At 37.6% G+C, this 128,890-nt stretch overlaps 1 protein-coding gene across 3 annotated transcripts; it reads right to left on the bottom strand.

Annotated features, from left to right (window-relative positions):
• Positions 1–11,929: 11,929 nt before the first annotated feature.
• Positions 11,930–71,988, bottom strand: FLRT2 (fibronectin leucine rich transmembrane protein 2). Of its 3 annotated transcripts, XM_058806275.1 has the most exons (4): positions 71,900–71,988; positions 70,410–70,717; positions 69,807–70,276; positions 11,930–15,593 (listed from the first exon to the last, which is right to left on the bottom strand). In XM_058806275.1, exon 4 carries the CDS (start codon positions 15,181–15,183, stop codon positions 13,198–13,200), a length of 1,986 nt encoding a protein of 661 aa, XP_058662258.1. In that variant the 5' UTR covers positions 15,184–15,593; positions 69,807–70,276; positions 70,410–70,717; positions 71,900–71,988; the 3' UTR covers positions 11,930–13,197. The 3 variants fall into 3 exon arrangements, with proteins under 3 accessions (XP_058662258.1, XP_058662259.1, XP_058662257.1); XM_058806276.1 differs by lacking the exons at positions 69,807–70,276; positions 70,410–70,717; positions 71,900–71,988 and adding an exon at positions 71,590–71,716; XM_058806274.1 differs by lacking the exons at positions 69,807–70,276; positions 70,410–70,717; positions 71,900–71,988 and adding an exon at positions 66,690–67,425.
• Positions 71,989–128,890: the final 56,902 nt, after the last annotated feature.

Here is a 128,890-nt window from a genome sequence, read left to right as displayed (position 1 = left end):
GTCCTAGCCTGTAGCTCAGTATTACAGTATTTTTGTTGCCAGAAATGGGCCACAGGATCTGTACTGAGTTTATGAGGCATCAGGACTATGGCTTGTCAAGCTTACTTTGCACAACTTTTTCTTGATTTGCCTGCAACTTTGCTTTGACCTAGTTCAACTGTAACAGTATTTTTGTCTCATAACTGGATAACCATGTTTAATTTTTTTTAATATGGCTTGTCTTCCTATGGTATAACCAATTTCACATATAGTTGTAAAAAGTAGTTGTTCTATATAAGTTTGTGAGCCTAATGCAATGTGGCGATGTAGAGAATCACAAGGTTGGCGTGTTGGTGGAGTCCTTGAGAAGAGGAAGCAAAGCAAGCAGGGCAGAGGAATAGTGGTGTGGGAAAAGAGCAGAGCCACAGCCTGGCACCAGAGATCCCATGGCTATGAACAGCTCATCACCACTCAGTTAAAGAAATGCAGACCTGAACAAAACTGGGGTATGGGGGTATGACAAGTGCATCATATGTAGTGAATTTGAATGCACTGCGGACTTGCACAGCAATAAAGAAAAAACATGTGTGAAAGATCATTTAAAAAAGAAACAAATATTATCACAGCAAATCCTAAAGTGAAGAAGAATACAACAATTTCATCATAGTCTTCACAGTGAAATAGTTTGGGTGCTGGTGATTTCTACATGGTACCATAACTGGCGGAAGGATCCCAAAGGAGCGTGAAAGGTTCAAGAAACCCATTAGCAGCTAGGAAATGTGTGATACACTTCCAACTGTACTGTTACTGAGGGTTGTTTTGCTTTTTATTTTACTTTGGTTTGGGGCTTTTTTAGTAATGGTGATATCCTTTCTTTATGCTCTTTATTTTCTTAATTTTCTGTTATAATTAGATGTTGGCTGGCTTTCTCATTAAACTTTAAAATTATATTAATTATGAAGTCCTGACTTTATGTACAATCATTGTTTATTTTTTTACCTATCATGTTTTTAACCAGAAGTATGGATATCTTGATGATATAATTCCATTAGATTTTGTATATTGTTATTGAGTTCCTGTGGAGTCCATATATCAAGGAAAACTCTCAAAATGGTAAAGCAGCTTCTTATGTTCTACTAAAATGGCTCCAGCTAAATTTAGTGATTTTGAGCAGACCTGACTATTGTGAAATAAGAAAAATGCCTAGCTTTTACCCAGTGCTTATCTCCAGGTTAGTGCAGGATGTATTCTTTTTCCCATTATAAGCAAGAATCAGCAAGTATGCAGGCTCAGGATCATTAACATTTTAGTGTCAGAATTTGTCTTTCCAGTACACTAGATGACACTGAAGATTAGAAATTTATCTATGGATCTACAGAGGAAATCATAACTAGATGGCCTTCTACATAAATTATTCTAATCTGACAGTGGTTTTATAAGGTGTTTGGCTAAAAAGATATACTTTAGGATTCATTTCAAAATGTGAAACTCTTAGAATAATTCCCTTTGAAGAAGACTGTAACAGGATCCACAGATTATTGCAGTCCTTTTAAAGTCCCATGCAATTTACATCCTGTTGATCTTTTTTATAAAGAGATGCATCCAAGTACTCTTTAAGGATGTGGATACCCTATTAAAATATTAATATAAATTCTTATATGATATGAAAAACTAGAGCCTTCAGCACAAACTTTGAATTTGCCATAAGTCACAAAGGCTTTCGCTTTTGTTAGTTTAATTTACGTTTCTAACACTTTTTCGGGAATGTAGAGCACGTAGCTGGTGAAAAGAAACTGGAAAATGTGGATCTCGCACTCAGCGAGCAGATCCCAGTCCCCCCGGTACCATTCACGATGCTCAACAGGCTCATAGGCACACGAGAGGTGACTCAGCAGGGACGCATCTCCTGCGCAGGGGTGCTGGATGGGATGTTGCAGCGGCAGGCGGCAGGAGCGATGTGTGCTGCCGAGGAGACGCGACAGGCACCGCCATCGTCCATCGCACCGCTGCCATCCTCCTCTCTGCAGCCCCTGCTGAGGGCTCTGTGCCACCTGGGCAGGGCACACTGCACAGCGAACTCCTTGTGGGCCACCACCTGAGGACTGAAAGGATCTGTCCCCGTTTGCCTCTTCCCTCTTGTCCCGCTGTCCTGAGAAAAACATGCACATGGAAAAATGGCATACGCTTCATGTGATTGGCTCCAACCAGGTTAGTCTAGCAGGAAAAACAAAAGGAAAAACCCTGCAAGAAATTTCAACAGAGCATTACCAAAGACCTGTCAGGGCTGGAAGCAGTTAAAACACCGGAGTATTTAGCATGGCTAAAAGATGTCTCTGCAGGATGGCTTCTGAAACACAATTTTTGAATAATTATGAGAAGTATCTTGATCAAAAAGTTTGGAAGGTCATAATGTTCATTAGAAAATACAACTGCATTTTACAGCAAGCAGTAAATTCTAACTTTTGGAAATTCATGTTACTTCAGTCATATCATCTCTGTCCTAAACTAATGCTGTTAGTGTTTTACTCATAACTTTGTTATTTGGTATGGTTATTTCACTTATCCTTCATCAGCTGTCTAAATCGAAATTCAAATGCGTGCATATCATCTTTTAGAATTAATGCAAAGAAAGTATTAATTCTAATTTCTTACTACTTCATTTCTTACTACTTCAAATTTGTTTACTACTTCAAATTAACATCATTCTTTCAAATATTGCTAATTTTTTCCCCAGTCCAACTGTTTGCTGGATTATTACGGCTTGAAGAAATGTTTCTCTAAACAATTTGTCTTCTAAAGCAAGGTGGAGAAATGTCTACTGTGATATTTTTTTAAAATTATCAGCATGCAGCTTTCCAAATTCATTTTAACATAGCAGACACTAGTTAATTTGGGGAAGAAAATGCAAAACGAAAATTCAGATTTTTAATGGAAAATGCATGAAACAAAGAATTTTCTTCAACTCAGGCAAAGATTTTCTAATGGTGTACTAATTTAGTCACTTAAAATAAGCATCAACCCTAACTGAATCCCACAAATAGAGAAAAAATAGAAGAAATCTTTATATTTACCACAATTGTGTGGTACCCTATTTCTAAACAAAACTCTTACATTTTGGCCCATATTTATTTAAAAGTCATTTTTATTTGCAGGATTTCTGTCTTTCAAATTTATCTCTCTGTCTCTACACCTGCTTCAAATACTAAAACAGCTTTGATGTTCAGAGTAGTCTGTTAGTGGAACTTCATAAACTAGAAGGAACTTCACTACTTATATCAGTTCATTTACTATTACTGCAAAGTAAAACATTAAAATAATATTGCCCACCAAATTTCTAAGTTTTCCTGTAATAGCAGACTGGCTGTATGGCTCATCTCAGAAAGATTTTTTTCAAACAGATTAATGACTTAAGGAGGATGAGTGGCAATGAAAACTCCCTTTGGGCTGCTGCACACAAATGCATTTGCTCATGTATAACAGAAGTGCTCATTTGGGGCATTCCACAAAAATCCTCTAGAAAAATCAGGTTCTTCATGAAGCAGAAACTCAAAAGTGAATTAAAAGACAGCTCCTGTGACAAGGAAAAACTGTCAAATACAGAGAAAGAAATATAGACCACAGAAAAAAAATTATAGAGAAAGTCAACATTAATGCTAATGATGTAGAAATACTTGAATTTTTCCCTTCTTGTTCATACTAGGTTTCAGTTTCATACATCCTTCTTTCACATTCTTCTCTGTCTACACTTTACTTAGCAACCACACAGAGCAGTCCTGCTAAAAACTGAATCCTCAGATGTGCTTTGTGCATTCCAAAGTGTACTCCAAAAGGTGCACACTGTCTGCTTCCAGGAGCTCTGATATTCTTCTCTGTAATTTTCAAGTTTTAGCGCATAGGTTGTCAAAGCACATAAATTGTTGAAAAACATGCTCTTACTAATACTGACATTACAGTGCTTCAAAAAAAAAGTTCATGCTACTCTACCTCTTTACTGTCTTGAACAAACTAAAGTAGAACTGAATTAATGCAAAAATCCAGATCAAAAGATCAGTAAAGGACTCAACATAGATCAATCCATAATTATACTACAGATATGCATTCCATCTGTCTATATATTTGTATATTTGTATATTCGAATATACATAAACATAAAAATGTATAAATATAGTGTGATTGTGCACATGTTTATGTGTGTGTGTCTTTTGTGTGTGTAAAATGGTGAGAAACCAATAGTGCAGGGGACAGGTACAAAGTAAATTACTGCTAGAGCAGCCCAAAGATGCAGACAATCAGAAAAGAGCCTAGTTTTTCTTGATTTAATCTTAAACGTAAACAATAATAAATCAGATAACCATATGAGGCATCAAACAGCAATCTGTCCTGTAAGCCAATCATGCTAGAGAAGGTCAATGAAGCATAAATGAAATGAGGTAAAAGCAACAGAAATTATGAGATTGGTGCCTCTGTATTTTTCAGAGTCTGGACATGAACTGAATTGATATCACAGTAGAAGATGTGACTTCATGAAAAATGGTTCACTGTATTGGCATCATTTCTGTAGCTTAGCTTTGCTGGGCAATCATCCCAGTTTGCAGGTACAATGGTTTTGCAGAAACCTTTTCCTTGTGTTGTGACATATAAGCAATAGTACAAACTGTTCAGTTTCAGGTATTAAGGAAATAATTAATTTCACAAGAAATAAGGGAAAAAAACCCTGAAAGTAGTGTCTGATCTGATGGCTAACACAATGATCAATCACATCTGCTGTGGGTTGGAACCTTGCCTGCAAGGACCTTACTATTATTTGCATTGGTAAAAGGATAGTCATCAACAAATGTGACCTTTCAAACCTGCCTTGTTGCACACTCCTTCTTGAACATTGTGGCGTAGCTGGCACTCTAGAACCTACAGGAAAGAGTAATTAAAGATGCACAAACCAAGTTAAACCCAGATCCTTCCTTGCTTTTATATGTGCATGGGTTTTACCTTTTGACACAAGCCCTCCAAGAGCATGGAGCTCAGTGAAGGCACCTTAATAGGGTTCTGGACAAACCAGATATCCCATATGATAATGCAGAACACCTGTAATTTGCTGCATCCCTCATAATATGATTCAGCTCTACTTCTACCAGCTTCAGTAGTCATCAAAGAGAAATGTCATGACTGCATGAATTTTCCTTCTGTTCTGGCCACCTTGCTTCTTGAGGGAGATCTCTGTGAAGTAGCTGCATTTCCTCCTCGATCTCCACAGAAAGGAATCTGATACTTCAAAGAAGAAGAAACCTTTGTTCCCTTCTCTTTGTGCAGCTGCTAATAATAATCTTTAAAACTGAACCTATGAACCCAAAGTTCCTATGACCACAAACCTGAGTTTGCTCGGTGTTACTCAGTGTTTCTAGCTCAAATTCTCACCATGACTATTGTAACTAAATGTTGAAAAATAATTAAACTGAAAATTGATATCAAAATTCTTTAAGATTATTTTTCTTAACTCAGTATTCTTGAATTTTGTCTTCTGATCGAAAGACAACACTGTCTTACTGCTGTAATTACAGCAGAAAATGGTTAAAAATTGATCTACTTCAAATTTGCTTCATTTTTATAAAGTTAAATTTCAAAAAGGAAAGCCAAAATAAAATCAGTAAACTCTATACATATACTTGCTACTTGTTTCTCATGAAAGAAAGTATTGCATGTATAGTAGTCTATTCCTCAAACTCTTCATAGCTGATAAAAGAAATCAGTGCATGAAAAGACTTCAAATAAATATCAATACCAATTAAAAAAAAAAAAAGAAAACACTGGCTTTGAAACTAAGGTCTAACAAAAATGTAAGTAAAAAGCTGTCTAATCTAATTTCTTGTGAATTGAAAATGAACTATATCCTCCTAGGGATGGGATATATGAAAACCTTCAATACTTTTATGAACCCTTTTTTTAATTGCCTAAAGTTCTTAACTGGATACTATTAAAAGAACTGCGATAATATGGAATATTTCCCCTTACTCAGGTTTCTATTTTTCTAAGTAATCTATTCTTGAAAACCCATATGTGCTTTTTGTCAGGTATAGTATTTTCTTCAAAATGAAATAATGTGCATGCCTTGCTTCTGCAGTCCTCACTTAAAAATGCATGCTAATGCTCTCCTTGAATAAATATCATTGTTCATGTCAGCATATACTGCAGAACTTGACTTCACATCACCTCTCAAATTTTCTTAACATGTTTTCTAAATGAGGAGAAATTCCTATCATTTGCATTGTTAGTCAGAGAGCAATGAATTATGTATTGGTTTCTGACCTGTGAATGCCCAAAGCAGTTTGTGAAAATATATGGTCAGGATTATAAGACCTTCATTTAAACTGTTTGACTTTCTAGTCAAACCAACATTCTCTCTTCCATTCTTTCTTCTTTTCTTTTTTCTTTCTCAGTATTCATACATGCATTTTTCAGTCACAATTTAGCCATAATATGAGGCTATAATAAAAAAAAACCACACGTGTTTATGTGAAAAAAGAATATTTTTGCTATGCCCACTGGCCCCTTTGTGGCTTTTAATGTCCTTATCTTCCATGCCTTTATATTGGCCAGTGTTGCTCAGAGCATACTTAGCTCCCCTCTCATTTTCTGCTCAGTCTTTTTCACAGCTTTCTCAGCTTTTCATAAAAGAGGTATGGGCCTTCTGCCTTATTCAGTTGATGTAGTTCATTTGGGGATACATAGTGTGAGGTGCTATACAATGTGTCATATTGTATGTTTTTAATAATCCTTCTGTTATATATTATTGTGGTTTATAGTTGAAGGCAGTGGGGTCAGGATTTCACTATAAAAATGTGCTAATTTGTTTCAGGAATTATTGGTAAAAAATTCACCAAGTCTCTCTCTGTGTAATGGAAGTATTTTAGTAATTTTTAGTTTCGGCCTTTGTTGACAGTGGCATTTCAAGTAGAATCAAAATATTTGTTACCTACTTTATTGGTGTAATGCAGTACCATAACTCTTCTTCAATGTGGTACCTTCCCCATATGGTATCATAACTCTTCTTCAAGGGAAGAACTCTTTTTAAAGTGGAATATTAAAAATTTTGTCTGAACAATAATGAAAAATGCTCCTCCATGTGCTTTCTTTGAGAGATCTCTGTAGTTAAATCCTCTACACAGAACAAATTGATACACAATTGCACATGCATGAAAAATTCCAGATAACTGAGCTTGGAAGTATTGAAAATAAAGTTTTATCTTTGCTACAATAAATAATTTTGGGTTATTAAAATATTACCTGATGAAGTCAATGGTTGTAAATTCCTTTTTTTGAAAGAAAGTATTAACAATTGAAAATGATGATTCCTTTGTTGTCAGAAATACATAACTGATGGTGGGCATTTGTCATTCTCATTATCTCTATAGTCCACTCTCCTGTGGTAAGGCAAGTAGGTTTAGTTATCAGGATCTAATGTGCTTCACCAGAAACATCAAATGAGGGGAGGCATATTACAGGGGGAAAGAGGCAGGACCAGGTGAGGATATATTGCACACCAGCCCTAGGTAGTTTTACATGATACTATGGGTTAAGAAAGAAAGTAAGATACTTTGTGGAGGAACTGTGACATTCAGAAATATTAAATTTCTAAGCTTTGAAATAAAATAGCACTCAGCATCTTACTTTCTAGTAAAGCACAAAATTAGTTCTTGTATATAGAAGAGGGGTAATTTCCATTTCTAAGTAGCTAAATCATCTCTTTATATATAGTATATATTACAATATATGTTATGTATAAGATTTGCTTTATACAAAAATTTATTAAGGCTTATGTATTAATGTTGTGCATTTTGAAAATTTAAGAACAATTCTGAAAGACGAATCGGAAAAAAAAGTCATTTCATGTCAAGGAAACAGATTAAATAGATAACAATAATTAAAAAACAGATTCATGATTGTCATGTCATAAATGTCAAATGCATTTATCAACTGGCTATGCATATAATGAGTCACAGCTTCCACATATATATATATTTGTTATTGACATGTGTAGCTCCTTAAGTGTACCTATTAATTGCAAACACAGAAGTACAGTCTGTTCTCATTTTACATTGCTTTTCTATATGCATATTAGAAAGAGATAACTTTTTAAAGACAAATCTGAGAAAATGAGGTAAAAAATTATTTAACTCTTTGAGAGACAAATATTAGTTGTCTTTTAGAAACTGAAGAGAGGATTGAACAGACAGAAGTTTCAGTAGAACATCTGAAAATATCTCCATGAATGAAAGTACAGAAAATGGATAATTTTGTCCCTTTCAGATACCCCCATCCTTATTTTAATTAGCTTGCTAATATAAATACAGCAAAGTTGTTGTATTTTTTAAATAACTCTTTACTGAATATGTCAACAAGATAATATATAGTGTATAGTGAGGTTTTGAAGTTAACAATGCGTGCAACATGGCAGATTGCAGAAAACAGGTAACGCAGACTTCAAACCATCTATTTTTCCATGTTAAAGATAGAAAGTATACCAAACACAGAACAGAATCAAGTGTGCATATCTCAGTTTAAATCAATTTTATGAAAGATTACCTTCAGATATTTGGGATATCAACTCTTGATAACAATTTGTTTAGTAGCTTATCTGTTTCTGAGAGGGTCAGAATTCAGCTCTCATGAGGCACATTTCCACAGAGCCCCAGTGTAATAAAAGGTTGCCAAATCCCTTCTGTGCTAGTTTTCCATATGGACTACTAGCCAGCGTCCTTTTAAAGAGTAAAACATTCTCTGCTGTACAAAAGTTTAATGCCAAATGCTTCAATATTGCCTGTAGTATCATCTGGGATACAAAGTGCCCTGTTCAATAGAGTTCAGGGAAGGAGTGATCATCAGCTTCCTAGGATTATCTCTGTGTTTAGAAGAGAGCATCAGGCAGGATTTGATGAGGTTCAGAGCCAGTAACTTTTGGTTTTGGCACTCACTTCTGTTTTGTTTTTCCACTGAGCTGTAAAGACAAGTCATGTGTAAAACCATTATTCTCATGTTCTAAAGAAAAAAACTTTAATATCTCCATGTTAAATTTAAGGTGAAGAAGTACTATAAATGTAGAATTCAATGGGAATTAACCACTTTACTGTCAAAAGCTGAGACTGAACTTTCTCTTCAATGCCTTTAATAAAGTGCCTTATGTAGACCCTTAAAACAATAATATCACTATGCATAAAGTTTTTCTTTTTGCAAAATTTAAATTAATAAATTTTTCAGAGGGAGAAACTTGTTCTCATGAAAAAAAGAAATTTCTTCTGAGAAAAATATAGTTGAATTACTCTAGTAGCAAATTTCATATGCTACTTCATTTTTTACTTTTTCATGATATTCACTGTAGTCCTTTATTGGGTTACATGGAAAACTGCTAGTATCTTTTCAGATCAAAGTAGCTTATTCCCTAAATATTCTTATAAAGAAATTCAGTAATAATGTTCCAATAAGAACCTGTTAACACAAAGTCCATGCATTAATCTGGTATTTGTTTCTGCCAGCAAGCCACATGCAAGTAGCACTTCTTAAAGTGACAGAATCCATGAAAATAAGGACCTGTTTGTAAATATATACGTTTTCAGAAAGAAGCCAAGTACTAGGAACAGCAGTGTTGTGATAATTCTTTAACAAATTTCACTTAAATGCTTATTTTATTCTACACCAATCTTTCTGCATGTCTGTGTCAACTATTAGCAGTATACACTATAAGATGGGTGAGATTTTAACTGAAAAAAAAAAATTGTCCCTAGATCCAATGAACTTGATCAAATCAGGGCTTAAAAGTGAACATTTTGAGTGAGTTGCACATATTCAGATTTGGCACCTTTGCTCTATAGCCTTCAGTTTTTATATGTGGTCGGATATCTGCCCTAAGTGAAGATCACGCAAGTTTTACAAAGCCCAAGGAAAAAGCTACTAGTCTTAAACTTTATATTGACAAGATATTGTTGTCCATTTTTAACTGATTTTTTCGACATACTTTACCTAGTGAAGTTTGCTTGCTAAGTGCTTATCTAGGTGAGAACTGAAATGAAAACTCAGATGTTTGTGTGGCTGACACTTTGAGAAGCCCCAAATTCTGTTGTAGGTTGAAATACATTAACCCTTTTGGAGCTAAGGAACAATTAAATAGGGAGAAACATTCTTCAAACTACAGATATGACCTTTCAGTTGACTACAACTCTGAACTTTTTTAGATAATATTCCCAGCTCTATCCACAAATTTTAGTATAAGGCCCTAGCAATGTTTTTTCAGAAGAGCCTTTATAGTAAAGAAACTTTTGTTGGTATCACATACAAAGTGATTTTTTTTTCATACTGAAAAGAAGCATAAAGTAGGCTATCTTTAATATCACTGTGATTTTTGATCTAGGTAAGCGAGTCATAGTCTACGTATATATATATACACATACATACATATATATGTTTCATCATTCAAGAGCAAAATGACCAGTTTGTGAATGCCTTCTCTTTTCACCCTATTCTATAAGTAACCAGATTTGCTGTCATCAGATTGGGCTTGTGGATCATTCACTTGTAGTACATGCCAAACTCCCTGAATATTGCTATAAATAAGGTGCCTATAGTATACTGAGGTCTAGAACAGAAGATTCCTCCTGCATCAGTAAATACTAATCAGCTTGTACTTTCAAAGGAGGCCTTTTGAAACCAAATGTACAACTAGTTATTTCACTGAAATTAAATACTAGTACCACAACCAATGGTAATCACTGGCTCTCCTTAACTTCAAGCAAACTGCAGCATTCAACAGAAGTGTGCAGAAGCACAACTGTTTGCTGCTTGTCTTTTGAGCTGTGGCATCTATAATATGTTAAACAAAACAAAACAAATTAAAAAAACCCAAGAAACCACCAAAACAAAAAACCAAAGCCCAAAAGTATAAACCTTATCATCACTAAATAGATGACAGAAAAAACCTGACCACTTTGCATAGACATTTCTATCTAGAATTATGGTATTTGAAATCATATGGTAAACTTTTAATCAGCCAAATTTTAGTGACATAACTATGACAGTAGCCACACAGGTTGCTTAGAATACCCACTATAGCTGGAGAAAATAGCCAATATATAGAATATAGACTGGAATTTCAAAATGCGATTTTAAAAGGTGTTGCTGGGAGGAAGTGGTTCCTTACAAAATGTACTTTGCCATCAATCATAACTGGGTTCATTTTGTCATTGCAGACAATTAGTGTTATCAAGTGATCTGAATTACAGAAAATACATGCTCATAGACTGCTGAGTTTCAAGAATGGGTTGAGTAAAATGAGTGAAGGAAAGGATTAAAACCTTTTTTTCCAGCATAAGGAGCTTCATAAAGTGACAAGTCTAAGCATTCCACTGTGAAGGTGCTTCAGCCTTTACTTCGAATCCACATGCAGCAACTTTCTCTCTACCCCTTCGTGATCACTGTAAAACTTTCTCTCTTTGGTTCCCTACTACTTCTGGGAAGTTTCGTCTCTATCTTTTTTCTTTTTCTTTTTTTTTTCATGATGTGATGTAGCTTTAGCTTGTTTCCAAACCCAGGAGAAAAACAGCTACATTAAAAAAGCAAACTGAAAAACCCCCAAATATAAAAAAGCAAACTGAAAAACTCCCAAATAATTAGATTCCACCACAGTTCTTGGCAGTCACTGAGTTTGCAGAGTGGCTGAAATATTACGTAATTTTGAGAGCTGCATTATGGTTTTAATAACAAGCATGATGTTTTGCATGGTGCATGTAAAGCTCAAGGACTGAGAAGAATCTGAGGGTATAAAAAAACAAATTCTAAATGCAGCTTCTGCTTGTGGAGCAGAAATCATTATGGAAAACTTGAAAATGCTTAAGGTAAAAGAAGGGTAATTCAGAGGGACACTGTGTACCTGTGTTCTCAAAATTCCCCAGTCAATCAAATGCTTAGCTAATGTCAGTCTCTGTATACTTTAATTAGGAAGGAAAAAAAGCGAAACAAACAAACAAACAAAACCCACAAAGATTTGTACATGATTTTCCCCATTGAAGATATTTCAGTTTATAATAGCTCTACTGGTCTTCCCAGTACTAAATAATTTTTTACAATATATTTCTCGTTTGTTTTCTCTTTTTGTCTTTTTTTTTCTCCTATTTCTCCATACTGAACATAACTCAGGCCCCTAAGTCAAACAAATTATTAGCAAAACCTTTGCATTGCCATTATATTTTGCACCACATTTTCAGCAATATGCACTTTTAGATTTCAAATTACATGAACACATACATGAATACTGCAGAGCTGGGAGCACTCAGAATTTCCCTCATTCTGGCCTTACCTGAACATGCTCTGTCAACAAATGATGCTCTATTGAGAGGTGCAACTTAATGACAGCTCTCTGTTATGTACTGTTACATAACCTTCGCCTCCCACTGAGAAGGGTCAGAGAATGCCTAAAGCTTCTTAATCCTACTGAAAAGCGCAAACAGTTTCTGAGATAAAGTATATAGTATTGGGGACATTTTTGGGGCAACTTTTGCAAACAGGAATCAAGGTCACTTTGAGTTTTACACTGACTTCTTTCCACGTTTCCTATTCCAAATAGATTGAAAGAAACTAATCAAACAAGAAAGTAGCTTTTTTGGCAGCACTCAGAACTCCAGCTTTCAGTTGGAGGTGAAAAGTGCAGACCTGACAAAGAGGAAGGGATGTATTTCCAATTGTTTGAAGCTCAACAGCAACTACTGGGTTCAAGTCAGAAGGGTTGTGCCCATTTTATCTGAATTGCTTTTATCTGTTCCTAGTGACCCTGTTTTAATATGCACTTATTTTCCTGTATTCCAGGCCACCTAGAAACTTAACATCCCTCACTCAGACTGCTTCGACAGCAAAGTAGTTAATGTTTGAAGAATGAGTCATTCTTTCCTTTGCCATGACATTGGGTTCTTATTGTACAACCCTGTACAGTACTCAGCAATAGTTTTTAAAGATTTAAAAAGCAAAGAGTTACAAAACCATTTGCAATTAACTTGAAATAGAAAAGATAGCACTTTTTTTTAAATCCCATTATATAGTACACCGTATAAATTACAGAGTATTCAAATGCATAAATGCATCTGTGTAACATTTATCAAATGTAATTTTTTCATTATTCCTGGGGGGCTTATTTTTTCTAGAGTTCTTTCTCCTTGTCCTAGAGACCCCCATGGTCCTTCACTATCACGTATGACAGTGCTCCAGGTCTGAGACGTTGCTGTTGCAGTATCGCATGTTGTTGGGGATGTGGCAGTCTGTGTAGTTAATGCCCCCGTTTGGGGTATAAATGGGCTGCAGTCTGAAATCTCCTTTAAGGAGCTGATCATTATTTAAGGAGACAATCTGGAAGCTGGTTTCCGTCATCTCCAGGATGGAGTTGTCCTTCTTGGTCCCTGCCTCACAGTAGTCGTCTTTCCGACGGCCCCGGTTATATTTCCACTTCTGGGAGGTGTAACGACCTTTTTTGTGCATGTGCCAGCAAAAAATGCTGAGCAAGACCACCAGGACAAATATCACTGCACCCCCAATCAACCCTGCCAGCAGAAATGGGGAGCCTAGGTTCTGAGAAGTCGTCTGCTCATGGCTGGAAGGGATGTTGCTGCCATTGAAAAAGGAAGCCTTGGTTGTGGCTTCTGAACAGACAGTTTCTTCTCCAGTCCGGTAGTTGTTATAAGTATCCAGTGGAACTAAACAAATCCGGTAAGTGGATTTGGGCTCCAGATTTACCAAGCTTGATTGCTGCTTCTCACCACTAATTATTCGTTCATGAACAATTCCTCCTACCAGACTATGGCCCATTTTAACCCATGTGAGTTTATATGCCATCACGGTAAAAAGTGACATCCAGTTGACTTGGATGCAAGTGTCATTCACAAAGTGGATGGAAAGCTGAATCCAATCAGACAAAGGAGGTGTCACCCTTTCTCTGTCCTCCCTGTCAGGCACAGTGGGGAGTGTGGCTATGATGGGAGTGAGAGGAATATATTTACTACTCGAGGGAGGAAATGATGGGCTGGGAACTAATGTAGTTGGCATGGTTGTAGCTGGGCCTGGGGTGATGATAGGTGGCAGACCAGGGGTGGTGGTGGGGCATGACAACATATTCATATTGAGCTCCCTGACTGCCATACCTCGGACCTGCTCTGGTCCCTGGCACATAAAACCACGTACATTGATGGAAGAAGGAATAAACTTGAGCCATTCAGTGACCCACTTAATGCTGCAGTCACACAACCAGGGATTATTCCTTACAGTGAGTTGTCTCAGGCTATGGAGATTATCAAATACTCCCTTTGCCAACATCCGAAGTTGATTGTTGGAAATATCAAGACGTTCTAGTTTGTGGAGGTTTGAAAAGGCTGTGAGTGGTATATGGGTAATCTGGTTGTCCTGCAAGTAAAGTCTTAGCAGATGTGTACCTGGAAGATCGGGAGGAGGGTGAGTCAGTGAATTCCGAACTATTGAGAATTCCTTGAGCTTGGAGAGGTGGCTAAAAGTGCCTTCAGCTATGCCTTTATTAGTGAGGAGATTGCCATCCAAGATCAGACGCTCCAGACTTGTAAGATTCTGGAAGGCCAGGTCTGAAATGACGGCAATTCGGTTTTCGTCTACGCGAAGTTCTTGTAAGTCCAGCGGAAGGCCTACTGGCACGCTGCTTAAGTGGTTCTTGGACAAGAACAGAAGCTTGAGGCTGATGGCTTCCTGGAATGCCCCATCCTCAACGCCAACAGTGGAGATGGAGTTGTCATCCAGGTGCAGTTCTTCCAGCTTCAAAAGCTGAGCAAGAGCAGCACGTGAAATGGTCTGAATGTTGTTTTCCTGCAGGTGGAGAACCCTGACATTCTTGGGCAGGTTCATGGGGAATTCATCCAATTGATTTCCATAAAGGTAGACTGTGTGCACAGACTGGACATTGTGCAACTCTGCAGGAAATCCAGCATTATTAATTTGGTTATTATGGAGGTAGAGGACGGTTACACCCTCCGGTATCCCAAGAGGCACTGAGGTCAAGCTTCGTTCATTACAGTAGACAAAGTTTCGGTCACAGCGGCAAACTTTTGGGCAGGCCAGAGTTTTGGAGACCTGCATGTAGAGCCCCAGGGAAAAGATAAGCCATGATTTCATGAGAAGAGCCCAATCTGTGGGCCACATTTTAGTCCACAAACCCATTTCTAATTTAAAGAAATAAAGTACCAAAGTGTTTAAGAACTGATAACAATAATAACGCACAGGTAACAAAATCTCAGGTCATTAAAATTGGCTTCTATTTATGTCCAGTGTTCAGGCCAGAGTTAAAGTCTTGCAGGCTAAGCATAAAATAATCCTTTTATAATTGGCCTGCCTCCTACTTCTGATAAGGAAAACACAGTCTGATTAGCCAGGGTTACAATGTTTGTTGCCTTCCTCCATGTGTGCTGAAAGAACCAGTAGCCATGTCTTAGCAAATGACCCACAGGTTTCTTTAAAGCTACCAAAAGTCTCTGTGCTTGGAGGTGTATTTCACTGAAGTCTGTTGGCTTCTGTCAGCTTTCTGAAGTCAGCAAAGTCCTCATATCCACTATCTGCCAGATCTGGTCTGCCTGTAGAAGGAAAGAGAAAAGAAAAAGCTTAATAGCATGAAACGTTTAATAGGGAAAATTAGGCCCATTAGAAGACTATTCTAAGTCTGAGCTCTTTATGGATTTCGGGGTAAAAAAAAGGAAAAAAAGGCATTAATATTAAACATTAGCTTAATATTACTGCTAAATATTCTTGAAATAGATTTGATGCAAAGTCATTGCAATGACTGAAAGACTTTCAGTGACTTCAGTGAAGGCTAGATCTATTACTTTCATTTGCATACTATACCTCCAGTCTTTGTCCTCTCACAGTCTGTTTAAAATTTTAGAACTAAAAACAACCCAAAAACCTAAACCATTTAACTGGAAATTTTTGCTCAGGTAATTATTTTTCTTTTGCAGAACCACTGACTTCAATGACTACTATTCACTGATGCCTGACAGAGCAGACTCTGGGCTGTATGATTTAATCATATTCTACATTTTTTTCATTTTCTACCAGACTCTGGAATATTCTGCTTCTATTTCTGTAATACCATTACATATATTGTCCAAATTAATGCACACTGCCGGATTATTTTGTCTTGCTCTAGTGAATTATTGACTTTGAGAAGAGTCTTTTAAACAAATATGGTAGTCCACGAATGTAAGATACCCAGCTGTTAGACATGTACTTGCTAAAACTATCATCTTGATATTGGTTCTGATGTGAACTATGCTGTCAATAGATTCCACAACTTGCTTTCCACTAAACGAAACAGGCTCACATCTGCTAAGTTATTGTTTCAGGAGATCAGCTCAAACTATGGCAGTTTTGCAGAACAGCTCCTTTGAAACCATAAAGGTTAGATATGGCTTTTAATTTTGCTACACAGTTATCTGTGAATGGTTACATAAACAAATGTGTTAACTTTGGTATAGCTGAGTTCCTTAATGTGTATCTTCAGCTTGTAAGCATAGGCTTTATGTTCACAGCTACTATTTATTATTCAGATCTATAATCCAATATTTCCTCTCTCTAAAGTATGCAATGAAAGGTACTTTGTTGTTTGATGCTGTCTTGTCTCGTTGTATGTTGTTTCCAATGATTGTCACCCCATCCTCCCCTCCAAATGCATAGTTGGACCTAATGAAGGATATCAGCCTTGGCAAGTACAAAGCATGTGTAGATCTCAGGGTCTTCAATTACAGACACATAAGCACAGTAATCTTCCAGGTTTTGTTTATCCAGATCAAAGCTCAGGCTAGAATTTCAAGAAAATAGAATTTTAGTGAACAAAAATCTTGTTTCTTAATGGTGGTTGATTTTTTATTTTTTATTATTATTATATTTATATTTATTTAAACAAATTAAGAACATCCAGGTCATTCAGAAAGAAACTTACTTTTAGTACATAAAACCTTGTTAGTCTGATACAGCTGTGCAGTTTATAACATGTCCCTGATGCTACTTTTGGGAATCCCATGGACGGGTAGTGTAGAAAGCATCCTTAGGAGTCAAACTGTTATATCCCTTCAACCTTGCACTTGCAGATTATTGTATTTATTTAGGGCATCATCAGGTATCACACTCAAGGTAAAAACAGCTGGAGATAAAAAAGTGAAACCCTGAAAAATCCTGTTTATCATTATGAATACAAATTTTAAAGATATGTAAATGTAATACTGTAATACAGCCTATAACATATTGTTCTTTTATAGAAACAGTAAGATTAGGTACCCCACCGTTCATGGGTTTCTCTCTCACAGGCATATTTCAGTCAAGACTGATTTCTTTTCAATTATGCCAGATGACGTGATACTGTAGAGAAACTCTTAACAGGATTACATTCTAACATGAGCCCAAGTGTGACAGTTCATCCGCCTTTAATGCGGCCTGGCTCCCGTCTAGATCACAGTGCTCTGATCCGTCGTGACACTCTCTTTTAAAATGAGAATGGATATGTAGAGCATCCTCTGAGATGCTCAGGACCACAGAGAGTAATAACAGTTGTTCTCTCACTTTCCTGTCATTGTCAGAGAGAGACAGCCTGCCCCTCCTCACAGATCCAATACCCTGCACTAACCTCGCTGCCGAGTCCAAGCCCAGTTACTGATTAAGTTTTATTTCACTCCCGGGTACAATGGAAAGCCCAGCTGAGAACGTGCAGCCACAGGCAGCTGCAGTTCCTGGTTTGCTGGGAATGTCCTAAGAAGGGACTGTCACATTAAAACTGATTTATGCATTCACCTCAGTCTAGTACTCTGTACAGTGTACTTCTCACCTAAGTAGATGTGACACCTGAATTAAAGATTTCAGTAATGGTTCAAACATATTAGGTCAAGCACACAGCATTTCTCATTAGATATTACGAGAAAAAGAGCTTTGATTGGACAGTAACTTAAGCAGATTCTGGAGTTTCCTTTTTTTGGTTGCACGAATTTTGCAATTAGAAATCTGGTAAAAATTTCCTGTTTTCTTCCCCCATGAGGGAAAGAAAGGTAGTCTTCTTATTAATGTCAGTATCCTCAACTCTAGATATCAGTCCTAAATAAAGTGATACAAGAAGATTATATGTATTTGGGACTACTCTTGATTGTACTAAACAAGGGTACAAGGACATATCTACCTAGATATCTATGACCTCATGGTTGACTCTGGTGTGGCAGAGGTAAAGAATGAGGAAGTAAGGATAAAACTGGATGTATTTAAATGACTTTTTTGGGAAGGGTTTTTCTTTGGTAGTCTTTTACAACTGCTTAATACTGACTTAAAATAGGGCTCATAGTTGCTGTACTTTTCGGCGTATCTCAGGGACCCTAACGCAAAAGGGAGTTCTGTGTGTCAGAAATCTCTACCTCAAAGACATTAAAAAGATTGAAGAGTTGGAAATCTACTTGATTTAAAAGAAAGTAAATTTTTGAAGTTAAAATCCAAAAGGCTAGAAAAGTATAAACAGTTTTTTTCTTCAGTAAACTGCCAAAACTAAAGGCAGGTAGAGTCACTCAGCTGCCCCTCTCCCCACCATTCCTGGCATGCTGGCTTCCTAAAGCAAGTTCTGTTTTCAATATGACTGCAAATACTAAATTGAGTCTCTCTGCAAATTTACTGATTTTTTCAGAAGTAGAAATTTGGAAATGGAGGAATTAAAGGCATTTCTTAGTTATCGTGATTTTAAATCTTGGGATTTGACTGATAAGCTATAGGAGGCAATAACTTTGCTTATTTGAAATGAGAAAGTTCTATGAACCAGTCTAGGTCGAGAAGAAGGCAAGTGTCATAATTAACTTAAGATTTAAGAAATTTTCCAGCAATAATTATTTGTTATTATTTGCCTCAATAATAACACATCTATCCATCAACAATTTGGGAATTTTTGTTTCTATTTCCTCCCCATGACACTTGATTTCTATTATTTCTTACTATACCCTCCTTAGACACAAGTTATATCTTCCAAGTGTGTAAGACATTTCCTGCCTTACTGCAGCCAGTAATATTAAATCTCATTAGAATTTAAGGAATGATACAATGAAGTCCAGAAAACTGCTTTGAAATAGATGAGAAAATATCACATGTTTTAGGTGGCCAAGTCTGAAAATTTGGCTTAGGAGTTCCTGTAATCAATGGAAATATTTGTTTTCATAACTTACCATGCATTTCTGATCAACATTTTTATCTCACTGTCTTTTTTCAAACCTGCCTTGTTTAAATTTCCTTTTCAGTGATGCTAGATGGAAAAGAAAAATTCTGGCTTTATGTACTGGGTAAAATATAAGGTGTTTTGGTTAAAGATATTTTAAAGGTTGAAACATCTGGTTGTATGTTGGGAAGGTGAAAGTTCTTTACTAGTCATGCCTTTACTGGTCAGAATCCTCCATACAACTTCCAGCCTTTGCACACTGCACATCCATGCAATAATTAATATATTACTGAAAGTGATGTTGAATTATAAATTTGTGGCATCTAAGGGGAAAAAAAATCATCTCACTAGTAGTCAGCTTAAGGAACTTTTTCCTACCTCACTGACTGGTCTACTGCCTCAGTGGCTCTACCTACACTGTCTAAAGAATCTCCAAAGCTGCCCTTAGAGTCATCTTTCCCATTTTTCATTTTGCAGTCTTCCAGTCCCTGTGGCTACCTGAGAACCTAGTGAAATTCAGGGAAGATAAGAGAGAATAAAGGGAGAAGATAACATGTGGAACCAAGCCTGCATAGGAATGTTACCTATGACAACAAATGGTTACCTATAAGCACAGAGTTCTGAGGTGATCCTAAAGCCAGGTTGTCTCTCTTCATTAGCCTAATCATAGTTTACATTAAGGCTACAAATTTTTCACAGGTAATAACATTAAGAATGCTTGGCTATTCTTTCCTTTAAGGAATACTGAAAATAATAAAAAATAGGCCAAAGGAATGCAAGGCCTTTTTTTCTCTGACAGCCTAACAAGTTAGCATCACTTTTCCCAGCAGTTCATCTGTTTATCTGGACCTGAGTGCCATGCAACATAAATTGAAAGGCAAGCAAAGCCAAAACCAAACAGTCATACTTACTCTTTTCACTATTACCAGCCAGTGACTCTTACTTAGCACTAAACCATTGCGCATAAATTTTCTTGGCTGTACTGCAGACCAGGGTTATAATCAAGTCATATAATCTAACTCTACATAATTATAATACACAGTAAGTACAAGGCTATTATGTCTGGAATTGAATGACAAACAGAAAACAAATCTAATTCCTTTCATATGAAATCTAGTACAGAGCTCCTTGTTTTTCAGAAAAATGTCCCCGTGTATCTATCAAGTAGTAACAAGAAAAATTACAGAATAACACCTGACATATGTCTTTTTTCCATACAAGTATAGTTCATATCTGTGAGTGTACACATTAGTGAATATCCTGGTGTTTTGGTTTTTTTGGGGTTTTTTTTTGGTTTTTGTTTTTTTTTTTTTTTTTTTAAGTGATTAGGAGCCTTGGGTGATAGTTTGCTGTATGTATTTCTCTGGGAGTGTCTTGGGTTTGAACTTTGTGCTCATATTTTAATAAGAGTCTATAATCTCTGCATCAAAGGCATGAGGAAAATGACTCAAAGGAATCAAAATGCTTTTATAGGAAGCCTTTTTGCAAGCCTGCTGTACTGGCTGCTGCGTAGCTATGAGTGTGTATTATGTAACAAGAAGAGGTAAGGAGGAAGAAAAAGAGGAGAAGAAAAAGATATACAGAGGAAAAAAACATCCTTGGTGCCCTCTTCTAAAAGAAGTATTGATGACAGGATAATGATGAGTAGCTAGTATATGAAGGAAATCTTATAGTGTCTCTGTAGATTGTTACAGACAAATGAAGTCTATATGAACAGATTTTGGCAGAGAAAGGCATTACTGTCTTTGCAATATTGTTAGCAAAATGATTCAGCAAATATACACATCTGAACTCTTGTGCTTTCTTCTACTCTGATCAGGATGTTTCTGGTTTTACTTGTCAATTTGCATTTATAATTATTCTCAAAAGCTCAGATCAAGCAGCCCGAGGATGCAAGTGAAATTGATTTGTACCTGCCTTGGTGGAGACAGGAGAAAATTTAGAGAGTGGTACATCTTGCAACAAACAGTGTAAAGACATTATTTGCCACCCTTCTCTTTCCGGTTCTCCTGTAATCTTCCAGTCCTCCAAGCCTTTTTTCTCTTTCCAGCTACATTCCTGCAAATTATTATGCGAACACATTGCCCAGAAGGATGCAGGTTTCAGGAAATCCCATTTTAAAAGGCATGCTATAATAGTGAACAATAGCTTTGTCTTTGGAAATTTGGGTAGTGTACAGGTTTAACAGGACTCTGATACTGCCCAATTCCCGACTGCCAGGAGAGGGAGCTAAGCCAGCAGGAAACTTTCTCTCCCCTGAATAAACAAATAAATAAATAAATGTGGGACTTAGTTTCTTCCCACTTTGTCTGTCCTCACACATTTGCACACACTTCTTCCTCAAAGTTATCTGTGACTGCTGACTTGTTTGATGGCATCTCTGTTACACACCTGAAAAACTGAGTTGTATTGGACTTGGTTACTGGGAAAATTAATGTTCATGTATTCTTATAAAAGCACTATTCCCACCTTCATGGTTCAAGACTTTACTTGTGGGTTACTGCAGAGTGAAATTGGCATGAGGAGGCAAGTAAGAAGGAGGGAGACAAAAGAGAACAAATAATGGAAAATAGATAGGTTTTGGCGGGGGGAGCTCAGGTAGAACAGATTTTTTCCTTGCAGTAATAGGAACCAGTAACAGGTCAAGAGAGAGAACCTGCTACAAGGCATAATCACTATAGTGAGCGCTGTACTCCAGGAAGCAGAGCTGAAATAGCTACAAGATCAATAGCATTAATGGCTCAGGTGGGGCCATGAATTCAAGGCTGCCAGTCATCCTGCCAGGCACTGAGCTGCACGACACACCCTGCTCAGCTCCTCACACTTCTCCATAAATGGCTGCCAAAGAGCCAAAGTTCAGGTGTGGAGACTGCCTAGACTAATGTTATCTTCATTCCTGTGTTTAACAGTTACTGGATTGTAATAGAAGGAAGTTATTCTGAAAATGACATTGAAAAACTTCATCAAGACTACCTCATCTGTGAAACAAATAAACTTCTGAGTCCAGAAACAACTGTGTTTGCAGCCTGTGGCAAAAAAAAAAAAAAAAGAGTCCTTGCTCGCACACACATAGGTAAATACAAATTTTGTTCTTAAATAGTTTTAAAAATAAGTCTATTTTTAGTAATAAAATCCATCAATGAAATACTGTAGAAGGTCTAGTGGAAAAGATATCTATCCAAATTCATGTTTTGGTTTGCAATACCATCCAGTCTTATCTGAATGACTGTCTGCATGAATTAATCTTGTATGGACCTATTTCTATTGATAATTTCATCTTAGGAGTTCCCGAAATGGAAAATTGCCACCAAGAATATCCTGCCTGTGGAGTCCTGAATTCTAATGTAAGAAACATCCAAGCCTTGTATTACAACTAATTGTAGCTGTTAGAGTAAAAGTTAATGAGGATACACATGGCAAATTAAAAAGCAAAATCTTTAATTGCCTATACATGAGCATACAGGACTCCTTCACAGAACACAAGGAAGAAGAAAAGGTGCAGAATTCCAGGTTTTTAATCAATGTGAGTTTTTCAGTTGTGTAGGACTTCAAGGCAGCCAAAAGTCATTGACAGCCCAAGCGTATTTTTACAGGGAAATATCCCTACCTTCATTATAGAATTGCTGATTGCTGAAAAACCACTCCAGATGGTGACCATCATGGTATTTTCACTCCAGTGGGCAAAGAGGAACAGATGATCACCTTCAGGACTCATATTAAATGGAGTATTGCACCTACTAGCAAAAGGTTATTGGCGTCTTTATTAACCTTGCCCCAAGGCCTACTTTAATTTTTCACCAGTCTAATGCTGCAGTGTTCAAAACGTAACAAATTTGTCAAACAGTGAGAATGATCTATTTAGTATGGCAGTAAATTAATTCCCTAGTCTTTCACCCCCAAAAGCTGTTCTCATATCTTAGGTGAAATAATTTTGATGGATCTCATCTAGGACTCCAGAACTCACCAATGTACCATGTGATGATGTGAAGCTGGTTTGAGAAAATTGGAAATGGCAGATGAAAAGAATCTCACATGAAGAGCTATCCTGAACGTTTCAACAAAACACATTTTCATTAAAATATATTATTTCACTGAAGCCAAAAACCTGCATGTAGATTTGTCAGTTGTGATAATGTTTTCAATAGGAAATGTGCCTGAGGTCCAATGCTTTCTGGTCTTTTGTGACCAAAGACAGAGAGAGAAAAAAAATAGGGGAAGAATAAAAAATTGATTTTTTTACTCTAAAACATAGGTTTGGACACAATTCTACTTTATAAAAGCATTTGTAAAATAGTGTTTACCTTCCACAATTTAAAACCATGAAAACTGTTGTGGAATTATCTGCCTCTGGACAGCTGCACTTAACACAGTGAAAGAAATAGAAAGATAATCTTTCTTTGCCTTCTTGACCATTTTCCAGAGGGCTTATAGCTTTCCTTGATAAAACTGGACAGGACTGTTTGAGAAAAACTATTAATACTAAACTAATTTCAAATAATTCTCCTTCTGGACCACATACATTCTGTACTGCGGTTAGCATAGTGCATTTTGTACTGAGAAAAACTGATGGCAACCTGCTGTTTCTTTGCAAACAAATTGGTCCCTACCTATAAATTATTCTACACTGTGAAGCAAACATTTGCTTTTATCTAGAGATATGTGGGCAGCCTGGCAAAACATCTGTGGAGAATTTGAGAAAGCTGCTTTTAGTGACCTAAGGAGTGGAGCATTGCTGCTTTGGAGACAACATTTTGACACATTTTAAATGTGTTGCATGGAGCTACATCATTGATGAGATCCTGTACGGCGTCACTTCACCTCGTGGGGTAACATTCCTTCAGGATCTCAGACAAATGAGTGTGACATGTCCTATTCTTGTCTTCCATACTTGGAGCATATGGCCTGGAAAGAAAATATGGAAGGAGCTGCCCCTCAACTTCTCAGACACCTCAATATAAATAAAGTTGAAAGTGTCATCATATGTTCATCTTTCCAACAAAGGCAGATGGAGGTCTCTCCTTCCTATTTTAATATCACTTAGCATGCTGCTCCTTCACAGCTCTAAGAACTAATCCATAAACACTTCTTAGGAGCTATCAAGAAGGATTATTAAAGTTGTTTGCACTCTCAACTTCTGCTTCAGAGAACCTGTCATGTATGGTATAGTCACTTATGGGGGCAGTGAACAAAATATGTTCCCCAGATATAGAAGAAATCTTGCTTATGCGACAGTCCCTATAACAGGCAAATAGAAGGTTATCAAACAAAATTCTTTAATCATTGCAATCAGATAGCCAGTTATCAGAAAAGGAGAAAGATAATAAGATGATGTACAGCTAAGCCTCTGAAATTCCTGTTCAGCTAAATAGTTGAATTATTTATCAACTGTACAATATCTCAGCATCAACAGTGCCTGACAAGAGCCTGGGGATCTGGATTTGTTATCTTTTCCCAGTGATCCAATTACACTTTTCTGTATGCACAGGTGGAGAAAGTGCAATAATCTCACTGCACCAGATATGACACAGTTCTTCATACAGGAAACAACTTGTGCTCCTACATATCATCAGAAAAAAAATCAGTTATATTAAACACTAAAGGTATAGCTGCAACTGTAACTTCCTTATAGCAAATCAAAAACATCCATACACTGGTTATCTGGACACCGGTAAACCCAGTGATTTTCTGCATACAGAGAGGAAAGAAACACCAGAGGCAGTAGGAGAGAAGAGTTTACCAAGGGTACAGATCATTAGCAGATTTTTTTACCTCACTTATTTTGTTTGGTTCTGCTATTTATTTTTTGTTAATTGTCACTCAAGATTCCAGTAACTCTATGATAATAACTATTTTCAGTGAGAGCATCCTGTTGTCTCTTTTTAGTGTTGCTGGTCAAGCACATATCCAAAGAATGTATACATCTGAGGATTAAAAGGATTGAAGAAAGGATTATAGGATTTAAGAATTTCTTTGTAGCAGTGGGGGTGTGAGTCTTCCCCAGGTCTTGATTCGGACAGAGAGCAAACTTTTTTTGTCACTTTGCTCCTCATTTAGTGAAAGGCTACACTACAACCTGTCCCCAGGAACCATTCGGATGTCCAATTTAACCTTGAAAGTTCTTTGAGAAAAGAAGGCTGCATGGGACAGAATTTAACACAGGGCAGCTTCAGTTTTAGGTACAAGCAGAAATAAGAGCAAGCTAGAAATAGTAAATAGACATTTCTAATCCAAAGATTCTCAGCTGTGAGAGAATCCACAAGAATCTCCTGAGAACTCTTAAGGGATCACAAAATAATACATACAGGCAGTGTTAGCCAGCAAGAGCACTGCTCCTGCAGGTTGAAGGAGTACCGATGATTCGTTCAAACACTGACTGCAGCAGTTTACATCAACCAAGAAACTACTATCTGTCTTTAATTTCTGGCAGCAGCTCAGTTCCCTGGGGAAGAAGAGACAGAGCAGCAGAAGAAATGGTGTTTACATCTGCAGTTGTCATTTAGGTCACTTTTCAGTCTTCCTTTTGGTGTACTATTTCATTGAAGAAGCAGAGATGCTGCCAACACAGAAGGTGCTCAAAGACAAAGCAGAGCCAAATGGACATAATTTCCAGAAGCTCAGTGTGTTACTCCAGTCAATTTTTCTTTTGCCCCATGCTGATGACTGTAGGATCAAATATTCTGTGTGAATAGTTTCACCTGATACACCAAACCACAAATCTTCTGACCATGAACTGAGAAAGGAGCATACAGTAATGGCAATAGGTCTAATTTTGTCCACAATGTAGAGAGTAGATACACAGCAAAGAGTCTGCCATCTTTGTGCATTTATGAAGAAGCAGCTCAAAACAGAATAAAGTCCTGCTATTCTGTCCTGAAGCTTCTATCATTATATTTTCTCAATAACTTCTGTAAAACATTTTTAAAAGAGCTTGACTAGGTTTATTTCAACTATAAAGTTCAAAGCCTTCTTGTTGAACAAATCCTGACAAAGATGGAAAAGAACACAGAAAGCAATTCTGCTTTGTTTTTCCACTTCTCCCCTTTACCTTTGAGGTCTGTGTGTGGTTGCATCAGTTGATCAAAATTGCCAGCAGGCCCAAAAATGACATATACCAAGAGTAAAGCAAAAAACCATAGTCTTCTGCCATTAATAATTTATGGCGGGTTATTTTTAGCCATGTGTAGACAGCCAACAAGATACTTGCAAACCACTTAAACTCTCTTAGCAACTTTTAAGTGGATCCTAAGAGGTGCAGAAGCCTGGAGTTGGCCTTCAGCTCAAGTGCAAATTCCACCTGACATGTGCCAAATAATTCCAGGCAGCAGAGTCCTTATCAATAAGTGAATATGTGTCCTTGTGGTACTTTTCAGCACAGTTGTTATTGCAAGGAATCACAAAATATTATCAGCATTTTGTGCTTATACAAAGCTGGACCGCTCAAATGAGTTCAGAAAGGCAGAGAGGCAGTGCACAATAAAGCCTGAGAGCGAACCAGAGGGAGAAATATGTAAAGAAAAAATGAGATAGAGTTTAAGCTATTCTGCAGGCAGAAAAATATGCCTGCTCAAAAATGCAATTATTGTTTTCTTTTGTTTGCAAGCACTCTATTTTTTCAGGTCACTGCATGAATCAAATAAGAAGACACTTAAGTTTTCTATGCAGACCTCTGGGTACTTTAAATGAACTACATATAAAGATCTGCTACATGATTTGGGGATTTGCTGATGGGTTTTTCTTTGTACTAAAAATCGAGGTAGGTCCCTAATACAAATATCTTTGTAAGTATGGGAAATCTTGGATTTTGATATGTGTCTACACCAAAATTTTACCTACTAAATGCACAGGTTCTTTACTTTCACTTCTCCTTATAAGGCACAGTTGGCATAACCCATTGATGTAGGGTACAAAGACAGTACATGCAATCCATGGTATTTTCAGCAATATTACCTCTGCTCATCTGCTCTGACCTCTATATGTTCCTTTTTTATAGGGGGCTATAAATGAAGAGAATTTAAGTACAAATCAACCTTGACAGCCGCAGAAATATTGCTGTTGCAACATGCAAAAGAGCAGGCATGGGCTTGCATGTTCCTGTTTCATGGCACACACTGCATACATGCATGTGTATGTGGAAGCAGAGCAGATGAGGAAAAATATCAAAATCCTCTCCTTTATGAAGACATGAATGGCAGAAGAGCCTACAAACAACCTGGAAAAGGATTTTGAGAACTTGACTAACTGCAGATGTTGCTTCGATTACTCAAAGAAAATTTTCTTTTAGTGCAAATCCCTGTTTACTCCACCTCTGTTTCTGGGCTACTACATCTGTGTTGTGTTGTGTTGTGTAGAATCCACAGCTTCGACAAGAAAGGGGCACTGGCAATTAGAATAAATATGAAGGGGGGAAGTCATCTGAGGCTGCACCCATCACCACCACCACCCCCATACACCTTCAGTTTGGATCTGGCAAGAATTTGTCAGACATTTCACTTCAAATCTACCTAGACATCTCTGACCCATTACTGCAAATAGCTGACTTTAACTCAAAAAGTAGTATAAAGTAGTAAAGGACAAAAAATAAAACAATTATAGTTATTCCAATGGATAAGACTTATTGACTCATAAGAGTTCAGCCCACAACAGTAGAGTTTGTCTACGGTAAAGTATTATTTAAAAAATTCTTTCCTTCCTATTTGAATTAAAATAAACCTAATTTCCTAATACCATACATCCTGAGAGATGCTGCTACATGTTCTATCCAGACACATGCTCAAACAAACCCACCCTGGCAGCAACTACCTTCAAGGCTTTTAAGTTTCTTGGGAGATATAGCCCTCCTCTGTGCCAGTGAAATAGAAAACCATCCTGTATTCAAGAGAAAAAAAAAATCTGTTTCTATATTCACTGAAAATACTTCAAGCATTAGGCCTCTTTAAAAAAAATTATTCCAATCTTTTGCTTAGGGCTTATATGAAGGAGGAAATCTTGTCAAAGCAATAGTGTTCGTTATTATTATGAATAACAAACTCCTTTTAAAGCACAGATAAGGACTGACTAAACACAGTCACTGTTTAAACACAGGCACTGTGGCTGTTCTGGTCACTTTCTGAGTTCACTTCCCACAAATCACTGAGCTGCACTGGAACAAAAGAAAATGTAGAGATGATTTAATAGGTACCTGCAGCAAATTAACTGCAAATACCACTCTCCACCTGGGAAGCTTCTGACTCACACTGCCTCACAAGAAGCATGGAATTAGGAAAATTCTTGCATAAAAATTATATTTTGAATACCAAGAGAAACTGTGATTCATTAAAATTACTAAGGTTTCTTTACACAGTAGATAGTGAATATTTCTGTGGAAATGGTTACACAATATATAGGTCTTTAAATAGGTTCCCTTGAAGAGAAGAGAAAGGGATGCACCCTCTAATATGTCTAGTTCCACTATTTCAGGCACTTCTGGATGTGTACAGGGGGGAAACTGGATGGCAAAAAGCAACTGCAACAATTTCTTGTATTTGTTGGAGACAAAACGCTGAGACAGATGGACTGTTGGTCTGTCTCAGCTGAGAACTGCTTGTTTTAGTCAGTCATACCTTATGGTCTGAACTAGGGACTGAGCGTAACAACAGAAATGCAGCATGCATGGACCTGTCCATTACATTCCCAGAGTGTCTGAGACAGAAATTAGACCTGGTGGTATCCCATAATGTATCTGGAAGCTTAAAAGTCATTGAAACACCTCAAATTCTGCATTTTGAAATTCTGGGTATTTTCTAATGACTATAAATATAATGTTAAACCTAAACTGACCAAATAATGTATTCTCAGGAGCATTTCAAATGCAACAAGGAGGGTGACTTTACTGGCCTATTTTGCTTTTAAGACCATGAGTTTTTAAGGCGAGTAAGAAAATAAAATGGTAAAATGATGATGCAAAAGCATGCTTTGAGGGCTAAGTTCTGGTTCCCTAAATAGCAATGTTCTGATTTAGCTTTAGAGGACTGGAACCTGTAAGGAGTGAAATAGCGACCACAGAAGGAACTGAAACATATAATCATGTTTTATATACTTTTCTTCAATGACCTCTGCACCTTTCCGATATAGAAAAACCCTAGCCACGCCAAAATATCTGTATATAAAATTGCATTGACTTGAAATTCTGACTGTTATGAATCTAGGGGTTCAGTTAGAACACACCTGTAATTTTTATTTATCTGATTTTTGTATAAATGTCCTTTTTTTTTTTCTATTCCATTTGTATTCTTTGTATTATATAAATGGGATTTTTCTTCTCAGTGAAACTTTGGTGAAAGAGGTCATACAATCAGCTCTATATGAAGTCTGTGAACTTTCTAGGTTATGTCGTTTCCTTTTTGACTGCTGGGAAGGTTGTCAAACACAATCCTTTGAAGAAAGACTTGCTCACCATCTCACTTCACCTCCTTTGAGGTAGATATTTAGAAATATCCTCATCTTCCACTAACATAGAATCCGTAACTTTACTTGTGTTTCGGTGTAAGGACAGTTTAGAAAAAATGTCTCCCTTTCTAAATAAGATACTTATCACAAAGAAAATTTCAGAATAAATATAGTGATAAAAAGAAACAAAAGCAGAAGATAACCACATCTTTCCTTCTGATACTGTGCTTGATTACATTCTTTTACCACCCATAACACATCAACATCCATCATGATCAATGTTGTTCCCCTTTTTGTGGATGTAGTCTTCAAAAACTTCGACTACTCTCTGCCATTGTTAACCTAAGCAATAATACTAATAAAATTAAAAGTCTATTTTCTAAGCAATCATTACTTTCTTCCTGTTTGAATGTCCTAAAAATAAAGAAATAAAATCCAGACATGGTTTCTTGACAGCTGTGGTAATGGCACTCAGCAAATGCTTGGTAACAGCCAACAAGAATTGTTTATTTTCTTGTCTAAAAAAATGAGGTTAAAAATTTGTGATCGCAGAAGATATATTTCTTTCCATGTCATATTTGCAATCTCTCTCAGGGAGTCAGGTCAGCTTTTGCATCAATTACTGCAGGACATAGTAAATATCATCTCAGAATGCTAACACAGCCGTGAGAGTTCAAAACCCGCTTTATTCCTAAACCATAATTATATCCCAGGATCTGTTGGGCACAGTCATACTTGTCCTTGTATACAGCATTATTCACCTTTCTCATCATCCTTTCTAATCCAGGCTAGGACAGTAGTGCTCAGCCATCAGTCTATAAGTATGGTGAAAAATGAGGTGGCAGCTTAAGGCTATTCCTTAGGAGAAGTGGAGTCCAAAGTGGAGTGAAGGGGAGGCAATCCTTGTGTGATGGTTTCTTTTTCCTGATGGCACACCTTTGATTAAATACTGAGCCAGAAGCAGACAGTCAGGCCTCTAAAAGGAGAGCTTGGAATAATTAATGTCACTCCACTGACAGAAAAAACTCCAGTCTTCAGTCTCTCTTGTTGGTAGACACTGATTTTTTCTGTGACAAGCTCTTTGGATGAAAACTACCTTACAGTTAGAAGCAGTAGATAAAGGCAGGATGGAAAATGACACCGTGCTTCTAATGTTTGGCACGTAAAATGCCTCTGCACCTTTAAATGGTGCTTTTTAATCAATGAAGAAATTAATTTTTCTAAGAAATGTTATGGTGGCCTGGATATCCCTTAGCATTTACATTTGCAATCCTTATTCTCATACCTATAATCACAAAGTTTTACATCTCAGGGAAGACAAGCTTAAGTACTTCTGCACCCACTGGTTGAAGGAGAAAATGCCATAAAAGACATGACAAGCATATTAAGATTCACAGTAAAATCAGGTTGCAAGTCAGAACCTATAATCAGACATAACACCAGTGGATGTGTTTCTTAAAGTCAATATGAGCATTAAGTAAAAAAATGACTGATTAATTCAATTATCCTACGTAGCTTCCCACTTAAATATTTATGACAATTCTATCTCTCCTGAGCATAATAAAAGTTAAAATGAAGCTAAACATCTGAAAGCAGCATTCTCTGTCAAGTTGTGTGGGTAGAATGTCCCACATATCTCACTAAAATGTAACAAAAATTCACAAGATTAAGTGTTCTCTGCTGCCTGTGTTCAACAGGCAAAGAAAAGACTTCATTTAGCCAGTATCATGGTAGAAACAGAAAACATTTTCTCGTTCTTTTTTTGAAACTTTTAAGGTTTTGGATTTCCCTCCTCAAAATAAGGAATCAAAAGGTCAGGCCTCATATGGTTATATGCTGGCTTTGTGAAGTGGTTTTTTTGCTAATACCAGCTACAGTCAATTATATTCACCCTAGCACTCATTTACTCATATCAGTTTGGGGTTTTCAAACTTAGGGGAAATGATGCCTCAGGTTTTATCTTTTATGTTTTTGAGATTCTATTCTACTTTAGTGTGCAAGCCTAGGCTTCTTAAGATTAGGGGATAGTAAGCTCTCTTCACAAAGTAGGTAGACAAAACAATTCCTTCTCTAGCTGGGGACCAAGGACAGCTGATCCAGATCTCAGGCCTAAGAGCATAAACAATGGTGGACCAAAGAGAGGAAACATGAAGGATGGGACTTCATGGGCTAAAGCTGTAATTAGACAATTAGCTCCAATATGATAATGGACCAAAATTTATAAAAGTGTCACACGCCGTGACCGGTCATCCATTCTGTGGCCATTTTGGTCGTGCTGCCCAAGGTGGATCTATTTGAGGCCTCTTGATAAATATCTACTTTATTCTTTAGCTTCTGTTCTAGGTCAGCCTTCACGAGGCATCAGTGCTGTAACAGCAGCCCTGGCCATGCTCCTGACCAGATGGCTGTCAGCAGGAGTGGAGCCAATTCCCTGGTTCATCCACAGGCTGTGGCAGCGTGGGCCTGGAGCTGACCTGCTGGGCCAGAGCCCAGACTCCTGCTCTCACAGGCAGCTCTGCCATTGCAAGGAACACCTTGGCCAGGAGCTGATGGATGGTTTGTTCTTCCCGCTGTGAATCCCTCCCTGTTTCTCCAGGGACATAAGAGTATGTGCTTCAGCTGCTTGTGTTCCCAGGGTTGGCTAAAGATCCCTGGCAAAGTCACAGAATGACAAGCATCATTATTCTCCTCCTGGAATTCAAAAAGCATTTTTATTTTTCAGTTTAGATTGAGAAATTGAGACAGGGTCTGTGTGTTCTAGGTTCAGCTGTGAACTGCATACAGCCCTATGATAAATATAAATACTGCAGACACTGCTCAATTGCACAGCTGGTAGAAAAGCAGCTCAGACTTGCCCAGGAAACACAGGATAAGACCCAACATATTGGATATGGCAGAGTAAGGCCAAGGGCTTGAGGATAACAATTAAGTTTGTGATGTAATAAAATGCCCAAGCACTAGCTTGGGCAGTAATTCTGAGCTACCTTCAGGATGCCTTCTTGCCCCCTTGGAGCAGACCAGAATGAGTACCACTCAAAGTGTGGCCTAAATCTGCCTTGGCTTTTGGGAGTGGTGTTGTGACTCCACAAAAGACAATGCTAGATCTTCTGCAGAGTTGAATAAACTTGCTTAAGGGTTGCAAAGTGAGATGGGAGCACAAGTAAAATTAAAAGTTACAAGTTCCTGTCTCTAGCCTGCATTCAATCAATGAAACCACATGTCCTCTCTGCTTAGACATACGGCTTTGAAGACATGGCCCTTAATGGCCTGAGGTTTGACTGTTCCAGCTTTGTTATTTTGGTTTGGTTTTTTCCTTTTAGCCTTTACTACCAACCTCAGACAGAGTCCCTCAAAGCCAGTAGAGGGAAGAATGGTGTTACAGTGGGGAACTCAATTAGCAGAAATATTTTGTTTCTTGAAAGCATGCAAATAGACAGTATGATTTACAAGGATACAGGGAAACAAGTACACAACTTCCCCTGATGTTGTGGTGAAGACAGCCTGGAAACTATAGCGCTGTGCAGAGAACAGCACAAACACACACTGCAGAAAACCAAGGCAACTATTCAAATCCATCTTTGTTTTAAGCATCAACTATTAAAGTGACCATTCTGGTTTTACCTTGTTCTCTCTGACAGTAGGTGACAAAAGGCTTTCTAAATCCTAAAAAGTTGCAAGTCTGCTTTTTCTGAATTGCAGAGGGAATTTGTCTTCTTGGCTTTTGAATAACTATGCAGAGTGAAAGCCAGAAGGAATAGTTGCTCATGCTATATCAAATATGCACAGAAGAAAGAAAAAGAAATGTAAACTTGGCATATTGAGACTCATATGGATTAAAGTGCCTAGATTATACAGCATGCAGGTTTTAATGTGGCCTGAATAAGACATGGTAGAATTCATGGCAATTATTTTATTACATGAGCAAAAAAATTAACCTCATGTTGCTAATGCTGCAGATTACTCCAAATCCTTGATGCAGCTATATTATGCGGACAACTTTGTAACCAAGTTAAATAATCTTTCTGTCTTTCACCACTTCTTGCAACTTTTTTTACTATTCATTGGATGAGCAATCTTAGACCTCAGATGGAGACAAAAAATTGCAATAGCGAAAAAGAATAACCTTTTATTCTGTTCCTGGAGTGCTCTTGAATCAAATATTATGATTTTCTAAAATATATGTATAATTTTGAATTGTACAATAAAGTCTTCTGTAAATTGCAGCTTTGAGATGGTTTATTATTGAAAGTGTCATTAATTGTACATTAGTTGGTCACAATAATCACATGAAGAGTTTTTGGGTTCATGCTCAATGCTCAGAATTTCTGGGATTGATTTTTCTGGTGGAAATGCTCATAGAAAGCTGTAAGACAAACTCAACACAACAGCTTACAATTCACTCTGTAAAGGCTCTTCTCAAGACTCATGTAAATGTGCCCAAAAAGCAAGGGAAAAGGAATGCAAATATATCACTCCCATTTTCAGGAATTTCTGCTTGCAGGGCCAAATTCTCCTGTGAAGAAAATGGCCATTTTCTTGTGCTTGTCTGGCTGAGAACATACTGCATAATATTTTGACACTTCAAATTGAAGTCTGACTAAGCTATGGCACGTACATTTGAAGAAATCAGAAAAAGGATGTAAAATGTTGTTGGCTTGTTTTTTTCTTTTGTTTTCAGGTATATTTCTAAACATATCTAAGATTTGTGGATAAATATTTATTTTTTAAAACAGATGTCACAATGTGATAATGAAGTTTGAGAATGTGAATGAGTTCTTTATCTTTAAAAAACTAAACCAAATCAAACCAAATCAAACCAAAAAACAACAGAAGAAAAAAAAAACCAAACCAAATCAAACACTCTCCATTGTAACTTTCTTCCCAATGTCATGTTCTAATATGTCATCATAACGTCTGTTATCTGTATGCTTTCTCAACAAAATTAATATTGATGTTTTTAGTCGAGTGTTAAAAAGACTTTACTGTGAGTTATTGCTTAGATTTTCATATTCAAGTTCTATAATGCTTTATTTCTCATATTTTCTATTTTTGAAGTAGGTTTTATTTGCACTAGGTTGCAAGACAATGTTCTTTAATTCAAGAGAAGCCAGAAATCATTAAAATTGGTAAAACAAGGTGGTCCATAGGAAATGTATAATTTTGAGAAACTACTACAAAATCATAGTCATGGATTCCTTTCCCATGTATGAAGTTTCATGGCTCTGATTCTATTCTACTGCCTTTGAAGGCAATGGAAAATTTCAGTTTCAGTAGGCCCTTTGTTTTATTTTCAGAAGCATTTTTTAAAGTTTCCCATTTTGAAGTTCCCATGATTTAACCTTGGGTGTGACCTTGAAAGAATTTTTATGCTCATGAACAGAGAGAATTACTGAAGCCAATGAGCCTGAAGGGCTGGACCAAATATCATCATTTATAGTGCCATATTCTGTTAACTGCATAGAATGCCAATATCTTGCCTTGACTTCTCCATCCCACTTTATAATTTGAGATATGTAGCTGTGCAGCTTATGCAATAGTTATACTGCTAACAATGGCAGTTCAGCAGAAAAACAGAGTTAATACTTTGTGGAATGACAGGGATATAAAACTGCAAGACAGTAGTTTCAATGTGTTAGGGAAAAAACAGCAAAAATGCAATTTTCTCCAAGGTTCTTGGGACAATTCTGAACAACATTTAGTATAATAGGCTTGAAAGAAATATTTTCAAGAAAGTAGCAGAAACTTTGTTTTACATAAACTCAGTTGATTCAGTAAAGCAATTATTGCTGCATCAAGGGATTTTTTAAAGACCTGAATAGTAAACAAGATAATGGGCTCTATCAGTTTCATGGGATATTTAAGGGTGTAATTCACTTTCAAAACAAAAATTTATCCTAAAGTTTCATCTGGTGATGCAGTGCACCATCCTGCACCGTGTAAAATCTCACTGCCATGGTTTGATTTAATTGGAAGCAGATAAAAACACCACCGTGCATTAACAGCAGTCTCACTAATTAATGTCAGCCAAAACTTTAACTCATTCCAGGCATCGTTGCATTTTACTTTTACACACATCCTTCTAAAAACATCAATGCCCCCTCCGCCTCCTCCACCCTGATGCAGCTCTCATTGGTACCAGCATGACGCCAAGAAAAAACCCAACTGGAGCCCTGTACTGGATGTTCTTTCCCCTATTCTGTAACAATGACCTCAGTTCACACACACACGTCTGTATTTCCACCTTTTCATTCGCTTTTTCTCTGCGGCACATTTGTTCCACATTCTTCCTCCCTCATTTCTGCACCCCCCAACATGAAGCACAATCCACTCTAGGAGGTTTCTGTGGGTTTCAGCAAGCGTGGACGGGCTTCTGACTGATATTCTCTCCCTCCCGTGACTTACATAAACTAAATGGCATTTGGATTCTGAAAGAAATGCATCTGGTTCCAAAGTGAATACCTCTTTTATTCTTAATTTTTCGAAACAGAATTTCTAAGGGTTTTTTTTTATCCCTCTTGAATATCAAAGTAATTTTTTCTCAGCAGCTCCAAGCTCCCCTTAGATTTGTGAGCTGAACATTTTGTTTCCTTTAGTGTGCTGATATCTTTCCAAAACAGCATCAATGAAAAGAAATAAATTCATCTTTCTTGAATGAGATCTCTGTTAAATAAATGGATTTAAGGATGTCCAGGCTCTACCCATAGGAGATAGCAAGAACATTTAATGCTTACAGTAAATGTACTTCTGTGCTAAATTACTTTTCACCTCTCAAGTATAGTAAAAACCTTAAGTTTCTACTACAGTATGCTCCAGTCCAAATGAAGACCAGCAAATGCATAGTCAAGAAGAAATGAATATTAGAAAACCTATAAAATCCCTGACATGCAACTAGGCCAGTTCATTATATTTGGTCTGACTCGATTTCTTCTGTAAGTACAATAGTATCTAGCAGACGCTTCCCTGCTGAAGGCCAAATGTGTAAAGGTTCTCTTGACCTACTGATTTTAATAAAACATGTGTTTCAATGTTTCTTTAAAATTAAATGCCAAAGTCTGGAGAGATGAGGTGTCAAAGGAGTACCGGATACCTGGAAGTAAGCACCACATAAATATAATTGCTTGCAATGAGTTGAAAAAAAAAATCACTAAATTTACAATTAAACATTGTTAAGTGATAATTTACTGAAAAAGTATTGCAGATGGTGAGTTCAGTAATCAGGAATGAAAAAGTAGTGAAGGATTCAAAAAGTATGGAAAGAGCAGCAAATCACGAGACATTTTTCATGGTTACATGAAATATCTTCAGGTAGACTTCTGTAATTAGGACAAATGCAAAAATGCATAAAACAGAGAAGAAAAATTGTACATCAATAAGGTCTCAAAAAGAATAGTCAAATTCTACAGAAAGACAGGATAGACTTGTGATAAGAATCCTGATTAACTAGTATGTTACTACCCACACCAGTATGAAAGTATTAAATTTCTTGATTGTACTATATTTGTTTCAAAGACTGATGGTCTCCTATTGTATATATTTGATCTTCTGTTGAGATGAAAAATTTTGGTTTTGGGACATTTTCTACTATTAACTGCTGGACAACAGCAGTTGTGAAGGGGAGAAGGAATGGATGCACCTTGTCTTTTACTGAGCACTCTTCTGAGCTCCTTGGAGCAGCACAGTCTCTTAAATGCACTCTCAACAAGGATGAAAGAAAATGCTTTCAGTTAAATCTATTGTGAGATTTGGGTTTTAATCCATTTTCTCTCTCCACTTATATTTGGAAAGAAGGTATTATTTTCTTTCTTAGTGTGCGTTGTATTCTACTTCCTACACCCACACAGGCGACCAAGTGGAGAGTTTCCTTTAAAAAATTCACAAGTAAGAAGTTGCTCTTACTTGTGAACCCCATATTACTTGTGTTGCCAGAAATGTTTCGACTTTTCATCTTAAACTGGGCTTTAAAACAAATTTTCTAGCCTGTAGCTTATAGCAGTAGGCAAAACAACCAATGTGAATGGTTGCAAAGCTCCTCCTGGTATTTTTCTATCAATGCTAACAATACCAATGCAGAATCAATACTCTCCTCACACCTCTACTGAACATAATGCTGCCAGAAAGGCTTTGTAAATCCCTGGGCCTCACATGACTCTGACAGGCTCTGATACCTCTGCTCTACTACAACACCTGACCGGCTGCTTTAAGGTACTTGCAAAATTTAGAGGCACTTGATTTTTCTCTGCCAGAGAATAGCTGCACTGCAGGACAAGCTCAGAACGTACCTCCACAAGGGAAACCATACGTTCATGAAAAATCATTGAGGTGGTGTTAGAGCCGCGCAGGAGCTCCTGCCTCGCTGAGAGTGTGAGCAGAACAGGATGTGGACATATGCCAGGTGGTGGAGTTCACAGGGAGGGCTCCAGGGTGTCCCCAGTCTCGGAGATGGGTGCTCAGCACACCTGTCTCTCCTTGATTAATGGGGAGGAGAGCATGTGTACCTGTGGAGGCTCTGGCCCCCATCCCCACCTCAACTACTATAACCACTGTCAAAAGAGAAGAGTGTTCTCAAAACCTTATCAGCAGCTTCAGACAGATTAAAAAACACATGTACTTACTGATTATAGAAAAAAGAGAACAGAAATTACAAGGTTTAACACTTTGTATTACAACCAAATCAAAAATTGAATTGTTTGGGAAAAAAAATCACAGGGTTATCTCTTAACTAATATCAGATTTCTGCTGTAAATAAGACAGATATGGAAGTTTCTGAGAGAAGAGCTCACTGTAATCCTTTGTAAAGAAATTCCTAGCCAACTTAAATACACAATTTGCAATTAGCTACTACTATAATTATTGAGTCAAAACTCAGATGGGAATACCAGACATGAAAAATCAAATTTTGTACATATATTGATTAAAAGAAACAGATACAACTAATGCTAGGACTACATTTGAATACTTGTTTGAATATTTTAATAACATTCCCCATTTTCAAGCATATGATCCTAATAATGTTCACATGTGAGTGTTTTCTAAATGGCAAATTATTATACCTACCATTTAGACACCATGATTACACAAAGAAAATAAGATCTTAACCCATGAAGAACTGTCAAAAATTAATGAAGCTTAGAGGTATGGCAGGCAAGCTCTGAGAGAGATCTGGGAGCTTTTCAGACTAAGAGCTGTTAGCAGTGCACGCATGAGAGTGGCACTTAATTTACATGCCTTTTACATTTAAAACCATGTTGTAAGCATGAACAATCCACCAAATATTTCTGTAGGCTAGATAAACACTACAGAACAATTAGCTGGAGCAGAAAAATGAATAGCTGTATTTTGAAGATTTTGAGCAACCCCAAGATTTCTAACAGGATTTTAGATGTTTAGCACTTGATTGGTATGTACTTTTCATCAATGCATATTTTCTGGTGAAAAGTTCTGAATCAATGACATTTAAAAGCTTTGTATTACATTGCTATAAATAAACTTTTAATTGCAATTTGGATTTAAGTACTATTTAGACATGGCTGATATTTCCAGTGCTCATTTCCAGTGTTCAGTGTTCATCAAACCAGTATCCCCGTACTACTGATCTGGGACTGGTGAACTCTGAGGGTTGATTTCAATCAGTCTCACAGTTTTTCACAGAGAGAACAGATCCACCCTGGCCAGTAAAGGTGGATCTGGATTTACACAGATGTGGATATTCTGGGCTTATATTCTTAAAAAAAAAAAAAAAAAAAAAAAAGGTGCCATGGTCATTTTCACATTGCCTAGTTCACATCTCATAGTTACCACAGTTACCAACAGCTTTAAGTATCTGGTAAATCTGGAAAAAAATTATTAAAGCTGATGTAAGATGTTTTGGAAAATATCAAAAGTTCTATTTGTTATTACTATTAGAGAAAGAAAAATTAAAATTACAAAATTTAACATAGTTCTCATTTTCACGTGGGGTTTTTGAGGTGCAAATAGAAAACAATCAGGATTTATAGCTAGGATAGTTTAGATTCACCCCAAAGCAGTAAGGGTCAAATGCAATTAGCCCTAGTTTCCACATCAAAGTCAGACAGATCTATAAGAGTTTCTGCATGACCTGTTCCTAGCTTCAGCCTATAAAAGTTTAGATTGGAAAGAATGTCCAGAAAAGAGCACAGACTGTAGACATGGTATTAGATTAATATATGAGGAAATATTTGGTTGAAAACTTTGAAAATAGACTACAAAATACCTCAAACTGTGGCATGGTATTCTAAATTAATCTCAACTGGACCTGACAATTGCTACCAGCTGGTGGCAGCTCTGTGTGGAATAAGGAATCAGATTCCACTGCAGCTACCACTGGCTACAGCCAAATCCACAATTCCCATTGGGAGTAACAGTGCCCTTGTGACACCAAAAACCCCCAAACAGTAAAGGAGATGAAACTGTCCAGTTATTCCCTAGAAGGTCCCTCTGAGATAAGGTGAGGGACAGAATCAGATTATGTGTATGTGTGAAAGGAGGATGAAAGTGTGGCTCATGCTTCCATAGCACCTCTGCTGTATTTCTTCTTTAAACAGAGACTTTCATTGTTTGAGACTTTCAGTCTGATAAACCCTCACTACAACAATTAATAATTGAAAAAACTGAAACTAAATCTTTTCTACTTACTGAAATGACAAGATGGGAAAATAGAGTACAATTTATAAGCATGCTAGTATATTTTCTACTCTGTATCAAAATGACAAGCCATTTAAATGCCTTCATTCTTAACCTTTTTAATATGATATCAAAGGAAAATTGATCACACTCATATCACCCTTCACCAAAAAATGAAGAGAAAAAATTTCTCCATGCTGAACATAGATTTATGTATGACCTCCATTAACATTAATGAGAGCCTTTAGCCAAATCCCTAAGCCCTGCAGCAGAAACCTACAGTAAATAATGTAGTCAAGAACTAAAAAGATGGTGGAATAAGACATAAGAAAGAGCAAAAAAAAAAAAAAAAACAAAACCAGCAGAAATCAAACAGTAACAGGAATTGCAACGTAGGACAGCAAAACCACTGCAGAAATTCATGGTTTGCAGGGGAATAAGGTTGCTTGATTCAGGGTCTTGAAGAGGCAAAAATAGAGCTGGTGTGAAGAAGAGTGACAGAAGTCCAAGAAGCTTAGGAAGCTCACTAGCCTATCATCACCTCCAGAAATAGAGGCATACCCCTCAATGATGGTGCAGGTTGGAAGATATGGTATTTATTGGTATTATTTTCCAGGGATGAATCAAAATGATACTTTGTGTATTGTTTTGTTAGTGGGTAATTAGCTTCATGGGAAGAAATTTATCTGTCCTTGCTTCAGCAAAGGCAACAGGGAAGAAGATATATATGAACAACTCTATGCTTTTCCAAGCAAAAAACCTCAAAATAATACTTTAAACCAGATGAGCTCTTGTTATAGCTTGCCGTATATTAAACACAATTTTGCAGCATAAAAGTTAATTCTTTCATGTTTCCTATGTCTCTACGCACTGTGAGGGCTGAATGGGAAAAAAAAAAGTATGCTGCATGGGAAAAAAAGGAGACACATTCAGGGATGAATATGTCAATTTTGACAATCTAAGCTGTTTTACCTTTTAACAACTTCTGTTCTCTTATCCCACATCTTTTAAGATAAATCCTACATCAATTCAGACCCCCTACAAACTAGTAGAATTTGATGGAAACAGAAAGCTAAATTTAAAGGAATTATACCAAGAATACTTTTGGGCCAAGTTCTATATAACAGAATTTCTGCCAGTGAAGGTCATCACAGGAGCAGAAAATCTAATAAACTTTTTTTATTATGTTATTACCTTTTATTTAACTACAGACAAACAAATGTCAGAATTTTTCATTTTCATGCCATGAGGGGTTGCAAAGATATATATATATTTTAAATTAAATAGATATTTGAAAGGCAGAAAAGAAGTTGAATTTAAAGCAGTCTGATCCAGTGTATCTGGGAATCTCTGGTATGTGGTGTGAGAAAGTATTTCTTACACCTGGAAGAGTTTTGCTGCAGAAAGGGTCCTTATGCAAGGCAGGCAAAATGAATAAAGATTTCATCTGCCATGTGTCCTAGGAAAAGGCCAACTTTTTAAGGAGCTGAACAGGAAGAATTAAATTCAGGCATTAATTTAAAATATAAGAGACTTCTCCAAATTTTAATTTGCACTGTGATTCTATTAAGAAACTCAGATTTGCTTAGTATTTGTGTGATTTGGTCAGCATTTGTGTGATGCCTGTTTCCAAAAATGTTCAAAACCCTTATTCAAATCACTAATCACATTTTGTTTCCACTTCAGTTTCTATGCAGTGAGAGTCAGAAATTTATTTACAACTTGTAAATTGACATTGCAAATGCCTTTTTCCCTCTTGCAGATCAGGAAACCTTTGTTAACTTGAGTGTCCATTTTGTCTTCTTATTTTGCCTTCAGTCATATCTATAGTTAGATTATTTCTTTATGAATAAAGAGTCATCAGAGCAAAATGTCTACAAAAAAATCACAAAGACCATGTTTTACAGTAACAGGTGTAATCTAAAAGTTGCATAGCATTAAACAGAGAAGAACTGTGATCTATGATTGATATATTGAAAAGAGTCACAGTCACTAAAACAAAACGAGAACACCACTGGAAGCAGCTGAGTGCTTCTCCCTCTTTCCTCTTTCTCACTCTTCTATCATTGAAATTACTATGTTGATGTTTGCAGAATTTATCAGGAATTTCTGAACAGGACAGGACAACATTTTAAATATACAGAACCTCATTTTTCTTTCACTTATAAATTAAAGAGCCATCATCATAAATGACATCATTTTGAAAAAGCAGTGAGAGTTCTAAATAAAATCTAAAGTCTGTTTTCTGAAATTTGTCAATAGGAAATATCCTTTATAGGTGTATGTATGTTAATGGGTACGTTTTCCTGTGAAGTTTCTTCTCTTCCTTCTAAATATGATAGAGACTTACACAGAGAAACGGTTTCAAAAGGGTTAAAGTTATAATATGAATGCTGTACTACACTGATGTCAGCAATTTACAGCAGGATGGTGGGTTCCAGTGCCAGAAGCTATGGCACAGGAGAGAATGTTATTTTAACAGCATGATTCTCTATGAAAGCCTGTCATCTTCTGTTCTTGAACCCTTGCTAATGTACTGAGGCGACATGCCCAGATAGAAAAGGAATGTTTTTCAGCTGTTATGTGGTGGCTATTAATATGAATACTGCTATACAATAAATATGATGCCACTGCTTGCCATCATTTTAAATTGACAAAGACATAGGAATCTCTTGGGACACTGTGTTTCTAAAGGGCCACAACCTTCATTCCTTATTCAGATGTAACTCTTAATAACCTATCTCACAAGAAACTTTCCTTTTAAGAATTTTAAGCCCTTGAGACCATCTGGGCACAAATACCATGCTGTGTCAGGCCACATTCACTGTGACTGACAGGGCATAATTCAACACTAGTTTGAATTTTTCTGCATTGCTGCTCTCACACTCCTTAATATTTGCTTAGCATGCCTGACAATACCACAGTGAGATCCAGCACATGCTCAGTACCAGAGAAGAGCTGAAATTCTGAACATTATGACTGATGAGCCATCTTTTCTGACTAACAGCCCTCACAACTCACAGTGGATGAATAAAAAATTTAGCATTTAAGTCTTCCTAAAATTTCCTTTTTTTTCTGTTTTCGCTTCCCCAAATCACTCAGCTAGAGTGCTACAAAGATATATGGACTTATTTTTCAAAACAAAAGGCAAAGAGAAACTTTTTGTCTACAAAGGAATTTTTTATATATTGCACTTTACCAGTTACTTATCATTTTCTTTTGGCTAACAAACTCTTGCAACATAATAGCCAATGACTATAGAGGTAATTTTTCAAGACTTATGCACATGCCCTTCTAGGCAAATTATTAACAATGCATGTTCTTGAAAAGATAATTCTGTGTATTCGACTCATCAGAAAGGAATGTGAGTAACCAAGACGAGCAGATGCACCTTGGTCATTTGAGCCAATTAGGTCACCCTAAGCAAACGTGGCACTTCAAGGCATCAGGTCACTCACAAAATCAGCTTGGTGATCTGAGAGAGCAAGACATTTCTGTGGAGCTTGTGGAACTTAAAAAAAAACAAACAGAGAAATGCATCTCTGTATTTGAATTTCCTATATGTCTGTAAAAATAAAACAATAATGTTAAATCGAAGTAACTCTCAATACTTTTTATATCAACATTAATATGTAACATGCATGTATATATTTGAAATGCTCATATTTGAAATACAGTGGCATAAAACTGGTTGTTTTACCTGTTCATACCTACTCATACATAATTCCTGCTCCAAAAGTTTACTTTCATGTACTTTTCATGTACTTTTTTGCCTCCATTGACAAAATGTGTTCCACTTACCCTGCTCTGTTTTTATGCCAAAAACACTGGAAAATGCAGAAGCATAACATTATTTCTTTTATACATTAAAAAAAAAGAGGGGGAAAAAAGTGTGTGGGGGCAGCAGATCTAAATCCAACTCTCTGACTGCATCACTGCTGGAAACAAAAATCAAAGTTTTACAGTATCTCAGCAAAGGAAGTAGCTAATCACAGAAATAGGTGATCTACCAGTCAGAGAACTGCGATTTGTACAAGCATATGCTGCAGAACTAGAGGAGGCATCCTGGGTCAATGAATCCAATTCCCTGCTATCATAAATAATCATGTCATATAATCCCATTCATCTCATTTGAGCTCCATCTTAAAACCCTTTTTATGAATTTGTGGAATAAATGCATTCATAGCTGGTTTATATTAATTTGTTCTTGTGTAACCTTGTCCTTCAGCAAAAATAACTCATCTTCCTCCTGCCCCCATTTATTTATAGCAGGCAATCATACTTTTTCTCAGCTATTATTTTGCTAGGCTAAATCCAGCTCTTTCTGTCCCCTCATGTAAAACAGCTTCTTCATTCCTCTAGTTATCAAAGCAGCTGGTCTGTGTACCTGCTCCAGTTCAAACATGGAGTTTTTTAATACTAAACTCTTCCTGTACTAATGATCAAAATTTCATTACCTACTGGAGATACATCACTTCAAGCATACTAATCCTTTCCTTCCTTCCTTCCTTCCTTCCTTCCTTCCTTCCTTCCTTCCTTCCTTCCTTCCTTCCTTCCTTCCTTCCTTCCTTCCTTCCTTCCTTCCTTCCTTCCTTCCTTCCTTCCTTCCTTCCTTCCTTCCTTCCTTCCTTCCTTCCTTCCTTCCTTCCTTCCTTCCTTCCTTCCTTCCTTCCTTCCTTCCTTCCTTCCTTCCTTCCTTCCTTCCTTCCTTCCTTCCTTCCTTCCTTCCTTCCTTCCTTCCTTCCTTCCTTCCTTCCCTTCTTTTCCTTCCTTTCCTTCCTTTCCTTCCTTTCCTCCCTCTTGGCAAAGGCACTCAAGTGGTTCATGATTGACTCACACATTCAAGTCTCCCTTCCCAACAGTTGTTCTCCCACCCTACAAATCAAAACTTTTGTTAAGTAACAATGTAAATATACCAACAATTAAAATGTTTCAGTATTTTAATAATTTCATAATAATTCTGTCTTAGAACAGGGAAAGAGTTTTCAGATATTATGTCAGTACTCTCATGAGAGTTCATCCTATATATGTGCCATTAGTTAATTTTATTCTAGTAAACTAAATTTCTAGATGAAAATGCTAATAACTGTCAGTACCAAAGATAAGGTTAGAGGAGTAATAATAATAATAATAATAATAATAATAATAATAATAATATAATAATATCTGTTAAGATAAGTTACTGCATTTTAAACTCTCTTCCTTTTAGTGTTTAACACTTAATTTTTTTTTCCAGTCTCTAAGTCTCTAACTTTCCTTCTCATGCTAAAGAATTTCACCAGATCAGATGTTCTTTTGAAGTCTAGATAGAAAAGTACATTATCATTTTCTTCAAGAAAACCAGCTATCTTGTTAAACACAGCTATCAGGCCAGCCTAGCATCACTCCCCCTCTATCTCTGGCTGATGCAAATTGTATTCCATCCCATTCTACACAGACATTTATATTTTTAAACATTAGTCTCAAAATGCATTTTAAATCTTTGCTTATGAGACGGGAAATGAACCTCTCGCCACACTAACAAAATGATCACTTCCTTCTTTTTCTTCCTTTTCACATCTTCTCCAATTAGTGAAGAACACTGCAGGACTTACTGCCTCAAATCTCCAAGGTGAAATTTGCACATCCTTAACACTTGCTGCATTCTCAGGTGAAGAAATATTAGTTTTTAAATACATGCTTCCACTAGCTTTTCTCTCTGTCTTTGCATATTTCAGAGTCATCCCCAATGAAAATTCAGTGACAGAGTTCTAATCCTGAGAGTAAGACTTAATTTAACTTCTTTGGAATGAGTTATAAAAAATTATCTTATCTGTTTCCCTGCAATAGGGATAATGGAATATGTCACTCAGAGCACGCTTGTTTTTCTTGCATTTATATGTCACTTTAGAAATAGACCCCAGTGTTTAAACCCACTATTGTATCTCCAATGAATGACATTACAATCTCCTTTTCAAAGTGCCCACATGTACCCTTCTGGGATCCTGGCAAGTTGTTCTGAATGAAAAACTCTCACATTAGGTATTTTCTAGGAGTCCATCTAGATTAAATCATTGCAGTCTATATTTTCACTGTTGTGCTATGATAATAAGTTATTATAATATTACTATTGTTACTGACTAAGCCTACACTGTCAAAAATTGCTACTGTTTTATTATAATAACTTCATAATTCATTAAAGCAAATGAGAAGAAGGAACTGCTGCACAGGCTGAAAATTATAATCATAAATACAAGCTGCATAGAGAGTTATACGTGTAAAGCATCTTTATAAAACATAACTTAGTAACATAGGCTGGTGTCTTAGATATATGCAGATTAATCAGAACCAACCTGGCAAATAAATGCTGGAAAGGCACACAGTAGTAGATAGAATGAAAGATTAGTGTTAAAAAATACATGAAAAAGAAAATACTCTAACTTCTTTAAACATATGGTAAATGGCACGATTCTGAGTAGAAAACGAATTGCTTGATATGGAAAACATATGCTACCCATCACATAAGGGAGAAAAAGGGCAAGACAGGCTAGTCAAAAGCAGTGGCCATCACCAAAGGCCTCAGAAAGTCCTGAAGACCAAAGTGCCACAGTCTTAATTGTCCACATTTGTAAACAGGTCTCTGAGCCTCTGCCCAGCTCCTGAATGATTAACTGCTGTCTGATTCACTCCCATACAAGGACACATAGAATCACTGTTTATTTTCCTACCTAAGAATGTCTTGTAATCCATCTAAACAGCTTGTACTTATTCTGACCATAAATTCTGCAGCACTTAGTTCAGCTGGATAGCTCCTAACTATAGAGAATACAATCACTTTAACAAGTAGTTGACTTCCAGACCCTTGATCTAAGGAAAAAACCACTTAAGAATATTCTCCTTATCTACCCATGAGCTTTTGTATTATAATGTCATCTCCCTTCTGAGCTAAATACTTCTACTTTGTGAATGTCTCCTCACAGTTGCAACAGATTATATTGTGAAAAATGCATGAAAAAAAATGAAAGTAATAAAACCAGAAAAATCTCTCTCTTACTCTCTCTCTCTGTTGACTTCGATTCTGAAGAATTTGAAAAATATAGATTTTTATGGGACTTTTCATACAAAGATAATCTTTCACTGCATCATCTATAAGTGTTTTAGAGACAAAAGATGACACAACTCTGAACAAAACTTCTGAGACTGGTCAGAATTTTTAACCAGCTAGGACCAAAGGTTAAATTACTTAACCAAGTAAGCTCAGTGAGTCAGCAGCAGAGTCAGAATGAATAAGCCCCAAGAGTGAAATTTCATCTTTTTGAGGCCAACATAATTTTCCCAACATTTTCTGCTTAGCCAGGATTTCACTTCAGTTTCTATTATATGCTTCTGCCTCCTCTAATCACTAAAGCACAATGGCTCTAAGTGGCTCTTCAGTTACTAAATTTTTAAACTCTTCAGTTACTAAACTTTTAAATGCTGTTTTGATGGCATTGCTGGTGATAGTTTTTGCCCTCTCATGTACTTTATTTCACATGATTTTCCTAAAGTGCTCATCAATCATTATTCCAGTAATATAAGCTTAGGCAAGTATCTTGATTTAAAATTTACTGACACTATAATCCCTTTAAATAGTTCCAGCATAGCATTAACTTATTATAGAGTGACAGTATAATACAAAAATTGAATAAAATAAATGATAAATAAAATTTCTGAAGAAAGATAGATCTCACATCAGGCTATTTGTATCAAAGCACATGATGGCAATGGACTATATTTGTGAACTTGATATAGAAACACTTCAGCAACTTTTGTTTACATGTACAGGTCTAACAGTGGCAACATTTTCTGTCATAAATATTTGGAAACTGTGAAACAAAAAAGAAATAAAATAAAACAAAAATTTTGTATTTTTGAGCGATCTGGAAAACCTTGAATAGACCATCAGATTAACTTTTTCTTCTTTCAACAGACAAAAAGCTTTTCAGATATTTCTTTAAAATAACTTTTTTTTTAGATCATTACTACACTTGATAAACTCATCACAAAAAATTGCAAATGCCAAATTTCTTATGGTCTTTTTGCGGCAACACTCAAAAATTAGTGGAAGCTTAGCATTGACACCTTCAATACTTTCTTGAAAATCCTAATTTGCTGATGATAGTCACTGTCCAGAATTTTGCTCAATATGCTTGAGAAATATTTGAAATTGAAGAAGTGATTCTTTGATTTAATAATTATATTTTTAACCAAATCAGATGGGAACATTTTCCGATGCAGTTTTACCAATGATATTCAATCTGGACAGCTACAGTTCTCACATTGCTGAGATAATGTGATTGCTATTAATAATCTCAAAGAACCTCTGAGATGGAAGGCATTGCATAGAGCCACAGATGGCTGCATAAAGGTCATTATTTTAATAGCTATAACATTAAAAATACTGGAAATTCCATACACTTGGCTGAGTTGTCCTGTATGTTTACCTTCAAAAACCAAGAAATTATTGTGACAGGAAGAACCCTTGCAGGAAACATAACACTTTATAAATGACACTCTAGTGCAAGCTGACCTCATAGTAATATAAATATTGATGTTACTAATGCCACCTTAAGTATCCACTGAAAGTATCCAAATAGAAATAAACCTGCCTGTCTTGTGCACAATGCAGCAGTTTTAAGTCAGCAAGGCATTGCTTCTATTGCAATGTTTTATTTTAAATTGATTTATTGCACTGACGTCCATCAGAAAGGGAAAGGAGACAGAGGAGATGCACAAGGGAGTAAGAGGGGACCAGGAAAAGAAAGAAGACACAAATGCACTCAGTGCTAAGAACATGAGTTACAAAGTGCCAGAGCGTGATTTCATCTCCCGGCTGCACTGCGGGTACCTCTCCTGTGCGAATGCGGCTTCCTCGTGTGAATGGAAATTCAGACACTTTTAGGGCTTTAGCAATTAAGGCCTGAGGACATAATATCTGAAAGATATACATAACAGATCTTATGAATAGGTGCCTGTACAAAAACTCTTCCAGTGTTCAATTGATTCTTACTGTTATTTCAGTGCCTTGAGTTCTTAATTACCTAAGGCTCCAATTGGAGATGATGTTGCTGTCAGTGCATTCTCTCTGTCAGAGTGGAAGATGTGAATCCTATTGCATGCCTCAGCTCTGATCAATCAATTTTGCTATTCCAAATGACCAAACATGGTTAATTAATTTATCTTAAATAGTGAGAAGGTTTCCTTATGCCAGCTGTGCCTGCTCTGTCACTGAAGACATATTTTCAACACTAATATATCAGTGCTTTGTCAAAGCTAATTCCATTTGTGCTAGAAATGAGGCTTACATAATTTATTGGAGACTATGTATTAATTTTTGCTATTAGAAAAATATCCTGATGTTCTGCTTATTTGAGAGAAAGGCTAAAAAAGTAAAGATGTCATTCCAGCTAGCAGTACAAGTATAATGACTTTCAGTTTCTGAAAAAATGCTCAGCATGTCTCACTCTTTTTTTGAATAATATCTGGAAACAAAAACGGTTCAGAAAAGCAGTTCATTAGGTGTCTGAAGAATTCAAGCCTGAATATTACAGGTATATATGGAAAATACATATAGACGTATTGGATCCTGGTTTTATAAATTTTCTTTAGATCATTTTGGTTCAAACTAATTTTTACATGGTTTTGATTAAAAATGGTAAGATGCAGCACTGAGCCTGAATCATACTCAGAATTCCTGTGTACTAGCTTACATTCTAGATATTCATGTAATAAATTTTTGTCTCCCTTTGTGATTCATTTTTGTCTCAGTGCTCATGTTCCAATGTGACAAGAAGAAAAGGAATTAATCCTTTTCCAGGTAGGACTTTACAGTAGAGCTAAATCTAGTAATAAAATCTCAAGTTAAGCTTTTACATATGGCCATTTATTGAATAGATGTTCCTCTGCATGAATTCATAAACATATAAAGAGTTTTAGCAAATACTCAATGAAGTGCTTCAATGAAGTCTTAACTAACAATCAGGGACATGGAGAGGGTAGTCAGTAGTTATCCCATTTCTTTTGTGTTGGTGGGAGATATTTCTATTGATTTTGCTGAAGGACAAATCATCACCCAAGTCTTTAACATCAGGAACTTCAGTCACTTATATTAAAACAGAGATATAGCTATATCAGTGCTATTATGCCACACAAATACCTAAAAACAGATTACAACCAAATCAATCAATTATCCATCACAATGGGCTGGTAATTAAATTTCAGGGGTTTATGCAGCTCAAATTTGCATTTGGGACACCAAGTAAGTAATTCTGCATCACTTTAGATACATTGTTTCACCAAATCAAAACCTTTTATTTGAAATTTATTTAAATATTTCTAAAATTTTCAGCCAATTCTGGACATAATATGGGAAAGAAAACATGACTGTATTACATTTAGTAGTGGATTCCTCATTAATATGGTACATTCTCTATAATTTTTTGTTATTCTGGAATAATATTCTGTTTTATTCAGGAAAGATAATCAGATCAGATAATAGAGTTGACGGTTCATCCTTCTGCTCAAGTTCTGAACTAGCATAACTAATCTAAGAAAATTATGTCAGTGCAGACCAACTGATGAGCAGAGCTGCATGTTCAGAAAACAGAGCATGTATTCTAGCATCGTCAGACACATCGGATATTGAATCAGTAACTGGATGACAATTTCAGCCCACTGAAGCTCGGCCAGTATGATATTGCAGTATTTTCTCTTCAGGACACAATTGGCAATGAAAATTTCATATACGTATGAGAAATTGCTATGATAAACTGCATATTGCAAAAAATTATTCCAACACTCTTTATTAGGGAAATTATTCTGGGAACTTTTAGCAGAGACAAGTTGTGCAAACCAAGGTTTTGGAGACATAGAAGCTTTCCCTTAAAATAAATCTTAATTCCTCCCATGTCTCTAGAAGGAAACTGGTTTTGACAGACTGTATTTTGCCTCTGTTTCATTTAATTATTCACATCAACATTTACCAAGGGAGATTTGTCTTTGCTCAAATTTTCATTCCATGCCAGATAACCTGCTGCCTATTCTTATTACTTTTATTACTTATTGTTGTTGTATGGTGGACTTTGAAGGCAACACTGTTACAATTTAAATTTAAAAAAAGTCACCATGAGAAAACTTGATCTTCAGAAAGAGCTTTTACTTCAAACTGTCTCAGATTTATATTTTAGGCCATACTACATTTTGAAATTAAATCTTTCTCACTCAAAAACCATAAAAATATAAAGGTGGTTCTTCTTGGTCCTTCCAATGGAGATAAGTTGAAAGAAATTTCCACTGAAAGAAATGTGGAGACCTTGCAAAATGGTTATCATGTTCAAAACTCATTGACTTTCACTGGGATTGAAAGTATGCAAAATTCTGAAGGACTTGACCTCAGCTGTGAAAAGGATACTGCTTCTCAAATTTATTTTTGATCTAACTAGAAACAGAAGGAACGAGCATGAAATAGAGGCCTACATTTGACAGGAATAATGTCTTAGTCACTTTTAAAATTTTAAAAATTTTCTATTGCTCTAGCATGAAATGACTGCAGTACAGCTGCACGATTCTTAAGCTATTGGGGGGGGAAGCAATCATAGATACTGCTGAGTAATGTTTTCAAGTAAATAATTTTTAAACAAGTAACATGGAGTTAACTGTCCCAGTAGCAAAGGCCCTAGAAGTCAGCCATTGCTGCCTGAAGATATCTGTAAAAAGTGATATATACAAATGTTGCAGTCATGGTCTCTTTGTTACAGTATTCTTCAGATTTTTGCTGTACTTTATAGAGAACCTTACAATCTCGTTCACCTATTTTCTCTATATTCACTTCTTTATAAAGAAAAATCTGATATTTTGAAGCTGCAGCTTCATTAGGAATCATCTGATTATAGTAGCATTTTTAATGCTTCTACTTGGGCTGGAAGCAGACAATTGTTTTCCTGGGTTTATTTTTACTATTCTCCCAAGTCCTTCATATAGCAAAATGGCAATATATACAAGCACATGTATGAGTTTCTCTACTGGATGGCATACGAATCATCAAAATAAATCAAGAAGCTCTGTTCAAACTCTGTGAAAAGTTTGCTATTCATGGGATGCCGTTTTTTTTAAAGTTTATATTAAAAACCAGAGGACTCTTTTACATTTCCCTATTACTTAGTATATTTAATGAAAATCTAACATGCTTTTACAAATGAATTTTTGAATATGCCTCTTTGGACTAAATATAGTGCTTTTGATTCTGTTTTCTGTTTTCAAAAATGTTGTGGATTTTTGCAATTGCTTTTTAAACTACTGTGGATATAAGCAGTATGCACAAATAGGCAGATGATTGTAGTTGCCCATTTGATTTGTCAATGTAGGACATCTATACATTGATTCATAAACCACGAGCACTCTCTACTTTACTTCAGGCATTTCAGGTCTGTACATGCACTGTTTCTGATTATTTACAGCTCCAAATATGTTTTGCTGTGACACTGTCAATATGTCTGATAGAAGAATGTTCACCTTCTTTCTGCTATATCCTATAGGTAAAGATTTGAAACAAGGAGTAAGTCTCTTCATTTTCATTTATGTAGATGTAAGGTAATTCCAGATTTTAGAAGAATGAACCTATATTTATACTGGAGAAGTATCTGTGGTGAAAGTGTGATCCTTTAGTTTTTGCTATTTCAGGTTTTACAATTCCTTTTCCCTTACTGGTAATGATACATCATGAGAAGACTTACAGAGTGAAAAATTATCAGAAAGATCCCTCTCTATTTAGGAACAGTAATACAAGATATGGTGTTATTTATTTCACTTTTTGTTTATTTGCAGCATAGCAACGCATGTAAGGGAAAACTTCCCCAAATGACTGTCAGCAATTATAGAATATGGGTACTTATTTATAACAAGGAAAATCTTCCTCCTGGAAATTGCCTGAAAAGCAAGAAATACACTGGGATCATGAATTCAACCTGTGTAATTACCTGAGAGAAAGGAAGAGGAGATTTGTTTCTGGTCAGATCAGTTCTAATCTCATTTTCCCACAGCCTAAAATGACAGCTTTGTACTTATATCCATTAGTGAACCTGTGGACTCCTTCCTCTCTGATAGGAGATGTTAAAATAGATGGAATCATAGTACCATGAAAATGCAACCCTTTAACCTTGCTGGGAAGACCCAGGTTTCAGCATGTCTGGGGCTTTAAGTATTAGAGATTACATAGAAGGGCAAAGAGAGGGAGAGGGAGAGAGCAAGAGAGCAGAGGTGAGAGAGAAATGCTGTATATAACAGTTCTAGAAGAACAATCCATTGGGAGTAATTTTTGCAACATTGTTATTTGCAGCTGGAATATGCAGCACAATTGATGCCATTTTGCTAATTACTTATCTAGACTGTGCATGTGTACCAAGTCAGTGGAGTTATAAACATGATTGATGTACCCATAAATTATTGTGTGTACAAACCACTGCCCTGAATTTCACAATCAGGAGGAATTTTAAAGATTTTTAATTCTGACTGACCAGGTCTCATGTTGACTATTAATAATTCTCTGCATTATATAAAGACATCTAATATTATTGAACATCGCAGAACACTTTTGTAATAGCAGCTTTCACTAAAGCTTTTCATATTGGCATTAGGTTAATACAGTGATGAGCAGAATAAGATCACACAGAACAGAAAGCAATCTGGCTCATTATTATTCACTTTGTTTTATATCTAGTTGCAAAATATTGTACTAGTTTCTATAAAGGAAACAATGACTAATGAAAGGACACATTTATTATTAGGCATTAACAGCCTCTGGGGTACTACTGAAATTTGTACTGAAAAAAGGCCACTAAATCCTGAATGAAGAAACATCACTGGTTTCCAGATAGCTAAGTCTTACTGTAAATTCTGGAGATAAATATTCACTGGTACGCAGCAATACTGAATTTTCTCCAGTAACATTACTGCAGTTGTCTCATGCTGTTCTTATCTTTCTTAAACAACACCACCATCAGAATATGCACAACTATAAGCCTAACTGAAATTTTTAAACACCAAATTGATAGAGGACCTCTGTCATTATTCTCCCTACTCCTGCAATAGAGAGCTCCTGCAGCAGGAGAAATTACCTAATTCATTAAAACTGTTAATTTTGAAATTTACTACAAATTGCAAAAGTCCACTGTTGCATTGATAAAGCCATTATGTCTGTAGTCCTCTAGCAGAAGGAGATGATAGTTAGGCTGGTAAATTTTTAAGAGCCATATTACATGCCCAAAATGGTCACATGCCTGTGAAAATCAATCTACAGTAGTTATAGCAATGGTGGAATGCATGAAAATGAAAATGTCATGGAAAACATGTCAGTCACAATGGGCAGAGCAATTGCTGAGACAGATATAAGGATCATAACTGCAATATAAAATAGATGCCTCTATAAATTACTCCACAGATGACTCTGAAACTCCAAACTGTGTGGCAAATAACTGGAGAAGTGCTGTAAACCTGACCTTAGGCAATTGCATGCCCAAGCATTTCCAGTTAAATCAAGAAAAAAATATTTACTTTGTGTGAGAGATTTGCAGAGCAGGGTCTTCTATTGACTCTGAGGAAGCCAGGGCACAAACAGCAGTGTCAGCTACCAGACTGCAATCCTTCCCCCTTATTATTTAAGAAGGAAGGCTGGCCTACAGTCATAGCTCTAACAAGGAGCTCAACAGGGTTTTCGGTTTTATGTTGTAGATAATTCAGCTATAAACTGGTCAAGCCCTGATTCATGCAAGTGCTACTACACATCTAATATCAAGCCACTTGTGCATCAGAATTCATTGATCAAATGCTGTTCTTTAATCTTCCTCCTATCTTATGTTTACATTCTCTCTTTTTATGTCAGGAAAAATAGTGTAGAGTTTGTTTCTGATAACGTGCTTTTTATGAGGACTTGCACAGTGGGATTGAGGCTCACGTCTGCTTTGTAAGAACAGAGGAAGAAGAGCATGTGGAGGTCAAAAAGCAGTTTGTCTTCCTTACCTAACAAATCTTTTCACTTCTGACAGGGACTGGAAAACAAGGATTTGTTAATAGTGGTGGGTTTATCTGAGTCCCCCTTTCATTTCATATACATCACCAAAGACTATGCCTGGATTTCAAACAGTAATAAAAAGATTTTGTATTCAGCAAGAGAAACGCTGTGTCATTTACTCCTCTTGTAAGCTTTTAAATATTGCACTTTTTTGTTATTTCTTTTAGTCTATTAGGAAAGATGAATCAGAAACTATAACACTGTTTCTGTTGTCAGGAATGAAATGTTGACTAATTTCTTACCCTAGTAAGGGTATTGTAATTTCCACTTGCGCTTCATTTGTCTGAATTGTCCAATAAAGTATTTGCTAATCTGACAAAATTTGAGTTTTCTCCAATTTCCTAAAATCAATTACTTAAAAGCATGTTTGGTTAAATTTTAGTGCTCATGAAAAGGAAAGGCAGATAGCACCAAGTGAATCATCACACACAAGTTCCTGGCACAGTTCTGCCAAAGCAGTTCAGCCCCACACCTGTCCTGGAACTATTCACAGAGCTAATCTATGCAGCAGTTATTCCCGTGTGGGCAACTATCCATGAGAGGCTTGACTGAGACCAGCCAAATTCATCTGCCTTGTGTTTTATTACTCACAGGAAGCTTGATCTGAAAGAATGAAGGGCTAACATGTTAACTCATACGGTGCCATTTTTCCACTGAGCTTTTTTTTTCTGTTTTGCAGTTACAGTAACAGCATTCTAGTCAGATTCTTTGTTGGACTTTTTGCAAGATAATAAGAAAGCAAATAACTAGAATTACATGTTTTTCCAAATATTATTCCTACCACAACACTCATGGAGAAGGCTGACACAGTAAAAAAAATTGCATACCCTCCCTAACAAAGCAAGGACATATATCTTTAGTACAGCCTTCACCACGAATTATCTCCTTCCTTCAGGTTAAGGGCTCAGACTTGGTGCTGATGCTGATTGTGGGCATTTGGTGTGCCTGGGGGAAGAAAAATGCCAACCCTGCCATATGTACATGCACAGGGAGTTTCTGCAGCCATTGCTGTTTAGTCTGTACCCTCCTTGTCCTCTGACAAGGGGACAGGGCTGAATTCTGCCCTGAGTTCAGCTGCAAGAGGCAAAAGCATACATAGCACAGAGTTTGATCAATGTTTGACCTAGACAGTGATTTAATCAACAGGACAGCATGAATGCACTGATGATGCAGAGAAAACATCACAGTTCTGAATGTTACAGTGCACAGTGAACATTTCTTTCATCGGGTTTCTTAGAAACAACAGTAATAAAGACCCACTTTGGTGTCATTTGCTCCCTTGGCACATTGCTCCCCTAATTCAGTCTTTTTTTTTGTAACATAAGGGATCCCTAAACTCTTTCAGATGGGATGTCTAACAAAAAAAAAAAACTACTAGGATGTATAATATATACTTTAAATAACACATAATAGTAATTATTCCCCTTTGATTTATTCACATAAAGAAATTTTGTGTGAATGAACCCATTCTTGAGAGGAAAATTTAAGACTAGTTTATCACTAATTGCTTTATCCATCCCATCTTTACTCTGTGTCTGTTTTTTCTTATGGTTAAAATGCAACATTTCTAAAGAGAACACAGAATAATATTAATAGGGAATAGGTTAAAGAGCAACAGACTCACAAAACCATCAAGGGCTCTGTTCTAGAGGTAACACACTCTGAGAGAACATTATCTGTCTGACAATTCAAATGTGCTATGTCCACAACAGAAAGAATTAGGGAAACCCAACAGATCTTTTTGTCCCATCATAGCTCATCCTAGAAGGTGCACTGTCCTACTTCTCCCTCTCATGGCAGTCCTTTTCTTCTCAGACAAGTAACCGCTTATGTGGTTAAAACTGTGATAATTAGGACATTCTGATTTTCTGTTGCATACAAACTTGTTTATCTCTGGACTTCATTAGGTCCAGACAATTTTGATTACTCACTTCCATCCTGTTTTTCAGTTATTTTCTAGTTACTTTCCCTTTTCAGCTTTTATCTTCCCTTTGGCACAATACTTCAATACTTGACCTTCAAAAATGATATGAGAAGTATTTAAATGAAAAGAAAAGCTTCTGTGAGCATTATTATTAGTTTTGATAGTATCTTTAGGCTACTTGTCCTCAATGCACCTAACATGACAGCCATAAGAGGATGAACTCCAGCTTAAAAGAAAGATCCTTCTTATCTGAAGAGCTAACTAAAAATTCTGATTCAGCCTATATTGCCACATGCATTTAAAAAACAGAGGCAGTGAAAGAGACAAATAGGAGAGTAGTATGCTGCTACCAGAATACAAGCATATGTCAATAAAAGTGCCCCAGACCGTGGAAAGACAAATTTCATAGCAAGGCTCCAGGCCTTTTTTACTTCCTATTGTATTAAAGAGGAGATAATCTTTTAGCATGGCAGTGAAAGAGTTAAAAAGAATGTCTTTCGACAAGCATTGGCTATCAATCAACACAAGACAATATACAGCACTATATTTAAACACCCCTTCCCAAGACTGCCAAGTATTTTTTCACAAGGCTTAGGCAGCCTGTGAACTGACACTGATGTTATCTGAAATTTAAAAGTGTTTATTCTCCTAGAGCTCAAAAAGGATCATCTTTCTGCAGCTGGTTGGCTATACCAGAGGATGCCTTCCCTGGGTCAGCACATGCATAACCAGACAATCATTCGGCAGCTTGTAAAATATGATTGCATATGAGATATTGATGGCCTAAGGGAAGTTCTGAATACCAGAGGTTCATAATTAGAATATCTATGCATTTCATTCAATAGAGTTTCCATCAATGTCACAGAGATGAGTGGTTATGAATTTCAGAGTCATCTCTGCTCATATGGACTGATTTATGTACTTTCAGTTTTGGACAAATGAAGGGTGAAGAGTTAAAACTCTTCTACCTAGAGACCTCCTTATCCTTTCAAGGGCTCTAAAATTTATAATTGCCTCTCCTGGTGTCAGGATCAAGCTCCACAGTTGGTAACTCATGACCTATTTATGATCATGCCATCCATCCACTTTCAGTCATTCTGTCCTCTTATCTGTAAATTCACAGTCACACCATGTAGGATGTGTGGATCTGCTGATAAGACATTTTTGCAGGAAAGAGAATCTGGGCAGATCAACAGTTCTGTTGCCAGAGCTGCTGGCAGCAACTCTAACATCTCATTTATTCCAGATTTATAAAGATCCACTGTGCTGATCTGAGAATAGAGCTGAGTGTTTGAATTCTGTGATAATAGACAAACCTGTATGTGGTAAGAAATATAAAGTTAAATAGATACTGATAAGATTATCCAGTGTGGAACAGAAAACAACCATCTTGTTAGTATTGAGATTTTCACAGCTCCTGAATTGTGGGCTTGGGTGTCCTTTGGTTTTGCTTTTGGGTTTGTTTTAGTGGGTTTTGGTTGTTTATTTGGTCTTTACTTAGTTTTCAATGACAGCATTTTACTGGAATTATACATAACTAAAAAGTAAGGTTCTAGGTTATTACACAAGAAGGGATACAGAACCCCATATCCAGAATTTAAAATTGAACCAAATTTCAACATTTTTCTTAAGACTGTATATCAAATGGAGTAGTACTTGTGAAAACTGTTCTGTATTAACTGTAGAGGTAAAGCACTACAGTAGAAAACGAATCAAACTAGAAAAACTCATGTAAGTTTCCATTTCAAAATTCTTCAGAATCACTCTTTGCCCCACCACCTAGTTAAACAACAAAAATGGAAGATGCTAACTAAGCTCTAGAAGGAAATATATTTTGCTAAATGATCTGTTGTTACTCTAATTATCTTGAAAATCTTTTTTGCTGTTTTTCTTTTCTATATTTTGTGTGTGTGCCTCCCCACATGCATGTATTTACATTTTATCATTTTAGATACATATTATCACATGAAGAAAAAAATTTAGAAAGGTGATTTTATGGGGCTCAACATGGCTAAAAGAACTAGGGTAACATTACTGTCAGATGCTTTGCTACGGATGCTTAGGCATCTCTGGGCAATTATAAGGGACTTGACTCTGTCTGTGGCATTCAAAGTGCACATTCTTAAAGGAATGAGAGGTGTCCATTGTGCTTCTTTCTTTCCTAAGTATTTTCAAAGCTATAGTGGTAGGCACTTCTCTCCGTGAGTAAAGATTGTAATTCTGCTGCACCACTGATAAATAATAAGATTTTGAAATTAGTTTTGTTGAACAGTGAAAGTAATTTCTCAAATAAAAAAAAAAAAAAGACTTCCACTGGCAAAATGCATTTTACAATTTACTGTTGAACTGTTCAAGAAGCAGCTCTTCAGTGAGCAGCATGGCACAGGGCCAGAATGAGCTATTTCAAAATCACTGTTAGGCATATACCGATTTGATACACAGGATTCAGCAATACAGATGAGAATGACTGTCTGTATGTGATCATGTTCTGCTAAATTTTAACAGTCCTTCACTGTATACTCATCTTCAACGTGAGGAAATTTGTTCTTAGACAACTAAATCTGTTTTAAAGGAGGAGAAATTTATCAGGCCGCATAACAACACATTTTATTTGCTTAGTTTACTTATTTTGATTTGGAAATAATTTTTCAATGGACAGTTCAAAGCACAAAATGATGAAGTATGGAAAAAGTTTAAATTAAATTCTGCCTCCACTTTCTCTTCTCCAGTTAATGATGTGGGGGCTTACAGTAATGGATCTGTACAACATGATGCAATATGCATATAGAACAGTAACATATTTAATTGGAGTCCTACAATCATCAGATCTAAGGTAACACCAATTCAGGCATCAAAATTATTTGGGGTTTGTTTTTTTGTTGTTTTGTTTGGTTGTTTTTTTTTTTACATAACAAATGATGGAACTTAAGAGCAAGTTATCAACCGATATGGCTCAAGAAATAATGTGTAGTCTTGGAGCATTTGTGACTAACTCCAAAGCTAAGTGGTTAAAGATAAGAATAAGGTTAAACTTGGATGAGCCAATGAGATGGCCTGTGAAACCAGCCTAACAAGACTCTTAAATAGGGTACATTTAGTTGGATGCAAATCTCTCAGTGACACAAGAAGCACCACCTAGGAAAAACTTCCAAGATCACAAAAGAAATTATAAGGTATGGCTAACACATACTCCTTCATTTAGAGACACCTGACATGGTTTCAGTTAGCATTTAGGGCATGAAACAGGCTCACTAAAACTCCCTCACCCACCAAAACCATAATTCATTAAATGATATGCACACACAATGTCTTGTCTGCAGATAGTTTCTACAGAAGTATACCTATGTATGCTGTGCCTGTGACAAACACAAATACTGCTTCAATCCTAATGAAGACACAATTCTAGTAACTTAAATTAATTTTACCTACATAGTTTCTTTCCTTTACATATGTGAAGAAACTGCTACTGAGAGCATACATACATTAGTATAATCAGAGACATGCTGCTGGGGTTGTATCATCTTCAATTACAGCTAAATGACATCACTTTGGGGTATTGAAATCATTACTCACATGAGTATTACCTAATAATGAGAAGAGTGTCTGTGAAATTAACTTGCCAGTGAAGGAGAGAAGGATTGAGTCTGGAATCCAGTCCAATAATTCAAAATGCAGTTCCTCAGCTGTGAAGTTGTATTTCACAAGCACAGGTGAGTTTGGGACAGGCTCCTTCTGTTGATCTTGGGAGCAATACCCCTTGGGAACACCTCAGCTTTTTTACCCACTATAGAAGTTTCCAACACACTGCAGGAAAAGCATACTTTTTTCCTTATTGTTTAATTGGATTTGCAGTTCACCTAAAAATTAATTTTAATTAATATTAATTATATATGCTTTGAATGGTCTGAGGGAGACCTCTATGACTAGACAGTCACAGTCACCTATATATGTAACCCATACAAAAACTGTATATATATGGATGCACATATATATAACCTACATTTCTTTTTCAAAACTGCATATTAATTTTCATGTTCTGTCAGTATGATATTGATATAAAATATTTTTTTGGCAGTAGTTTCCAGTGACATTGGAAAGGTCATCCTTTTCTCTGCAGGAAAAACACACAGGACATCTTAAGAGAAAGAAATATTTGTACTCTGAACCTACAGGTCTGCAGCTGACGACCCCATGACTCCAGCTTGACTATGTTTTGATCCTCTGCAACCTGTGTGAAGATTGAAGACTGTACATGAGCATCTCCAAACCCCCCCAGCATTCCTAGGACACGCTGCTGGAGCACTTTCCCACACAGATAACCCTTTCAAAGAGGATGTCTCTTGGCTAGATCTTATGGAGCAGCTTGGCCAGGGATGAGCTGCTAGTGCAGCTGTGTGGTGCAGCACTGGAAGCTCTGTCAGAAAAAGCTCTGCTCCTTAGTTTAATTTGACCTGTGGGTTTTGTGAAGGAATGCCAAAATCTGCCAGTGAGAACTGGGAGTAACACTGCAGCACACTGATTTCTGGCTTTGGGAGGCGCTGGTGAGGCTTTTCATTCAGAGCTCTCACCTTCTCTCCTCTCAAGAGGCCGTGGAGTACTTCCACAGAGTTTACCGCATTTACTATGAGGGAAATGTGTAGCATCAGCCTGCCCTGGCTTTCCTGAACCCAGATGTACATGACAATGAATGTCTAATAAATCAGACATGGAATTTCAAAATCTTTTGCTCGTAATGCTCCCACAAGATCTCAGTCATTTAAAAAATCTTGAAAATTTTTTATGAAGAGAATATTTGGAATTGCTTTAGATTAATTCAGGCATCGAGAAGGAACTAGCTTGATATCTATATGATATTTTTTAAGATAATTAGATTACCAATGACAACCTGGACACAATAAAGAACTTTGGCCAAAGAGCAGAACTTCTGTCACTTCGCCCAAACATTTTCACTGTGATGTTTTCAAAACTAAATGATGCTAAAAGAAAGTAAGTACTGGGTAGTAAGTACTGGATTCTGTGGCTCGAGGTATGTCTCTGCTTGGGTCAGGATTTGCAGAAACACAGTGCAGACCATCACAGTAATCTACTGACCTGTTGGAAGCAAGTCACCTCTCACCTGGGGCCAAAGCAAAGCCATCACTTTGCAGGACCAAATCTGGCAAAGATCTGATGTATATCAAAAGAGAGGTTTTTTTTCTGAAAGGACTTAAACAGTTTCAAAGACAGTACCTTTGAATGATAAAGAATTTTCTGTGTCATATGCCTTTTTAAATACATCCTTGCACTACACTAGGCTAGGAAAGATTTATGAATAAAACCTCAAACCAAATAAAGCAGTCATAGCTTCAAGTAAAATATACAGAAGACTGTTTCTAGGTAGAGTTGAAACACAAGACTTCTTTTAAAAAGGGAAACTTTACAGACCTTGTTCTGCATCATTAAGTTTTCAGGAATGCTGAATAGAGCATGATGGATTTAAGTTGCTGCTAGTATTTAATTTTGATACAGTTCAAGGGGCCACATCAGAAAAAGGAATCAAAGACAGAAAAAAACCAAACAAACAACCTGTTAATAGGGAAAACCATCAGAAAAAAAAAGAAAAGCTATAAGAAGGTCCCAACACCTTTCACCAGTGCCTGAAAATATCAGATTAAATTTTAGTATTCCTGAGGCATATTATTTGATGTGATTAGAATATAATTTGTTAAACAGAGCAGAGCTTTTATTTCAAACACTTCTTTCCTGAGTATCATAGATGGATTAAGGTTTCGGTGTGTTTAAAATAAATGAATAAAACATGCCATCATTTTAATGATGATCTTTTTGTGGTTGTTTTTCTTTAAAATAAGCCAACTACTTGATATGTGTGGGTTACACATAGCTGTAGGGAAACTGAGGCTCATATCATCAGTGCATGTCCAATTAGTCTTCTTTTAAAAAAATAACAGCTGTACATTATTATTTTCTATTTTTTAATAAGAAAAAAAATAAAAATATTTGTTTAAAAATGGAAAGAAAATAATAGAAAAGAAAAAACAGTTTTTACACCTCTGGGGCAAGCTCCAACTCTTTTGGTTTCTTGAGGAAATAAATAAAAAGCTTTGCAGAAAGACTTCTAAAAAAATTGCCCAAGGGGGAGGGAAGGAAACACCTTAAAACATCACATTACCAAGCGCTGAGGTAATCAACTACAATCTGAGAAATGTCAAACAGTGGTATTCACCTACTCAAAGATTTTGCTGGTCAAGTTCTTAACTGCCATTTGCAATCACTAACTAAAATATGGAATATAGTTGTGGATATAAACAAGAGGCAAATTAGTATCAGGAAGCTGGGTTTAATAATCCCCTAAAAAAGTCCATCTGTTTTATAAAGACCCCTTTTTGCTTGATCTCTGACATGTATTCCTAATATAGACAGTACTGGATTTTTTTTCCTTACATTTTGTAAACACCCTACCATAAATTCTACTCATAGTATATCTGATCTGAGTGTTTCTCTCAAGTTTCAATTATGTAAGCACTGAGGGGCAATGAAATTTCACACAGGTTCAGCCTGCTTTAGAGTAAGTATTATAACATCAGACAAATATAAATGCAATTCCTTTAGTACTAATGTTCAACAGCACTGGTTACTTCTTGTTTTTCTGATTTTTGCAAATATTTATCATATTATCACTGGAATAACTGAAATTGATTGAAAGCACTTTCATGTTTGGAACTGGAGTTTGTTTTTGTTTTCCTCCTTAAAACAATTGAAAAATCACATTGTCTGCAATGAATATAAGATTGATAACCTAAAAAACTAGATGACTTGCAGGTATAAAAGACTAAAACAATTCATAGTCTGTGCTTCCTATCCACTATGGAGAAGGGAAAAATACACCATTGACTACACCCCTCTCACAGATAGAGGTCAGTAATGGACTGGATTTGAATCTGCCTAGTGAAAGCCTGAAAGTTACATGAAAGTATCCTAGACAAAAATGAACTCATTTTGAGATTAAAGAGGTAACAGAAATGAGTGAGAAATAAAGCTCTCACTTTCCTGAAAACAGTATTATCTTAAGTGTGCCTTCTCTCTAGTCCTTTAAATAGAAAGTTCAGTACAGGAAAAGCCTGATAGTCATACTTGATTTAACTGCTTTTTGTTTTCTTCACTTGGTAAAACTCTGTCTCTCCTCCTCTGCTGCAGAAGGGTAGGGAAGTCAGCCCTAATGACATCCCACGTTTTAGATACTGCTATTTTGAGCAGCTGAATGCGAGCACATTCTTGGTTCTTGAAGGAAAGCACAGCCTATGTAATGCAGATTCCAACTGGGGGGGTGTAGGGTTGCGCAAAGGAGATATGTCTACATCCTAAATCAAGCTATCCAGCAGGCCAGGATATAAATGTAACTTGTAACAGTGGCTCAAATTAGATCCAGACTTCCCCAAGCCAAACACAGATAACATCACCTTATACAAAATATAGGGTGTACGTGTGCGTGAGGAGCAGCTCTTAAGAAGGCTGGGTGCATTCCAGCTCCACTTCTTGCTGAAGCCTTGGACTTTGGAGAACACTGATGACTGTTCTAGTCACAGGTAGTTTTATAGACGCTGTATTTGCACAGTGCTCTGACTTGTTTCACCTACAGTACTCCAGGCCTGAACTCTCTTAACTGCCTCGCTACCATATCAGCACACAGAACAACCATTGAAACAGCCTCTTGAAATCTCTCCTCACATAATTTTCAGAAACAAGATCAACACTCACATTCTGACATCACTTTTGTCACACAGAAATAATGACTTTAAACACACCTCTGTTATGTCTCTTTTTATTGTGCAATGTTTAGATCTTTTTCATTATGCAAAGTTTATATCTCTGTGATAACATTGCATATATTGACTCTCAAAGGAGAAAGGGAAGAAAGGTGAATAGAGATATAGGTACAGTACCTTTTAAGAGTTTTGAAAAAACTGCCAGGATGAACTTTTCTCCTTCCAAAAATACATATATCAAAAATAATTCATTAGCTTTGTCTCAAACTACAAATATGTAAAGGTCTTTCTTTGGAGAAAGACCATGTCAGTGAATGCATCAAGGAATTTAGTCCATGGAAATTTGTGGGGGGGTTTGTATGGTTAGTTGGGTTTATTAAATCCAAGAACTGATCAATCTCAACCTCTAAACTGGTTCAATTTCCCTGCAAGCACTGTAAAGTTAGTTACAGTAAATAAACCTCTCTTTAACACACACGCTCACTTTCAGAGAGAGAGGTGGGGGGAGAGGGAGAGGGAAGGAATGAGGGAGGGAGAGGGAGGTAGAGAGGGAGAGGTCTGACTTGCTTTTATTATCTTTTCCTGCTCCTCGTGTAAGGAACCTCTCCCTTTCTATTTGGCTGAGCGCTGCATTGCAAAAGGCAGTATCTGAAGAAATACAATCAGTACCTTCCACACACAGTGCAGGAATTTACACGGATTTGTGCCTTGGATTTATTAGCTTATTGTAAGCCCTAAAACAGATTTCCTCCATTAAAATTAATTAAAAGCTCCTGTTGACTGCTTCCCACTCTGAAAAGAAGGTGGCGAATCTTATTCTCCTAACTTTAATGATTGTTTATTTATCTTTTATGGGGTTTTATATCATATTCAAGAGAGGTCTTTTCAGCTGCTTGACTTCCTTTTGCCATCTGCTATTTTTTGTTCACGCACCATCCCCACGCACCCAGCACCCCCGTAGCATTTATTCTTATTTTGTCAGATCCCCGTCAAACTCGTAGGGTCTCTGAGCGGATCCTTTGTATTCCGAATCTCGATCCGACTGCCCTTAGCTCTCCCCCACCCACTCACCGCCAGCCCCGCTCCGGAGGCTGCTGATGGGGATCGGATGGATCCTCCTGCCGGGCGCAGCTCCCGACTCTCCCGGCAGATTCCTGAGCGCTCCGCAGCGCCGAGCTGAGCCGACCAGCTCTCCCCAGCAAGGCTCACCTCTAAAGGTCCCGTTTCCCCGAGCCTCCTCCCGAACAGAGCCGCTGTTGGTGCTCAGAGGGCGCTCTGCCGGTGCCCCTGCTGCAGGGGGAGTGCTCGGCTCTCCCCTCCCCGCGGGGTGGGCGCCAGCTCGGCACCCTCCCTGCTCGGCGGGGACCGGGACCGGGTTGCAGCTGCCAGCCCCGAGCGCCGCTCCTGAGCCCCACGCTGGCAGAGCAGCCCGGGGACCCTGCTTGCACTTGCCGCCGGCCATTCATAAATCCTGCTAGTGCGGGCCCGGCGCCGCGGACACGGGGCTCTAACGCGGCCAAGGCGGAATTTCTGACACAGCCTGATCCCGGCTCCGCAACTTTGCCATCTGGGAGCAGGCAAAGGGCACCTTTGCGGCTTTAGATCGCCCGGGGCTAGAATTACCAGAAAGGAAAAGAGTAAGAAATGAAATCCCAACTGTACCTGGCGGTGTCTGGGAATCCCTCGCCGGCACCGATCGTAATCCCCCTCCGCGCCTCTGGCCCCCCACACCAAAACTTTGCTGCCGCCGCCGCCGCCACTCCTCGGTGGTGGCCGCCGCCGCCCTCCGCCCGGCGCCGCTCCCGGCCGGCCCCGCGGGCCCGTTCCCCGCCGGCCGCCGCCGCTCCGAGCGACCCCCGCGCCTTCCTCCGCCCTGACGAGGCGGCGGCATCGTCCTACCCCCTGCTCCGCCACCGCCTCCTCCGGCGCGCAGCCCGCGGCTCTGGCATTCCCAACGCGCTTTCTCTCCTCGATTCGCTCTCTCTTTCCCCCGCCGTTCCTCCTCCTCCGGTAAAAAAATAAACGAGAGGGGACCGCGGCTACGCTTGGTCTCGGGGTTTCTTTCTTTCTGGATTTTTTGGTTGTTTGCCTTTTTTTTTTTTTTTTTTTTGTCTCTTTCTGTCCTCTGGAAATGATGAAAAGATCACATGAGGAGTAGGCTCGGCGACCCAGGACCCTCGTAAGTCGGAGAAGGCATCGGACACATGTATGTGAGTATATTTGTGAGCGTGTGTCTGGCTCTCTCCAAGTCCTGCGCCTGCCTCCAGCCGGGATTGCAGGATGATCTTAGCAGTAGTGATGCCTCACATCTCACTATTCCCTGCTAATGTAAGTCGTGCCTTTTTTTCCTCCCTGCCTGACACCCCAGGGAGATGTTTACAGTAATGAATTCAGTTGATAGCCATCTCTCTCTCTCTCCTGGAGTCCCTCCCACATTTCTACTTTAAAGAATGCTTGGAAGGCAGGGCTGCAACCTAAAGCTTTCCAAGAGGCAAAGTCAGGCTAGATTTTCTCTTTTTCTTCTTTCCTTATTTCCCTCCCCGTCCCCCCCGTCCCCCCCCCCCCCCCCGGCTGCTTTTAACCCCTAGGTTGCTGAGGACGATTTATCCAGCTACATCTGCTTGGGCTCCCCCTCTCCCGCTTCCAGCAGCGGGAACCAAGCTGGGCTGAGCCTCGCCGGGGGATGTTGGGGCAGCGGAGACCCCGCTCCCCGCGCTGCCTCCCCGTCGGGGCCGCGCTGCGGAGCGGAAGGTGCGCGCAGCGCGTCCTTGGCGGCGGGACCGCCCCGCTCCGCCGCGCCGGGGACTCTCCGAGGGTATCGGAGCGTGTCGGAGGGGAAGCCGGGAAGTGAGCTGAGAAACTCCCCGAGCGGCGGTGCTGGGAGATGCCCTCGCTAGCAATAATTACAGCCGCGCTCTCCACCAACATGGCGATATTTCATGTGCAGCCGCCGACAAGCCCGCCTCCCCCACCTCCCTCTTTTCCTCTCCTTCCTCCCTTGTGAACTTTTAGATACACAGCACCAGTATTCAACAAATATAACACAGAATAAAAGAATCTCCAACCCTCAGGGAAGAGACGGACCTCGTCTAGTACTCTGTCTGATTTTCATCGTCAGCCATAAAGACTTAAAAACCTCTGGAGAAACCGCCTTTTGCCCTAAAGCGGTAACAACACCCACTCCCCTCCCTCCACCCCTCTATTTCTCCTGTACACATTCAGTGTGTGTACATATGAGTGTGTGTGTGTGTGTGTGTGCATGCCGGGCTGTCTGCGCTTGTTTCGGAGTAACCCTTCCCCCGCCGTCCAGCTCCCTGGTAGGCTACTGCCTTGTCCTGGAACGTCCACTTAAACACAAAGCTTTTTAATACCGAGAAGGACTTGAGCGATAGGATCCAGCCGTCAAGGTAGAACGTGGGGTGCGCGAAGAGAATTTGCCTCAAACTCCTACATTAGTAAAGAAAACGCACAGCACAGCTTTTGCTGCGAGTTACTTTAAGAAACGGGCTGAGGAGGGATGGAGGAGAGCGAGCTGATCAGTGCCATGTGTCGAGGAAACAGAAAAGGGAACCGAAATGCCTCGGGGTTGGCTTCCCCTCACCCCTGGCTGCTCAGTGGTTCTATTTGCTCGGCCGTACCTCATAAGCTGAATCACTCGCTATTAGCTCCGCGCCTCCTTCGCCCTGCGCTTGGGGGGGCTAACCCACTCACGACTTCAAAGGCTCAATAGAGCCGTACCGAGGAGCCCGGCGAGGCGAGCGTCAGCCCAGCGCCGTGTGCTCGGCGCAGCTCCTGCCCCCCACTCGCCCTGCCCTCCACCTCCTGTCCCCCGAGGGGGCTTCGAGAGTCCCCGCGTACGGGCAGCGCGGAGCCGAGCCGAGCCGAGCCGTGCCGAGCCGAGCCGCCTGCTCGCTCGGAGAAGGACTTGCGCCCTCACCTACGCGGAGTGATGGGGGTGGGGAGCGAGCACGGACGGGGAGCGCAGGTAGCCAGCATTTCTCAGGGGACTCAGCAAGTGGAAGGGAGTTAAGGAGGAGACCCCGCTTCCCTCCCCGCTTTACGTCCCCAGGATGGAGGGGAGGCAGCCCGGGGCCCTCCGCGGGTCCCGGCCGGCCGGCAAGAAGAGGGTGTGACACCGGTGAGCCCCTCGGTCAGAGCCCGCATCCCCGCCCCGGAGCAGGGGCTGCTCTGTGGTCGGAACTGCTCGCAGCTGCCAGCTGGTCCCGAGGGATGAAAGGATCAGGAGCCCTGTAGAGTACAAAGGCTAATGTGCTAGGTTTTGGTTTTTTTTTGTTTTTTTTTTTTACTTTTTAAGATCTTCCTTTCTTTCTTTCTTAGCCCCTGTGCATACTTTTCAGAGTTCTTATTTGAGTATGATTTATATCACCTTCATGAACTGATTGACAGCCAGTGCATTTTCTGGCGGACAAACCTTTCTTTCTGATGTGTAATCCACCTGTCCCTCTGTTTTCCACGTCCCCGATACTAGCAACCTGTCGTCAGCACAGGAGGCAGAGCTGGCCATTGTCGATCACAAGTCTTTCTGCCCTCTGTGCCCCTAATGAGGGAGGAAAGTGGGGATGTTAAAAACTTCTGCAAGGCTGCAGGCAGTTGCCCTGCTCCCCAGTCTCAGAGGGATTAGACGGAATTATTCCTGTTCCTCTCCCGGTCCCTGGACCCTCAACCAGTTTATACTTCAAACCAGTGAATGATACTCAGGACACGTTTTGGTCAAATCAAGACTGTGTCAATCCAGAAAGTGACTTAATCAGGCGTTACCTGCTCCTGCGGAAGTGGGTTCCTCCTCGGTAGGTCACCCAAAGCCCACCGGGTCCGGCAGGTTGAAAGGGGAGAAGGTGGCAGCACGGCTGGGCTCCAGCATGGTACTGTGTTAAGGATCACCACCGAGGTCTCTGTTTTCCATAGCTGGTCACCAACACCCAAGGTTGCTCTCAAGGAAAGGAGGAAAGAAATTATCTTGCCAAACTGCTCTCCAGCCGGTCATTTGACCCCGACACCCACCGATGACACAGAGGAACACCCCGTCGAAGCGGCTAAACGCCTCGCAATTTCCTGTCTTCTCTTCCCGCAGGCGGCCCCGGCGCACCGCCGCCGAGCGATCTTATCGCCGTGCCGTCATTATTCACCGGTGACAAGCAGAGATGCAGCGCTCCTAAGTGAGGGTGACAGATTTCAAACGCGGGGCTGCGGCGTATCCAGCCTCAGACATATTCTTCCTCAAACTTTGCCTAGCAAGAAAGTCAGCGGCTTAACCCTTTGCAGCTCTTTCTCTCGCCCGGGGAGCGAGACCCCAGCACCGGGGAATGCTGGCTGGGGGGAAAGCAGGACAACGCGGCTACTTGGCTGGGCATTCTTTTTTACCTGCCATTTTACATTCTTGGTTATTTTCACTTGAAACAGATGAGAACCGCCAGCTCTGGGAAGCAGATGGAGGGCTTTTCTGTGATTAGGGGCTGGAAAAATCCTCTTGGCAAAGCAAATCGCTGGGGACTCACCTGCGGTCCCTCTCTGTCAACGCGTCTGCAAACTCATCTGCATGGCACGAGTTCCTCTTATATGCACATATACAGAGCTTCTGCACTGTCCCCAGCGTGGTGCGGTTAAAAGCACGATTCCAAAAGTGCCATTTCACTCAGATCTCCAGAATCAGCTCTTTTACAGGTTATTAACTACAACAGAGAAAGGAGCAAGTGAGAAAGAAACATATTTTCAGGAAAGAAAGAAAGAAAGAAAGAAAGAAAGAAAGAAAGAAAGAAAGAAAGAAAGAAAGAAAGAAAGAAAAGAAAGAAAGAAAGAAAGAAAGAAAGGAAGGAAGGAAGGAAGGAAGGAAGGAAGGAAGGAAGGAAGGAAGGAAGGAAGGAAGGAAGGAAGGAAGGAAGGAAGGAAGGAAGGAAGGAAGGAAGGAAGGAAGGAAGGAAGGAAGGAAGGAAGGAAGGAAGGAAGGAAGGAAGGAAGGAAGGAAGGAAGGAAGGAAGGAAGGAAGGAAGGAAGGAAGGAAGGAAGGAAGGAAGGAAGGAAGGAAGGAAGGAAGGAAGGAAGGAAGGAAGGAAGGAAGGAAGAAAAAGAAAGAAAGAAAGAAAGAAAGAAAGAAAGAAAGAAAGAAAGAAAGAAAGAAAGAAAGAAAGAAAGAAAGAAAGAAAGAAAGAAAGAAAGAAAGAAAGGAAAAAAAGCCCTTTTCACACAGGCACTTTGTACTCAAAGGAAATATTTGCCACCACCAAACTCCAACATGTCAGAGCATGTTTCCTCCTAAGCATAAGAAACCTTAAAACTGAGAGAAAAGCATGTGCAATTCAAAGATGAAACGAAGTAATGAAGTGCTTGAAAGCTTTCCAAAGTGTGTACCACCAGCCCAGAGCCCGATGTCAAGACAACATCAAGACAACAGGGAAACAAGACTAACAAACTCTATTGGTTGTCTAGTATTCATTTATATATACTTAAAGTGAATTATGATATTTCTGTCACCCTTCTCTGCCCCCACCCCCCCGCTAAGAAAAAAAAAAAAAAAAAGGAAAAAAAGGAGGGGGAAACACACGACCTCTGACTGCAGCTGGTATTCCGGGAGGTCCTTCCAGAGCCCCTGTGATCATGCTGTAGGAAGGATGGAGAGGCAGGTAGATGTGTGTGAATGGGAATTTCAGTGCTTTCTTCATTAGATGTGTAAGATAAGGCTGGACAAGGGAGGAGATGAATCCTACAGTAAGCAAAAGAACTGGGAAAAAAATATCCTCCTCCCATCCACACTTCCAATTTCCGATTTTAAGCACAGCAGGCAAATGAACCGCATTTGAAGAACAACCCCCAGCCACACTCAACCCCCCGTTCCCAAAACTGCCCCCCAAACCGACCCTTTGGACATCACAGATATCCCTGTCCGGTTTGTGACGGCAGTGCCGCGGGCGGGGCCGCCGGCAGCGCTGTCCGAGGGAGGTTCCGCAGGCCGGGCAGGGCAGGAGCGCTCCGCGGGCGCCGAGCGGGGCCGCCTGCACGTCCCGCGGCGCGGCCAAGGTGGCAGCAGAGCACAGCGCTAGCACGGACAAGTTCCCCGCTCGCTGCTTCCAGCGATTCCTTCCTCGCTCTGCTTAAAGTGCTGGGCGCCCCTTCCCCCTCTCCACGTAATCCCGGTAATAGTCTGAGTGCTTGGACTTTAAGCAATTTTTTGCCCTCACCGTCACCAGACTATGTCAAGGATGTCAAGGATGCATTTATTTATTTATTTATTTATTTGCTAGCAAACCGCTTTGCATGGTTGAAAAAGCTGTAAACTAAAAGGAGATTATAGAAATATATTATCTTTAAATTATGTGTGATCATACAAGAGGGCTAGCCTGGAGTGATGGTCCACTGATCCATAATACAACCTCACTTATTTTATAGAATATGTAAGATGGGATAGCATTAAGAAATGTTATAAAAATGAAAGTGTATTTTTTAATATTTTTTTTCTTCCGGCTATATTGTTAGATTGATTTCTGCAGCTTGCAAGAAAGAGAGTAAAAGGAAATGGAAATAATTTTGTAACTGAGAGGTTGGTCTAAATTATACTGAATAATCTCAATTTTGTCTGTAATGTAAAATTTTACTTCAGGCATTAAATTCATGCAGCTGACAGAAGGAAAAAAATCACTAAATTTATTCTTCATCAAATTTTGGAAAATCAGCTTATTAAAAAAGGTTTTGAGGAAGGAAAGGGAAAGGAAAGGGAGTGGGAAAGGAAAGAGAAAGGAAAGGGATGGAAAAAGAAGGAAAGAGGCAGAAAAGAAGGGGAAGGGAACCAGGTAGACATAGTTATAGAATATTAATGTTAATTACCATAGTTTTCATGCTGATGACAGTTGCACAAATGTAGATCAATCCAACCAACATTTAGTTGAATTTGATAAAATTAAGGAAATTAAAGTGGTTAAATCATGATATAAGAATCTAGCAGTCATTAAACATTGTTATGGATCATTTCTTTGTGGTTTTGTTGTTTTTTTTTTTTTTTCATGTATAGGCAATGCAAGGGAAAATAGAATAATGAGAAAAACTGAAATCAACCTATATGAACCTATATGAAAATAAGAATTAATTTATGATTGACCTAACCTACCATGGTGAGTGGAAGACATCAGTAAAGCCTTCTGAGTAACACACAAACAGCCAACATAAGTTTAACTTTCACATTTTCCAAGTGTAATCATTAAGGTCCTTTTCATTGTCATAGCCAGCTTTTAAAATAGAGGAATATCTTCCATCTCTGGTTCTTTCACTGCACCTTTACGTTTCTGGAAAAAATAATCCATACCCTTCTATCAGACAAACTCTTGCTTCACTATATAAAGCTGAAACACCTCAGTGAAAGTCACACAGCATTCATAAGTTGCCCCTTCTGCATTCAGTGCTCTTCTTTCATTCTAAGTGGAGAACCCTAGAAGGCAGACTATCAATCTACCGTAGAGAAAACATCCTTTTCTGGTCACAAGGCTATCCTCCCAGTCTCCCATGGTAGTTCAAGAGCTCACTTATTCTAATTTCCTACTGATAAAAAAAAAAAAAATCAGATTTATTTGTACTTTCTTATCCACAGGTTTGGCAAGCTCAAATCATTCTTTCACTTTTGTCTCTGTCAAGTCAATTTCTGTGAATTTTGTATTTTCTAGAGGATGGTTATAATTATGACAGAGTGCCTCTTCATGATCAAAGAGGAATGTCCTAGAGTGACTTTATGATGCTTGTATCCCCATTTGTCTGTCCTGTTTATGCTGGATATTAAGTTCTGCACCTTTAAGACTGGTTCCAAGAGCAAAGAGGGGAGAAGTGTTTGTTTTCAGAAAGTGAACTTCCAGAATACTTTGCTTGTTTAATAAATTGGTTTTTTCCACTTTTCATCAAGAAAATATTTTCCTGAACTAGCAGGGGGGAAGGGTCACTTGAATCTGCCTTCTAGAATGACCTCTTTGGAAGTTTCCTCCCAGATTTGCCCTCAACCAGGACAAGGAGCCAGTTTTCTTTCAGCCCAATAAACATGGATGAACAGATATATATTCTCATTAGAATAGTGAGAATATATAAAAGTTGGACAGGAGAACATTATTTTTAAAAGATTAGCCTGATCAAAATATCTCAATATTATTTAAAGAGAGAACATAAAAGTAATGCTACAGTTTATAATATAGACCCCCAGGCTCATGGCATAGCTTTAGCTTTATATTTGCTTGATTTCCCTGTGTCACTTTACACAAGGTTAGCAAACTTTGATCTACAGTATTTCAAAATATTTCAAGCTCTATCTGACAACTGTTAATGTTCTTTCAGTTCCAGTATCAGCTAATTATGTGTAATAGGATACAATGGAGAATGCAAGTTTTCTATTGAAATGTATTGATTTCTGCTTTTTCTGGATTAGTCCCTAGATTCTGATTAACTGGTAGCATCATTTGGTAAAGCCTTTTCTAGTCTTTTCTGTTTATTTATTTAAGAGCATATTGTTGTAAAAAGATTAGGTGAAAAGGAAAATTGGTTTCAATTACCTAAAGAAAAAGCTAGAAAAATGTTACCCTGACCCATCAGGGTCAAGAAGCAGAGGCTACATGATTTCACCTCCAAACTCAGAAATAAATGAGCAATAATCTTGGCATGCTGGTGTGCAAGAGGTCCCCTTTCCAGGGACTATTACTAGAGGGCAGAAAAACATGTCACCATGGTACAGACTGATTACCTGAGAGGAAGAAAAAAAAAAAAGAATACTCGGCAGATGGTATCTGTTTTGAATCCTGATAAATTAGCAGTAAGCTTTCAGGTCTTCAAGAGGATTTTGAGGCAGTGAAAATATCTTGTGAAACCATTTGTCTTGCTCTTTAGCACTGCAAAGCACCCACATCACAGATTTGTGGACTGAGGGGGATAGGAAGGTTGTCACAACAGTCAACAACTTCAACTCTTTTAAAACATAGGGCACCAGATAAATTTTGCTCAGACCAAAAACATTTTGTTAGAATTTAGTTAAAGAGATTCTATGTCACTTCAGTAATTTCTTTGTGAACAGGAAGACACTGCCTTTTAGATTTAAGGGAAATGTTGTTAGAAGGAGCAGGGATCTCTGATTAGATACCCATCCAGGTAACTAATGCCTGCTGAGAGAAAGAGAAGGGATGTGCACTTGTGAATGACACATATTACATTGAAGTAGAAATGCAGTGCTAAAAGTTATGAGGCTGCTTGCTAATGGATATTATGAAGGATATGGTGCCTAGTGCCAGTAGATTTTTTATTTCATTCCCATAGATATAGAACTGGGAAAGTCTAAATTTGCTTCACTGATGGGATGCTGAAGGAACCTTCTGGTGAGAAAACCCATCTGCAGAATTGCACCAGGATTGCAAGTTTAGGGTGAACTTAATTCAACTAGGAGTCATTGTTAGGCAATTCCATTCTTCTTGTGGAATTGTGTTTTCCATTCAGCAGTCTTTGCAATTCTCAAGACCTTGAACAATCCCTGAGGAAGGACCAATTTTGCCTTTTATATGTACCATATACATCCAATCTCTGAAAGGATACTGACCATTTGATATAAAACCCCACCTATATGCAAAGATAACAGCATATGGAAAATTAATTTTCTGAATCATGTGCATACATATATATTGAATTGTCTTGCAGAATTTTTAACTAAGTAATTGAGGTCTGCTTCTTCTTTTCTTTTAACTCAGACACTTCTTCAGTCCATGATGGGTTTTCTATTCAGTTAATTCTGCTTACTTGGTGGTGACAAATTGCACTTGAAATCTACCATGAGATTATTTAGTTAAACATACCACAATTAAAGTGTCCTAGGTGGAGTAGTTATGAAGAAGAGCCAGGAATATACCCCCAGGATAAACTGAACTTTTTACTTACATCATAAAATGATCCTCCTTTCTATGCCTCAGGCAAAAAGAATGCTAAGAAGTTAAGATATTCTTTTTGGTAGGGTTAGAGAAGAGAGTGAAATCCTCCCATGAGAAAATGAAGCAGCTTGAGTATGTAATCATTAATTGGTGAACTTTACTAAGTCCAAACAATGAGTTAGGGAGAGAAGTGTTTTCCGGTTTTGGCTCTTTCTTTTTTAATTTTGAAGCATATGCATATTTGTCAGAATTTGTTCATCAGAGGGACAGATTTCTACAAGCTCAGAGAAGCTGGAGTTTCACTATAGGAACATCTTTGGTGTTTGTTTCTTGCATTTGTGAAACACGAATAGTCTTAGCAACCACTGAACAACATAGGCTAACTATGTACTCCTATTGGCTTTGTCCTTGGATTTCTCTGGTCTCAAAGGTTGTTGGCTATTGAACACTGTTATGGACAGTCTTAGCATTCTCATAATTTCCAGTTTATTGCTGGACTTGGTGTAGGGAACAGCAAGAAAAAGGGAGGACAAGCTGGAAGTCAAGGGTAATCCCAGAAAAAGGCAGAGCCCTCAGCCATTCCTGCAGAAGGGAGACAGGGTGGACAAAAAAGGGGGCTTGGTGCAGGGTTCATTAAAATCCCCAGGCATGCCAGGATGGAGATCCAGGTTCAGTGTTCACAGAGGGCTGGAGACAGGACTGGAAAGAAGGCTGTCATGCCTGTCCCATGTCCTTCCAGAAGAGAGGACTGGAGACCTGCACGTGTCCAGTCGTGACTGCCGCTGGGCACCCCCAAGGTGACACAAAGCCCTGCACCAGAGCAGAGCTGGAGAGAAGGAGTGAGGAGGGGGATTCCCAGGGAAGGATGGATCTGGTCAGGGCCCATGGGTTCCCCCAGGACTCTGGATTTATCACACTAGCCACCAGTAACTGCACATCTAACTTACTGAAAACATGTAATACTCGATGAATACATAACATCAGTTCTCTGAAGGGCCAGTTCATAAAGTAACAAACAAGATCAAGCTCTTTCCTCCAACAATAGTTACCATACTGGATAATCTATTGTGCTATGTATTTGAAAGATAGAATATTTCATCTACGTGTAAGAAAGTTTTAAGTTCTTTTCAGATGCTATCAATGCTTCTCTTTTCTTAGTCTTTTCATTTTTGTGCATGAGATTGGACAGTCAGGGAGAAGATACACCATTACCATTTTGAACAGTTGTATTATAATTATTCTTATAACTGATGATAATGTGATGGAGACAATTCCTGATAATACCCCAATAATAGGGTAAGGCTATTGCTTGAGACACACAGACTTTTACAGTCATCTGATCTGAGGGGACTCAAGCAATTATTGATCAAAAATTTCTGCTGTGCTCCTGCAAGTGCATTTTTTTGCAGCAGTTATTACTGAGATGTATTCTTGAACCTCTGCAGATGACAGCAAAATATGTACTAGCACTGACCAGGGTCAATTTCCAACTTCCTTTTTTTTTGCTAGGCTGTAAACTGATAACTATCAGGGGATGTTGCCAGTCTAAAAAAGCTCTTCCTGTTGAGGGAAAATGAGGAAAGGGATGGGTGGACAACTGGGGGAGGTAATAACTTTAACCAGTTTTTATCCCCCACTGCAAATGAGTCAATAGTCACAGCTCTAATTTAAAGTTAAAAAAAAAGTCTCCAACTTTCAGGAATGCAAATCCTCAAACTAGAAAAAAGTCAAAAAAACCCCAAAAAACTAATTAACAAACCAAGACAAAATAAGTGAATGAGATAATTATTTGAAAATTCGTAGTGAATATTGGGTTAGAATTCCACATCATGTCATAGACTGCTGTCATGATTTCCATTACAAATGCAGGCTTTAAATATCATGATTTTCAATTTTGTAACTAAGAAAAGATTGGTGTTAGCAGTTCTGGTTTTATTTCACTTTTTGTTACTGCTAAAGTTGCATTTATTGGATTGTGTGTTTTGATTTCCCCTCCCTTTTTATTCTACATTTTAAACTGCCCAGAAATGCTGAATAAGGTTTGTGCCATGTGATACTTGAGCTAAGGAGCGTGTTGCAGTCAGTACCTGTGAACCCATCATTACCTGTAGCCTCAGGCTGTTGTCTACTGTCACCTACCTTATCCTGTGATAGAATTATTTGACTTAGCTAGGTCTATTTCAGGTTTGCAGGGGATGATACTAAATTTACCATTTCCTAGGAAATCTGCTCTTGGAGACATGTGAGTGGATCCTTTGGGAACATCTCTTCTGTAGTTGTACTAAGAGAGAGAGACCATTAAATTCCTTTCTACCCATTTGGTTACTATCACAAATCTGGAATTCTATACTTGGAGATAAATGGAACAAAAATGTCTCCTGCTGTTGCAGGGCAAACTCTATTGAGTCAGCTGAGTCAGATCACACTGCCTGCACAACTTTTGATGCAATGAATCAGAGAATTAGTATAGCTGTGCCAACACCCTGCTACTTCTGGCCATGACGTTATTTGACACTAAAGAGAAACGTGCAAAAAATTCATAAACCACCTGGCCAATTGTTCAAGTTGCATCTCTCGATTAAAAAAGTTATGGATGAGGAAGCAGAAGTCAGAGAAACTGATGATCTTTTTCTAGTCGAGTGCTCAGTTAGACACCTTGTATTTAACAGAACATGAAGAAGCTCCCTTTTGTTTCTCAGTTTTTTCTAAATGATCATATTTTATGAAGCATGCACGTACTAATCTAGAGACATAGACAATTGGACTATTAAGATTCATTAAATGCATTGATTTGTCTTTTTCTTTCTGTTTCTTATCTCTTATTAATGATGCACAATGACTTGTCTCTCATTTTTTTCATCTGTTTTCATCTATATTCCTCATATTTTATCTCGAACAAAGAGTAGTCTTGTGTCACGAAGGCTCATCAAAGTCATAATTGCACTTCATTTATCTGCATTGAGCTGTCTGTCATCCGTTAACATTTTGAACGCTCTATACATCTTTCTGCATTTGTCTGCATTCTTCCTCATTTGCTTCTCCTGGACTATCCATTACTTCTTGCTAGCTGATTTCTGCTTTTAATTGTTTTTAATTACCAGGTGTTTTTGTAATCTTCTGGCAGTTTCAACAAGAAATATTGGTAATGCTTTTTTTTCTGCATTTAGCAAGAGTTTATAGTCAACACTACTATTTATCTACAAGACTAACGTGCCCCAGCAAGGCAGGATAAATCTCAGTATTGAGGACCTGTTATACACCACAACAACCTACACACCTTTTCATAATCTATCTTTTATGCTCTGGACATTGTCCTTGACATAGCCTAAAACTCAAAAGCACTTATTGTAAGTAATTTCTGCACAATTGTCAGCTGATAAATATTAGATTGGTGGCCAGAAGGGAATAAGGACTGTTACTAATGATTTTCATTTACTCTTGGTTTTATCATGCCTCATAAGGTTTTTTTAGTTAATTAAAATAGTTCTTTTTTTTTTTTCTTTTCCTATCATACAACTGCTTTTGCTTGTTCTTTTCCTCCTAAGTACCTGTCTCATCATCTTTATTTTAAAAGACTTGGCAAAACTGGGTTATAGAAGGTGTTTTAGAAATTAGATAAAGAACTCAGATTTCAGAGGGCTACTTTGAAAGAAGTAAATATGGAAACATTAGTTTTGGGCTGTACAGATACTGTGTTCCTTGTCTGTAAGGTGGGACAAATGAACAAACCTTCCTTCACAAGGAAATCCTGTTCATGAGTAGGAGAATGTTATCAGACAGAAGGTTACTGTAGAAGGATAAAATAGTATACACTTTATATTTCAGATTCTTAACTGAGGCACATTGGCATAATGGAATCTATGAAATTATGGCAGTTTATATGAAATGAAAACAAATGTGGATGGTTTTGCTTTTGCATTTTGTGGAGAGTCAGATTAACAGTGGTATCATTACCTCATGTAGGCAGGTTTCAGAGGCCTAGGAACTTTATTTACTTGAGCTCATGTGAACAAGACACTATTTCATGTATGGTAAATATTTAGAATAGAAATAATATCAGATCACAAGAAATCTGCTGAAACTCAGTTTACATTAATATCTCTCTGTAATTGATTTTTCTACTTTCACCAAGAGTGAAATTTCTGATAGTGTGTGCAAACTATTATATAGTTTTAGTACAAAGAGCAGAAGCCATGTCAAAAGGGACAAATACTTCACCAGACTTCTTAACTTTTCAAATGTTGTTTTAATTTCAATTAATTTTATAAATACTAGAAATATTTTATATACACTGTATTATGAAATTAAGATAGTCTTTAACAGGCGTTTTTTTTTAAATTAGCAATGGAATAATCTAAGGAGCCTATGAAGCATTCCTAGAGTATGTCTAGTTTGATTTTTAAATGTTTTTATTAAGCCAGTAAATTTTAACTGAAAAAGAACACATAGCTTGGAAACATAATGAGATAATCCATCATGATGACTAATTATCTTCAATGTCAATTATACATTTGAGTATGTCTACCTTGAATTTTCAGCTATTGTACCTTACTACAGATTAGGACATGTGAACCTTCTCATGGCAAACAAAATGGAATGATCTCCTTAACTTCCTTTAGTAACAAAATCTTTTTTCCTCTTCTCCACTCTTTTGTTGGTTACCGGTTCCTTGTCAACTACAGCATCACCCACCCACACCTCCCAGCTGCTACTTTCTCATTTTCCTTCCAAAACACCAGAATACATCACCTGTTATCAATGCTGCCATTCATTCCTAAGAAACAATCAAGAAATAGGTACTTATCCAAGGCTCCTGGCAGCCGCCCGTGTTTGAAAGATTGAGGAATTCTATTTCTAGACTATTTCGTGATCTTCATGAGCATATAGTACAACATGGCTCTGGAAAATCTCCTAAACTTCAACTAGAAAGAGCTAGTAACACAATGTGAATAGAATAAGTTCGTAGGTTTTTCTTGAGCAGGTGGTGAAAAACCAAATTCCAGCTGTACCAGATAGAAGGAACTCTATTTTTCTGTCCTTCAGGGCCACAGACAAGACTTTATCTCTGACTTCCCATGTTCTCTGCTTCTCTGGTGTTCTGTGGAAAATTCTTTAATTTCTTTGTTCAGCTTGCTTTTTCCTGCCATATAATTTGTGCAGCTAAATGCTATAGCACAGCCAGGCCTACTGGCTGTCTCTTCTTCATTGCTATTTAATCTCCTTTGCTACCTTACACCTCCTTTCTGCCAATAGATTGGCTGTGCCACTGCTGCCACTTGTGTCATTGAGGCTGTTGTTTTATTCATCTGTGCTGAAGTATACTGTGGATTAACTACTTCTATTACTTCCCAACTTGGATTTATTTATTGCTTCAAAGGACATAAGTCTTCTCATGCTGCCTGATTTTCTCTTCTCATACTCCTCTTCCCTCCTTCTTTCTCCCACCCTTTCATTTCTTAACCTCCTTTTATCTTAGCACAGAATCTCAAGCCCTAAATCACAAAGTGCAATGTAATAACCACAAGTGGCTGTGCTGTTATAACTTACAAAAGAAAATGAAAAAGGGTCAGGGAAAATGCCCCCATTAATCTCTGCATTTTATACAACTGTTTCTGCCCCTGGACAGATAGCAAAAGATGCCAGCTTTCAACTCCATCCCAGCCTGCCTATAGGCAGAGCCAATATGAAGTGGAAGATGAAATGACCCTACCCCATAGACATCTTCTATAAATGACATATACATGTTTTTGTTTTTGGTTTTTCCTTTTTTTTTTTTTTTTCTTTTTCCTCCCCAAAAACTATATCTCAAAATTTTCTCCTCATGTGTTACTGGCAGTGCTTTTTTGTATCTAAACACAGCAATGCTCATTTCAGGTCTGCTTAGTAATGGCAGATGAAAATAAAAACTCTCTTCTCTTGAATATCTGACATCATCATTTCGAGCTACTGTCTGCTCAACTGGTTATTGCTCATCTTCTCCACCTAACACTAACTGCTCAAATTCAGTGTTTTCTGGCTTTCCTACTCCTGACACACAACTGCCAGGAAAGTACATGACTAACATGAGTAACTGAGAGAGCTGTAAGTTAAAGTATGGAGCCGGAGGGTGACTGGCTCTGTTTGGGACCTTGTGGCACAATTCCTGATCAAGAAGAGGGTCTACTGCTCTATGTAGTTGCTACTGAAAGTCTTCTTCAAGAGTTAAATTGAGGTGAAGAAAAATTTAACTGTGTCCATCAGTGTTTCAGGCCACATGTTCAAAGTCCTTCCCTATCTTTTGGTAAACAATAGGTTTATGCTGTCTCTGAAACTCAGCAGATACCTTCTGGTCATCTGCTAGAGCACAAGAGCATTTTGAAAAAAAAGAAGGTTGTGACTTGTTTTACATTTTGGGAATGCAGTGCCAGGATTTTGGTCATGTTTTGAGGAAGGATTATGATGGCCCTCTAAAATTAATCACCTCCCACTTCTTTATCCAAATAATTCATCTGCCTTATGTTGTATTTTCTGTATCTCTGTGACCTCTCCCTTCTCATCAGCTCCTCTCTCCAGTGTGAAAGAGTGACAAGATGGCTCATAGCACCATACATGATTTGAAAGATATTTACAAAAAGACCTCCCTAAAGAAAAAGATGCAGGGATTTACACTATTTGTGCAGCCTTCAATGGAAGTGTGAGAAAAAGTCTGAAAAGAAAATAAAAGTTACAAAAACTGAAAATGTGAGGTAGGAATTGAAACAAGTTTGGGAGCAAGTGAGTATCTAAATACTGTTTCCTATTAATTTAGATTGAACGTGTTGTTAACCAGCAGCCTGCCACTTTTTTTTTTTTTTTATTTTCACTTGGATGTATTTCTCAAACCATGAAAATCCATGGCAAAGAAATCACTTTTCAGTGTTAAATGCAAATTAAGGGTTTTTTGTTTTATTACCTTTTCCAACGCAGTATTTTGTGAAAATAATTTTTCCTTAGTTCTTTCCAACACAGAGATTTTCAGATATACAGTGTATAGTGTACAAGTGCAATGTATACACAAATAAATATATTTACATAGCCAGGGATCTGTCTGTACTGATGCAATCTTTAAGCCAAATTCAACATTTATACAACTTGTCTCTCCATGTAATTCTAGTGTGTTTGGATTAAACAAGTCTGCAGCTTTCTAATTGTCATGGTTTAACCCCAGCTGCCAACTAAGCAAAACTGGCACACTAATAAAAGATCTGACTCTTCCTTCCAACCCTGCACAGACCGTACATCTGGGAGATGATTTTGGAAGTGTGAAGAAGACAAAACATCACTTCCTGGCGTGTGTTCTTCTCCAGATTAACGTCAGCACGCTCTTTTTGATTGCTTACCTGCTGTTAGTGCTCTGTGAAGGGATCCTGTCACCACAGGACTGTTTCCCACTCAGGTTAGTGGAAATTTTCAAATTGTGTGTCAGCCTTTTACAAATCTAGCTGGGCAGTAATGAATGAGCAATGCCCTTTTTAAGCCAGTGTAAGTCACAGAGCATCTACTCTGGATGCCTTGTTGGGTGGCTCATCACTGAATGCTGGGTGTGGAAGGAGTCTTTTGGTATTATCAGGACAGAAATTCTTCTTCTCTCTTCTCAGAAGAATATAACCAGCTAAAGGTAAATCCTCATGGACTCCAGTTTTCCGAAAGGATCCTCGTAAGTCATCATGGCTGGCAGTAGGTGTCTTGCTGTGTTGAAACCCCAAAACCTTTGTTATCTTACAAGGCCTGAACTCTTAAATCATAAAAATAATATCAGTCTGACTGCTTGCTTGCTTTTGACATGTTTTGCTTCTAACTTAAAAGCAGTAGTTATTTTCAGAGCAGTTGGTGATAACATCTTAGAAGTTGAAAAAGTCTTACAAATGATGTTGCAAAATGTTTGATATTTTCTCAGGAATGGTTTTTCACCCTTCCATTGTAGATTTCTGTCAAGAAAGAAGTTGTTCTCACTGATGTGATCCTTGGTTTTGGTTATGCCTATTGCAAAGTAGATGGCAGAATTTCTGCATCCTCCACATCTCAGTAAAGGGTTTACATTGATAGCAGCTGTATTAGTTTTTAGATCTCAGAAAAACATGCAGATGATTTTTGGTACTGGTAAGAGAAAAGTTGAATTATGAGCAAGTTGCTGCAGTGATTTCTGTAGATCCAGTGGTTAATTGTGTGCCTACTGGATGTTTGTGCACATATCCAGGTTTTTTACCTTTTTTTTTTCATGCATATGCTGGACTTGTAGTTGAAAAGTAAACAGAACTCAAAAACCAGTTAAATATATAAAGATAGAAGAATATAATTATGTGACTGAATATCTACTTAGACAATGTAGAATAATGGCTCTAGATCCTACTGGGTGAATAAAATGTATTTCTTAAAGCATCCAAAAATACTTTCATAGTATTAAGGGGTAAATGGGATAATTACAATTAAGGACATTTAAATGAGTTTCTTGTGTACATTTATGTGTGAGACTCATGCTGCTAGATAGGATTTTACTGCAATTACTAGCTAATCTCTTTAATAGTGTCCCCTTTGATTCTAATGGAAAGGAAACAGGCTGAAGAGTCATAAGTAAGGCTTTAATTTAATTTGCTTACTTATCTAAAGGTAAATAAAATTTTAAAATAACTACCACTTAAAATGCAACAAAACCAGAGAGAAAGCAGCATATTTAATGTGAATTCACTGAACCGTATCTCTTGAAACCAGAGATCACGAGTATTTGCAAAATATGTTTCTGATGGACTGATATATTAAGAAGTGCATGGCCAATATGTACAGATTGCCTGGCATAAATGCCTTTGACATGATCATTCCAAAATGTGCTGGGACTGGAGTATTTTATTTTCCTTGGTGGGAAATAAGTATGAAAAAGAAGATTTTACTCAGAATGATGTATATCAATTATAGTAGTATATAGCATCAGTGCTAGAGAGAGATATGGTCCTTCAGAACAAAATCCTCAACAAGACAACTTGACACGCAGATTATCTTTTCTTTTCCAGGGGTTTTCTTCTCACTTTTACTACAGTACTGTTTAATACTGGTTCAAGACATTGCTGATATTAAGGATCAACTCATTGTCAGATGAACCTTATCCTCTCAGAACTTCAAAACTTCCAAGGATGCAGACTGTACTCTTGGCAATCTATTCAGTCTTTACTTCTTTCTCTGGGAAGAAGTTTTTCCCTTATTATGAGAAGTCAAGGTGGTCAAGTAAAGCCTGTGGTGACTGGAAAAAAGAGAACCACCACTATAATTTAAAAAAAATGTAAAAAGGAAGACCCTGGGAACTACAAAATTGTGAGCCTCACCTCCATGCCTGGGAGGCTGGTGATGAGTTGTGTCCTTCAGGGCTCATCTTGGGACCAATGCTCCGTAATATCTTCGTGAATGACACAGACAGTGAGATTGAGAGCACCCTCAGCAAGCTAGCAGATGACAAGAAGCTGAGTGGTGGGTGTGACAGAACAAAAGGATGGAAAGTCATCTACACGGACCTGGAAAAAGCTTGAGAAGTGGGCCCACAAGAACATATTGATGTTCAACAAGTTCATGTGCAGAGTGCTGCACCTAAGTTGGGGCAATCACAAACATGACCGTAGACTGGAAGATAAAGTTTTGGAGAACAGCCTGAGGAGAAAAGCTTGGGGTTTCTGGTGGACATGAGCCTGCAGTGTGTGCTTACAGCCCTCCAACCATATCCTGGGCTACATCAAAAGAGGAGTGTCTAGAAGGTTGAAAGAAGTGATTCATCTCCTCTACTCTGCTTTCATGAGACCCCACCTGCAGTGCTGCATCCATCTTTGGCATCCTCAGAACAGAAAATACATGGACCTGTTGGAGCCAATCCAGGGGAGTGCCAGGAGTGCCACTAAGCTGGTCAGAAGGGCTGAGTTCAGCTTCTATGAAGCTCAGCTGTTACAGCTGGGGTAGATTTCCCTGGAGAAAAGGAGCCTGTGGGGAGAATGTGATGTGGACTTTAGGTAATTAAAGAGTGATCATAAAATAGAGGGGGTAGTGTAGGACAAGGGGAAATGGTATTAAACAAAAAGAGGACAGATTTAAGTTAGATGTTCAGGAGAAATTCTTTACTGTGAGGGTGGTGAGGTACAGGAGAGAGTTGAGTTGAGAAGCTGTAGATGCCCCATACCTGGCAATGTTCAAGGCCAGATTGGATGGGGCCCTGTGCAACCTGATGTGGTGGGTGGCATCCCTGCCCACAGCAGGACTTGGAACTAGAGATATTCAGGGTCTCTTGCAAACCAAGGTATTCTATGATTTGATTATTCTATGATGCTCTTTCTCAGTATCTTTAGAGGAGGCACTTGGCTAAAACTGGACAAAGTAGCTTTATAGCATTCTAAAGAGTGGCATATAAATGGGAATAAGCAATTGCTTTGGTTTCTTGAATGTGCTCTCCTCTTGCTCCTGCAGCTCAGAAGGCAGTTAGCCATTTCTGTTGCAGATGCACACTGATGGCTTGTGTTCAGCTTGCTAACCACTGCAAACTCCAGGAGTTTTCCAGCAGAACTGCCTGGAACCAATCCATCCCAGCCTGTAACACTGCAAAAGGCTCTGTTTCCCATGTATAGGACTCTACATTTGTCTTTGCCGAATTTGATAAGGCTCCTTTTCACCCCATTCCTTCAGCAAGTCTGGGCTCCTCCATCCTCAACTCTATTGACTGTTCCTCCCTTCCTGGTTGTCACCTGCAAACCTGAAGAAAGGGCACTTCATCTCCTCCTTCAGCTTATTGTTAGAGACACTAAACAAGACAGATATGTAATGCAACATTAGTGTTTCAAGAATTCAAGTAGTTCATTCTGTCTTTCTGGTTCTGACACTCACAAGTCTCCCTCTTAACTGTTCTTAACTCTGACCAGCTGAAACAAGGGTAAATTGATGGGCTCTACACCAGAAAATGTCTTTTATTTCACTGAAAATGTTGTCTGAACGAAGACCAAAAGATTGTGTCATTCATCATACTGGGCATTCTTTCAACAAAAGGATTTCAAGAAAATGTCTGGTTCAGCAAATGCATAAAAGTCTTGATTTTCATAGCTGTACAGTTCAGTACTATGAGGGTAACCTTGGTGTATAATTATCATTTCTAAGAATGAATTAAAATAAAAGATCTTTGTGATGAAAGATGTACTCTAAAATGTGAGTGCTATATTCTATGGATTGTCATTATTTTAAAGTCTTAAAATAAATAGATGTTTCCAGAAGCAAACACAGGCTATTTAGATGCCAAATTCTTTTGTTTTCCTAAGCATCCCGTTGAATGCATAGAATCCAGCATTTAGCACTTGGCATCTAATTAACTTGTTATCAGGGAGGAAGTCACAGAGCAATGCCATTCCCCATTCTCATAAATGCCAGAATCTGTTTTAGAACTGTAGAGGCAGAGCACTAATAATAAAAGCTTTCTTAGCTTTACTCTTTCCCTTCCAGCTCTACACCATACCTTAAAGAAATCCTCCCCCTACCTTAGGGGAAAAAAAAGGAAACAAAAAACAAATCCTAAAAAACCCTCCATAGCAAGCTATAACACTCAGGATTTTTCCTATTATTAACGTACATTGTTATTTTATTCTGCTTTGAGAAACCTTATTCTTAGTACCTTTTTAAGTTAATGGAGATGAGATTCTGGGGTAGATGAACTAGGGAGTTTGCATATTTTCTATAACTAGACTTCCAGGAGACCAATTAATTTTAACTGGAATGATGGAAGGACAGATCTGTTATTCACCTTTTCAAAATGCAGAACAGGCTTTGCTTGTATTGAGTAGGCTCATCAAATTTACATCACCATTTAATTAAATGTTTGTAGCAATAATTGACCTCAGGAGTAAGTAATTTGGAAATAAATAGATTCCACTGTTTCTAAATACTATTTTACTGACTCTGAGATGCTATTCATAGCCCCATAGCTTTGCCACAAATCTCATTAGCAATTTACTTAAATGCATATTTCATTGCAGAACTGACAGTGAATCAGAACGAAGTTTAACAATAGAGGTTTCAGAGCATGGTCCAAACAGAAAATAACGTGCATTTCTCTGAGAAATTTTAGGGGCAGCTCAAAAGTGAGATATGAAAAAAATCAAACCAAAAAACAAACAACCAACAGAAACCTAAGCTAAATACTGATTTATTTAATGTCTTCATGTCTTTCTATTTTAATTTTACCCGCTTAAATAATTGTCTAAAGAATTTGGTGCATATCTAAATTTGAATTCAATAGTGTTTCAAGTAAAAAGGCAGGAGCTTTTTATTAGTTTTGATGAAATACAGTGATAACCTCGAGAAGCCAAAATGGACACACATTTCATGTCCTCCCTCCTCCAAACTATCGATTTATTACTCTGCTTTTGTTTAAAACCTATGAGCTAAGTTCAGAGGTGATGCATAAAATGTGTAATTTAGAGTCCTTTCTGCTCAGTTAGACACCTTAAGACCTACTTACACTCACTTACTAGAGTATAAGTCAGTGAAATGGAGTGTAAATTGATGTGATTTACATGTGGAGGAGCTGGCAGAGTGAGAAGGCATTACCTATAGGAGGGAATAGACTTTGTATGAGCACTCTCTAATGTTCAGCTGGTTTTCGTGCTACACCTCTGTACCCCTGAGTAAAGATGTCTGTGTTTGACTGCTTAAGTTTGACTGCTTAATCCTGCACATTCCGTGAGACTTGCTGGGCCAAAGGCACTGATGGAATGGAAGAAGCATGATAAAAGCTGTGTGCTGAGGAGTGAGTGTGGGGTTTATAAATAAGTAACTAAGGGCTACGCTTCCCATCCCTCTTCGTAGTAAGCTGTAAACCCAGCAGTTCTGCAGTTACTTGTAATCACTGTTCTCATCTATGGCTCTTGCTCTTCTTTCTATAGGAAAGATTTCTACATCCAGTGCACGCTGCATGTTTTGCCCTGATGCCTTGTTTGACAAGCTGGCAGGTAAGAGGAGAGCTCCACCATATTTTCTGTGGGATAAGAGCATGCACCTGGCAGTTACCACGTTGCTGTAATTTCACACTCGTACCCTGCGGTAAGTTGCTCTTTTGCCAACTGAGCTATGTAAAACCTTGTCAGCTCCAGAGCTGCACCACTTGAAATATGTCTGTTGAAACACTACCAGTACAGAGGCAATTCCTGCAGGATAAAGAACCATAAGCCTATTAATCTCAGTTTCTACTGCCTTAAAACCTCTCCTGATAGTACACCAGTTTTATAATTAAAAAACCCCCCAAAACCTGACCAAAATATTTAGCCTTAGATCATGATTATAACAAAAGTAAGACTCAAGTTTCAAGTTAATCTGAAGTACAAATAAAACAGTGAGATAAAGCATAAAGAACAAAGGAAGAGGAGTAAAGGAGATATAAGCTATCTTAGTAAAGACTTTGGGAAGACTTTAACCTGGGCTCCTCTGGAAAGCTTTGGAACATATACAGATAAAGTGTGAAAAAAACCAAGCCAAAACAAAGAAATGTATCCAGCTTTTGGTTTTCTGCGAAAACCAGATGCAATTGTTCTGGCCAAAAAATATGTCATCAAATGTTGTTCATTTTGCTCAAAAATCTACCACTATCTTTTATTTTTTCTTTTTATTTTTAAAATTTCTCTTTTGTTTTGTTCTCTTTTCTTTAACTCCACATTTTGATAGAAAGCCTTCATCAAGTCATTACTGTATTTATACACTTAATTACAGAAGACGATAAAGGTATTCATATGGGTATGATCCGTATGTAAGCTTTTTGCAGAGTATATTAGTATTAGATACTGGTAAAGTTAAATTTTAGAGACAGAGAGAATTTAACCATTATATGAACAATATTTTTTTACGTATTATATGCTTTTTAAATTTTGTTTCTCTTACAGCCAAACTGTAAATAGGTAGCTAACCACAATAAGTAAATGTACTCTAGGATTAAATTGCTATTTCAGTTTGCATTCAAATCTCGATTGATACTAAGGAGATTTTGCAGTGCAGCCAAAAGCTTTTTTGGTGCAGGACTGAATCCAACTAATGCTTCCTGAAACTGGAGTCAAGACAAAGAAAGTAATTTTTTATTACATATTAAAATGATCATGTGTTCCAGTATAATTTCAACTCACTTTCTATACAACTAGCTTCCTCTTGATTGGAGTTATAATTTTCATCCTTTTTTTCACTTGTTTCTAAATGAAGTCTTGCAACCAACCTTGAATTAACATATGCACATCTCCCAGATAGTAATAGTCATTCTAAAATGATGAACACTGCGGTTCATCTATTAAGTCCTTCTTTCAATAATAAAGACATGAAATCATCAAAAATTTGGCCTAATTGGTGTCTACAGTTATGATCCATTTTCAGCTCATTGTTAAACTGTACCCCCCAAACGCCCCAAATATTTACCTAATTAATAATTAAAGGAATATACTACCTGTTTCTGTTTCAAAATAGTTAACATTATGTCTTAAACCAAGTGTTTTAAAAGAAAGAATACATCATTGAGGCTAAATATGGCACTGAGTTTAAAAATAAAAATAAAAATTAGAGCTTGGGTGATCCTGTAACTAAAAAGGAAATAAGGTTTTATCGCATTGCTTTCTGTTTAAAAAGAAATATAAAGTGCAAGGAATAAATTTAGAAGAAAGAGAAAATATGCAAGCTCACTTACATAGTACATCCCCAAAAAGGATAATGGATTTGAGGCCACTTGGACTTACTGCTGATGTTCATGTGAACAAATCTTTATTATAAGGGGAACTGACTCAGCAAAGCAGAGAGCTACAGCAAATGTCGGTGAGACAATTTTCTGTGAACCAGCAGGCATCAGAAAGAGTTTTCGTGTGTAAATGCAGTTAAAGGAGGCAGCAGTCTGCCCCCGCAGGGGCTCTTTCCGTGGCTGTGATCAGCAGGATCTCTTGGGGCAGGGTGACACTGGGGCCAGGCGCAGGGCGGCCCTGGCTGACCTGAGAACTCGTCATGGCGCGGTCAAGTGCGTGGAAGTGTTGATGTGCCAGCACCGCTGTGACATTTGAAAAGTGTGGCCGTGGTTTTGGAGTGAACTAAAAGGAATATAATTATCTGTGATATTTATGTGTCTCCAGTTACTGTGCTATTTTGGTGCCAGCTGTAGAGCTGGGGTAATGGCAGTGGCCCAAGGAGATTCTTCTCTTGCCATGGTTCTTCTGAGTGCAGGAGATATTTTTACATTTCTTTGTCTTCCTGCACTTCTGCTTTTTACAGGATACCTGGGGATACCAAATTGCTTCCCTAAGATTCACAATTAACATGAAAAAAAACCCAGAAAATAAATAAGAATGATGGAATTTTTTCCATACAGTCATTGGAAAAATAGATCCACCCTGCCACATATTAACATAGGAGCTCAGGAAGTAGATTCAGATTATGAAGTCTTGCAAGATGGAGCCCTAAGAATACTTAGTAAAGAATTCATTAGCTAGATTTGGTAGTTTTTATTTTTCTTTCTTCTCCTTCATTTAATCAAATTTCTAGGGAAGTTTGGACTAAAATTCCATCTGAATTGTAGGGTGAGGTTTTCTTTCATTTCCTTTCGACAGACTTTGACCAGTTAGATTTGAAGATACAATAACTCACCAAATAGAATTAAATGCTGTTTGTGAACACCTTCATCTCCTCACAGTTTTAGTAATCATCTTCAACAGTTTTTTTACTAAATTCATCTGCATTGGTGTCAGGCATGGGAAGAATTGTAAACCTGAATAACTGCCTTTAAGCTGTTAGCAACATTATGTAATTTAAGAACAACAAGGTTTTGAGTGCATTAACTAATTTTCTGCTTTTTAGAAGCCTTAATAGCCCTTGCATGGGTAAATTAGGCATTTTCTTCAAACATTACCCCTATATTGAAGAAGTTCCTAGATATGCAGAAACATGCAACATTAGCCAAATCCATCTACTTGTTTCAGCTAGGATTCTTTTTCATAAAGAGAGTGCATAGCTATTTGTAGATATTTATCACATCGTTGCTTATTGACTGAGATTCTGAATTACTTGGGAACTGTTTTTAAAGAGCAGATTAATTGCTACAGTATTTTCAAAGGTACCTCATCCTTCTAAGGTAATTCTTCACTTTTAGGATTTGAAATATTTTATTAAGTCTGATGCCTGAGGTTTATACATTGACATAATCCCAACCATTTGTTCTTGTTTTTTTTGGTTTTAAAGGGCAGACTGGTGCATAAAGTTTTTGTTCAGGGGATGCATATTTTAGGGTGAACCAAAATGCACCTTCAAAGGTACAAAGCTATACTGAAATCTAGGACCCACATTCTCTTATGACTGAACTACTGTATCTTCACTGAAGTAAAAAGAGGTGCTCCAGATTGTCATAAGTGTGAAATGAGAACAGGATCCTTCCCTAACATGCATCACTGTGAATTTTAACACCATACATATGTCTAAAATCCATAGAAATTCGTATCTTTATTTGGCTTTGGAAGTACATGAAATTTGAGTGAGCAGTTTTCTCAACCAAGAATTAAAAATAGCAGATAGAGGTATCTAATGCAGAACAAAATTAAAAATGGCATATGAATCAGTGAACAATTCACACTACAACCTTGTTGATTGGTTCACGAATAGTTTATGTTTTCTCAAGCTTTATATTAAGCAGTGTAATTCCTGATTTTGTGATGTTACCTGCATTGAAAACAGCATATTCCCTGATCATTGACGAGTCTCTTTTGGGTCAAATTTTTGCTATTTTGTTCATCAAATAAATTCATATATTGAATTCTGTGATTCTATAGAATGAGATAAGGTAATTCCCTGTAGCAGTATCAATATTATACCTCACCACCTGTTTTTGGCTTCAGCTCTATAGGTCAATACTGTTACTATTAGAATAGAAATGCATAGAAGTGTATTTACTTAGGAAATGCCTAGATCATAGTCACAGCACGCCATGAAGAGAGGAGCTTTTCTAAGATCTAGTCTAATTGATGGAAAGTTATTAACTGTCCCACACAAAGGGAGAGCTCATGAACATTTCTCAGAGTAGAAATAGTCATTGAGATCTTTAATGAAAAGCAGAAGTCAGTGTTTCAAAGGAAATGAAATAGTCAATGGGTCTGTCATATCCTGAGTTCCCTTCTCTCCATCTTTTCCTGTGTCTAAGACTGTGTCTAAGGCTGTATTTTGGGTTTGGGCCCCTTCCACTTGTGATCTTGCTGAACTTTTCTTCTTTTATCTGATATCTGAAGCAACAAAGGACAACCATACACTACTAAGAAGAACATTATTTTCTCCAGCTCCCTTTTCCTTGTGCCTGCAATATTTGCTTGAAAGATGTGACATGGTTCTCAGGAAAGATCTATTTTCTACATGCATTAGCTAATCCCTTTAAAAACTCCATGTAGTATTAACTTAGGCACACAGAAGAGCAATTTTTCATTGTTTGGAGAGCTCCATCTGTATTGTTTTACTAAATAAAATGAAAAGGAACAATCAAGCTCAGTCAAAGCACTTTCAACAAAAGATCTCACATGTACGGAACCACATAAAAATCCCCTTTTGTCAGTCTGATTCCCTACAGGGACACTGATTTCACAGCAAGAATAGACTGGTGAACTCTGGATGTTCATTCTTTCCCAAATTGTGGCATGATTCTAAGACCATATTTTGGTTTTATTTGATCCAGGTTATGGTGCTTGAGACTGAAGTTTGGACCTCTCTCTTACCACTGGAAAAAAAATACAGCCTTAAGAATAACTTTCCTAAATTAATCTAGTAGCTTGCATGCTTGGGAGTCAGTGTGTTAGTAAATGAAAAGAGTAGGTGACACCAATCTGCAAAACATAAAATAGAATGCATTATATTTCACCATTAAAACTCACCTTCTAATCCTCAGAATTTGGTGTAAAGACAATAGGTGGGCTAGTCAAGTAAATCAGGTCTCAAGCCATGGCTGAGAACCTCAGAAAGCCCAGAGTACAGCCTGACTGTTGATGTAGCCTGGTATTGCACCCTGACAGCTCTGCATGGAAGCCATCCAAATGCTCTCACTGTGTTCAGGGTGGACCCTGGTCATCCACATTGAGGAGGGGGAAGAATAGAATATAAGGAGATCCTTATTTTCTTTTCTCTTCTCCTTCTTGACTATTTGGATAAGATTAGGTGGGATGATGTGAGTATCAGTGGTGACATCTTTCCTTGTTTGTCCACTTTGGATAATCATTAGTTCAGAGCTGGATTTGAACTCTGATTTTTGCCTCTTGGTATGTTTTCAGCTGCCTCAGAAAGATGACAGGATAAGTGAAAAATTCTCTTTCCAAGGACACAAGCAGACAACAGCTAGCACAAGGCATATGCTGTGACAGGAACAGCCACAGCAATTTCAGGAGCACTGAAACTCTGTTTGAGGTGAAGTTAATGGGAGTTGACTTGGAGAAGGAGAAAAGAAAAATTAAAGAGATATTACACTGCTGCAGCAATGATTTTTCCAGTTGTGTTTTATAGACCAAACTTCATTAGCCATTTCATCTGTGTTTTCATCTGTGAAAAATGGAGAAATAATTCATGAGTTCCAGGAAGAAGTTAGAAATACATTCATAAATTTCTTCATTAGAATTTTTCCAAAGAGAACTTGTAACTCCATTTTGAAGACTTGACACATTTATAAAACTCCTGAAAGGGTAATAATCTCTGTGCCCAGTGTATTTCTCGTATTTTTATTTCTGCCTTCTTAGTACAGTATCTTTGTATTCTTCCTAAACAAACTGTGCTTAAGAATGCAAAGTTTTATTTTGCTGTTATGTCTTTGAGCAATGCTTAGCATCTCTACATATGTTAATTATGAGCACAGCAACACCCCTTTCTGGGTCTAGGGATAGTTAAAAAGGGTATCAGTTGTAAGGGACACCATAGATAGATGGAAATAGGGATTCTAGTCACTATTCCTTACTCAGACAATGGCTTTGCTCTCATGTCACGTTCTTGTGACAGTGAATAAGTATTGAAAGAATGAAATAAGCTCCAAATTTCTGTCCAGCAAAAGCTGTCTCTTGAACTTTGCTCTGAACTTCTGATCCCATAGAGATAATGTTCTTCCTAGCATTGCTGAACTCCTAAGCCATAAGTAATATCCAAAGAACCATCTCTCCTCTATCTTTTCTCTAGAGAAAATTTTCTATTTTGTGCCCATGAGTAAAAAATGGGATCTGAATACTACTTTTAAACAAAGCTTAGGAGTCAGCCACTCTGCCTCTCTACATATATCTGACTATATTCTGAAGTACAAATGAAGAAAATTGCCTTAGTACCTTTGAGGATATAGCTATTAGACACTAATGTTGCTCCTTTTGGCACAGTGGCATAGATAAAGAGAGACGGGCAGAAAATATCAACTTATCAAGCACCTCAGCAGAGTGAGACAATTATATAAAACATATTTATATAAATTATTTCACCTGCTTGCTTCATTTCCCTATTAAATAGCTCTGGTTACTCTTATCTCCCAGAGAGGGTCTTCTAGGAATCACCCTCATAAACTGTGCTAGCATGCATTCAACAGTAGCTCAGCATTAGCTCAAAATTTAGTAACTAATAACACTATAATTTTGTAACTGTGATTGAAAAAAGTTGTGAGTTATGGCTCACAAATGTAAAGTAGAGAAAGATTTTATACTTATTAAAAGGTATGACTACTGAAAGTTACCTGCTTTTTCACTGCTGTTCTATCTTTGCATAGTCACAGATTTCCTAGGAAAATACCTGTTGCTCGGAGAGAGGGTTGTGTGATCTCATACTGCAAATATCTTTTCTCCTCCAAGCCAAGAAATTTTAACCAACTTATACCCCAGGGCTTTTACCTGACTGGACAGCTGGTTGTATGTAGTTTTCCCAGTCAGTGTTCTCTTTAATTTCCCTTCAAGTTCTCTCCCTTGGAATACTCATTAGTGAAATACTGGACAAAACCTCTTAGGTTTTACCACCTGTGCCCCTAATTCTTAACTCAATATGGTCAGAAATAAGGATTGACTTGGCTGAAATCAACTGCAGCACAAAATTGGGGGTACAGAATGATAAGGTTACAGGCATTTTATTGCATATTTTTAGTCCAGTAGACCATGGACTTTAATAGCAGCAAGGGCAAGATCATGCTTTCATGAAGGAAAATTTTCCTTCCTTTCTGAAGGAAAATTATCTTAGTATATATAATCTTTACACAATTTTAGAAAATCTCGGTTTGCATATCTAATTTATTTTTATTTTGTAATTTTTTTCCTTATTTTTTCTTGCAAGGCTTGAGTAAAATATATATCAGGATCTTTTAAGTGGAGACTGGGGGAGCAGAACTCCTGCAAAGTGTTAAATAGGCATGCCACTGGTAGGGAATGCTCAATGCTTTGGTGCTCTGGGCCCATGAAACAGCAAGTTCCAGTGACAATTAATGAGAATTCATGACTGATTTTTAGCTTGAATATTGTGGCTGTAAGTGGAGTCTTAGTACCTTAGTGATTTGGTAAATTAAGAGACTTTGGCTTCCTCTTTGTAGATGTTTCTGTAGCCTTTATAACAATTTGTGGGCATGTAATCTTCTGAATGCTACATATCCTTGTTTAAGAAACTTAAAATAGGTTTGGTTAAACATGAAGTGTGAACCACTGCGCTGTGGTGTTTCAGCCACCCTTGCTTCCTACTTCCAACATCCAGATCTACAGCCCTCCTTGACAGAGTTATCAAGGTTCTTTTCTCTTAAGAAAGTTAATTTATACATATCAGATTTCCTCTAAGGGTGAGGCTTCTAAATAGCACCCTGCTTTTTACATAACTAGGACTCTGGGAGTGGCTTTCTTCTGCACTCTTTGATACTGGAGGACTGGCTTTCCTGGGCTGCCCTCTAATTTGCAGTGATTTTGGTGAGAAGAGATTAAGGTCTGTCATGCCAGAGATTTGCATGAGCACTTCTTCATTTCACATACACTTCAGTTTAATGTTTGATGGGAAAGTAGAGCTCAGTGTCTGACCTATTTATCTCTTTTCTGTTCCTTTTTTTGAGATAAAATTGTCGTTTGGATGAATTGCACACAACAGAGTATGTGTGTTTGGTTACTGTGTCACTTTTGGTAAATCAAAGAGAAAAATCTTTTGTAATCAGCTAGACTTTAATTTAATAACACTTTTGATAAATTGCTTGTATACAATAGGTTATCAAACCCAAACATTAAAGATTTCAGTTTGACACTGCTGGAATGAATCATACAGAGGGAAAAGGCCAAATTCACAGTTCTTTATCTGGAGTAAAGAAAAAAAGTCCTATCAGTTTCAAAACTTGCACTAATGAATGAATAAAGAATTTAAAATCTGGCCTAAGGAAGTTAGAGATATGCTTGAAGCATAACTGTTCATTAGAACAGCATTTACAATTCCTTTAGCAGAGAGTTTTAGCACACTGTGGATCATTGTTTATTTTTTATTGTATACTACCATTAAGAAATACCTCCTTTATATTCTTTTTCTTTTCCTTTCTTTTCCTAATTTATGTCCTTTTCTTGTAACTTGTTCAGCTTCCCACATACACAACCCCCATGCTGGATCTGCTGCACTCCAAAGCATGTGAGTGACAACAGGCTTGACAGCCCTTGGGGTGGTGAAAGATCTGGCGAGAGCAAGCCTCCCCAGCATGCTCATCAGGTTAGTGAGGATACTGTCATGGATGGCAGTGCCATGTATCCTTGTCAGCCATAAGTGTAAAGTGATTGCAGCCAAACCTTTCCTCACAACAAAAAGAGAAAAGGCTGAAAAAAAACCTTCTTGAGACAGTGAGTTGAAAGATTATGATGCTTTCCAATAAAAGAGGGCTCCCTTCAAAGTACTTTGCAGGCATACCTGCTTCTTGTTTCTATCACTTGCACACTGTAAAGAGGCTTTACACTGGCTGTAAATATAACCTATTTGAATTTTATAGTCTTTTATGCTGCTGCAACAGCATGCTGAGGCTTTAGGATAAACACAAACTAAAGCCAGCTTGTTCCATTAAGACCTTGATTCACCTGCTTTAGAGATTTCCCTCTCAGAAAGATCGTGGAGGTAAAACATCTTTAATGGGTTACCCTGGATGTGCAAAGGAAATATCTACTAAGGGAAATAATCTACTTCAGTCTCCCCAGAACTCAAACCCAGCCTGTTTTCAGCAGCTCTGTGTGTGTGTGTGTGTATCTGTGTCTGTGTCTGTGACTGCGTCTGTGTGGACGTGGACAACTCTGTCCTTCCTTTAGGTGGCCAGCAGCAGCAGAGACCCTCTGCAGGAGGATGATAGCAGAGTAGGTGTATCTGGCCCATTCAGTGGAAAAAGGCCTGTGCATGCTGGCTGTGATATGGTGGAAGGAACAGGGAAACAGCTGTCAAGCCCAAAGTCAGCACCTCAGCAGCTGGGAGCTACCAGCAATTTCTGTTTGTGCTACTATGATAAAACAAGAATGCAGTCAGTCCCATTTCAGTTTGCATTAAAATGTGCTCTTTACTTGCTGCAGAGGTAATAATCATAATAACTCTTGCAGATGAGCATTTACCATATTTGCTCTCCCTGTCACATCAGATCACCATTCATGACTGAACATCCTGAGGCTGAGAGAAAATGATAGTACATCTCCATTTCCTTTGCACACCCTCATATTAGCCAGGTAAAACATGACTTCCGCAAAGCTCCTTTTGATAGAGGTAACAGCAATTGTTTTCTATTTAAATCTGGTACGTGAAGGATTTAAAGTTAAGTGACATTTTCTAGGTCAGAAAGAGATTCAGCACCTGTATTTTTCAATGGCATGCCAGAGCCCTGACTTCTGCCTTGTGCTCCCACAGCTAAATTTTATCTCATAGAGCTGAACACTGGTGATGAATGTGCTGTGGAATTTACTTTGGAAAACAAATATTTAACTTTCTACAGATCACTGAAGACCTGATAAAACTCTTGAGTGTCACCTGCCTAATTTCTCTCTATTTTTAATTGAAAAATCTTCTTATTCTTTTCATCTAAATGTGTGGTTCAAATAAGAATGGAAAGGCGATTTGCAGTTCTTTTCAAATATCACTCATGCAAATAGGATTCACAAAGTCAGAGTGTTCAGAGTGAGTCTTTGAAGGAAAAAAATCCTTTTAAAAGCATCAGTTATTTCAAAAAGAGGAGTCACATTTATGATTAATCAAGAAGGCCAGTGCTTCCTTCTTGCTTTTGGGAGTGGAGAGGGAAATGGCCAGGAAGGCAGGGCTGGGCTGTGTGTGGGGTGATGTGAGCAGCTTGGATATCCCGGGTGATGCTCGCCCGTGCACAGGCTGGTGGTGCAAATTCCACGGTGGGGAAGGGCAGAACAGGAGCCAAGGAAGCACTCCAGAGAGCCAGGCAGTGAGATAGATACTGTGCTCCCAGCAAAGACACGGGAGTGCTGGCACCAGCTTATTAATCTAGCTCCATTCTCCAAAATGGGAGATTGGAGTTCACAAAAGGCTTTTGTTCTTGTTTATTGTTTATAGTAATTTCCTATGAGAACTGAAGGCTTTCTTATGTTAAGGCAAAAATTTAAACACCTCAAAGTTGCTGAAAAATATATCCAAATACAATATTGATAGGAAAAGTCAGCCTGAAAATGCCAGGGTGAGGAAGGGATTCTGCACAGGGCATTTTAGACAGTTGCTTTTCAACTCTTTTCAATAAATTAACTAAATATAGTGCTTTTTTATTGTTTGCATTTCTTTAGATCACTCTATAGCAAGATTCTAATTTGACAAAATTGTTGTTTTTTTTTTTACTTCAAGATCTTGTAGATTTAAATTTTAGATATTTTATGTTAAACTTTTTTCCCTCATCTCCTCCCTAGAAAGCAAAGGAGATCTTTTATAAATCTTGACATATTTAATCTTCTTAAGTTCTGATAATAAAAAAAAAAACAAAAAATGTATGTAAATAATTTGAATGCTAGGAAGTATTAGGATAGGGACTGAGTATGAAAAGGAAAACATAATTGTATTACCATATTACCAAGTTGTTTAACTGCCCATAGGTTCAATACTTAATTTCTGCTGCTCATTTTAACCTAAAATGGGATATAGTAAAAATGACAAAGTGCGTTGAAAGGAGAGAAGGCTGATTAGAGAAACAAATTGTTTCTATATTAAGTACATACAAATAGATTAAGATTATACAAGACAGAAAAACACAAACAAGGGGGGAATTACAGAGATCTGAAGCAGCATTATTTGCCTGGGGAAGACATGTTTATATGCAATGACTATTCACTACTTCTCTAAATTCAGGAAGCAATGGAAATCAAATTATGTTTTCATATAGTAGGCTCAAACCAAACAGCATGTTTTGGTTTTCTCCTACATAAAAAAAAAAAAAGAAAAAAAAGTATTAATCTGTGTAACTTGTTGCCAAAGTATTTGCCAATGCCAAAAATTTACATAAATTTTAAAACTCATTAAGGAAACTCAAAGAAGAATAATCTTTGAAAGGCTAATAGATATAAGTTAAAACCTGCTACTCAGGAAGACCTTGAACTTCAGATCAGAGGAAGCTGTTAGACTGTACTAGGAAAGTAGGTCTTTAATATATTTTGCTGTGTTTCTATGCTGTTCAGTAGAGGAACTACTCTTCTTGCATTTCCCTTGATCAGTCCTGAAAGCAAAAAACTACATGTAAATTTTATTCTACCCCAAAAAATTACCTTTTTTCTGGAGTTTGCAAAACCTAAACAAACATCCAAAATTTAGCAAAACGAAATATTTTGGTTGTCAGAAAAAAAATGGCCAGGTTTAAGTGAATCAAATTTAAAAGAAACAGTAAAAAACAAGCTGCCTATTTACAAAACAGAAAATCTCATTTTCCTCCCACATCTCTTCATATCTATTTGCAGTCATTACAGGTAAGAACATACTGCTGGTGAGGATACTTAAACATATAATTGCACTAAAAATATAGCAGGTAAAGTAGTAAAACAGGCAGAATAAGATAATACAAAAGTTAGGCCTATTTTATATTGGACCGTGTTTAAAATTTTATGATGAGTTTTGGACCAACTCCACTGAAAAAATTAGAGAATCTCTTCCTATTGTTTTTGTGACATTTTACTTCAGGATTATTTTGTTGTTCTCCTTGCCTCAGTCAGTTTACCTAACTTTCATGATGCAGTCGAAAGTGAGTGAATTTTTCTTATGTCGGCTCTGAAAAGAAATTGTCTCTTCTGCTCACTCTTTGTAGCTAATTATGTAATCCCCTTCAAATTCTTAGCAAGCATAAGCCTGCCTTTTCTGGTAATTGATACAGAACTACCCTGATCTATTAAACTAGGGCACACCTAATCCTAGTATCGCACCAAAAGGAATTGAATAGGAAAAAAAAATTAAAGCACAAATCTTCAGCATGTGAGAAACAAAACTGATTTTATTTCCTCTAAAGATGGTGTTCTAATTCTGCAAATTTAATTCTGCATTGCATCTAGAAAGTCCTAGCTGCAATAGTTCATATTTATGGTAATATTAACACTTTTGTTTTGAGAAATCTGGACGTTATATAGGTGTGACCATCCACCCTTAAGGAGAAGCAATTCTGTTAAACTGTCTGAAGCTAAACCAACTGCAGTTGGAAAAAGCAGACAAGTGTTATACAGAAACTGGGGGTTTTTTTCCTTAAAAAACCCCTTTTCCTCTCTGTCTCAGAAATCTGGACTCTCATTCATTTCAATGACAAACATTTCCTCTTCCTGTGAATTCTTGATTTTTTCTAGCCTTAAGCAATCATGTCTGTGATCATGCTGCTGAAGTAAGGAGATTCTGAAAGACCAGCAGACTGAGAGATGGCTGAGAAGTTGGCGGCACGGCTATTTGTCTGTAGGTAAGATATCCTCCTGTTAGTAGTGTGGAGAAGCAGTGATGACCTAGCACAGTTGGAACTGGATCTGCTTGCTCTGAACAGCTGGGAGAGCAAAGATGAAGCGTCAGCTATTTAGTGTAATTCCGTGTGTTCTAAAATCCAGAATGTCATGGGAGTGATGCATCGCCTTGGCTTGTCAGACTGGTCCTTCTGTGGTACAGATTATGTCTGAGGCTGTCTGAGTTTGCTCAGTGTTTGAGATAAGGAAAGACTTTGAATCTTGCTAAAATCCCTTAAGAAACCAGACACCTGAACTGCAAACAGATGACATAAGCAGCAACAGTCAATAATTTGGAAGTTTATCTCTCACATGTACAATTCAGTGGGTGTTTAAACATTGATTTTCTTGAAATTAGAATCAGGCTCCCAGGTTCTAAATTAATTTTTAACTAATGTACAGAAGGAAATGCTCCATTAAATTGCTGCTACTGTATTACTTGTCACAACAGCAACACCACCTTCTGCTGTTGCAGAGGCCTCAGTTCAGCAGCCTCTCATCCTCCAAACTGCTTGAAATCAATAACACTCTATTCAGTCTCCCAGCAAACAGTGAAAAGTCTGTTAGCCTAATCCTCACAGAGAAAAAAAAAAAGAGATGGAATTTTATGTGCTTGTTATTTACATTTAAGAGTAAAATAAGGGTTGAAAAATACTCTTTTAAGGCTGAAGTGTTAAAGTTTTGTTGTTTACCTAGCACTTTGCGTCAGAAATTTCCTTTGTTTCATGGACTCTCTGTGGACTCCAAGGTGGGTAAAAAATTCGGACCTGCAGCCTGGGGTCAAAGTATGAACCTCTCCTTCCTGAAGTTTTCAACTCTGCATAGAGCTGCTGGACTAGAATGTATTATATGATGTTCAGTTTGCCCTCATTTTCCTTTCATTGAGGGAAATTTGGATGTTCAATGAAGTCGCCAATCAGATGTGCTTAATATTAGACTAGGTCAGGAAGTCACAAGTTCTTTAAGTGCCTTTTGTGCAGGAGCAATTAGAACCTGATAGCTTTCTATTTCTCTTGTTACATGGAGGCTTTTTAAAATATAATAAGATAGAAACAAATGCAGTGGGGTGATTTTTATTATACCTAGCTCATCTAGCATTGCTGTCAAGTTAAGTTATAATTTTCAGAGGATATCACCAAATCGTACAATTATGGTTTTTCTATTGTAAATCACACCATCATTATTGAGATAGAAAATCTACAATAATTATACTATCATCTCTATTTTTGCTATAAATTCTGCTATATATCAATGCGCAGAGAAATAACAGCCAATATATATCCAGTGCATATAAATGAGCAGCTACTTATTCCATTTAAAAGTAAAGCAGCTTCTGTACAATCTGTTGCGTGTCCCCATCTCTGTAAATGGGCCTGTGAAAGCAAACACAGTTGAATATCAACAGTTTAGGCCATCAGACTGCATTGACCTTTGAGGTCAATGAAAAGAATGTTAATGAGTTCAGTGGGCTTTTCAGTCAGATTTTGGTTATGTACCTATTCACCACAGATGTGCATTTCAACTGCAGAAGTAAGCAAAAGTATTTAAGCTACAGGTATCATCCTTAAGTCATGACTAATTTGCTTTCACTTCCTAACCAAAATTTGCTTGGTTTGGTTCAGGATGCTTTTACACAGCTTTGCTCTCATTGCTGTAAAATAGAAACAAAAATTTACTGAAAACTTTTTTGCCTGCTTGCACAGTTTCAAAAAATAGTTTTGTGGCACACAAATGGCTTCAATTAAGTGAAAATATGTTTAATTTCTGTAAGTCAATAATTTGAAACAATTGTGTTTAGAAATTTAAATTAGCATAATGAACAGAAAAAAAATACCTCCTCTAATCTTGATATTGTTTTAGGTTGAATACATTTCATTGTTGACATTTGAATTTGTTACTGGTTGAAGTTTAAATTACAACAATGAAGGCATATTTGTTTCAGGTTTAAATTTCTCTTTGTTTAATATAGCTGTCAAGTAATGAGAAAAATTCAGATCATAGAAATAACTTTTTAAAATAGAAAAATATTTTATAAGGTGGTCAAATTTCATTTGGCTTAGCTTCAAAAAGGAATGGGTTATTTCAAATTTGCAAATCTATGAGCAACAAATTTTGTATCTGATTTGCTTCATTTGTAAAGGCAAGCTGAAGCAAACTATTCCCTGCTGATGCTCACAATAAGCATATCTCCTGATTTCCCAAACCATTGGGGAGGATAGGTTCTAAAAGCTAGTTTGAAGTCCGTGATAGAGAAAGAGATTTTCTTCTAGTTCTCTGTTTTGCCTGATAATCTTTCTAAATGCTCTGATAAAATGCAAGCTTAAATCTAAATTTTGTGTCTATTCACAATGATTCTCTTGCAAGAGCTAAGAAATAGTCCAGGTCAAAAAAAATCTTGAGGAGATCATATTTGGCTGAAATGAATGATTTTTCTAAAACTACATTTCTTATATACGGGATGCAATTTTCAAAATTTCATTTTGAGGGGGAAAAATGTCACCACAATGCTAAAGAAAATCTCATTTTACCATTTTCATAACAATTAAGTTTTGCTGTTGATTTTACTACTTAACATTTCCAATTTCTATTGCAGATTTTTTTCCCACACTCTGTAAATTACAACACTTTAAAAGCTTAACCAACCACAGGAATTTTCCTTCCCTTATGTCTCTCTTCCTAAAACTTACCTTCCTGGAGGGTTTGGAGTCTGAAAGATCTGTTATACATTGAATTTTTTTCCCAATATGGAACTATCAGCACCTACACAGCTCTAAGGGTTGATTTGCTAAAATCTCTTCATTGTTTGATTCAGATTTCATATAAAAGAGTAAAAATTCTGCAGGAGGCTCTCTCAAAGTGTCCAATGCTTGGTGCACCTGCAAGTAGAGGTGAACAGACCAGCTGAGGAGGTCGTAGGTATAGATCTCAGGCAATTCAGTACAGACCTGGCTGTCCAAACTGAAAAGCTTACACTTCCATAGTGATGACCTGGTTCTGTGTGCTATTTTTAAAGTAAAACATGAAATTTGCCCACCTCAGTGTAAAGAGAGTGTGGTTGGACCAGATGACCCCAGCATGGTCCCTCCCAGCCTTACCCTTTCTGTGATTCAGAGAAAGCAGCAAACTGATTTTCCCTCCAGGAGGATGCTGAGGGCTGGGGGTGAGATATGGCAGGTGTGTGCCGCTGGGACATAGGTGTGAGTGACATTTCTGGCATGTTCCTGACCACAGAGTCTCCCCCTTGGCTAATTATTATCCAGTGATTGCTGAGCCGGGGAATACTGAGTGGTTCCAGCCCCCTGATTGCCTTTTAGTGTGCTGCTGTGGGGGCTCTGGCTGGCTGCATGCTCCCTGCAAGGGAACCTGTGTGCCCGTTGTTTAGTCACCTAAATCCTTTGTAGACACAGCCTTTGGGGAAAATAAAACTCCAGCTGAGTTAGAGGACATTTAGGGCAGGACTGTCAAAAATGAAGTTGTTTAACAAAGATAATCTCCTGTTGACATATCACACAGTGCACTATTTTGTAGAGAAACTGTTGAATTTTAATTACTTGAAGAATCTGGAAAAAAAATCGCTGGTTTGATTTTCAAAGTTTTCTGTATTTATAGTTTCAATTACTTCACCGTTTGTTTATGTTAAGTATACTTCATAGCTATTAAATTTATATATTTCACACAGTCTCAGGTTTTTTTCTTTGTTTGATGTTCCACAGGGATATATGGTACATTTAAGAAAGGAGTAAATTTTACATTACTTCATATGGCTTATTGTTCTGACTGTTTCTGTGTATTTCTGACAACATACTCAGGCTTTTTTGAAAGTTTTGTTGTAACTGACTGCCAGCATCTGAAAGTGCATTTCAGGACTAGTGCTTGAAGTGTATATACTTTTTCCAGGCCAGTTGAGTAATGAAAACATATTTAATTATTTCCATGCTCTCGAATGGTGTACAATGTAATTAACTATGATGCAGATTTCCAGGCTAATTAGAACAAAGTGTGGTACCAAATTAATTGGACACAAAAGTACCTCTGAAGAGCAATGAAAGAAGTTTATGACTTTTGTTTCATAAAAGTAACATGAAAGTGGTATGAATGCAGTATATAAAAAAAAAATAGGAAAACTGTTAAGATGATCTTCAAGGCAAGACAAATTTTTGTCAGTTCATTTAAGAATCAAGTGGTCTTTGCTTTATGTGATTCAAGTCTCCTTCCTTTGAAGTGTAGCTGCCCACCAACATGCTGGACCTCATATCACACAACTCCCTATACAATCTTCTCCTCAGGCAGGAAAATCTTTCCCTATAGCTACTTGGATTCTCACGAATCTACTGACATATACTCTCAAGATTTTATGATATCTGCTATTTTTCCTAACAATTTCTAGAGTCATACTAAATTTTATGAATTGCAGCTTTCTTAGGAGGGGAAAAGAAGATACAGGAGAAGTCTGAGAATTCTGTCATATCCTAAAACAGGGAAGGGAAGGGAAGGGAAGGGAAGGGAAGGGAAGGGAAGGGAAGGGAAGGGAAGGGAAGGGAAGGGAAGGGAAGGGAAGGGAAGGGAAGGGAAGGGAAGGGAAGGGAAGGGAAGGGAAGGGAAGGGAAGGGAAGGGAAGGGAAGGGAAGGGAAGGGAAGGGAAGGGAAGGGAAGGGAAGGGAAGGGAAGGGAAGGGAAGGGAAGGGAAGGGAAGGGAAGGGAAGGGAAGGGAATTTCCCTAGAACTGAAAGGATATTTCTATCTTGTTACTTTTTTCTTCATTGCTCTGTCCCTATTTTTGTTATCTCATTATAAACAGATAATCTTGTGTGAATAAAGGTAATGAAGAATTATATTTACATTTTCTTCAAACTGCAGCCTAAATCTTTCTCTCTAATTCTGTGAAATATTTTGGGGGTTGACTTCTGAGTCATAGTGCACAGCAGACGCAAAACTCAGATGGGTTTAATTTTTACAGACCTGTTAGTCTCACCTCAGTGCCAGGTAAAGTTATGGAGAAGATTATTCTGGGGGGTATTGAAAAATGCCTGAAGAACAACACAGTCATCAGTCAGCACGGCTTCATGAGTGGAAAGTCCTGCTTATCAAACTTGATTTCCTTTTATGACAAGGTAACCCATCCAGCTGACCAAGGGAAGCCAGTTGATGCACTCTTGAATTTCAGCAAAGCTTTTAATATTGTTTCTCATGATGTCCTCTTGGACAAAATGTCCACCACCCTTCAGCTGCACAAAAACACCATGTGGTGGGTGAGCAAGTTGCTCATGGGTCAGGTGCAAGGGTTACACTGAATGGGTGCTGCTGCCATCCAGGCACTGCAGGCCTCCATCTTAAGCCCACTCTCTTCGATGTCTTCATTAACAAATTGAATGCAGGACTCAAAGGGATACTAAGCAAGTTTGTAGATGATGTAAAATTAGGAGGAGCTCCTTGCTTTCTTAAAGAGAGGCCCTGCAAAGAGTTTTCAACAAATCAGAGGTCTGGGCAAGTGCCAACTGTATGAAGCTTAACAAAGACAAGTGACAGATTCTGCGCCTGAAATGAGCACCCTGGGTGTATGACAAGCTGGGAGGGAGAGACTGGAGAGCAGCACTGAGGAAAGGGACCTGGGGACCTGGTCAATGGCAAGTTGAACATGAGTCTGCAGTGCCCTGGCAGCCAGGAGGGCCAAGAGTGTCCTGGGGGGCACCAGACACAGCATCACCAGCCAGGCGAGGGAGGGGATTGTCCCCCTCTGCTCTGCACTGGGGCAGCCTCACCTTGAGTCCTGTGGGCCGTTTCGGGCACCACAATATAAGAAAGACATTGAACTCTTAGAGAGCATTCAGAGGAGAAGGAGGCTTTGGAGAAGCCTCATGAGGAGCAGCTGAGGTCACTCACTGAGGTCTGTTCAGCATGGAGCAGAGGAGACCTCTCTTTGGTGACCAGTGACAGGATGTGAGGAAATGGGCTGAACTTGTGTCAGGGAGGTTTAGTTTGGATATCAGGAAAAGGTATCTTCACCCAGGAGATACCCAAAAGGTACCTTCACCCAGATGGTGGCTGGGCACTGGAACAGGTTCCCCAGGGAAGTGGTCACAGCACCAAGACTGACAAATCTTAAAAAGCATTTGGACAATGTTCTCAGTTACATGGTGTGATTGTTTGGACTGTCCCATGCAGAAGTTGGGCTTCACCAGTCCTTCTGAGTCCCTTTCCTGCTCAGAATATTCAGTGATTCTGTGACACTTTAATGCCAGAGTATAACTGGTTTTAAGCGTGGAAGTGAGGAAGAGGCAGACTTTCTCTTGTTATTCAAGGAATGGCTACAACAGAAGTGAGTTTTTCTTTGGGTATGTCAAAATCCTCAAAGTAAAAAAGGCAAATATAATTTTTGCTTTTGTTCTGCTTCAGCTTTCTTCCAAACAAGAAATTAGTTATAAAGAGGTGGCAGGCACCTTTACCTTCTCTCCCTGGCAATCATTCTCTCTTACAGATCCATTGCTGGGGATCTGGCATCTTTCAGCTGGTTTTCATGAAGAGGAGAGCACAGTACTATGCCAAAATCCCTCCTTTAAAAGGCATAATCATTGTATTTGTTCCTTTGATTTCAAATATGGGTTATGGCCAGTATTTTGAATTTGATCTGGGCTATAAATGGAATGTTAGAAGAGAAAAACACATCTAAACCAAAACACACCTGAAATGTCTTTTAAATCTTAGCACCTATGATGATATTTATTATCTTTACAGTGTGGGGAACAATCTCACATTCTAAATGTTCTTCCAAGAATCCTCTGTAACAATGATGGTGCTGGAAAAATTAGTGATGGCCTGTACTCATGCTTAAAAAACTGAAGCTATGCAGTCCATAACTACAGTTAAACTGTAACCTGAGACTGCTCGTACCCAGTCAGACATAAAATGAGACTGTAAGTTCCTGAACCCTTGATAACAATTCCCATTGATGTTATCACCAGTCAAACTATTCTCACTGGAAATTAATTGTCAAAAAATTCAAATAGAGGAAAAGCTGCTGCGTATGCAGTTGTTATAGAGAGAAATTAAGAAATATTTTCCACATACATGCCATTGAATCTGCACTTGCATAGACTAAATATAAAATTTTTTGACATTTTCGGACTTTTACTTAAAATATTTCACAGCTAACTAAAGGACACAATTCTGTTAGCTTTGATATACAGTTGTTCAAATAATTTAGGCATTAGGGAGATGACCTGAAGGACATTTTCATTTGAGCTTTTCTTTTTTAAAGGGCTAAGTCTGTGTTTTTCTCTTAATTTCTCTAAGAACTGTAGATCTTGTGTCCGCAGGAGAGAGAAGATGAACAATACAAAACATTAAGCTCAAGAGGAAACAGACACAGAAATGACCTTTTTGGGTTTATTTGTTGTTGTTTTTTTTTTCCAAAATCCTTCCCTTACCACTGCCGTAAGAGGCAGCAAGAATATCTTAAGAATGGCAGAGTGCAGAACATGCTAATAGGCTTTACTGGCCCTGACCTGTCTCCTCTGAGGCACTCAGCCCTGAAATGGTCTCATTTAAGGTCAGGTTTGTGAATTCAGTCTTTTCCTGATGTGAACACGTTAGTCTTGTCCCACCCCTTGTTAGGGTGTGTTGTGCTGTCTCCAGCCCTCTCTCTGCCCCAAGTGCTTTTTGTCACTGACTGGGCTTTCTCCTTGTCATGCTGGTGGCTCCTGCTGCCAGCCCTGGCTCTGCCTGTTGTGTTGGGCCCCTGCTCCCCTTTGCCCTCAGCTGCTGAGGGGACAGTGCTCCTTGCTGCTCCCTCAGCTGCGGTGCGTATATGTCATCTGATCCCCGTGCAGTGCTCTGGAAGACAGGGAGAATCTTGATGCCTTTGCTGCTGTGCTCTGGGAGATGTTTTCCTTCAGACCATTGTTTAGTGCATTACTTTTTACTTGAGCAGGAAAGGAAGGATGATTTTACTTAAATAATCAAGGATTACACAATAACTTACAATGCAGTGATCTAATTCTCAAGACACTCAGCAAAAGCTGTTTCAAGAGATTCAGGGGCAAATGGGGTTCAGCTCTTCTGCAACTCAACCTCACATATGTTAAGGCCCTGGCCCATTACATGGAAAAGTTTCAATAATTCCAGTTTTTCTGTTGCTCTCTAGAATGGTTTGTTCCTTTTGGAGGTAATTAAAGCATGGAGTAATTGGGCTGTGCTCTTAACCAGTTCCTATAACAGAGGCAAGAAACAGATGATTAAGAGTTATGTTCCATTTATGACAGCCAGGGAACAATTTTTTTGCTGGAGGTGCAGGATGTATTGACTTTAATCCAATTTCTGCCTTCACAGCAGTGAAAAGGGGGTGGAGAGAATATGTATGTCTCAGAACAGCCTAACCTTGTTTGTGTCAGTCATGTTGTGTCTAAATCTCTATTACTACTGAATGAGCATTTGTGTCAATCACTAGAACACATTGCATCTTAGAGCAGATAAAGCTAGGGATGGATTTAAGTCCTTTGCATTTTTCTGTGGTAGCTTGAAAAAGAGATTAATTTATCCACTTGATGCACTTGGTTGAAGTTAAATATGCTTTACTACTCTGACACAGATGAGGAAAATATTTGAGGTTTACTTATTAGTGCAGGTTAAAAACCACTAACAGATGCTAGTTTTCATTTTGCAAAAGCAATTCTGCATGTGAAAGAAGGAATATCTCAAGTTTTCATAGTTCACAGTGAACCACTTGTTCAGACTGGAATTAGACTGAAGGAAATGGTCTTTTTCTCTGGACTGTCAGCTGATGTTCAATCGCTGCTAACAATGTTCACAGGGAAAAATTTTTTGTATGCTGTCCTCGTCCGCCATATGGGTTTAACTAAGTCTGTGAAACAAATACAATTTTCAGGGGGAAACAAGTCAAAACAGAATTTCTCTCTGTAATATGGCTCAGTTAAATTCCCCTTCTCAGGTAAAGTGAAAGATTTATGTTTGAAGGAGCCTTAACATTAATACATACATGTGACATATATAAAATGCAGTTCAAGCATTTTTCACAGCTCTTTGATTTGTAGTGTGCACATATGGCTGAATACAAGATTAGTATTATTATATCTACTTTGATTCTCATTCATCCCTCACCTCCCCATGTACAGTTTGCATCACCGTCTCCTTCGTTCATCTGTGCTTATATTTTTTTCTCTCCTCTTTTAAAAATGTTCTTTTTTTTTCCAAATCAAGATTAAATAAACTGATATTAACACTTATTTTGAACAATGGCACTGCATTGTATGAGGAATTTTTGATTAAAAACTATTAGGTAAGCACATAAGTGGTAGAAAATGCTGTGTGAAATGTAAAGAGAACATATAAGAGTTGACCAGTTTCCAGAAAATTTAAACTTCTGGTATGTTCTTTTCTAAGTTTTAAGAAGTATATAGAAGAACATATACTTGATTTGATAAACTAAAAATGTGCATATAATGGAATTATCTGGCGATATCTGTCATGGACTGTTACCAAGGCCACAGTCACTAACAGAGGCTTATTAGGTGTATAAATACATACATGCATATCATGTATGTATTTATAAATGACAAGATTAAAAGGGACATCGGGCAGTATGGCATCCATACCAACAGATACTTTTCTATGCTCTGCAAAGGTAAAAATTGAACTGAAATGCTGAAAGCGAAAACTCTAAGAGTGATAAAAGTCATTATTGCTTTGTCTTGTCTTTGTAGGGCAAATGACTTGAGTTTTGAAACATTAACCAAACAAATTTCTTGTGCAATGTCCTGGAGAGATAAACAGCAGGATCAGGCTTCTCAACAGTCAAGACTCTAATTTGGGTAGGCACAGGGGAGAAAAAATAGATTATTTGGGAGAAAAAATAGATTATTATTAAGGTCTTATTGACCTTAATAATAATCTATTAGTCAATAAGAAAAACATAGAGAAGGCTTTTGTTTGATTCTGCTCCTCTGCCTTTTCATTTCTAGACTGAAGCCTGGACACTTTTCCATGTTTTATTCAATCTTTTCCTTTGAAATTGTGCTTTGAGTGTGGGATAGAGATGAACTTCTTTATATTTATTGATCATTATGGAGAAATAATCTGACTGACACTCTGAAATGGTAGACTGAAATCCCAGACCTTGTCAGTCTATGGATATCCCGATCAGTATTTTCCAACATACCAAGAGAACAAATTGCTTAGAAAAGAGGTAGTAGATTGTATCTTGCTGCTTTCAAGTCAGGTGCATGTTTTACTGAAACTACATAATTGACATAGACTCTCTGCAAATGATAAGTAGTTAAAATCCTTAGATTATAGCATGCAGACAATCTAATACTCACCTCTGGCCTTAAAATCTGTTGTCAAGTGTCTTTGACTTGTAGGTCAACCGCTAATCTTTATTTGAATTTTCAATAGACTACGATTTCACTTTCAGTGGTTATTTTCTCTCTCTGTGCACATTAAATTGGTACATTGCTTTAAAGTATTTTCCTGATTTTAAAATTTATAATTTCACAGAATGGATATAACTGTTCTTGAGACTTACCATTGCACTTGGAATCCTTTTCATGTATTGATAACTTGTCCACATAATTGTGATGGAAGGAGACTATTTTCTGACCTTTTCTTTGATTTCAGTCCTGTTCATGGATGATTTTTTTTTCTTGCATCACAGTAATATCTGCAAGCTGGTAAATATCTTTGAGCTTACTGGTTATAATTAATGCCTTAACAGACATCTTATTGTTTTTGTATTTATATAGTATTAGCATGTTTCTTCCCTTCCACTTCAGTACAGATCATATTTATACAAATGCTGGATGGCTGCCTAGTCTTTTTTTTCTGTATGTACAGAAATAACAGAAAGATCTGTGTAGGTCTTTGCAGATGGGAATGGTCAGATCATATGAAATCAATTGAGAAGACCACATTGGAAATCTAAGTCAGATGATTCTTCTTGCAATGGCAATATTTTGCTTACTAGAAAAGAACTTCAACTTCCCCCTTACTAATGTGCATTTGATTGTTTGGAAAGACTGCAAGAACTGTAGAGGCATTCATAACTATCAGCTAAACTTCAAGTACAGGCTTGAGGTCTGGTGATAGGCAGGAGAAAAGGCTGCAGCAGGCAGTGCATTGCTGATTATGGGAATATTATGCACTACAGAACTCCTCACATATTATTTGTTTATACCTATTTGTTTATACTATACTACTAAATACAGCTAGGAAGACCACAGACAAAAAAGCAGGCTAGAAGAAAATGGCATTTAAGGTCTCTGTATCTTTCTCCCACCCATTATGCCCTACAGTCAGAATGTAGTAAGGCATTTCTCTAGCAAAATAGGATGTCTTAAAAAAAAACAACAACTGAAAACACCCGACCAACACTGTGCAAAATTTCTGTGATCCTTTCTACGTATTTATATCTCAAAGATTTCACTTTCCTATAAAATCTCAAGTTAGCTGTCCTCCCACTCTGCTGGGGAGTGAAGTGTGTCAAGTGAAGCATCTCTAAGCCCCAGAAGAGAAAGCTATCTTTGTAAGCTTCTCTGCAAGACATCCTCCTGATAGGATAGCTCCCTTTCATCCTCTCACTTAGTCTGCAGCAGCTTTCCCACCCAGTCTGCCCCTTTTCATGTTTTATTTTCTCAAGACTTTCCCGTTTTCATCCTTAACCTATGAGCACTTTTTCCAGATGTGCGGCAAATGCTGCCTTTTCAGAACACAGTTTTGAAAACAAAAACATTCCAGTGGCTAATTTCTCTCAGAACATTGATGTCTTTGTGTGAGTAGATACCAGATGAGTTCAGAAGCTTGGGGGAGGCCTCTCCTTTCAGCCTTCCTGGTAATATGAGTCAAAACTCTATATACTCAGCATGAAAAGGAAACCTGCTTCCTCTAGCACCGGATGGGGCAGAAAAATATCTGCAGCTGAGTTGATATTATTCCTTATGGTGGTTTAGTTGTTTATTTTGAGATTTTGTTATTTCTTGATTTGGTAGAGTCATTCTGTAATCATTACAAGGTGTGCAATGCTTTGAATTCCTCTTAACAAAATGCTTGAAGCTGATTTCAGTGACAGATTACAAATTTGAAGACAGAGCTTGGTCCTTTGATTTGGCCTGTCTTCTCTGATGGGGTGACGTGACCCCTATAAATAAAGTAATACCTGTTGAGGCTGCTGGAGATCATGGCCCATGTTTATGGAGGTGCAATGCTTTTTCAAAAGCTGTTTTTTATCTATAGTGAAAGAGTTTGGGAAGATTAAGGCACTAAGAGGAATGGATGAACAGTGAGATGAGACCGCAAGTTCAGAGATGCCTTGAGATAAAAAGCTACTAATAAAAACACTTTTTTTAATAAAAACACACTGAGTGTTAGGAATTTCTTCTGAAACTCTGAACATGCTGGAGAAAATATAGTCTCAAATGAAATTAAAGAATCCTAAATTATTGATTGTTCTGCTATATGTGGACCTGCTTTTTAAGGTACTTTAGTTAACTTTTGCTTTGAGGCTGTTGACTTTCTCTGAAAGCTAATCTGAGCCCCTCTTTTATTCAAACAGCTCAAATATTTTCAGATTACTTCTTAGAACTTTTGGAGAGAAACTGAAATGGCTTTTGGCTGTGTTAACACACATCCAGGAAATATCTAATGGCTCCAACCAAGCCCAGTACAGCTGTTGTAGAGGAGATATTAATGATCTTAAACATCTTGGAAAGATACATGCTGTATTAATGGATCGTGACAGCTAAAAACAACGTCCTTTCCGGTCTCTGTCATTACTCAGACTTAACACTACTTGAATAATGTCAAGAATTTTTTGTGAGTAATTTACTTCACAACTGACTCCAATACTTGCTGAATACATTCTTTCTACTTGTGATCCATCCTAGCAGAGACATAAAGAAAAAGTAGAGAAGCTTTCAAATAGGTTTTTCTAAATGCGTATAAAAAGTGTCAGTTTCTAAGAAATGTTTTAAAAATAACAGGACAAACATATTAGTAGCACATGTATCTTCACAGTTTTTAATTCCAAACAATATTTTGATAAAATGCAATTGACTTTCCCCCCATTCATTGCTTGATCGCAAGTCTGACATTGACAATAAGTTGCAGCCTATTTTAGGTAGAGGAATAGGATGAAATCTAAGGAAAATACAGTGTATTCCTGTAAGTTGTCAGCTATTCATTAGAGAATAATTATATTTAGTCTTAATCCGCTTGGATCCAGAAAGAAGCATTAATTGTATGAATCCCATTGTTCTATGTTATGCACAAACTTGTATAGTACTTGTTCATTTTAATTTAATTTGTATTATCTAAAAGGTTTTCCCTCAGAGGTGCATAAGAAACAGGGCAATAATTTTTCTTTGATTATACACTTGCATTTAGGTAACAACATAAATGTATACATGTCCTTCGGATTTTTAGTTTGAACCTGAGTCCTACATTTTATCCTCAGAGATTTTGGGGTGGCTGTTAATACTGCTCATGAGTTAAATGCAGGAGATTCTTCAACAGTGACAGTGTGAGTGGCATTTGATTAGATAGATTGATTGGGTTAAACTACTCATGTTTGTCTTGTCAATTATAAACTTTATTTCATTCTCTCTCCACAGAAGAGAGACCGATTTATAGTCTGTATACCATCGGATCAATATGCATTAAAGACAGTCACTTAAAAAAAAGGTGAGAGAATTTGTGTAATTGGCTCACTAAGGACTACAAATGAAATTATGGCAAGTTGAAGTTTCACTGGTGTAAATCATCCACTGTTTTACAGATTATTAAGCATAAATGGAAGGATAATCTAATGTCATTACGGGATCACTTGCAGAATTTTAAATTTTTTCTCAAAATTATTTTCCTGGCATCTATTTAAGAGATGTTCAAGTAGTGCTTGTTCTTTAAAAAGTCCACCACTGGAGTTACTTTGGAAAAAAGGTTTCAATTAAGGATGTTTTCATTTCTAGCCATGTTTTTCATGTCTTGTTTGAGTAATTAAAAAAAGGGGTTTATTTTCCCCTTTTACTCAATTGAACTATTTATTGTCTTTTAAAAGATTAAAGTGTAGCTTTCTGGTTTAATATTCTTTAAAAGTGTTTCTTGAATAAATTGTGCATTTTATCAGTGTTTTCACATCCTAAAAGAAATCTATTCTGACTTCCTGGGATTTCCTCAAAGTCAGCAGAAAGGCAAGCATTCCCCTTTTTTATCTCCATTTATGAAAAATGTGGTTAATCAGGGATAAGCAGGATCAGTTTTTGGAAGAATTATTAGGAATGTGCTACAAGGTCACAGATATTAATCTATGGGTTGATAGATTTCACCTGGGTTTCCTCTTCAGATCAGTTGTCACCTGTGAAGTAGATAGGAAGCTGCTTTACAAAAGGCTTTGTTAGAGTCTTATAGTTTATAATTATTTATGGTTTAATAGTTTGTAACTGGTAAGAAGCCTCCTTTTTTCTTGCATTTTCTGAGCAACAATTCCTCTTTCCTGAGAAATGAGAGTGATGTGATTGTGGATCAAAGTGACCTGGCAGGGCCATGTGAGCATTCTTTCTAGCAGGTTTTGAACAATTTTTCTGAACAGTTCCTTTCCTTACACACCATCTTTCCATATGAGAACTGCAAAGCTGATTGTGACCTTTCTGCACTAAAATCATAAGCCCTGCTAATGTGGTTGTAGGTTCTCTGGGATCCTGGAGTAACTGCCCTCTTTCTCCAGTTTGGCCTTGATACTTTCTGTGCCTTTGCTTACTTTAATTTCATTAATTGCAAGCACGGTTGACCTTGTTTGATAGTAGAAAAGGGTCTCTCCAGAGTTTTCAGCAGGCAGTCTGTTTTCTGAGGAAAAATTCAACAGAATTGCCTTCTCCAGTTCTCAGGGTGGCTGATAGTGGTTCAGACTAAAGATCAGGATTAGTAAAGTGGAGTTTGAGCATGTGTAGCAAGCATCCTGTCAAAACTGATTGGATCATTTTACTTTTTCCATGCTGCAAGCCCAGAAACTATACGGAATGTTCCATTGCTATAGAAATTAATTCTTTACTGCCCCTACCACTAAACTGTTTCCTCTAAGACCTAAAATATTTTATCTAACTATTATGTCAATTTAATCTTAAATTGACTTCTGAATTAAAGATGATGTGCTTTCTGTAGTTGTACTAATGAATATATTTTCACAGCAAGGTTGATTGATTCCAAACATTGTCTGCTCCATTAACAGTGACGGCACACAGCATTAAAACCAAACTTCTTCAATACCTGATTTTATAACTGAAAAATAAATATGTTTGTCTTAAAGGAGAATATTTTTGGTCAGTTAATAAATATTTCAGATGTTGAGCCAAAACTCCATCTGGAATTATCTGAGAATTAATGTCTGTGATTTTTTAAAAATATTTTTTGGCATTTTTTTGGCAAGAACAGAAGTGATAATAGAATTGAGAGTGCCATAGCCAGATTGCACCTGGGGGAGGGGAGGAGTGATTTGGTTTCTATGTTGCTGCTGCTGTGAATGCTGACATCCCTGAAATCTCATTAGGTAGTTTTGAGTTTGAGGGCTGCAATTAAGATTAAAATCTAGTTCATCAACACAATTTAGTCCTAAAGGCAGTCTCTAAGCCAGAACAGACCCAAGGGATGTTTCATCCGAGCTGTGCTTTTGTAACAGGGGAGGTAGAGAATAACTGTCTGGGCAATAAAAAATTCTGTAACAACTGACACTGTTATTACTGCTGAAAGTGGCATAAGGTAAAGGCAAGGTGGATGTCACTGTCACTAGATACTTGCTCTGACCAAGGAGTGGATACCCATAGTAACCAAGACCAAGTCCCTATTAAGAAACTGGGACTCAGATTAGCATTTTGCCTGTTCAGTCTGGTTGGACAAGTCATACATATCAAGGGGCCCTTAATAATTTCTTTTCTTTTTTTTTTTTTTTTTTGTCAATAGATCAAGTAATTTATACTTACATATTAAGTGATGGATTTAATTTTAGGAATTGTAAAAAAAACAGCAATTTCCAGACTTCTTCTGGAAAATACTTGTGTTTAGAGAGTAAGCTTCCTCTGACAATGTCTAAAACTTTTTTTTAAACTGTTTTACATGGAAAGATCTAGGTGAAAACAATCATCTGCTAAATGTAAGATTGAAAACCTTTGGGCATGCGCAAGGTCAGCAGAAAAAGTAAATAATACAGATCACAAACTGGGTAAAAAGCACACATGCTGTTACTAAAAAGCAAGCATCCAATGTGACATATGAGCAAAGCTGTAGTGGGTAGGGTGCAAGGGTATAAACTGCACGGACTCGGCTTTCAGCCATTAGTGCCTACGAGCTCATTGCTGGAGTGATTGCTAGCCCAGCTGAAGAGAGCCAAGGAAACAGTTCAGGACATAACCTACAAAACTGGAGCAATAAGGAGGGTGTAATCTGTTATTTGTTTACATGGTGGGTGAAGCAAGAAGTAATGCATTTGAACTGCACAAAGAGATTCCTCCTCAGGTCTCTGTTAGCCCCTTTTGTCCATGATGATATCGTACTAAAAATACTCTAAGCTATATCAAAAGCAAATGCAAATGAAAACTTCTTTTAGATAAATGTGAGAAAACAAGGGGGATAATTAACTACAAACAAACAACCAACACAAACAAACCTGTAACAACAAAAAAGCACCTCAAAACCCCAACAACAAACAGCCCATCCAAACATAGCACAGAACCACTAAAACAGCAACACAAAAACCTCCTGGGGTATTGAAACTATGTGGTCTGGGAGCTTTGAAAGACAATATTTTGAGAAGAGAGGTTAATATATTTGTGGGAGAAATCAGAGGACTCCAACAGATTCAGAGAAGCAGAAATTCAGGACTGTTCAGTGATGATCTTGCAGGAAGAGGATGAAGGCTGCTCAGATCCAGCTCAGAGACTTTGAGAAGTGATGAAGTTGTTGTTGGTTTTCTATGTTATGTTCGCAGGAAAAATTCCCTCCTTCATTTAAGAAGAGAAATCTACAATACTTTGGTACCTTAGTACTTTGATACAATCCTTTGTAATTTATCAAAAAAATAATAACATGTAAAAGATATTTTTTATTTACAATTACTCTGCTCAATAAGGATTATATCTTGATTGTTAAGACATCAAGTAATTATTTTAGTGCTGAATTAGAACTGGAAGAAATTTCCTAAAGCAAAACATTTCTGTGCCTGCGTTTCATTTGTGGTTTTTACTGACATACCATTATTAAATAGGTGTAGCACAGAACTTCTGAGTGTACTCAGTATTTTGTTGTCAAGGAGAGGTTTGGAAATGGTGTCTGGAGGCCCTTGCTACACATAAATATCATGTGTTTGAGGCTCTTGATATAAATTTTTGGTCACTAAGATACTTGGAGAAAAAGATTTTTTTTTTAAATGAGGAAAATAATATAAATTGCATATAATAAATAAATATAGGTAAAACATACTTGACTTCTGTTCAAAGAAAGGCCTGATTCACATTGCATTAATGTTCCAAATGTCCCCCAAGGTCAAGTTCTGAATCTTTATTTTTGCAATGTGCCTGTGGTCAGACTGATCCTAAAGTAAATTTTATGCTCCTTTGTCCTCGTTATGCATCAGGGTTATGTTTAAATCAAAGCATAGATAATGTAGTGTACTGCATGAATTGTATTAGATGTGTTTTATTGGTTTACTTCTGTGTTTGAGAATAACCAAATCCCGTGCTTCAAGATACTGCTTGATCACTTTTTATCACAAAACAGTCATTGGAACCTGGCTTCCTGGGAAGGATTTTACAAGTGTCTTTCGATTTCATCTATCTGGTAATCTTCATTAGAAAGCCTGTGTTTGTAAACTTTATTCAATATAAAAAACTACAACCCTCAGCAGATGAATGACTGGTCAGTGGCAGTCTTTGACATGGAGAGACAGGGCTATCAATGTTATTTGGGAGGTTCTTAAAGAGATAAGGGAATGTATGGAAATTAAGTAGGAAATCTAGCAGTGTTATTTCCAGATGAAATGCATTCAGTTCCTTTCACAGGGCAAATAAATACACCAAAAATAAGCATTGTTTTTGATAAAAGAAACCCCACTTCAGATTCTTAAGAAACACACAATTAATATTGACAGTGAGGCGCTTCCTACTTGGAATTCCTAAGAGCAGCAGGATGACATGCAGGCTATAGACTGGGGAGCTGTATGTGAGAAATAAAATGGTGAAGTTGTCAGCCTAGGATATACCATTTGTCAGTTACAGTATATCCTAGATTTATATCATTCTTTTTATGATGACTATAACTTTGATTATGAAACTTACTTACCTTTTTATGAAGTATTTAATTTCTTTTTGTATAAAATTAGTACTAAATTGGAAAGTTTATGAAAGATCCTGTAATACTGAATTATTTATTGACAAGCACTGTAGTTTCATTCCTGTAAATATCGGTAAAAGTTGATTTTTATATTAACAAATACATAGTCCATTTCAAGAATGTACCCTGGTAATTTTTTGGGACTGTGAATTCAACAATTTAATTATATATTATACTCATGCTGACATCTGTTGTAGAGGTTTCGCTATGTTTTTGCTGCTTTAAATTTTCTCAGGAATAACTTTCTTAAGCACATACCATTTGTGATACAGGAAAAAAAAATAGAGTGGGAGAGACCAGAAGCAGTTACAAATGGTTGCAGTACCAGCCTTAATATCTTGTCTCAGCTCAGTATCAATACATTCTCCTTGAGGTTGAAACTAAGAAGAGATTTCTCTTAAGGCTTGTACAATGCCTGAAAAACCCTCTTATAAGACTGAGTACTGAAATTTTGAAGCTTAGAGGAAGACAGATCTATCTTCATAATATTGCAGAAATGGCTATCTCCTAATCAGGTGAGAAATCCTATTTAGGTTATTTTCTCTAGCTGTTGTTAGCTCTATCTTATTTAAAAATAGTCTTGCACAGATGCTTATCCAGAGCAGCTCTGATGGCCTCATATGACTCTGACGCTGCAGCTGAGCTTGTTTGGCAAAGGAATTGCTCCAGCTGGTTAATTCCCACCCATTGGTAGGTTTTTGTCATTGGATGACACTCTTGATGTCCATTGACAAATTCTACTGTAGAGGAATTCTACTCCTTACAGGAGAGCAAGTAAGCTGGGACTTCTTCCTCAAATATGTGGCTGTATTTAGTTGTACAAATTTGGACTTCACATTTCAATGCCTCCTGGAGGAGTAGTTTGACTAGACCTCTGTTTCATCGCTCAGGAAATTCCCCCCCAATCCTTATGGACTTGCCAAATGAGCCAGTCTCAGCTGGCTCACACAAGTGGGGTCTCCCCACCTCCGCTCTCAGTGCGCACACACATGTGGATGGGAAACAATCGCTTTTGTTGATGCAACAAAAGTGCAAATCGTGCAACCAATGTTTGCTTTGTATATGCCCTGTGTGCATAGTAGGAGGAATTGGGAGTGCCTGACTCAAGTTTCACCAGCAATCAGAAAATCTTCCCTATATCAGAAACAAGGCAATTTCAGTGTGTCGAGGTCTGATCATGCCTTTCCCACTGACTGCGAAAATAGATTTTCTCTGGCTCTATTTTTTCTGGCCTATTATATGGCTCTGAACCAAGTACTAGCAAAGGGCTGCACTATTATCCATGTAAGACAAAAATAGATAATTTCGGTCCTGAATTGTAAAGTTGTTGTTGTTATCTCAATAACTCCCTTCAGTGGAGACTACATTCATTACACCATAACACTGTCATCCTTTTCAGATCATCCTTCCCAAAAATCTTCTAAATATAAAAGCATCTTTTCTTTCAGCCCCTTTGAAGGACTGATTTTTTATCTGCTGCTCTTGGCGATATTTTTCTTTAATTGTTATAGGAATCTCAGTCCTGTGGTGAAGGATCACAATAAATTAATAGATACTTAAAGTTAATTGCTGCCTGTTAGCCGTGAAACTATAATCGACAGTGATCATATTAACTTGTATTTAATTAGAACATATCTAAAGAAAGTAAGGGTGGCTCACTGCAGTAACCACTCCAAACAACAAAAAAAAAACCAAAGAAAACCCTATACCTTATTGCTATTTTCAGTGTGTATCTTCAAGTTTCAGTTAATAATTGTCTTTTGCTTGTCAGTGATTATTCATTTAATATTTTTATCTCAAAGTCTTTAAACACATATAATAAGACACATTCTTTTTGGTAAGGAAATGAGATGAATCTCTCTATGCATCTCCTCATTGCATTTTTTTTAACCTCTTCTTTTTTAAAGTCATGTATAAATAGTAGATCTTGTTGTAGTTTAAAATCAGTCTTCCTAATTCCACCATTGCGGAAAAATATTCAATCTAACTTCCCTTGACTGTTCTACTTACATTGTCCAAGATTTTTTTACATCTTTTAGTAGCAGTATGATGATTTGAGACATGTATCTACATCATTTACTTGTCTAGACAGCTGTGTGGAAAGCAGAAGAATCATAGAATAAGATACTGAGTCATGTGCAGAGCTGCAAAAGATTAGGACTTTGCTTATGAATGTTGCTGTAATGAAAATAATGCTTAGTAAGTCTTCCAAAATCTGCAACCTTGCAAAAAAAGTAGCAAGTTTTTGTTTGGTAGTTTTCCACTTAATTAACCCTTTCAGCGTCTCTTAAAGGTTTTTTATAGGTTAAAAAATTGTTGAGCTTTATTTCTCAAAACAGCCATTCTGCCTTTGTTTCCAATCCCAACCAGGCACCATATATTGAAGTTATGATCTGCTTTCTTAGCTGTTTTTTTTTGTTCACTGGACTTCTTTTGACACAAGCCAGAAGTTAGAAAAAAACCCTTCTCATTACTATTAAGCAGTTGAAAAGCACAAACTATATTACAGAAAATTTCTGGATCTAAAAGTATTTTGGGAGATATGTAAAAATATTTGTGATTCAGGTAGCTGTCTGTGTCCTTCAAAGACATTAAAAACCCAGACTGCATAGCTAGTAGGTGTTGCTTAGTCACAAAATCCTACATGTAGTAATCATAGCTATAGACTATTATTACACTTACATTTTCATTAGTGCTATAAACTCCCCTGCACAGCAGGATTTAGAGGCAAAATACATCTTGTAGAGAAATTAAAAAGAAAAGTGTTCCCTTCACTGATGTGTTCCCTTCACTGATGTGTCAAAGTTGAAGAGTTTATTATACCATGATGATCCTTAAAACATATAGAGTGAAATAGTCCAGAAAGAGGGTGGGATTTTTTTGTATCTGGAGCTCCTACCTCAGTTAAAATTGGGCATCATATTTGACTTTTGTCCTTCATCTCCACAAATTCTGTGAGATTTGTTACCAACACAGTCTAGGTGAAAATTATGATGAAATTAGCATGAACATTTCTATGCTGACTTTCTAGAAGACTAATGATTCAAAAAGTATTATTATCTACTAAAATATTGGAATTTTGTTTTTATACAATTAACAACACTTTTCTGTGATCATGTGTATCATATACAGAGTTGCTCAGGCCCAAAGAAAGATTTTTTTGTGTCCTAAAATATATTTGAAGGATGTCACAGAAAGATTATGGATTTTATGGATTCCCAAACCTGAATAGTTCCATAGATGTAGATGGCCTAATGTATTTCTGACAAGGAATACAGAAATTTACATATATTTCAGAATGGTCTGATTTTAAATCAATATTTAAACTTATGAAATTCAAAATGCATGAAACATTGGTATTATCTTACAAGTCTGAGTCATTGCATTGAAATTCATTTAACAGATTGAGTAAGAAGCACAAAAGTATCAGGGATGTGGTTCCATAAAAAGCTGAATCTCCTGAAGCCTCTTTAAAATAGGTTTGATTTTCACCTTGTCATGATCTTGGTGGGCTCAATGCTCATGCTCAATATTGTTCAAAGTTGTTCAGACTTATGGAAAAGAAGTCTATCATCCAGGCAATGGTAGAATTTTTCTTGAGGAGGAAATAAAACAACATTTTCTTTCCAGCTGCACTTTCCTGAACTTAATTTTATTTTGTATTTTGTATGAGCAATCAAAAAAACCAAATGGGTCTTGGCTCTCAAAAAGTGAGATAGAATCAAAATCATAAAATATCTTTGCCTGTTATTCACAGTCCTAAGCTTTAGTTAGCATATGATTGATTGAATTAAAGAACCTAAAATGGGGGAAAGCACAAGTAAATCCCTATAGCTCTGGAATTGTGAAACAGTTCTAGTTAAACAAATATTAGAAAACTGGAACTGTAATGGACACAGCAAATGTTAGGCCACAATTATTTTGAAGGTACCTAAAGCTCTGAGGTCAAAAGGGATTCAAACATAAATTAACAAGGAAAACAGAGTGGTGAGTTGCTAATTGCTCCACTAACATGGCAATGTGCAACTTTTGGGAAATTTTAGGACTTTGATCAGAATAAGAACAAAGACTGACACCAGGCCACAAAAAAGACCATGGGGTTCTTAACAGGATGCAGGATATTTTAATTGAAAATTGCTGGATGAAATTCAATATGTGTTCTTTGTAACTGGCTGTCATATCATGTAGTGGTAGTTAGGTAACTACTGTGCAGGATATTAATTGCTGCCTTTCAATTAAAAACATTCCCAATGAGTGGACAAGGCTAACAACTGGTGAGGTTTTTTAGACCCTGCATCTTAGGACCTCCTGGCTCATTAAACCCAATCTCATATTTCTTTTTTTTTGTATCAACCAAAGAGGCACTATTATTGAAGACTAGTTGGATAGGGAGATCATGATGCAGGTTTTTTTTGTCCCTGAGATCAGCTCAGGTGGTTAGAGCATGGTGCTAATAACACCCAGGTTCTGGGTTTTATCCTTGTATGGGCCATTCACTTAAACATTGGACTCAATGGTCCTTGTGGGTCCCTTTCAACTCTGAATATTCTGTGATCTTTTAGTCACATAAAAAAATTAGTTCTGTTCATAAACCACTGCTTTCTCTACCAGCTAAAATTTTTATTTCAATAACTCTTAAACCTGCATAACATTTAACTTGTTTGCTCTACTTATATATATCAAAATAATATTATCCTCAAAACTATTTTATCCTTGTATTTATCAAATTCTTTTATTTTTCTATATTTTTTCATTCTTTCAATCATCCCAGACATTTAGTTTGTTTTTCTGAAAACTGGTAATTGCCATTTGTATTTCAGAGGAGACCTTAATGTTTTATGTTTCCTTATTGAAAATATTGTTTGATATAGAATTTTTTTTGGAGCCCAACTTGGAAATGGCTTGCAGTCAGTCTCTAATTCACTGTTTTCACTGTTTTTCTTAAGTTTCTTACAATTTTGTATTTCAATTCTTACTTTCAGTTTTATTATAGACAGTCTTGAGAAAGCCTAGTACTGAATATTGGAAGTATATGCCTAAGTGACATTTTTTTTTGACAGAGAATGTTTTATTACCCTAGGTTTGTGATTGGTGATCCTTCTTTCATTCATTCATATAATCCTGTGACTGACTTCATTATAAACTCATCCACAAAGCTATGTCAGTATCATAACCAATGTCTTTATCTAAGATGAATTCAGACATCATTATATATAGTGAAGCATATATATAACCATGTAAGTGAGTTTATACGAATATAAATTGTATATATAGTTGTCTTTCATCTACATTCTCAACTGTAAGCTCCCTCTTGTCATTTTATGGCTTTAGATTACATCTTGGGTATTACACTTTGCATGTAACTGAGGCTTTTCATCTACAGCACATTTTAAAGAGTAGTGTTGCAAGTTACTTAACTCATTTTCACAGTACATTTTGACTGATGAACTGGAAGAGCTCAATGCCAATTTTGTCACATGATAAAATATCTAATACTATATTTTAGATGTAAATATACATAGGGATAATAAAGCTATGTTAATTGATATGATGGTTTATCTTTCTGGCCATGATTGAGAGTTTGCTAGCTTAACCTATTAAAAGCTTTTCTCACTGAATTTGAAAATAAACTTTAATCCTATTTTGTGAAAAGAATGCCAAAACATGTATAGTGATAAATAGTGTAGGGGTTGTAATAAAAACATAGGTCTGTGACAGTCTTGATCTACTGGTGACTTAAATACTGAAAAAACATTATAGAGTTGCTGGATGTAGGATCCTTCTAACAGGAACAAAATAACCAGATTATGTTTTCAGAATTCAGAATCTTTTATGTAAAAAATTGCTCAAGTGTAGGCAGAAAGGTAAATACTTGTACTGCAGTAAAACTTCCTATAGCTTACAAGCTATCTGTGTGATAGCTTCTTTGAATACCTCGAGATAAATCAAAAGAATTTGTTAGAAAAAACAGATAAGTATGGCAAATCAATGACCCTGGAACTTCGTGTCCTCAAAGATAGTCTGGATAATTAATATAAGAATTATATTATTATATGTGTAATAAGAATATATTAATAATAATTTCTTATTGTCCACCTACTCTATGGAAAGATTTTTGCCAAAGATAATGGAATAGATTAGAAATCAGTGATTTATTAATTTCCAACAGGAAGACCAAAAATGGAAATTCCAGGCTCCTCCATACTGATATGCAATGAGACAGGATCTACATTCAGCATGCTGTCATTTTGTCATTAAGAATGCAGAAAATAACAAATTCAGTCAAACCTATTTTGTCTTGAACTAATGCTATTATATGAAGAAAAAAAAATGACAGGACATATACACATACACATACAGACACATGTACACATACACATAATGAGTATTGCTTAGTGTAGCAGAAACTAAAGAAACTGCGATTCCAAAATAGTATTGCTTTTTAGTTAGTGAAAAATGACAAAGTATATTTAATAAAGGTATTAGGCGTGTGTATGTGCAACAGTAGGCAGGTAAAAGGAAACTTTTACCTCTGTGCTCCTGGAAACTCAGTTAAAGGGTGATTGAACCACAAGGTCTCATCCCCCCAAAACAGGGGGAACAGACTGATCATTTCAAGAATGTGGAAAAGCAAGCTGGAAGGTGGCAGCTAGCCAGAGGCTGTAAAAGAATTTCTTGTAACCAATCAGCTGAACATGTGCTTAAGGCCAGAAAGGCAAAGAAAATCTGATGCTCAAAGTCTTACAGAGAAAAAAAAAAAAGATATATTTTTGATAGGAAAGACAACATGCAGCTTGCTAATCACTACAGTAAGCAGAGAGTTGAGGTTCAGATTTTTTTTCCTTTTTTTTTAGATCTCTATGGATACTCTGTTCAAAACTAAAGATTCAATTTAATTTCATAAATAACCTCTCACTGACTAGTCAAGTGTTTGACATATCTGAAAATAATTCACTTATATGAAGCAAAATACGACCTTTGTACCTCTATATCAGATTGCTCTTTGTAGCTGATGGGGCCCCTTTCAGGGCTCACATTATGTAGTCATTTACACTGGGAGCAGCAGCACACTAAAGCGATGGTTCGCTTTACATCCATATCACAATCAACATTTGTATGGATGACTGCTTAGAATTCAAGGGAAGTAAGAACTGGGGCACGAACCAGCCTTTTTGTTCTGCTCATCTGAATAAGTTTATTCCCTCAAGGCTACAGAAATGTTGAAGATGTTAAGTGTTCACTCAGAACAGAAGTTCTGTAGGCTGCATGGGGGCAGAAACTACCAAGGAATGTTTCGTATCAAATTTACACCCAACAGAGTGAGGATGAGTAATTGTTAGGTGAGAAGTTGCTATAGCTTTGTGTTAGCAGTTCTGAGTTCAGCTACAAGATATTATCTAAGACCCAATGGAGATCTGACTAGGTGACTCAGAAAATTAGTAATGGCTTATACAATCATTTCTAGGTCAACACTTTGTATATACTGAACTTTATTCTGGTAAATCATCACTAGCTGATGACTCTTCTGTGGTCTCTGAATTGTTATTCTATATTTGTTTTAGTGAATGGACTACTTAAAATAACTGCCATGGCAGGCCGCCTTTGGCATAGCTGCTCATTGCTGCAGGAGGAACAGAGACCTGACTGGAATGGAGGAGAGAGCTGCTCTGTCAGCTCTAGAAGCAGCTCATTCAAAGCAGAAATGAGGTGCTGCAGTGTAATATGGAAAGGGTAGAACAGAAAAATTTAAAACCATCTGAAACAACTGAACTGTCTGTTCTGACATTCCATATGAAAACTTAAGTTCACCAAGTTTCCCCTGAACTGAACTTGGTATCTTGGGTAAGTGGCATCCCTAAAGACACCAAGATCCAGAATCAACCTTGCAATCAACATCTTGCAATTGGCTACTGGAAGAATGAAGGCTTTTTTATGGTGATTACATTATTAAAGGACTTGAACCTGGATGGAAAAAATTTAGGCCTGAATCTGAAGAATCACATCACTTCCTTTAGTTGCTTATTTCCAAATTTCTTCCAGTGCTTTTTCACTTTCTCTCCAAGAATTGTGTACTTCATTTCTAACCACAATTCTCTCGTCTTCAGCTTGCAATCCTTAGCTAAGATAGTGTTTTCCAAAGAGTTTATATAAGCCTTTATTGTCAAGTATAGCCTCTGAAGGTTACTATATATCATAGGTCCACCTATGAGAGCCACCCACTTTTACTTACACATTATATATGGACTAGATATTTTAGAAATTGTATTTCTGCTCCTTAGAATTTCCATGCAAAGGCTTGAATTAAAAGAATCAGATAAGAAACTTCTCTCATTTAGATCACCTCTAGATGCATCTTCTGCCCACAAAACAGGCTCAGTCCAATGTTTTCTGAAGACTAAGGGTTTTTTCATAACATATTAATTATACATATATTAAATCAGGTTTTGACATGACTGAAGGAAATCAGGTTTTATACGCTCTTAACAGTAGCTTCCATTTATTTTTCATTCCACTGAATTCTTTTCCATTTCAGTAGGGCTCAAAGAGTACCTTTGCAATCTCATGAACACAATGTTTCCTAAATGATTAATACAAACCATGTTTCAAAAACAGAATAAGTTTTCCAAAACACATTTTCAGAGGGGATAAGGAAACAGCATTTTCTTCA

Source organism: Ammospiza caudacuta, chromosome 6 (assembly GCF_027887145.1).
Source record: "Ammospiza caudacuta isolate bAmmCau1 chromosome 6, bAmmCau1.pri, whole genome shotgun sequence".
NCBI lineage: Eukaryota > Metazoa > Chordata > Aves > Passeriformes > Passerellidae > Ammospiza > Ammospiza caudacuta.
Note: the sequence above shows the minus strand (reverse complement) of the source record. Positions and strands in the feature narration are given on the sequence as shown.

What these genes read in the sequence shown, in the direction of transcription:
- FLRT2 (XM_058806275.1), bottom strand. Translation starts at nt 15,183, where the DNA reads ATGGGTTTGTGGACTAAAATGTGGCCCACAGATTGGGCTCTTCTCATG.